The 141,335-nt window shown below is 54.0% G+C and overlaps 2 protein-coding genes across 4 annotated transcripts; one reads left to right on the plus strand and one right to left on the minus strand.

Annotated features, from left to right (window-relative positions):
- The first annotated feature begins 26,623 nt into the window (after positions 1-26,623).
- Positions 26,624-51,005, plus strand: Casq2 (calsequestrin 2). 2 transcript variants are annotated; one of them, XM_042692335.1, is made up of 11 exons: positions 26,624-26,890; positions 32,962-33,046; positions 34,004-34,104; positions 35,055-35,166; positions 36,292-36,365; positions 39,055-39,185; positions 40,379-40,442; positions 44,705-44,759; positions 47,962-48,062; positions 49,141-49,215; positions 50,103-51,005. In XM_042692335.1, the coding sequence occupies exons 1-11, from the start codon at positions 26,657-26,659 to the stop codon at positions 50,331-50,333; spliced, it is 1,263 nt and encodes a 420-aa protein (XP_042548269.1). In that variant the 5' UTR covers positions 26,624-26,656; the 3' UTR covers positions 50,334-51,005. The 2 variants fall into 2 exon arrangements, with proteins under 2 accessions (XP_042548269.1, XP_042548268.1); XM_042692334.1 differs by having other exon boundaries at positions 40,379-40,424.
- Positions 51,006-55,755: 4,750 nt separating this feature from the next.
- Vangl1 (VANGL planar cell polarity protein 1) lies at positions 55,756-86,840 on the minus strand. Of its 2 annotated transcripts, none has more exons than XM_042692303.1 (8): positions 86,719-86,840; positions 80,638-80,808; positions 75,969-76,101; positions 69,456-70,063; positions 61,679-61,812; positions 59,896-60,028; positions 59,264-59,498; positions 55,756-57,327 (listed from the first exon to the last, which is right to left on the minus strand). In XM_042692303.1, exons 2-8 carry the CDS (start codon positions 80,706-80,708, stop codon positions 57,067-57,069), a joined length of 1,575 nt encoding a protein of 524 aa, XP_042548237.1. In that variant the 5' UTR covers positions 80,709-80,808; positions 86,719-86,840; the 3' UTR covers positions 55,756-57,066. The 2 variants fall into 2 exon arrangements, with proteins under 2 accessions (XP_042548237.1, XP_042548238.1); XM_042692304.1 differs by lacking the exon at positions 86,719-86,840 and adding an exon at positions 81,765-81,794.
- Positions 86,841-141,335: the final 54,495 nt, after the last annotated feature.

Below are 141,335 nucleotides of genomic sequence, written 5' to 3' on the forward strand. Positions count from 1 at the left end.
CTCTGCCCCCCACCTCTCCGCCATCGTTTGTCTTTCAGATGGAGAGGGAGACGTGGTTTATTAAGGCTGGGACTGCTAGGCACGAGGAGAGAGAACAAGGCACGCTCCTGTCTGGGGCTGTCTCCCGAGAGCAGCCACAGCGTTGTGCTGAGCTCCCCAAGAAAAACACAAGCAAAGAAGGAGGCTGGCTTGGACAGGAGTGACGGATGGCCGTCGGCGGCTTTTCTCCTGTAGCTGGAGCGGCGGGGCTGAGGGACGCACAAGGGGAGAGAGAGATCTCAGCCTGGTCTTCCAGGCTTGGTGTTGGGCCTGCCTGGCCCTCCTCCCCGCTGCGAGTCAGGAAAGGGTAAAGGTCAATGCAGACTTTCCATAAGAAAGGAACAGGACCCGACTGTCTGCAGTAGCCCGCAGGTGCACGGAGAGACACATTGCTTCACCTTTTCTTTGATAATAAAATGACTGATAGGGCTAATTCTTCATGAGAAAGGGGAGGGGGGGAGATCAGGAGTAGAAATTGTGACCCATAAGACTAGAGTCTGTGTATGTGCGTGCATGTGTGTGCGTGCGTGCGTGTGGGTGGGTGTGTGCACATGCGTGTGCGCATGCACACCGGTACTGGGGCCTCAGAGCCTCACACTCTCACTTGGCTTTTTATACTCAAGGCTGGTGCTCTACCACTTGAGCCACAGCTCTACTTTTGGCTTTTTGCTGGTTAATTGGAAATAAGAGTCTCACAGACTTTCCTGCCCGGACTGGCTTTAAATCATGATCTTCAGATCTCACCCTCCTGAGTAGCAAGCTAGGATTATAGGCACAATCCACAGAACCAGGCAGGACCGTCTATTTGATGTTAAGTGATAACCGAGAAGTGAAAACCAAACCCAGCTATTACTCCCAAGAGATGCCTAATCACCAAACATGCAGATATTTGACAACAGCATGTTCTTACTTGTGTATCTAGATGTTTGGTATTGTATAGACAAAGCCCAAACCTAGACATGGAAAAGAAATAAAAACTGACTCTCACCTGTAATCCTGGCTTCTCAGGACACTGAAATCTGAGGATGCCCATTCAAAAACAGCCTGGATAGAAAAGTCCTTGTGATTTTTGTCTCCAACTAACTAGAAAAAAAAAAAAAGCTGGAAATGGAGCTGTGGCTCAAGTATAGAGCATGAACATTGAGCAAAAAGCTAAGGGAGAACACCCAGGCTCAGAGTTCAAGTCCCAGTATGGTAACCTGGCACATGTGCATACACACATGTACATATACATGTGCACACACAAATGTACATATACATATCACAGACTAGAAAGAGGGACCCCCAAGAATCAGTTAAGATGAGAGCAAGAAAGGGAACTGAGCTGAGAAGGAGAAATGTTGAAAAGAAATGTGATGAGAGGTAAAAAAAATAAAAAATAAATCAGCTTATTAAAATAAAAAACAGCTTTTGATTTCCTAATTGTGTCCCCTCTGCCACACTCTGCCACTTGAGCCACACCTCCACTTCTGGCTTTTTGCTGGCTGATTAGAGACAAGTGTCTCATGGACTTCTCTGCTTAGGCTGGCTTTGAACCACGATCCTCAGATCTCAGTCTCCTGAGTAGCTAGGATTACAGGTGTGAGCCACTGGCACTGGCCATGTTCTCACCTGGCTTCATGAAAACCAGTTCCATCTGGTCCAGACTTGGGCAGGGGGGAGAGGGGGGAGGAAAGGGTGGCGTCAGCCTTCAGTGAGGCCCCCCCAATAAAGTCCAGAAAAGGATGTCTACACAAGCCACATTCTGAGTACCCCGGGGTCCCCCTTGTTTTGGGGAGCTTGCTGTGGGCCCAAGCCAGCCAGGGCATAACAGCAGAAGGGTATTGGGGAGCAGAGGTTGTCTGTCCATTTGCTGACAGATTTTGAGGAGGTGACAGGATGTGATGGAGAGCAAGAGGCTTTCAGAACAGCTCGGGGAGGCCCCACAATTCCCAGGCTGTCTGTTATCTGTGAGATGCAAATCAGCGGGGGAGTGACATCATGGGGGATGTGGCCGCAGGGAATCATTATTTAGACATTAAAGGCTATTGGGGGAGTGGCTGAGGGTGTTAATGAGGTCCAGATGGACAGAGGGTGCGGCTGAAATGATGTTCTAGTCCCAAGAACAAGGGGAATGTTATCAGCTTTATTCTTCCCTGCTTCCCTGCGCACAGCGTCTCTCCCAGAGCTAGTGATGCCGAAACATAGCCTGGATTGCAGTCATGGGGGTGGGGGAGCAAGGTGCTCAGTCTCCAAAACACAGCACACACACAACACAGCAAGGTGCACAGGAGGAAGGGTCTCAGGAGGTGTCAGAGGGGGCGGCTAATTGGAGGTCCTCCCATCCTCTGCCCATCCTCCCTCCCTCTCTCCTTTCCTTCTTTCCTTTATCCTTTCTGAACTCAAGGCCTCTTACCCTTGCTTGGTCTTTTCACTCAAGGCAGGTACTCTACAATTTGAGCCACACCTCCACTTCCAGCTTTTTGCTAGCCAATTGAAGAGTTTCCCAGATGTGTCTGCCTGGGCTGGCCTTGAACATCAGTCCCCAGATCTCAGGCTTCTGAGTGGCTAGGATTACAAGTAAGGCCGCAGGTGTCCAGCTGGCACTGCCATTTTATACATTTATACGGGGATTCCTGGAAGCCAGAAGCCTCCTAATGCCCCCCCCCCCCCCCCACCCCGGTGCCGACCCCGGCCTAAAACCGGTGTGCTGCCATAGCAGTCTGGTTAGTGTTTTGACTTCTTTCCTAGCTGCGAACTTCCAGAGGTGGGCAATCAGCCATTACCGCACCCGCACCTGTGCGGGCCCTGGCTTATAACCAGCCCTCAATTAATGCTTGAATAATGAACTGGAAGAATATCAAGGTAAACTCTGCAAACTGTTTAGAGGATTTAACAGGGAAACCTGACTGAGAAGAAGATAAATGTTGATGAAATCATCAAGAGGTTATGGAGGCAAGTAACGAGGAAACAAGCACAAAGCGCGGCAGGGCGGGGAAGGGGCCTGGTAATGACTAAGAGGAGCAGTTGGGAAGGAGTCTGGGTGGAGGCTTCCTCTCGTCCAGATGACAGTTCAGTTCAGGTATTTGTGCTCAACTCCACAGGTATTGACTGAGAGGTCACTGCGCCCTATCTACTATAGGAGCAATTATAAAAGAAACCCTCAGCCAGTGGCTCACACACCCATCATCCTAACTACTCAGGAGGCTGAGATCTGAGGATCTCGATTCAAAGCCGGACCACGCAGGAAAGTCCAGGAGACTCTTAACCTCCAATGAACTACCCAAAAAAACAGAAGTGGAGTTGTGGCTTGAGTGGTAGAGCGCCAATCGTCTCACAATTGTAAAAGCCAAGCAAGTGGGCAAAGCCTTGAGTCTGAGCCACAGTACTAGCAGAGAAAAAAGGAAGGAAATGGATGTTTGCATAATTGTACTAAAGTCAGAGAGATTAAAGCCAGTCACAATGCTGTGTGGTAGGCGGAGGGGGGGGGGGGAAGGGGGAGGAAGATGTGAGGGGGCAGGGGTCCCCTTAGCTGGAGCTGGGGTGCTGTCCTGCAGCATCACGGGGGACCCTTGGAGGAACTGATCACAGGAACAATGGACGCAGACAAGGGCAGAGGGGCATGTAAGAGCCTGTGGCATTTTGTTAGAACTGCCTTTCTGTGTGATTGGACCTTTTTTTCTTCTTTCTGTCTGATCCTAATGGACTTTTTTCCCCCTCTAGTACTGAAGCTTGAAATCTGGGTGCTGTCCCTGAGCTCTTTCTGCTCAAGGCTGAGTAGCTGGGTTTATAGGTGTGACCCATTGCAGTCCATCTCCTAAGGGACTTCCTATTGGCATCTTTCACCTAGGTAGACATTTGAGAATAATCTTAATGTGTCACAGATAAAAAGACAACTTTCTCTTGGTCAAGTACAAGAAAAATATTTGGATTAACTTTGCTATGGTTTGGATATGGCTTAAAGGTGTCCTTTGGTAGTTCATATTTAGAAGATGTGCACGGCAGTGGAAGTTGCTGGGAGGTGGAGGCTGTGGGGGGTGGAGGTCCGGGAATGATCTGGAAGGCGGAGTGCTGTTCTGGTCTTGGGAGAGGAAAAAGGAAGCTCTTGGGATAGGCATTGGACAGGGTGAAGGACAGAGTGAGACATGGGTGAGGGAGGGAGAAAGAGGAAGGAGAGGTGGGAAAGTTAACAAGAGAAGAGAGGTGGAGGCCAGTGTTGTTGGCAGATGCCTTCCCCACAAGCTCAAGGCCCTGAGTTCAAACAAACACTAGTATGGGGGGGGGGGGGGGGGGAGAAAGGCACAAGGGGAAAAAACAAGGGAAAGAAAAATCCAGCTGGAATGAGAGGACGGGAGGGGACAGCTCGGACCCCCAGAGGCTCACGGGTGGCCCCAACTTGAAGAGGCTTCTTTTGGTGGCGGAACTGCTGTGTTTCTCCCTCCCCGCCCCGCCCACAGGTTTTCTCTCATGGATTGCCAGCATTGCTGTCGTCAGTCGTGCAACAGGCACGCATATCACCGTGAGGTGGATCTGCAGGTGGAAGGAGGAAGAAGTCTTACAACTCAAACACAGACCACGAGGAAGCACCAAGGAAATAGAAATGAACCCCATGGGCGGGAGGGGGGGGGCAAAGAAAAGGCGGATGAAGGAAGGGAATCAGGAGATGTTTTGTGGACGTGGTGCCCGCGGAGGGCACCCTCCAGCCGAGTGGGGCTGGAGGGGCTCTGGGTGGGTGGGCTGTGGCCACTCTGGGTCTCATGGGCTGGGCCAGGGGATGTCAGACGCCATTCTGTGGACAGTGCACACAGGTAAAAACGTCTAAAGGAGAATGACAGCAAATTGGGCAAAATGTGTGCTGAGCATGTGCTACAAGGCAGGCATGTGGGTGGCTTGAGGTCAGGCACTGTCTGGACTGGAGCCAGCGCCAGGAGCACGGTGGCCTTGGACAGGTGTGAGGCAGGACAGTGAGACAGGTGAGGCAGGAAGAGGGACGGTGGCCTCAGGCCTGCTTCCCCTATGCAGGGGTGCCATGGAGAACGCCAGTGAGATTCGGGGGCCAGGTCAGAGAGCATGCCGGGTGGGAGTGGAGTCAGAGGGCATGCCGGGTGGGAGTGGAGTCAGAGGGCATGCCGGGTGGGAGTGGGGTCAGAGAGCATGCTGGGTGGGAGTGGAGTCAGAGAGCATGCCGGGTGGGAGTGGGGTCAGAGGGCATGCCGGGTGGGAGTGGAGTCAGAGAGCATGCAGGGTGGGAGTGGGGTCAGAGAGCATGCCGGGTGGGAGTGGAGTCAGAGGGCATGCCGGGTGGGAGTGGAGTCAGAGGGCATGCTGGGTGGGAGTGGAGTCAGAGGGCATGCTGGGTGGGAGTGGGGTCAGAGGGCATGCCGGGTGGGAGTGGGGTCAGAGAGCATGCTGGGTGGGAGTGGGGTCAGAGAGCATGCTGGGTGGGAGTGGGGTCAGAGGGCATGCTGGGTGGGAGTGGAGTCAGAGAGCATGCTGGGTGAGGGCGGGGTCAGAGGGCATGCCGGGTGGGAGTGGGGTCAGAGGGCATGCCGGGTGGGAGTGGGGTCAGAGGGCATGCCGGGTGGGAGTGGGGTCAGAGGGCATGCCGGGTGGGAGTGGGGTCAGAGGGCATGCCGGGTGGGAGTGGGGTCAGAGGGCATGCCGGGTGGGAGTGGGGTCAGAGGGCATGCCGGGTGGGAGTGGGGTCAGAGGGCATGCCGGGTGGGAGTGGGGTCAGAGGGCATGCCGGGTGGGAGTGGGGTCAGAGGGCATGCCGGGTGGGAGTGGGGTCAGAGGGCATGCCGGGTGGGAGTGGAGTCAGAGGGCATGCTGGGTGGGAGTGGAGTCAGAGAGCATGCTGGGTGAGGGCGGGGTCAGAGGGCATGCTGGGTGGGAGTGGAGTCAGAGAGCATGCTGGGTGGGAGTGGGGTCAGAGGGCATGCTGGGTGGGAGTGGGGTCAGAGAGCATGCTGGGTGGGAGTGGAGTCAGAGGGCATGCCGGGTGGGAGTGGAGTCAGAGGGCATGCTGGGTGGGAGTGGGGTCAGAGGGCATGCCGGGTGGGAGTGGGGTCAGAGGGCATGCCGGGTGGGAGTGGGGTCAGAGAGCATGCTGGGTGGGAGTGGGGTCAGAGGGCATGCCGGGTGGGAGTGGAGTCAGAGAGCATGCCGGGTGGGAGTGGAATCAGAGGGCATGCTGGGTGGAAGTGGGGTCAGAGGGCATGCCGGGTGGGAGTGGAATCAGAGGGCATGCTGGGTGGGAGTGGGGTCAGAGGGCATGCTGGGTGGGAGTGGGGTCAGAGAGCATGCTGGGTGGGAGTGGAGTCAGAGAGCATGCTGGGTAAGAGTGGAGTCAGAGAGCATGCTGGGTGGAGGCGGGATCAGAGAGCATGCTGGGTGAGGGCGGGATCAGAGAGCATGCCGGGTGGGGGCAGGATCAGAGAGCATGCTGGGTGGCGCATCTGCTTCTGTGGTTAGAGAGGCCTTGGAGGGGAGGTGTTGAGGGAGCAACCCCGGAAGACCTGGTCTCAGGGCCTCAGTTCTGGACCTCCACCCAGTCTTGTCTCCGGGGAGGGGCGGTATGTGTGGGGCTCTGGGGTCTGGTGGGTCAGGGAGCCACAGAGGGGAGTCTTGTCTGCTGGGCAGCCTGGGACAGGAGGATGCCAGACGAGTTACTGCAGGTCACGGGGGTGGGGGGGGTCCCTACACACTGGGTAGCTGTGGTAGCTGAGGTAGCTGCTCAAGGACCTCCTCCCACTAACGAGTAACCACCCCACCCCATCCTGGCTCTGCTTTAGTCTGGGGAAACTGAGGGCAGAAGGAGCAGGCAACTGCCCTGAACTCAGGTAACTCTGGGTGGCAGGGCTGAGGGATGGCTGGAGAGGAAGGTGGACTGGAGAGGCAGGGACACGAGTGTGGCGTGGAGGGCAGACCCACGATGCCAGACTGGACTTGGCACCGAGGAGTGGGGAGGACAGGGGGTGTCTAGCCTCTCGCATGGGGCAGCCAGCTGCTCCCTTGAAGTCTCATATGTTTCTCTGAGGGGTCTCTGGGGCTCCAGACACAGCAAAGCTCTCCTGGCTGTGCCCCCAGTGAGCACCATCACATCTGCGTGGACGAGGGTGCCCCCTACTGGGCGCTGCCCCAACCCCGTCCCCTTCGCAATCTGGGATCCAGCCTGGCCGCCCAGCTGCCGGCCACCTCCAGCCACCCATACCCACAGGCCCGCACCTCACCGGGCTGGACGCAAAGGATTCCTAGGTGGCAAAACCCCACACGAGGCTCGCCCCTCCCCCGCCACGCCGGTAGAACAGTGGTCACATGCGCCTGGGCCAGGGCGGCCTCAGCCTTGCTCTCTGAGGGCCTCTGCCTCTCCCTGAGTCCCGACTCCTCGAGGCAGGGACTAGAGAAGCCCCCTACCCCAACCCGTGTCTCTTCCTTCCTCTCCATCTCTTGTCCATGGTGTCATGGGCTTACCAACTCCAGCCAACGCATTTGCCTCTGACACCCACACAGGAGCAGAGTTCTGAGCACAAACGATGAAAACTCACTGGACCATCCCCGACACCCCCATACCAAAGGGGCTGCAGTGGACACACACTGGTCTCTTGGGAGACTCTTTACAGATTGAGTACTGAGCACCAAGTACTGGGCTAAGTGCTGAAGATGAGATGGCGGGAGTCAGGCCTTGAGACTCGGCCATCAGTACCTCAGATCTGCAAGGGGAGCACCCCGGGCAGCACTCCTCAGCACCTAGTGTAGAAGTACTTAGACCAAAACACAGGAAGGCCAGGTGCCAGTGGCTCATGCCTGTAATCCTAGCTACTCAGGAGGCTGTGATCTGAGGATCACGGTTCAAAACCAGCCTGGACTGGAAAGTCTATGAGACTCTTATCTCCAATTCACCACCAAAAAGCTAGAAGTGGAGCTATGGCTCAAGTGGTAGAGTGCTCACCTTGAGCTGAAGAGCGCAGGGACAGCACCCAAGCCCAGAGTTCAAGCTACTCAGGAAGCGGAAATTGGTTCGATGCCAGCCTGGCCTGAAAAGTCTATACGACTCCACCTCCCAATTAACCACCAAAAAGCTGGACTGGAGGTCCACACCTCCAGTAATAGAGCATCAGCGTAGCAAGCAAGCTGATCAAATTTAAGGTTCTGAGTTCAAATTTTAGTGTCAGAAAGAAATGAACATGGATAGGATATTAGATGAATTAATAACTGAGCAGGGGCATTAGTAGTGAGCCTTATTTTAGAGATTAAAAACATATCATATGTTAAATGATACAATTTGTTTATTTTTTGTGGTCATGGGCCTGAGCTCTGTCCCTGAGCTCTTTTGCTAAAAGCAAGCACTCTATCACTTTGCACACTGCTCTACTTCTGGTTTTCTGGTGGTTAATTGGAGATAAGAGTCTCACAGACTTTCCTGTCTGGGCTGGTTTTGAACCATGATCCTCAGATCTCAGCCTCCTGAGTAGCTAGGCATGAACACCGGTGCCTGGCTTCTAAGGACTGAGTCTTAGTTATTATTCACAAAAATGAGCCTAGAGGAAGAGGCTTATTGAAACAGAATGCAGAACTACAGAACGCAGGTTCTGAGTAGATTATTACAGATGAGGCCTTCTAAAGGGAAAACAGAAAACCAGGGAGCATGCATTCTAAAACCTTGCATCAAAGAACAGCCCATGGCTGACAGTATTAGCACTTCCTGGTTTGTTTTGTTTTGTGCTGTACTGGGGCTTGAACTCAGCCTTTTCACTCAAGGTTGATGCTCTAGCCACAGCTCCACTTCTGACTCTTTGGTACTTCATTGGAGATAAGAGTCTCTCAGATGTTCCAACCTGGGCTGGCTTTGATCCTTGATCCTCAGATCTCAGCCTCGCCAGTAGCTATGATTACAGCTTCCTAGTTTATAATAAATGGAAAACTCTAAGTCCACCGCTGGCCCACAAAGTTGGAAAAGCACTTTACCATGATTCTTGTGGGATTCACATGCATGGGAAAGTTCGAGAAACTTCTAAATGGGCGTGCCCGTCTTCTGATGGATGGCTTTATCTTTCACTTCTCACAGCTCCCAGTGACCACGTCTACGCTGTCCCACAAAATCCTCCAGGAGTAAACATCTATGCATTCATCCGCCGGCTTCCCGACCCAGGACAGCAGACCCTGGCTCCACGCCATGAGAAGTCCTCCCCGCCACACTTCCTAATTGGTAATCTGCCACCCATGACCCTGACCAGATGGCTTGCTGCCTTGGGACCCCTGGCCCCGGCAACCAGCAGCCGTCCACCCCCCCCCCCCCCCCCCCCCCCCCCCCCCGCCCCTGGCAGGGCTGCTCCCAGGAAGGCAGCGTGGGGAGGTGGATGCACACACAATTAAAGGGAAAGGACTCTATTAAGTACGTTTATGAGAGGCTAGAGCCCTTCCCAGATCTGGGTCGCGTGTGCAGCCATTAATCTAGTCTGGCTCTGTTCTCAAAATAGAAAATACTTTGCATGGGAAGAGAGGTTGGGGACCTTAGAGGCTGCATTGAGAACCGGGCTTCCCCTTCCCCTTCCCCTCCCCCCCCCCAGCCTGGCCTGGCCCAGGGCTGGCTGGCTGGGTCCTTTGCCTCCTGGGCAAAGCCCACTTTGGGAGCAGCACTGAGATCTTTGTGATGAGCTCTTCTGATCCAGCGTGCGGCCGTGTGGTGATTGTGCTCTCTTGATTGCCCTGAGGGATTGCACATATACTGTCTGCATGGGGGCGGGCAGGGGGCACCCTCGCCCCTTCTCTGAGGGTCTGGAGCACTCGGAGGGGCTGCATGGAACTCCCCACACACATCCACTGCCACCAGCTGCTGGGGGAAGGGATCTTACGGGAGTCAGGGTTCTACATGCTCTGAGGCTAGCTCCTATGGTTCAAATACTGGCTTTGCTATCTGGCCCTGAAATCGTTTCCTTCTGTAAAAGGGGAGGATGATAGATAGCCAGGGCTGCAGAGAGGTAGTGAGAACTCCCAGGCCTGGCACAGATGGGGTAGCTTGTTGGTATCATTGACTTCGACATAGGCAGAGGGTACTGTGCCCCAGCACCCAGCACCGCTGCTCCAGAGCCTGATCTCAACCCAGCCTTGATGCTTCACTGTGGACCCGGCCTGGGCAAGAAGGGGCAAAGTGCCGAGTATCCCCTAGTCAGAGGGCAGCTCCCCGACAAGCCTGCCCTGGCTGGAAACACCAGCTAAGCACAGGGACCCCGGTTTCTATGTTCAGGGGCCACACGACCACAGCTAGCTTCTGGCGTTGACTCAGATGACTCCCATGGGAAGGCCCACCCACACCGCCACCCCATCCCAACCAGCTGTTGATTCCACTCTGGGGAGAAATCGGGGTGCAGGAGAGGACCTGACCCCCCTCCCCAGGTAAGTTTCTACAGGTATGACCCCGAACTTCTCCCTGCCTTGTCACATAAAAATGGCAACCTACAAGGCGGGGGTGGGGTAGGGGCTCACACAATGCTTTTAATGCCAGAAATCCCAGCACTTGGGAGGCTGAGGCAGGAGGATGGGGAGGGGAAAGGAAGGAAAGGAAAGGAAGGGGAGGGAAGGGAAGGGTCTCTAAAGCTCTCATGAATTGATAACATCCCTTTGTTTTTCAAGATCCAGGCGGGGGCTTGCTGCTGCCTGGCCTCTCCGGGGCTGTGGAATCTCCGTGGAAGGACTCCATGGCTGTAGGTCTCCCGTGATCTGTCAGCGTTTCCTTGCAAAATCGACTTGGGATTTCTCCATTCCCAGGAAATCTTGAGAGGACATGCCTTAGAGCTCACATTGATTGTTCGTTTTCTCTTTTTCACTCTGTGGAAAATGTTTCGCAGTTGCAGGCCCTCTCCCTTCCCCCATGTGTGCCCACCTAGATGTCCTAACTCCTGGGCAATCTGCTGCCACGAACCTCTCCTGGCCTTTCTAATCTTCCTGGGCACAGGAGAGCAAGCGCTGGCGCTCTCCCCAGAGCAGAGGGCAGAGGCATTCTCTGTGCTTCCCCAAAGAATAAGGCTGTGTGCGCGGGACAGCATCACAGACTGTCTTCAATGCCAGCTTTGTACCACCAGTCAGAGAGTTAGCGGTCTGAGGACAAATTCACTTCCCGGCCTCTGATAAGAGTATCCATAGCTCCAACCCACAAGTAACCAAGTCACACCAGGAGCACTTTTTTTTCTCTTGCCCGGATGAGGAGTAGCATGGACCAGAGTACCCGCAGCCTTGTGAACGCCCCAAGATGGGGTCTGCTGGGATTCAAGGGTTGTCTCCCAGAGCCAGCCAACTTCAATGACTAGCTCCAGGAGAAGTTATTCTGACCTTCCAGAATATGCTGTCTCTGCCTCCCCCTCTTCCTCCTCCCCCTCCTCCTCCCTCTTCTCCTCTTTTCCCTCTCTTCTCCTTCTCCTCCCCTCCCTTTCTTCCCCCTCTTCCTCTCCTCCTCCTCCTCTTCCTCCTTCTCCTCCTCTCTTCCTCTTCTTTTGTGCCAGTATTGGGGTTTGAAATTAGGGCCTTGTTTTATGTTCTCATTTGGCTTTTTTTATTCAAGGCTGGTACTCTACTACCTCCGTTTCTGGCTTTTTGGCGATTAATTGGACATAAGAATCTCATGGACTTTCCTGCTTGGCTGGCTTCAAACCTCGATCCTCAGCTCTCAGCCACCTGAGGAGCTGGGATGCCAGGCATGGGTCAGGGATGCCTGGCAGCCTCAGTTCTGAGCCTGAGCCTCGGGCCTGAGGGGCAGGGGCGACTGGTCTTCTTGTCTACCACTGGAAGGACAGCCTTTTCATGGCCTTGCTTTAGGAAGTGAGCGAGGGGCCATTGTGCACTGCTTTGCTCTGTTAAGCATAATTTGTATCTTTGTATCTTTGTCTCCTTCTTGCAAAGCAAATGCAATGCCCAGCTCGTCTCCGCAGATGACGAGTTACTCGGCAGATTTCACCACATTCGTACCACCTTTATTTCTTCCCTTTCGTATTTTGCCATTTCCAATCCAGACTTACTAATGTAGTCACTGGAAAAGAAAAGAGAACAAAAGCTATAAGCCTTCGGGCCTAATGTATTACTTTAATACTCGGAGAAAAAAACACAAAAAACAAAAACAAAAACCCAACCCACGAGAACGGCACTGGCCTGGCTTCCTTTTGTCTGAATAAAAGCCCACGCGCAGCGTGAAGGGGTTGCATGTGCAGAAATGCCGCCCAAGGAGGTTGGTTATCACTCCGCCCCCCTTGACCAGCAGGTCCCCCTTCTCCTTCCCTTGCATCCTTTTGTTTGAACAGATGGGGTTGGGGAGGCTGGGGGAAGAAAGCCTTTCTGCTCTCATTAATTCTCCCCATCCACAAACACAACCTGGGCTTCGGGGACCCCGGAGGAGGCACAGCAACACTCCATCGCCACCGAGACCCGGCTCTGCGACACAAAGACAGCCAAGCTGGAAACCCGCATCACCATATCAATGAGAACACTGGCTGGTGAAATTACATCCATGCGGAGCTCCAGAAACACAGCCCCCACATACGTGACTCGAGCCAACATGTGTGGACAAACTACGTCGGTCTGTTCAGTGCACTATTTAAGATATGATGTCTAGAAATGATAACAACATCCTAAGGATGCAAATATTACGTGTGTGATGAAGGATGAAGGCTCTCGGATGCTTTTACTTCGATGTATCTCTTCTACATGCATTAGAGCTTTTCATTAACAACAAAACAAAACAAAAGTTCTTACTCTTTCAACTCTATTGGTTTGGTGGTGATGAAAAAATTATGATTAAGGATTCCAGGATGCCCTTTCTAACGTTCCTGACCAAGAAAAACGCCACAGAAAGTTTTAAACATTTAGAGATTAACTATTGAAGGGATTCGTGCAATCCTTCTGAAAGTCTACGACTTTGAACTATTTTGAGAGAAGGAGTAAGAGTCAAGGCAGGAGAGGAGAGGAGCTCGGCGGGCCAGTGTGGCCAGGCTTTCTTCTAGCCAGGACGTGAGTTAGAATGTGTTCTGTCCCATTTGCTTTATGTCTCTATCCATCCATAGGCACAAGAGAGCCCAGGAAGATGTCTTTTTTGTCTCAGGGTCTGGAGAAGGGGTGAGCAGAGCGCTGCACTTGATGGGTTGGACCGAAAGCTCTTTGCACAACTAAAGATGAGACACAATTTTCAAAGTGAAAAAATAGAAATCAATGCTGAGTAATGAGCAGAAGACAGTGTGGGGGGCGGACGCACCGTCTCCTGGTGCACTGCACAAATTTCGAGTGTGGGCCGGGCACTGAAGCGTCTCTGTCCTGTCGGGGGGCTCTCTGAACAGCGCATGCCTGCGGCAGGAGGGCCTGAGTCTCCCCTGCTGCTCTCCTGTCAGGATTCCCAAACCGGGGAGGATCGTTGTGATAAATCATTTTCTAGAGAGTAAAGCAGGCTTTGTGATTCCAGCAAACATGGCTCAAGAGTTTGTTGTGATACACAACATCGGGTCACTATTTTCACTGAAAGAAATGGGGTATCCCCACTTAAAAACAAACAAAACATCACTCCAAATTAGAGTGAATGATCCAAAAGAAAGGTAAACGCAGTCTTTTGGAGCAATTGTGAACTCATGAACTCAGCATTCAGAGAACTTTGGGAAATGACACATTTATTCAGCCTTCAGAGGCCTCGGGTCCTTCCGTTTTTACTGGGGGGGGGGGGGGTGCTTCCTGCTTGGGCAGCAGGAAAACCCCGGGGGAAGGGCTTCCCCAGGAAGCCGCCCCTGCCATTTGTATGGTGCGCTCCCTGCCTCCCGCTCAGCTGAGGACAGAGACAGACACTATAAATTGGTCTAGAAGAACAAAAGGCTGGGGATAAAAGACCGCCTGTGGGGGGGGGCAGAGGGGGTATGTCTGGCGGGGGGGGGGGGGGGGGGGGGGGGAGGGTGGTGGAGGTCAGGACTGGGTTTAGTCCTGTTTAATATTTTTATTACCAAGCGGACGGGGTAGGGGAGACGTCTAGAAATGAATCTGCAGATGGCGGCTCATTACGGAGGATTTGCAGAGCTGGGAGGAGCAGTGTGGATTCCAAGATGGGCCAGGAGAGGTGGGGAGGGAAAACAAAGGACACCCGGAGCTCTGCAGTCCCAAATCGCAGGGCCTGTCCTGTGGTCACAGAGTTTGACAGCACCCCAGCCCTACACGCGCTTCCCTCCGCTCGTGCGGTGCTTGAATTGGCAGGGTGAAAAACATCCACCTAATGCTTAGACTGGCACTAGACCCCTGAGTGTGTATGTGCATGCACGCACATGTGTGTGTGCACACCTGTGTGCATGTGTGTGTGCACACATGTGCAGTACTGGGGCTTGAACTCAGAGCCTCCTGTTCTCACGGGGCTTTTTCACTCCAGGTTGGTGCTCCACCGCTTGAGCCACACCTCCACCAATGGCTTTATGATTTACCAGAGATGACTCACGACCCTTCCACCGAGGCGGTCTCAGCCTCCAGATAGCTGGGATTACAGCGGGGAGTCACCCACGCCCGGTTTACCAAGCATTTAAACCTGGCCTCCCTTGCTGACTTGCGGTTCGTGTTGTCTCCTGGGAGACAGTGCCAGCCTCTCACAGGGAGGCTGAGGGCAATGTTTCCCTGGAGAGGCTGAGGGCGGGCACCACGTCAGAGTGCACACACAGAGCCTAAGATCACACAGAGGCCTCAACCACCCCGCCAGCCTCCCCCTTCTCCCTGCTCCTCCCCCTGGGCTCCTCTGGGTGTGTCCACATACACCACCCTCCACCCTCCTTGGACAGCCGTGGATGCTGCTCTCCCTGCCTCTCCCCTGCGTTAGGCAAATGGCAAGTCCTGGATATTCTCCGGAGACCCTCAGAGGGCAACTCGTCCAAGAACCACCCCAGAACCGCTGCCCCTCTCAACAGTACCCTGAGTCACTGGCCCCTTCTGGGGAAATGACCGTCCTCTCTGGGCACTTATTATAGGAGCTGAGCTGTCTGTTGTACCCTGCATGTCTGTTATAGGACTCGAGCGGTGTGTCTGCACACTTCATGTCTGTCTATTATAGGACTCGAGCTGTGTGTCTGCACACTTCATGTCTGTTTATTGCAGGACTCGAGCTGCGTGTCTGTCTCCCCCTGCACCTGTGTCTGGGTTCCTCACTGGGAGCTTCCAGGTCAGAGTTGTGGCCTTCTCTGCCTCTGTGCAGAGTTCTTGGTGCTGAAGTCTTCCAGAAGGGTTTGCTAAGGGTTTTAGCCAGCTTGGTGACATTCAGCAGTGGAAATGGCTGTTTCCAGAGAGAGAGGTGAGGAAAGGCACAAGGAAATCTAAGGGCTGCCACAGAAGGGAAGCAGACGTGGGCGGGGCGGGTGGCTGGGCTGGCGGTGATGTGGGAGGCGGCCACAGAGAGGGGCTGAAGAGGCTGGCTGCCCCTCCCCTCCCCCCCCCCCCCCCCCTGCAGCCACCACCGCCTCCTGGGCCTGAGGGGCTGTGTAGTTGGCCTCAGCTGGCAGCCGGAGACCTGCCACTAGGACGCCAGACCCAGTCATCTCCCTGTCCCGCACTCAGTGGCCTTGGAGCAGGGACGAGGCGTACAGGAGGAGGCCCCAGCTGCTCGGGAGCCTGGCCGGGGGATGGCTCCCGGCCGCCCTGCCCGCAGGCCGGTGAGGAGAGGGGCTGCTGATAACCGCATGGCATCCATCAGTGCTGGTCTTTGTTAGACAGGAGAGCAGCGGGGAGGGCACAGCACCCACCCCCTGCCCGCAGCCCCAGTGCTTGCCCAAGGTGACTGAGTCAATTCGGGTAGCAATGTGCCTCAGTCTCCCCTTTTGCTTACAGATGCATCCCCCAGTCCAAGGGACCGATGTCTGGGTCTATTTCTAGACCGACCTTCATAACCTTGGGTCCCCTCAGAAGGGGTTGTCCCTGTGGGTACATGGGCTGCACGTGGACTGCATCTGGGTGCACTGGGAGGCCATGGGGGGGGGGGCTGGTGGGGGCTGAGAGTCACAGAAAGCCACAAGGAATGGGTGGTGGGATTGAAAGCTAGAGGTGGGCATGGGAACTCTGCCTGAGCTGTGGGGGACATGGAGTTGAGGAGAGGATATGGAACTGGGGGGGGACAGGGAGCTGGGGGGGGGACGTGGAGCTGGGGGAGGACATGGAGCTGTGGGAGGCAGGCTCACCTCTCACTCTGCCCATCAGCTGGTTCACATTGTGCCACGCCACAGTCTTCCCACGTGGCACACCCACAGCATGTGGCACCACTCACCGTGGGCCACTGTCCCTGGGGGTGGGGGCAGGGCAGGGTTTGGTTTGGTGATTGTTCTCCAGAGCAGGACGGTGAGCCTCCCTTAGATGGAGATGCTCCTCACGCCCTACTCTGCCTGCCAGGCCCAGGCCAAGGCCCCTGGGCAGCACGCGGGCCACAGGCTCTGAGGCAGGCGGGACCCGGCGGCTGTACCCTGAAGATCTGATCAGCCCCCAGCTCTCCACACCACCTCCAGGTTTTCTGCTTACCCTGATGGACAGGGCTCCCCCTGAGACTGTGGCCAGCTAGCCACGGCCCTGGCTGCAAGGCGCTGCGGTCTGTGCGGGCAGCCGCCTGACATGCCTGCCCCTGCGACCACCCTACTCCCACGCGCATGCCAACCTCAGACCCGGAAACCAGCGCTCCGGAAACGCGCTGTCCATACCATTTGCTATTAGTTCTTCTTGTTCTCCCTTAGTATTTGGTTAGATTCTTTTTGAAAACATCAGGTGGTCTCAGCTGTGCCTAGAGGAACCCTGGAACACAGTCTGCCAACCGTTGAGCCAGGGTGGGAGGTGGTGGCCTGTGAGCCCCAGCGTGAGACTCAGGGAAGCTCAAGGGGCCCTGCTCAGAGTCTGGCTTAGTGTCCATCCCCAGCCCTGTTCCCCCACTCCGCTCTCCTACACCTCTGTGGGCGCTTCTGGAGCTTGATTCCTAAGAAGACAGTTTCCTGGAGCCAGGCACCTGTGCCCACGCCCGTGATCCTAGCTACTCAGGAGGCTGAGCTCTGAGGATCACGGTTCAAAGCCAGCCAGGGCAGGAAAGTCCATGAGACTCATCTTCAAGGAACTACCAAAAAGCAGAAGTGGTGCTGTGGCCCAAGTGGTAGAACAATAGTCTTGAACAAAAGAAGCTCAGGTAGAGTGCCCAGGCCCTGAGTTCAAGCCCCAGGACCAGCACACGCACACACACACACACACACACACACACACACACACACACACACAAGCTCTCACAGGTGCCCGGCACAGGAGCGGGGTCAGAACGTCCTGTGGCCTGTAAGTACCCCGGAACGCCCCTGCAGAGACCACAGCTCCAGGTTCGCAGTGTGCAAGGGCATCCCGGCTCACCTCGGAGTCCCTTCCCTTCCAAGTCACGTGTCACTGGGCATGGGAGGAGGAGGGGCCAGTGCACACCTGTCCAGATGGGACCATGGCCATGCATGCCCCACGGCCAGAGGTGGTGGGCACGCAGACCCCTACAGGAAAGCAGCCACGCAGGCCCCAGCCTTCTTGCTTGCTCAGGTTTCAAGGCTGAAGGAACCAGCATTAAAATCCCGAGCCCAGTGCACGGCTCCCAAGTTTGATCCGCAATAAGAAAAAATAAGAGTAGGAGGGCGTCTGCTCGCAGCGGACCCCAGGAAGGGCGCGGGGCTGATCTGAAGGCAGTCGGCACCCAGGACTCCCTTCTCTCTTCTCTGCTTCGGTGTGTTCCGCCTAGGAGTCTTGAGCGGGCTCCATGCTTGGTCATCAGAGGAGGAGGAAATGGCCTCCGACACACAACATCCAGTTACGAATCTCTGAGGGAGGCCTGGGCCTGGCCATCTGGGCTGGGTCCCCACTGAGGCCCGGCCCTGACAGTGGGCACAGGCAGAAGGCTGTTAGGAACAGATCACCAAAGGAGGCTGTCCTTCCACGCAGCGAATCCGTCCTGGGGGCCCCCGTGCACGTCCACGGCGCTGCTGCCCACGGTCCCAGCCTACCTATTTTAGATGAGTCTAGATTCCATTTCCAACGTGAGTTCAAACCCATTCTCCCCCAGAGAGTTTTCTCCATCCATCCAGTACATTCTCCGCTCCTAGCTCAGGCAGAGCCTTCCACGTGTGTGTACAGTGTGGGTTGGCGTATGTTTGGCAAAGGTGCCTTTGAAAAACACAAACTACCCAAACCTCTCATTTTGCTTTGCCACTTTCCGTGGTGTGAGTGTTCCCACCAGGGCAGGGCTTGTGTTCACAAGGGAACATCACCGGATCCACCAGTGGCCTTTGGAGCCAGCAGTGACAGAATCCCGCCACACGGACACCCCTGCTGGCCCAACCTGGGAGCGCATGCTGTCCACACTGGGGTGCTCAGGGGTTTCGTGCTTGAAAACCATTGAGTCAGTGTTCGTCTAGTGTACTTTGTTGTAAGTGTATGCAATCAGATTTTAATATTAGCTATGTTTCATCATGAATTCATAAAGTGTCCTCTCCCTCCCCACCTGTACTCTTGGCTTAGCTTAATCGCTCAAGGCTGGTCCTCTACCACATAGGCCTTAGCTCCACTTCTGGCTTTCTGCTGGTTAGTTAGAGATGAGAGAGTCATGGACATTCTGCTCAGCCTGGCTTCAAACTGTGATCCTCAGATCTCAGCCTCCTGCGAGTTCGGAAGACAGGCATGAGCCTGGCTTAGATCTTCTTTAATAGGGTTCAGATTCTCAACCCCAGCGACTTGGGAGGCAGAGGAGGGAGGCAGATCACTGGCGGAGGTTGACGTTTATTAACAACACTAGCCTGTGAATCCAAAAATAAAGAATAATATTCTTTTAACTACTACAAAAGGAATGTAAAGAATTGACCCAGCCAAAGCATAAGACCCTATCTGAAAACAAAAAAACAAAAAACAAAAACAAGGGGCTGGGAAGGTGGCTCAGTGGTAGAGCGCTTGCCTTGCATGCATGAGGCCCTGGGTTCGATTCCTCAGCACCACATAAGCAGAAAAAAAAAGCCGGAAGTGGCGCTGTGGCTCAAATAGTAGAGCGCTAGCCTTGAGCTGAAGAGCTGAGGGACAGCACCCAGGCCCAGAGTTCAGGCCCCACGACTGGACCTCCTCCCAAAAAAAAGAAAAGAAAAAGGATTGGGGTGTGGTTCAAGTGGTAAGAGCATTCGCCTAGCCAACAAGAGACACTGTATTCAATCCCCACAACTGACCCCTGGCCAGAAAAAGAAATCTCAGGAAGTGGCACTGTGGCTCAAGTGGTAGAGCGCACGCCTTGAGCTGAAGAGCTGAGGAACAACGCCCAGGCCCAGAGTTCAAGCCCCACGACCGACAAAAAAAAAAAAAAAAAAGAAATCTCAGAGCTAGCCTAGGGGAAGAGAGAGGAATTGAAACATACGCACACGATCCATCTAACTTATAGGTTATTTCAGTTCCGGAAGGTCACTTAATGCTTGACTTCAAGGACCCTCTGCTCTGGAATCGGGGTGTGTGACAGGAAGATGAACTGAAGGGACCGAAGTGTGTGGGGACAGCGAGCGGGTGGGGGCGGCAGTTGGGGGCTGAGGTCACCTCCATGGAGCTGGTGGGTGTCTTGCGGTCTGGTCCCACAGCAGAGGGACCTCCCTGTCACGTATCCACAGCCGCTTGGGCACTGGGGAGAGCTCTGTCCCCAGGACAGACCACAGAAGCTGAGCCCCCTTCCCTTCCCCACACTGGTCATTAGCTGGATGACAGTCAGGGGAACTCGAGGTCAGAGGGCGGCCATCACAAACCCAGCCCGGCACGAGCGAGAGGCGGGTGTGGGTCACTGCTGCCACTCAAGGTTACACAGGACCCCGGTGATGGCCATAGACTCGCGGGGCCCAGCCTCCTCCGGCTGAGGCCCTAGCCACATTCCTTCCTCCAGGGGGCGATGTACCTGGCTGCGGAGCACCTGCCAAGCGCCCGCCTCCATCTACGGGGACAGGGAGCACCCCGACTCCCTGACCTTGAGACTCCGGAGAACATTGAGGGACACTGCCGGAGGTCTCCTGGGAGCAAAGGCACCTCTGATGGAGAGCAGCCTCTCTGGTCTCCGGCACCCGAGAAGTGACAGGGATGTGTAATGCGCCCCAGCCTTTTCATTCACTTATTCACAGCTGTGAAACCACAGCCACTGTAGATGGGGATACCCCACCCCAACCCAAATAGTTAACAGAGTGGTGGGTGACCGTGCATCTTGGGTGGGGCTGCTCAGGCCCAGTCCAGCACTGGGACATCAGACATTAGCTGCTTCTTCCTCTCCTCTCTTCCTCTTCCTTCTCCTCCCTAAATAAGAACCTTAAATAATAATGTAAATGCCTTGGCACTGAAGTAAGAGTGCCGAGAGCTTTCCATTCAGGGACTCCATGTGGCGTCTGGGCAGGGCGGGGCCAACCCTGACTCGGGCTCTCAAATTAGCCCTCAGCTGCCACATGTTTGGCCTATGGTAGATATTTATTCAGTGATCTTTATTCTTAATGTTACAGTGTCCTATTTGCACCGGCAACCCACTATTGCACAGATGAGAAACGAGGAACTGAAATGCAAGCGGAAAGGCAACCTCCAACACCCTGCTAGTGTATCTGACCCAAATGCCCATCTGCACATCCAGATGTCTCAGAGACATCTAGCCAGAGCTCACCAACCCTCTCGTGCTCACGATGGATTTTTTGTCTCTCCTGGAGCTCAGGGTTGGCCACGGGGCGGCAGTGTTTCTCCGCATGCCTGTGCAGATCTTACTGCGCGCCTCACTACACACTGGGGTTGTGTCCCCAAAGTCCTTGGATTGTTTTTGACAGTGGCCTGTGTGCCATTGGGGCGGTCCACCTCTTCTGGGTACCCAAGGCTTGGGGTTCTGGGGAACCTTGGGGCTTTGGTCCCGGCTGAGGCTGATTCCATTCATCCCTTGCTCGGACTCTTGTTTTTTGACTCGATTTCACGAGATTGGAGATAAGGGTTGCTGAGGGTCTGTGGCACATGAACAGTCCAAACCACAGTGACAGCTGAGTGCTAATCTGAGACACGGACAGGCGTGGAGAAGCCGCTGATGGCGCTGGCAGGAGGAGAGGGGTGCAGGGCTCCCCCCCCTCCCCAGCTCACCGCGGGGTGCCAGCTGACCTCCTCACAGCCTGCCCTACCTCTAACTGTGCTAATTACTTAGAAATAGACAAAAACTATAAACATATAATGACTCAAGCAAGTGAGACCTGCAAGAACCATGGCTGTCAGCTCATACAAGGACGTGGCTGTGTGTCCGTTTATAGACCACAGCTGTGTGCTAATGATGGTAAAAGTGTAAACTGCTCACAAGCCCTCTTCCCAAAACCAAATTTCTACTCTGAAACCCTAACAGCTCCCCCCCCCCACACACACAATGTGGCGGTACGGGGATTTAGTCAGGGGGGAGACACTTGGGGGAGGAGACATTGGGCCATGAGAATGGACAAGAACATGGACAAGAACTGTGCTCTTCTGAGAGGCACCTCAACAAGACCCCAGGTCTTCCATCCTGTGAGACCACAGGAGAAGGAGAAAGTGAGTTTTCATGAGACACCAAGTCTCCCAGCACCTCCATCATACAGGCCCCCAACTCCACGACTCTGGGAGACAAACTCCTGCAATTCCTAAGAGTGGTATACTTCTGTTCTGTTAGATTAAACACATGGACTAAGATACTAAATTTCAACTTGTAGCCCAAATGGAGCAACAAGAAGCAAGCTTACCTCTTAATGGAAATAGCAGACCACAGTTATGAGACACTGCACAGCGGACCACAGAAGAACGCAGCCCCAAGGGACTAGAGCCAGCTGACAGCCTCCTGCTGGGCCCTGCCACCCCAGGGAGAGATGCTGGGTGTGAGGTGACCCTGAATCCACACTGAGAAGGGGCTGACCATTCAAGGAGATGGCCCGAATCCACAGGCTAGAGGAGAGCTGCCCAGAGACATGTCTGAAGTCTGCACAGGGCATCTGTCAAGTACTGAGCTATACGAAACCTCCTCTCCTCTCCTCTCCTCTCCTTTCCTCTCCTCTCTTCTCCTCTCTCCCTTTCTTTCCTTCTTCCTTTCTTTTCTTCCCTTCTTCCTTTCTTTTCTCCCTTTCTTCTCTCCCTTCTTCCCTCCCTCCCTTCCTTCCTTCAAGTTTTCCTTCCCTTTTTTTTTTTTTTGGTCAGTCATGGGGCTTGAACTCTGGGCCTGGGTGCTGTCCCTCAGCTCTTCAGCTCAAGGCAAGCGCTCTACCACTTGAGCCACAGCGCAACTTCCAGTTTTCTGGTGGTTAACCGGAGATAAGAGTCTCACAGACTTTCCTTTCCCAGGTTGGCTTTGAACTGCAGTCCTCAGATCTCAGCCTCCTGAGTAGTTAGGACTACAGGTATGAACCATTGGCAACCAGTTTTCTTCCCTCCCTCCCTCCCTCCCTCCCTCCCTTCCTTCCTTCCTTCCTTCCTTCCTTCCTTCCTTCCTTCCTTCCTTCCTTCCTTCCTTGCATTTCTCTTCCCTTTTTAAAGTTGTTGGTGTCATATTTTTCTCCTCCAGTACTGGGGTTTGAACTCCTTGTACTTGGTCAGCGACTTGCTTAACACTCTACCCCTTGAGCCACACCTCCAGTCTGGCTTTTTGCTGGTTATTTGGACATTCATTCTCACATACTTTTTCTGTCTGGGCAGGCTTCAAACTTGAAACTTCTAGTCTCAGCCTACTGAGTGGGTGGTATTACAAGTCTACAAGCTCACTGTGTTGCTAAGAGACGTAAATTGCTTAAATGTGTAAGAACTTTCACAAAGGCCTACACAAAGAAACGCCACGTATTTATTTAACAAATATTTACCCAATACTACTACAGGCCCAGGCAGGCTGGGAGGAATGCTGAGCCATGCCTGCTCTGTGAGGCTAGTCTGAGATTGAGTCCAGGAACTAAGATTTTTGAGCTTCCTGGGTCTGGACCGATGGTGATTCACATGGGTGGCGTTGTGTGGGGGGCTGTGCGGGGGGCTGGCAGGCGGAGCCCCGGGGCTGGGCTGGAGCGAGTCTCGGGGCCTGGCATTCCTCCGTTGCCTAGGCCAGGCAAAGGAGCTGCTCGGCCTCTGGGCGTGGTGTTTCCCATGTTCACAGGCCTTGTTTTTCTGACATGGGCCTGACACGCCTCTGTGGCCCTGTGCCTTTGAATTTAATTATTTATCGGTGTGACCAGATGGTGGTTGTTGACTTGCACAAGTGTGGCGTGGCGGCGTTCTGCGTTGGCTCCGGTACTCAGAGTGGAACGGCTCGGGTCACAGCCATGGCTTCACCGAGCGGAGTGGGTGTGGAGTTTATACAGACGTTTTATACACCGTGGAGTGGCCTTGGTCAGCCGGCCCCGACCCTGGTGGGACCCACAGAAGGGGAAGAAGGAACAGAATGGACAAAACACGATGCTATGAAGTCTTCTGTCCACTAGGTGGAGCATTTTAGCCAGAGAAGCACCCGGAGGTCTCTCCTGGGCTTTGCTAGGGCCGGCAAGCTCGGGCTTGTCTGGAGTCTGCTGGCCAAAGCCGCCTCAAGGACTACACAGCCCTGGTGTGTGCTGGCCTAGCCTGCCAAGGGGCCTCGGTGTCCATGTTCTAAAACATGCCAAGAGGACACTGGTCTGTGTTCTAGAACTGGAAGGGCAGGGATCAGCTGTCCTCCCACAGCTCAGCCGTGTGAGTGCTGAGGGGTGGACATTGCTGGGCGGGTCACTCCAGTGGGCACGGCTGCCTGGATGGAGGCCAGTGGGCTTTCCTGTGTGGGTATGGCCTGGGGTGGGTGAGAGAATGCGAGCTCTAACAGCTAACATTGACCCAGGAGGAAAACCAAGAGGACATAAGGAGAGGAGGGGGAGCCTGTCAGCCCCCCGCCTCCAGTGCTGTGGGGACCTCGCTCCCTGGAGGCTCTGCACCCTCTCCTACTGCTTGCTGGCCCAGGCTTCCCAGTGCTCCCCCTGCCCCCCCTCCTCCCCCCGCAACCCCTTGTTACAGCTTGCTGCCATGGGCTTTCCCTGGCCTTTCTCCTCCTTGTTCAGGGCAAACACTTGGCCTGACACCTGTCGCACACACACACCTGTGCACACGCTCACATGCACACTGACACGTGCATATGTTCCCGTGCATCCACACAGGTACCCCACACATGCGCTCACACATGCATGCACACACGCCGGTGCCTTCACATTTTGGTTTTTGATTACTGTTCGCATAACTCTGACACCCGCAAGAGTGTCTGGTGCACACAAGATCCCGTAAGATTTTTGTTTAACCAACAAGCAAGCAAGCAGACCATTGAGTCGAATCCCCATTTGCTTAGAACTTGAAAAATAGCCAATAAAATAATATATGCAAATTGCTTTCTCTCTTACCAAGAAGAAATAAATGCAGAGGATTGAGGTTTGAAGATTCTAGATTCTTCCCTGGCGGAGTGAAGGCATGGGATTTGATAAAAGACCTCTCTTGGGTTGTGTGCTGGTAGCAAGCGTCTGTTTGCATTTGGTTTGTTCATGTTGTTTTACACAACAACGGAACATACCTGCTTATGGACGCATACAAACGCTCAAGTCTGCCAGGTTGTGGGAGGAGTTGCGGCAGCAAATGCCCTGTGAGGCAGCTTATGTGTGGAATACAAGCTTGATCCAGCCATGTTCACACAATGGACAGAGCTGGTGACCTCAAAGCACAGGTCTTGTGAGCAGACCAACCCGGCCCCTCCCGGTCTGGCCATGGGCACACAGGGCCCTGGCAGGGTCTGGGCATCCCCGAGCCCCACACAGTGCCCCTGACACTGGGCAGGAACCCCACAGACAGGCCTTGCCATCAGAAGACACACGTCTGGGCTAAACTCAGTTAAAAAACACTTCCCTTGTCCCTGGCAGTTTTGCCAGTTGTAAGTCAGCAAGAAATGACAGACTGTGCCTTTAAATACCTCCCAGCTTTTCAGTCACAGTAGAAAAAAAAAAAAAAGGAAAAAACCACAGGTACACACTAAGAAAAGTGGGCCAAGTTCTAAATCCGGCTGCCTGGGGAGAGATGGAGCAGGATGGAGTCGGGAAGCTGACCTTGGAAAGGCAGCCGGCCCTCGCTCCACCCAGCAGCCTTCCACGGGAAAGCTCCCGGCCGGCCGGGGCTCACCACTGGGATCCTTGTCCCTTCTGGTCCCGGTGAAATGACAAAGCCATGGCTTCCTAGGATCGAGAGACAAAGGCATGGCAGTGAGCTCCCTGCAGACCCCAGACTTGTGGAGAGAGACTGGAGGCTCAAGCGGGTGGCTGGGCTCCGAGGTGGAGCGGAGCCCTCTCGAGGGCCGTCAGCGAGCTTCCCACGGACGCTGAGCATGGCTGCTCCGGCCTCCGGTGTCTGCGAGGCTCAAGAGGAGAAGGCAGGAGATAGCTCCACCAGCAAGCTCAGTTAGGAACCCTTGCCTCAGGACAGAAAGCCACACAGCGGGTTCTGGAGCTCTCCTGAGAGTTCCGAGCTCCGCAGCCACCCCATTTATGCAGGGGCGAACAGGCAGATGGGGGTGTTGAACCGTGATCATCCCACCTCTGAGCACCTCTGCATCCATCTTATCCATACTGGGGAAGAAAGTCAACACACAGGGGTCACCTGTGGCTCACGCCTGTCATCCTAGCCACTCGTGTGGCTGAGATCTGAGGATCGCAGTTCAAAGCCAGTCTGGGTGGGAAAGTTTGTGGGATTCTTCAACTAACCACACACACACACACACACACACACACACACACACACACGCACGATAGCTGGAAGTGTGCGTGTGCATGTGTGTAATGAGGATGGTTCTTCTGTCACACCAAGGCTCAGATGCAGGCAGTGGAAATAAAAAGGAACTGGGGTGTCGGGCAGGCTGGGGTCTCAGAGCCCCTGGTGGGCTGGGCTGGTGCTGAAGGGCGTCTGTGCCCGGTGCCCAGTGCTGACAAGGCCGCCAGGACCCGGCATGGAGGCTCGGCCAGGGCCAGGTTTCCAGGAAGACTTGGCCAGGCCAGCGGAACTCGATCTCAGCCCTGGGCCCCTGCCCGCTCCCGGGCTGCCATTCAGCGGGCAGAGGACGGCGGGCAAAGGACGGGCCTTGTGGCACCACAGGGTTTGACAATGCCACCTCTGAGCGGTGCCTGGCCGGGCCTGAGCGGCCGCTGCCTCAGTTTCTCTGTTTCTTATGCCCTCTCTGCCCGGACTGCTCCCCGCCCCACCCCCATCTTCCCGTGCCCTCTCTTCTCTTTCTCCTTTGGATGAGTGGGGTGTCCAGATGGCAGCACACGTGCACGCCCCTGCCCGTGGCCTCTCTGCCCTCAGACACACTGCCCAGAGCATCTCTCCACAGTCACGTCGGACTTGTTCTTTAAATTCATGGCACCGTTTATTTTTAGCCTGAAACAACTGCATCCTAAAAATGGAGCTCTTAATGAGCCAGGGGCCGGCCGGGCAAGCAATCCGGCCCCTGGCCCCCCCAGCCTCCCCCCCCCCCCAGGCCTCCCTCAGTGCGCATGTGCCCAGATCCTCCACTCCGTTCCCAGTCCCCAGCCCAGGACCACACGGACCTCCAGCCCAGGGAACCTCCCTGCTCCCGCTTGCCGTGTTGGGGGAAGAGAGAGAAAACTCTCCCCAGATGGAGCGAATTCACCTCCTGGTGGTGGGGGTCTGTCTGCTGAGCTGCTGCAGGGCGGAAGAAGGGCTGAACTTCCCCACGTACGATGGGAAAGACCGTGTGCTGAGCCTCTCAGAGAAGAACTTCAAGCAGATGTTGAAGAAATACGATGTGCTCTGCCTCTATTACCACGAGCCCGTGTCTTCAGATAAGGTGGCACAGAAACAGTTCCAGATGAAGGAGATTGTCCTGGAGGTGAGTGGCGGGGGGGGGGGGGGGGGGAAGGGGGGGAGGTAGCTTCCTGCCTCGGTGGGCCCAGGGGTCAGGATGCCTTTGGCCAGGGCTTGGGGTGTGGAAATGACGGTGCAGAGCACACATGTATCCTGAGGTCTGCTGCCTTTGGCGATGATCGTGCGTTAATGCCAGGATGTGTGAGTGAAGCCCACAAAAGGGAAACTGAGGCGGACAGTCCCAGGTCAGGTGCACAGCGGTGTCCGGTTGGAACGTCCCTCTGGCTCCGTGGCTTTTCCTGAGAGAGTGTAGAGTGCCGGAGGACGGGATGTTTAGGGGTCACCGGCCGTGCCGGCTCCCTCACCCCCACTCTTGGGGACGAGGGTTGTTTGACCTTGCCTCTCCGCAGCGGTTTTCCTCTGGCTTTTCGCTACAAGGCGTAGAGCGTGGCATTCTCAGCCGCACACGCGTGAGTGGGAATTTTTTTCCTCTCAGGAAGTTCTTGGTGTGGGCACAGGGACAGGCTGACGTCACTTCTTATTTTATCTACATGATGAGGCCTCTCGGCCACCTGGCACCAGGGCTGCTTCTAATCCCCTGTGAGTGGCTCAGAAACAATCTCTGTAGTATCTCACGGCAGCTGAGGGCCACCCACAGCCCCAGGGCACCATGCCAGAGCCCTCCCAGGCCCCCTGAGCCTCCTGCGGGCCCCACCCCGACCCAGCCCTCGCGCCTTTCTGCAGAGATCCCCTTGGGACCTGCACCACTCACTGGCCAGCGCAGCCAGACAATTTGGGTTCATCAAATAGTTCGATCACTAAACTTCCCCCCGGGAAACTCAGGATGAGCCGAGATCCCCAAGAGATGGACTATAATACAATCCCACAAAGCCGCCCAGGATTCACCCAAATAACTTCACCAACGTAAGAAGCATCCCAGAATCCTGAGTGAGTTCTGAGGTTCACTGCGCTGCCTCTCGTCTGTGAGGGCCGAGTGTGGGGTTTGGGCCTCTCTGTGGACGCTCAGGGCAGGGGGCAGGGAATGTGGCGAGGACACGGGACCTTTGGGTGCAGAGAGGACACGGAGGGGAGCAGAGTTTACTCAGCTTGAGAACCGGCGCCCACATAGCTGCCCGCACACCTGCTCCCAAGCGCACTAGCAGAGGACCCATCAGAGCACGCTCATGGCCAGCTGACGGCGTGCTGTTATCTCAGACTGAGCCCACAAGAGGCCCCGACCCAGCTGCACACCTTCCCTCTAGGCAGTGGTGGCAGCAGAGAGCAGGAAGTTCAGCCTGGAGCTGATCTGCTAACTCTAGACTTCTATGACCAGGACAGGGAATGCAGAATTTGCTGCTCTGGATTTTCTCTCCTCCTCCTCCTCCTCCTCCTCCTCCTCCTCCTCCTCCTCCTCCTCCTCCTCCTCCTCCTCCTCCTCTCCCTCCTCCTCCTCCTCCTCCTCCTCTTTCTGTCTTCTTCTTCTTCTTCTTCTCCTCCTTCTCCTCCTCCTTCTTCTTCTTGTTCTTCTTGTTCTTGTTCTTGTTCTTCTTCTTGTTGTTCTTCTTCTTCTCCCATCTTTTCCTTCCATCCACCTTCTCCCTGCTTCTTTCCTTTTCTCCTTCCTTCCTTCCTTCCTTCTTGCCCTCCTTCCCTCCTTCCTCTCTTTCTGTCTCTGTCTCTGTCTTCTGTCTCTTCTTTCCTGTGCCATACTGCCCCCTCCCCCACCCCCTCAGGCCATGGCCTGTACCTGGGCAGTAAGAGGCTCTGACCCAGGTCACGTGGCCACACGTGGGTCCGGTCACAAGGGCTGGGCCCTTTGTCTGGGTTACAGGCTCAGCCCTGCCTCCCCCAGCGCCTCCCCCGAGGCCTCACAGATGGAGGAAGGCTCAGAGGGTGGAAGCGCCAGGCTGCCGGTGGCCCAGCTGTGCCTGCAAAGGAGGCGGGCCTGTGGTCACGGACATTGACATCAGGAGTCTCCGAGAGGGGCTCGTCCCTGAGCCCCGGGTCCCTTGTTAAAATTAGTCCCTCTGCTCCCACCACAGCTCCATCCATCTCCCTCCATGGAAAGGTGCTTACCCCCCACCTTTTTTTTTTTTTTTGCTGGTCCTGATATTTGAACTCAGGGCCTGAGGGCTCAGAACTAGTGTTCTACCACCTGAGCCACAGCACCACTTCTAGCTTTTTCTGTGATTCCATTGGAAATGAGTCTCACAGACTCTCCTGCCCTGGTTAGCTTCAAACTGTGATCCTCAGATCTCAGCCTTGTGAGTAGCTAGGCATGAGCCACCAGCACCTGGTGGAAAGGTGCTCTTACCACCAATTAACCATCAAAAAGGCAGAAGTGGAGGCGTGGTTCAAGAGCTCACGTAGTAAAACACCAGCCTTGCGGGAGCAAAAGGTCCTGCGTTCAAGCTCTAGTACTAGCACACACAGTCATACGCAGGTACATGCACACGCACACACACACATAGTCACACACAGGCACACATACACACACACACACACGTTGTGTGGACACTCACTCGCTTCCCCTGTGATCCTTTCATTAGGAGCCTGTGCACACAGCGTAGGAGAATGACAGAAACCTGTGCCTGCAGTGTAAGACCAGGCTGTGCCACCCAGGGAGGGGGGCACAGCATGCCCCTGGGCACCCAAGGCTCAGTCCGCTACCTTAAAATATAAACCACAACATAAAAGCCGGGTGCTGGGACTCACACCTGTAATTCTAACTACAGGAGGTTGAGATTCAGGGATTGTGGTTCAAAGCCAGTCCAGGCAGGAAAGTCCGTGGCGAGACCCTTAGGTCCAATTAACCAACAAAAAGCTGCAAGTGGAGCTGTGGTTCAAGTGGTAGAGTGCCAGTCTTGAGTGAAAAAGCTCAGGGACAGCGCACAGGCCCTGAATTCAAGCCCTAGTACCAGGACAAAGGAAAAAGCACACAGACAACCAAATCTCTGTGGTCTCCCTGCTCCAGCTTCCTCTCATGGGTACGGGGTGTGCGGCTTGCTAGCCCCAAGGCCCTCAGCCTGGGCCTGACCAGAGGGCGTGGCTGGAGGGCACAGGCAGCGGCCAGGTAGAAGAAGCGTCAGCTCTCCAGTTCACGGAGGACTGGAACCTGTGGCAAAGCCAGCTGGCGGCAGGGAGTGTCATAACCACAGCCGCTCAGCCTGTGGGGTACCTGGGGGGAGGGGGAGGGATGGGCTGGCAGCCAACGCCAGGCCGCAGGACCAGAGCAGAGATCGGGTGACATTCAGGAGCCTCAATTCCAGACTCTTCTTTATTTTCCGACTCTTGGAGCTACAGCAAGAATCGCTCCTCACTCCTTCACGAGGCCCAGTCCTCACCCCCCACGAGTAGAACAAATCCCACCTCCTCGCCTTCCTTCCTCCTCCACCTCCCAGGAATGGGCGGCACGGGAGGCTCCTCCCGTCCTCCCCGTCGGGGCGGATGGCAGACGTGGTGAGATCTGGGGGTCGTGTGGTTCTGTCCGGCCCAGAGCACCGGCCACGGCCGCGCTGTGCTCACCCTTCCTGTCCCCGCGAGGCTCAGCGGGCCGTCCGCACCTGCTGCAGCCCGTCCTCACCACCCACTCGACGGTTGGTGCCTGGCACCCTGGCTTCTGTCCCAGCTTTCCATTCAAGGTCATCCATGACTTACCAGTCCCAGGAGCAGAGGCCTGACCGGGGCCCTGGCTTGTGCCAGGCCCCAGGGACACGTGACGTGGACAGCCACTGGTTCCCAGGAGGCTGCAGCTGACCCACTCCTGCCCACGGCCTCTTCCCCTGCCCCCTTCTCTCACCTCCGCTCTGCGTGCCAGCGACCTTTCCCAGAGTCACGATCCCGGAAGCTGACGTGTGTCTTGCTCTGTCTATCTTAATGAACGGTTAGCGTTCTCCTCCCATTTTCATACTGTAGACTTTTTGTTTGGTGTTAGAAGTAGGTGCATTAGCCTTTTCACTCAAGATGGTTCTCTACCGCTTGAGCCATAGCTCCAGGTCTGGATTTTTTTGTGATAAGAGGCCCACAGGCTTTCTTGCCCAAGCTGGCTTTGAACCATGATCCTCAGATCTCAGACTCCTGAGTAGCTAGGATGACAGGCGTGAGCCAGCGCCCTGCCCAGTCCTGCATTGTGTAAGTCACGTGTAATCATAACATAGGAAGAGGTCCACTGTGATTGGGATGGTGCACAGGGCGGAGTGGAACTGCACAGGCCTGGGCTGGGAGAGGCCCCACTCACGCTCCTTTCAGTTCTCCATTCAAGCCTTTCTTGTGTGTAATTGTTACCATTGCTAGTGTTTTCCTTCTATACTAACAGCAGAGAGGTTTTTTATTTTAAAAGGCATTGAGGAATCACCCAGAACCAGAGGAAGCGTGAGACCTTGTACTTCAATACACGAAGAAATGAAATGCAATGCAAACTCCTTACAAGTAATAAATGGATCTAGCAAGACACATGTGAGCAAGATAATGGCATTTTGGTACACTAGCAATATGACACCAAAGATAAAAATATCATACCACTTACAATCCCTAAGATAACTTAAATCAGATTTAAATCAAGGGAGATTGGATGTGCTCAGGGTGGCATGGATGTAGACAAACATTTGCATAGAAAAATAACAAGAAGACTTACAACGTTGAAAATTACACCACACAAATGAAAGAAACCAGAGACAATCTAAGAAATGGAAATGCATACAATCTTCATGATTCAGAGATGCAATATAGGAAATACATCATATACTGGCACAAAAAGATGGCATTCTCCCCAAGCTGGCAGATTGAATGTACAGATTTAATACAATCCCTCCCCAAATCCTAGTAAAATGTTTTGTGGACATAACAAAGGTTATCCTCAAACGTATGTGGAAAAGTCAAAGAACTTCAAAAAAGAATAAAGCCGGGAGAGGAACTCACCTGTTTCCAAGACTTACTACAAATCCTAAGGGTATGTGGGAGAAAGCAACAACAGGACTGCAGAATATGAAACAGGACTGGAAGGGGATGAAGCTAAGTTCCTAACATTGAGAAGAGAAGAACAAACAAGGGTCCCACAGACTGCTGTGTGGGCAGAGTGTCAGAGTGGGGGGATGGGGACTGAGGAGAGAAGCCAGGAGGCGGCCCCGCATGCTCACAAGTGTGTTCCCATCACAGTGCAAACACAGGTGTGGGGCAGACCCATCACTGCTGGCACACAAAGGTAAAAGAACCCCAACTTGTCTCACTCCTTACATCAAAGGTATCAAACGAGGCCAGACACCAGGTGCCGGGGGCTCACGCCCGTCATCCTAACTACACAGGAGGCTGAGATCTGAGGATCGCGGTTCAAAGATAGCAGGAAGGTCTTGGGAGACTCTTAACTCCAGTGAACCCACAGAAAGCAGGGAGTGGAGCCACTGGCGCCTGCTGTTCCTCCATTGTATAAGCGCTTACGACTGGGAAAACTGGATAAAATACAGATGGGATCTCTGTGTTATTTCTTACAATTGCATGGCAACAAGTGGTTTTAAGGTTAACCTTTAAAAAGCAGGAGTAGAGCTGTGGAGAGGGGCAGCTCAGTGGGTAGAGCAATTGCCTGAACATGAGGACATCTTGTGATCTGCAAATAACAACAACAACAACAACAATGTCTCTTTTAGATTCTCCCCTCTCCTAATTCATTCTGGAAACTTCTCCACACTTCCTATTCTCTGCCCTTTGGGATGGATGGTAGGAGTTGGCCCATAGCCAGTGGGGGACTCCTTTGGTCCTGGGGCTCAGGTTCTCTATTCCAGGCCCTCTTGGGTTCCTACGTGGGATGGTTTGGCAGCTTGGGGGCACGGAGGACGGCTGTCTGGGATCTGCGGGTGTTCCGCTCTGCTGCCTTGTGGATTCTCTCCCTCACCAAGCTCTGTCTGCCGGGAGCAGAGCGCAGTGCCCGCAGTGCGCACACGCGTTCCTCTCCGGCCCATTCCCAGCACGTGTGGTCCCTTTTCTAAGTGGCCAGCACAGGTTACTGCAGCCAGGGTGCGCTGGTCCTCGAGGTGTGAGGGAGGAAGGCCTCTTCCCGCGCCCCCAGCCCTGCCCTCAGCCCCCTGCTCTTCTCTGTCCTTTAAGCTCGTGGCCCAGATCCTGGAACATAAAGACATCGGCTTCATGACGATTGATGCCAAAAAGGAAGCCAAGCTTGCCAAGAAATTGGGTAAGTGTGATCGGAGAGATAGAATAGGAAGAAACAAATTGTATCTTGTAAACAAAACAACACAATGAAGTTGTATTCTTGCTTGATAACTGGACACATCTTAATAGAAAATAGCCTTAGTCCCGGGTTGAAAAATAATTTCATAAAAGCAACAGGCTCCGGTGTCTCACACCTGTGATCCTGGCTGAGCTGTGAGGGTCACAGTTCACAGCCAGTCCTGGCTATGAGACGATCTCCAATTAACCAGGAAGAAGCCATAAGGGGAGTTCGGGCTCAAGCAGTAGAGTAGGAAAAAATCCTGAGTAGGAAAAAGTCAAGTGAGAAAGGAAGAATGCAGACCTCTGAGTTCAAGCCTCTCCCTCTCCCCTTTGCTTCCCCCCTCCCTCCCTCTCTCCTTCTCTCTCTGTTTCTGTCTGTCTGTCTGTCTGTCTGTCTGTCTCTCTCTCTCTCTCTCTCTCTCTCTCTCACACACACACACACACACACACTGTACTGTTAGAAAACTAAAGTAGGGTGGGAAATTAGATTTTTCTTTTAAGTTAAAACCCAAGTGGACTTGTTAATTCTTGGCTATTTCAAATGGAGTGAATACTTTGAGAGGGGTGTGTGTGTGTGTGTGTGTGTGTGTACTGGGGCTTGAACTTAAGGCTTCGGGGTCCTTGCTTGACTTTTTGCTCAAGGCTGGCACTCTGCCACTTGAGCCACAGCTCCACTTCAGCTCTTTTGTGGTTAGTTGGAGACAAGAGTCTCACAGACTTTCCTGCCCAGGTGGCCTTTGAACTGTGACTCTCAGATCAGCCCCCTGAGCTGCTGGGATTGGGATAGCTGTGTGGAGGTGGTGTTTGGAGGGGTCTGGGTCTTTGGTTGTGCTGACCCCATCACTGTTCCGACCAAGTGAGGGCTTCCCTGGTATCAGTATGGCCTCAACGTTGACCTCGAGCCTCTCGGTGCTTCCAGGCTTTGATGAAGAAGGGAGCTTGTACATTCTTAAGGGCGATCACACAATTGAGTTCGATGGTGAGTTCGCCGCAGACGTGTTAGTGGAGTTTCTCTTGGATGTGAGTATCTGTGCGGTGTACCTGTGCAAGCCGTCTGGGCTGGGAGACGGGGAAGGAAGGGCGGGAAAGCAGGGTACCCTGACAGGGGCCAAAACAGGGCCTTGGCCTTCACGGAGAACAACAGCATCCACATTGCAGGGCTGACTCCCTGTCACCATGGAAACAGGGCACTGGGGTCACAGGTCTGGATTGTGTCACAGCAAGATGTGAATTCTCTCACTCAGTGCAGCAGTCTGCTACACTGGCAGAAGGAGGGAAAGGGACGGGACACTGGCAGAAGGAGGGGAAGGGACGAGATGGCGCGAGAGATGCCTCCTCAGGCAGGCAGAGGGGCTCCTCTGTGAGGTTTGCTGCAATAGTGCAGCGACATCCAGAAAATATAAACACAAATCGCCAAGATGGTAAATGTCGAAGGTCCTCATCATCCCAGAAGAAAGGTCACCTCTGAGGGGATGGATATACTAATTAGCTCAATGTAATAAGCGCACGTTGTACTCACAATCCATGCTATCATTTTACGTCCCATCAATGTATATAGTTATGATCAGTTAAGGTATAATCGACACTTGGAGGAATTAGGTTGACGCCACCCCTCCGGTTAAGTTGTCCACCAACGGCTGGGCTGGGGTGGGACAGGTTCAAACACCTAGACTATGGTCCCCGTTTTGTGTTCTCCTGGGGAGATGTGGGGTGCGGGGTGCAGGGGTGTGGAGTAGGGGTGCAGGTATGCAGGGGTGGGGTGGGTTTGTGGGGGTGTGGGAGTGTGGGTATGCGGGTGGGGTGGGGGTGCAGGGATGCGGGGTGTGGGGTGTGGGGTGCGGATTGAGGGTTTGTGGGGGTGTGGTGTGTGGGATGCAGGGGTGTGGGATGTGGGGGTGCAGGGGTGTAGGGGAAGTAGGGGTTGCTCACCTGGACACACCTGTGCTCACTCAAGTGTGGCTGCTTTTTAGCTCATTGAAGACCCGGTGGAAGTCATCAACAACAAACTGGAAGTCCAGGCCTTTGAACGCGTGGAGGACCAGATCAAACTCCTGGGCTTCTTCAAGAGCGAGGACTCCGAGTGTAAGCCGTCCAAGCCCCCCCCCCTCGCCCCCGCCCACCGTCCCCTGTCAGTCTCAGGGCTGTGCTCTGACAGGGGGTGTCAGGCCACCTCTGTGGGCGCGGGTCTGCTGGGAAACGGAGACGAGTATCCTGTCCTGCTCCTGGAGGTGGGGGATGAGCGTACAGAAATTGTGTCAGCTGGCTTCTATGGTGCTGTGTGTGTGCATATGTATGTGTGCATATGTGTGCATGTGTTTGCGTGTGCATATGTGTGAGCTAATGCACGTACGGGAGAAACAGGCCTTCCTCCTTCCCCCACCTGCTGTCTCGCAGCGCACCTTCCTGAGTAGGTCTCATGCAGGCTTTGCAAGGCTTACGGAAGGGCTCCACTGCCGCGGGTTGTGGGAACGGCTGGGCAAGCCCCCGACTGACCAGCAGGCGGCTGCCCTCCTGCACCATGCCCCAGGGGACCTTTCCCCTTTGGTGGCCGGCCCTGTTCTTGGCCTGGAACACTGCAGGGGCCCGGTCACACTGCCTCCTCTTCATCAAATTGCCCCTTTTGTACGCTGATTGTTGGGGCTGCATTCGCTCTCCTTCCTCTAGTGAGGCCAAGATGCCTTCTCTTGGGCAATCAAATACCAGTTCGTTCCAACCCTTCTGGGAAATTATGGGTTGAAATAGTACTAAAAAATGAGCAGCCAGGGGTTGGAGGTGTGGCTCAGGTGGTAGAGCACCAGACAATGAATAAAAGTGTCAGATAGTGAGTTCAAGGTCTGGTCTTGGACAAAACAAAACAAAACAAGCAGCCAAGCACTGAGTTTTACACCTGAAATCCTTGTTACTCAGGAGGCTGAGGTCTAGAGGGTGAAGGTTTGAAGCCAGCCCTGGGAAAAAGAAGAAAACGTTTGTGAGACTCCATCTCCAACTAACTAGCAAAAAGCCGGTCTGGAGACATGGCTCAAGTAGTAGAGTACCAGACAAGCAAGCAAGCTGAGTGAGTGTGAGGCCTGAATTCAAACACCTCAGAAGCAGCAAACGAACAGAGCTAGCTGAATAATACCTGCTAAATAATCGTGCAGTCATTTTACAAGAGAAGTCTGCAGCATTCCTGAACATGATTCTTCCATTGTTTGTTTTGCCTCCCAGATTACAAGGCGTTCCAGGAGGCAGCTGAACACTTCCAGCCTTACATCAAGTTTTTTGCCACTTTTGACAAAGGGGTAAGTACCTAGGGAAGGCTGGGCGGCAGCAGGCTCAGCAGGGTCCAGCAGGAGGTGCCAGAGCCGGGGCAGGAGGGGGGGATCAATTCATACAACACCCCCAGGGAATGTCAGAGGTCCCAGGCTAAGACAGCATTGCCCAAACACCGGCCCAGGCGCCAGGGCAGGATGTGGCCTCTGACGAAGGGAAAGTGGAAACGGCGCGTGTGGGAAGAAGACACCACTGAGGAACGGAAGATGTAACTGCTGGCACCATGCTGAGCAAACGCCACGCCGTCATTCATCAGCATTCAGTCACCCACCCCCCTCCCAGCCCTGCAAGCCGAGCACCTTCACCGCACCGGGGCCTCACCGAGAAAAACCAGTGCTCACCCTCGTAGTGTTTCCAGCTAAGTGTGGGGAGGAAAGGCGTCAGCAAACCCACAGCCACGACACGGGCAGAGAATTGTGAAGAGAGGGAGGCCGGACGCGCTGCGGGCTCACACCTGGAGTCCTGGCCACCCAGGAGGCTGAGCTTTGTGTGTCACAGCTCAAAGCCAGCTTGGGCTGCAAAGCCTGGGAGGTTCTTATCTGCAGTGAACCTGCAGAATTGGAGAAGTGGAGATGAAGCTCAAAGGGTAGAGTGCTAGCCTGAAGTGAAAAAGCTAAGGGACAGCAGCAGGCTGTACCTATGTTCAAGTGCCAGTACTGGCACAAGACAGATGGATGGATGGATGGATGGATAGATAGATAGATAGGCAGATAGATAGACGGATGGGTAGATAGATAGGCAGGCGATGGACAGTCCAGGCTGCTGTACTGGGAAACACTGGTTCCTCTGATGAGCTTTTAGAAGCTCTGCTGCGACATGACCCCCTGGAAATCTGGACATGTTTAGGATGGTGATAGAACCTGGGACTCTGCATTTTCAAAACCTTCCAGAGAATCTTCACTGAGCAGCATATCCGTGTGAGACCTGCCGAGATCTTCCAGTCCAGAGCCTAAATCAAGCTTTAGGGAGACGCAGTTCCAGGCGTCCTGCCCGCGCGGCCCCTCCTGTTGGAGGACCCAGTGAGACAGAGAAGTTGTTGTCTCCTTTGATGTCACCAGGCCCCTGGGGAGCTGGGGCTAGCCCCTTGGAGGTGATGGAGGCGAGAGAGGGTCGTGAGTCTGTGGGCACTTTGAGTTGATTCTTCTCTGGTTGCTGGGGTGGCTCACTGGCGTGCGCAGAAATCAGCTGCTTCAACATTTGCAGGCACCCAAGCCAACCACAGCCATCCGTACTTCGTAGCGTTTCTGTCTTTACCAGAATTTCTCCCAGACCAAGGTTGGCACTCTCCCTGGACCATAGCTCCACTGCTGGCCTTTTGCTACTTCATGGGAGATAGGTGTGCCATGGACTTTTCTGCCTGGGCTGCCTTTGAACTGGGATCCTCAGATCTCAGCCTCCTGAGGAGCTGGGATGACAGGCGTGAGCTGCAGGCACTCGGCTCAATGCCTGTCTTCACCTTGTCAACAAGAAGGTAATCTTAAAACAGACATTTGGAGTATAGAGGGAGCGGGAGCTTGGCGAGCCGCGGCGGAGTGGCCATCCTGCTTCGCCACTGGGGTTACTGGGTCGTGGCACAGTGGCAGGCCGGCGGCTGCCCCAGGCGCTGGCTCCAGCCCAGCCCGGTCCTCGGGGACATCAAGGGAGCCAGTGTCCTGCTGGGGCCGTCTTGGATGGCAGCTCTGAGCTGGAAGAGAAGCGCCCTGGGCTTCTCTGCGCACACATTCCAAGCCTCTCACATCACATCCCAGAGAAAAGCCATGAGGTCAGCGCTGATGGGGGCTGGCGTGTGGCTTCCGGCCAGAGCGCGGGCTGCTCCTTCCTGCTCCATCTGCAGGAGTGACTCACCCTTGCCCCAGGCTTGCAGGGGGCTGAAGAGATTCTCACACTGAGGGGCTCACAGCCCAGGAACCCCTCTGCCCCGGCTTCCTCTGACTGCCAGTGAGCGGGGCCATTCCTAGAGCCTGGCAAAGCACCAGGCAGACCTGGTATAAAGAGGCTGTACTCTGGTGCTCACACTCCACCTGCAGCCGCTGCGGCTCCCGGGCTCGTGCAAGGCATGGAGAGAGTGGATCCGATTCTGTAGATCGTGTGCTGTAAGCGTTTCTATCAATTGCCTGCTCCAGGAAAAACTCGTTCAGTTAGGGGACACAGAGGCTCCCACCCCTAATCCCAGCGAGGCCAGAGGCCCTGGATGAGACTCTTTTCCCCAGTTAACCAGCAAAAAGCCACAAGTGAAGGTGTGGCTCAAGTGGTAGAGCACCAGCCTTGAATAAAAAAGCTGAAGGACAGCATCTAGGATCTGAGTTCAAGCCCCAGAGCCAGCACAAAAAGATCCGAGTTCATCTAGATCCAAAGATCCTCTGATCGTTCACTTCCTCTCTCCCGCCCTGGCTCTCGAGGGAGAGCTATGGTGACTGCATGGCTAGATTTCTCTCGGTTCCTTCTCAGGGGTCTCTGCCTCTCCTTGAGCCCAGTCTTTGGGTCAAAGCTGAGGATTGGCACAGCCCACACCACAGGCAAAATGAGTTCCTGCCCCTGGCACTGAAGTTAAAACTTCCCTCAGCTGCCACATCTGCCAGAGAACGCGCACTCGATGTGGGGCAGAAACACCTCTGCTCCTCGATGCGTGCAAACCCACACGTCCCATTTCTGTTACAGGTGGCGAAGAAGTTGTCCCTGAAGATGAACCAAGTGGACTTCTATGAGCCGTTCATGGAGGAGCCCCTGCCCATCCCCGACAAGCCCCACACAGAGCGCGAGCTCGTGGAGTTTGTGAAGGAGCACCAAAGGTGTCCAGGCTGGTGTGGGGGCGGAGCGGGGCGGGCACACACCCGAGGGACAGCACAGAGCATGGCCCTGGGGGACGCTGACACAGGGTGGAGACATTGCCACCTCCTAATGGGAATCTACAGAGGCCAAGAAGGGCCAAACCCCGGCTTGGATTTAGCAAATCCCCTCAGAGCCTCTGTGTGTGTGTGTGTGTTGTGTGTGTGTGCCTGCACATACTTGTATTGGGGCTTGAACTCAGGACCTTAAGCTCTCCCTTGACTTTTCTGCTCAAAGCTAGCACTCTACCCCTTGAGTCACAGCTCCATGTTTAGCTTTTTGCCGGTTTGTTGGAGATACAAGTCTCATAGACCCTTTGGCCCAAGCTGGCCTTCAACTAGGATCCTCAGGTCTCAGCCTCCTGGGTAGCTAGGATGACAGGCGTGAGCCACCAGAGCCTAGCGAGAATACTTTTTCTGCATCAAGAACCATGCCAGGGAGGTTGTGAGAGCTACGTTCTCTCAGCCCTGACTCCCAGAGGACTCGCTATTAGCCCCATTCTGTGGAGCAAAGAGTGAGAGCAGGGCAGTGGCCACAGAACCAGAGCCACACTCCTGGAGAGGAGGACATCCCGCCATGCTCCCAGAGAGGTCAGCTGACTTGCTCTGCAGGAGCCAGGTGACACATCTTTCAGGTTCTGTGGGTGAGCTCTTCATCGTCTTCACCCCTTCACTCTGCCCTCTTGCATGATGGGTAAGCAAGGGGTGCAGAGTCGTCCCCCACCCCCCCCCCCGCAGTTCTTGGCCTCTCGAAGAAGGGATGCTGGGGGGCACAGGACATGTTTGTGGGCTCACCCGCCTGGCTGTCCTTCCTCCCGCGTTGGTGTTGTTTGTGGCTTTTGTTTTTCTGGCGGGTGATCCCATGACCACGCAGCAGCGGCAGAGCCAGCCGGGGCATCCTGTGCTCTCTTCCTTCTCATTCCGGGCCCGAGTGGGGGTTTGGAGAGGCCGTGTCGGTGAGGAGGCCCACGAGAAGGAGCCCACCTCCATGAGCCCGGGGTCTGTGGCCTCGTGCGGAGACAGGGCGCAGCCCGCACTCGGCTCTGCGTTCTTCCTGCAGCAGCCGGGCTGGAGCTCGCTCGCCCTTCGTGCGTGGCGCCCCCCGGCCTGCCACGGTGAGTTCTGCACTCAAGGATGCTCTCCGTTTTCTTTTCTAGACCCACTCTTCGTCGCCTGCGCCCAGAAGACATGTTTGAAACATGGGTAAGGACGTGGCTGGGTGTGTGTACCCCCAGAGAAGCCCCAGGACACTGTCTGTCTCTGGGCTGGGGCAGAGGTGTGGGGAGGAGCATTGGAAACGGGGAGCTTGGCTCCCCGGGGAAGATGGGGAGACCTGGCTCCCCTGACCCCGACCCGGCCATGTTGCTCGCCTTCACTGCCACAGCACCCCAGGCTTTGAGCCCAGGGGCCCCGGGCAGGGATGGAGCACTCAGGCTACTAAGTCACAGACGCTTAGGTTCAAGTCCAGAATCTGCCACCAAGCCACTTCCTGCACTTTGCAGGTCATATGACCATCTCAAACTTTTGGTCTCCCCATTGAAAATGGGGGCAGGGGTTGTAAGGCAATGTGAGATGAAGAATTGAGAACCCCAACAGGTGCTCCAGTAGTGAGTGGTAGCTTTTAATTATTTGTCTGTCTATCTATCTATCCTCAGTCTGTTTGTCTATCAATCTATATAACCTATTTTATCTATGGAATTATCTCTACTATCTACCTAACTGGTCCACAACAATCTTTCTGTCTAATCTAATCTCTCTTATCTACATAATCTATCTAACCTATCAATCAGTCTATCTAATCTAATCTATGGAATGTGTCTATCTATGTATCTGTCTGTGATCAGCTGAAGGCTCTCGACACTGGCCTCCTGTCCTCTAGGTCTGTGTCTCGGACTGTGTTAAGCAATTTAGATACCATTAGAATGAGAGGCGTGGAGACTAGCCCTAGGTTGTAGACATCCCTGCCTCCATCTGACATAACACCCCAATGACAGACCTCAGCCACAGCAGCCGAGAGCAGCAGGTGACCTAGAGCAAGTATTTCTTTCCCCATTCACAGATGGGGTGGATGAGGCTAACTACTGAAGGATACAAAACTAATGGGCATTTCTTCTTGAGGCTTAGGGACATCTGGAGCCAGCTGTCATGTCTTCTTCACACAGCTCCTTGGGGCGGCCATGTCCCCCTGGCCGCCGTCGGGGGTCTGGGTGGGGAGGAGGGGTTGTCTCGGACGTTTATGTAACTCTCTAAATTACAGTCTGAAGTAGTGGATGAACAGAACCAGGCACTGATGTAAAGTGTCATGTGACTTCATTTCTCCTTGGGCATGTAACTTCATTTCTTCATTGGCATACCTTCATTTCTGAGGGCTGGGCAAATAATTGCATGAAAGGAGTTAGCTGGGCACCTGTAATCCTAGCTACTCAGGGGGCTGAGATCTGCAGGATGGTGGTTTGAGGACAGCGAGGGCAGGAAGTTTGCTCCAGAATCAGCAGCAGAAAAGCAGAATAGAGGTATGGTTCAAGTGGTAGAGCACCAGCCATGAGTAAGCAATCTCAGCAAGCTTGAGGCCCTGAGTTCAAATCTCTGGGGTGCCTGTGGGTCACTGCGCTGTACCTTAGCAGGGAACTTGCTAGTCCAAGGTATGTTTTGTTTCTTTGTGTCTCCTTTCGTGTGGAAACATTCAATAGAGATGGAAGAAACAGAGCAAAATACTGGCCGGGGCATAGGCCTAGTTGGTAGGTGTGGATAATATTTTCCACAGTTTTCAATAAGCATGTAAAATTGGGATGGTCCTGTTCTTTTTTGAATCAATAGATGTTAACAAAAGCTCACCGCATTGCGCTAAGGGTAGAGGGGTCAAAGGGAGCCTGTCTGTCCTTAGGAGCTCAGGGTTGAGAAGAGGAAACCTCAAAACGCAATGCCTGTCGGGGGACGAGATGGAAGGGGATAAATGCTGGCCATCGCGGAGCTCCTGCTCGTGGGGCGGGGGAGGGGTGTGTCTGGTCTATGTGTGCTGTATTGGCAGCCCCTCCCCCCCCATCACTTAGAGCTGCAGATCCACGTTGACCATGTCTCCTGTGAGCCTGGCAGAGGGCAAACCAGCCATGGAGCACGTGGGCGCCGTGGCCATATGCTTCCGTCTCCCCAGATCCCTACTTTGAACCCCACACTCATGGTGGCCATTAGTGGTTAGATCACGAGGGCAGAGACTTCCCAACTGGGTTCAGTGCTCTTAGGAAAAGAGCCAGGGCTGGCCAGGCGTGGCGGCCACGCCCACAACCCCAGGACAGTGGAGGCCAGGGGGCTGGGAAGGTGGCTTAGTGGTACAGTGCTTGCCTTGAATGCATGAGGCCCTGGGTTCGATTCCTCAGCACCACACAAGCAGAAAAAGCTGGAAGTGGCACTGTGGCTCAAGTGGTAGAGTGTTAGCCTTGGGCTGAAGAGCTGAGGAACAAGGCCCAGGCCCAGAGTTCAGGCTCCATGGCCGACAAAAAAAAATATATAAATATAAATAAATATATATATATATATGTATATATATATATATATATATATATATATATATATATATAAATGCCAGCAGGGGCAACGTGGTAAGACCTTGTTTTCTGGTTTTTTTTGTGTGTGTTTTTTTTTAAGAAAAAGAAAAGAAGAGAGGAAGGAAGGAGAAAAGGAAGAAAGGGAGAGAAGACGGAAGGGAGGAAGGGAGAGTGGGAGGGAGGGGAGAGGAAAGAAGGAAGGAAGGAAGGAAGGAGAGAGAATAAAACAAGAAATCCCATTAGCTGGTTGTAGGCAAGCCCTCATCAGACACCAAAATACCAGAACTTTCTTTTAGACTTCCCAGCGTCCCTTAGCTTTTTCACCCAAAGCTGGTGCTCTACCACCGAAACCAACTCCAGCTTTTTTTTGTTGGTTCATTGGAGATGAGATCAGCCTTTCTTTGAACTGCTGTCCTCCGATCTCAGCCTCCCGAGCTGTTAGGATTACAGGGGAGAACCACCAGGGCCCACCTTCCACTCGGCTTCTGTGCGCTCCGAATAGGAATGACTTCCATTTGACCGACTCCTCCTCTCAGAGAGCCTGCCGTCTGGTTATGAGGGATGGTTTGTGCGATTCCACAAAGAGGTGCCATGGCAGGGTGAGCCAAAGTCTCATGCATGACGAGTGTCATGCAGGCTCCCGGGCTAACCCTGGCTGGCATGGCTGGCTCCATCGAGGGGTGCACCCCCTTCGTGCCTGAGGTAACCATGACTCCCTGCTGGCCTACTGAAAAGCCCGCGCTGGGTGTCTGCGCAGGTGTTGGGTTCCGATTCGCATGCTGAGCCGGTGGGGTGGGTTCCTCATGGGGTGCGGGGGTGTGGCGCCCCCCACCCCTGTCTCTTTTCACCCAGTGCCACTCAGGCCTGGCACAAGCAGCCCCTTAGAAAACCAATAGGGATTCTTCATTTTAAAACCGATTACCAGATGTGTTCTGGAAGCCCCGCGTTTTCAATAATCGTGTTTGCTGTTTAATCTCCGCTGACAGGTTTTGTGGTTTGTTTTTTTTTTTTTTAGAGTTTTTCGTCCATTCCAGACTCAAAGAAGGGGAAAAAAAATTAGCATTTAGATAGGATTGCTGGAGGAGCATTCAAATCGGTGGGAGTGGGGTGGTGCCCCCTCCACCCCCCGCCCCCGCCCCCCCCTCCACAGGGTGTCAGTCACCCCGTCTCCCTAAGTAAGCACAGGCTCCACTTCCCCTGCAAGGACCCCGGCAAAGGGGGCAGAGCAGAGGGGAAGCAGGAAGCACCCCTTGGCTTGCACCGTGAGTTGAAAGTCCCTCTGGTTTTTCTCTCCTTCCACCCTGGCTTCCACACGGGCTGCGGACCACCCCCCCACCCCCCCCCCCCCCGCAGACCTTCGGCAGCCCCCCCCCCCCCACCTCACCTGGCCAGGCGTATCTGCTGATTTGGTGAACTGGAGAGAAGGGAAGAGCCAGGGGCCCCATGTGGCACCCCAGGCCGCTGGGGCAGAGGAGATGGCCCACGCCCCCATCTCCACGTGGGGACAGGTTTGGGGCCAGTCAGGGGCAAATTGGAGCTTCCATGAGCTGCTGTGCTGCTGGCTGTAACTCCAGGGCTGGGCACGCAGAGACTTCTAGAATGCTTTTTGCCCTGGGCTCCTGCGAGGCCAGTCTGACTCCCATTCTCCCTCTCTCTCCCTTTGCTGCGGCTCCTGGGACCAGCAGACCCCGGCAGTGAGACCCGTTGAGCGTTAATGTCTCATGTGTGTTCGCGCTGTCCCGTCTGCCGTCCTGTCTACCGTCCCGTCCGTCCACGGTCAGGCGCCATCTGAGCGTGTCCACCTGCTCATCCGTGTGTCCGGCCTTCGTGTGTCCCTGCCCCGTCGTGCTGTATGTCCCTCTCCACACCGCCCTTCCGGCCTGTGAATCTCTGGCCCGGGCTGGCTCCTCGAGGGTAAATTTCCGTTCTCATTTCCCACAGGAAGACAACTTGAATGGGATCCACATCGTGGCCTTTGCGGAGAAGAGCGACCCCGGTAGGCACCTGGCCACCCAGCCTTTCACAAGAGCTCCTGAACCCTGGGCGGGGCTCATGTCTGCGATCTTGGCTACTCACGAGGCTGAGATCTGAAGATCATGGTTCAATGCCAGCCTAGGCAGCAAAGCCCATGAGATGCTTATGTCCAATTAACCAGCGAAAAGCTGGAGGTGGAGCTGTGGCTCAAGTGGTAGAGTTCCATCCTGAGGTCAAGCCCTACTACACACACACACACACACATACACACACACACACACACACACACACACACACACACCAAACTACTCACCTTCCTCTGCTCTCCCCTTTCCCTCTCCCTTCCTTCTACAGTGCACACCCCTGCCCCCGTGGTGTCTGTGCTCACAGCTAAGGGAAGACAGGGTAAGGAGGTGCTGTAGCCCCAAACACTGAGCTGAGCTGTGGTCTGGGAAGGCACAAAAGCAACCCGGCCCCCAGGGTGTGTGGATATGATCTGCTGGTTGTGCAAACGTTCACTTACGAGTTTTGTGATCAAGCACGTGGATGTATATGCCAAACTCCTACTTTAGGATAACGCAAATTGAAGAACTGGAGCTGTGGCTCTAGTGGTAGAGCACCAGCCTTGAACACAAAAAAAGCCTGGCTTGGAGGGGGAGGTCCTGAGTTCAAGTCCCTGTGCCGGCACACTCACACACACACTCACACACTCACACACACATAGAGTTGCATCCTTTGGTGTGTATATATAAGCAGTTGGTTGTGCAAAGTGGAAAGGGTGTTGGGGACACAGCCGAGGGGCTTCGTTCTACTTCTGCATCTTGCACAGGCTTCCTGGTTCTCTCTTTAGCCCAGGCAGAGCAGAGCTGTCGATGCGGGGGTGACACACGGTCACGAGGGACAGCCTTTGCCCCCAGACAGGCGTGGTGCCCCACGGAGCAGGGCCTTGGCTGTGAGCATCGGGACAGGAACTCCAAAGGCTAGCAGTCCCCCCCACCCCCAGAGTCTGGCTGGGCAGGTCTGGAGGAACGGGGACTCGGGGGACCTCCGGGCTGGCCGTGCAGTGCCGCTAGCTGTGGCTGCGGCAGATATGGCCTTTGTCAGGGCCTCTGTGTCTCTCCTACAGCAAGCACTGGCAGAGGCCAGGAAACGCCCAGGAGCTTGGCCTCCGGGGGGACACAGGTCCCCTGAATTCCCATGGGGCATGAAGCATGCATGCTCCAGGGGTAGATGGTGAGAGAGGCAACCCACTTACCCACCGAAATCCAGCATGTCTGGGCTTTTCTCGGGGGAGTTCCGGCACATGCCCTCCTCCACTCTCGGTGGATACAGCCATTGGGGCATTCGTGTAGGTGGGAATCACGCAAGCTCACGCTGCATGCCCTTCCGTGTCATGGTTTATCCATTACACAGCATGGATCAGAGGCTCGCTCCTTTTCAGGGCTGAATAATGTTCCATGGCCTGTCTTGTCTCCGAGTTTCCGCCATGTTCTGTCTTCATTCAATCCCTTGAATGTCCATCCAGGTGCCAGGCCTCCTCCCCCAGGGAGCTAGGCCTCTCCACAACCAACACTCAGAGAGAAGGAAGGCCCCTGCGGCTTTTTAGGTTCTGCCCACCTCTTTACCATGGAGGAGAAAGTCTCCTGGAGGCCCGTGCCTGAGGCTTACAGGCTGCGATCACACACAGTGGACCCCAGTTGTGTGAACAGAGACTGGAGTCCGCCCTGGTGGCTGGCGGGCCTCCCAGGGTCCGGGACAGGAGGGGCCCTGGAACAATAGAGCATGTGGCCCCCCTCCCTCCCCAAAGCCGCAGAAACCTGTTTGGGGAGGTTGGTGTGGCCGTGAATCAGGCCTCTGGAACGTCTCTCTCCCTCTCCCTGCACAAATACCCCTGGGCCCAGCTCCTGCTGTGCCCCAGAGAGCCAGAGCTGGAGACTGAGGCTGGGAGCAGAGCCATGGGGGTGGTGGAGGAGGGCGGAGCTCAGCAGGTTGCCAGCTTCCAACCCTGGGCAGGGCGGGCCTCACTGCTCAGGGCTCTGGGGCTGGGGAAACCAAGTCCTGACTTGGCTTTTGTCTGTGTGTAGCCGGGGCTCTCCCATTAACCACCACAAAGCTGTGCATAGAGTCTGTGGCTCAACTAGTAGAGTGCCAACCGTGATCATAAAAGCTAAGAGACGGCACCTAGGCCCCAAGTTCAAACCCCAGCATTGGCACAAAAAGCAAAACAAAACAAAAAATAAGGCCTAATGGTCCGTGCCCTGTGCCCTGTGGCTCTCCATCCTACCCACAGGACATCATCAGAGCCACCTGCAGACACGGGTGTGTTCCTCATATGTACACAGGCATACACACACGCAGCAGTTATTCTCAGGGACCTAAGAGGACCTAAACTCTTGGTGTTCTAGCAGGAGTGGGGAGGGGTGGGAAGGTGGTCCTGAGCATTAGAGGGCGCTGTTGAGCACTGGTCCCAGGCACCGGTGGCTCATGTCTGGAATCCCACAGACTCAGGAGGCTGAGATCTGAGGATGTCAGTTCAAAGCCACTCTGAGCAGGAAAGTCCATGAGACTCTTGCCACCCATTAACCACCAAAAACCCAAAGTAGAGCTGTGGCTCAAGTAGTAGAACACCAACCTTGAATGAAAATCTAAGGGACAGCACCCAGGCCTTGAGTTGAAGCTCCAGTACTGATGTGTGTGCACATACACATACAATATTCTTGAAATTTTTTTTGTTCATGGCAAAGAATGTTTCTTGTCCTCCAAGGTTTCTTGACGCCAGCTCCTCCCTCTCTGCCTCCCTCCCTTCCTTCCTTTTTCTGTTCCTGTGCTAGAACTTGAACGCAGGGCCCCTGAGCTTTTCACTCAGGGCTGGCGCTCTACCACTTGAGCCACTTCTGTAGCACTTGAGCTCCGTTTCTGGATTTTTGCTGTTAATTGGACATAAGAGTTTTGGATTTAGCTGCTCAGACTGGCGCAGGCTGGGATCCTCAGATCTCGGCCATCCCCTGAACAGCTGGGATTACAGGCGTGAGCCACCAGTGCCAGGCATCTTTCTGTTTCTCCGTAGAGACTTGCTGTAGCATCCGAGGGGCTCGGGACCCACAGTGCTCATGGGATATATTTTTCTGAGCAGGCTAGTAAGGGGGGCTGGGCATCAGAGTACCTGAGAACCCCTCAGGAAACACGCACACTCGAGCCACTTGACCCTCCTTGCCCTTCTCCAGATGGGTACGAGTTCCTGGAGATCCTCAAACAGGTGGCCCGGGACAACACGGACAACCCCGCCCTGAGCGTCCTCTGGATTGACCCGGACGACTTCCCACTGGTGAGTGGCTCGGACCAGGGCCCTGTGGTCACTGCCCTGGGCTGGATGGGCAGGAGGCCCTGAGCACTTCGGACAAGGGGAGTGGGGGAGGAGGGGAAGGCATGCCCAGAGAGCCGGCGCCACCCTGAGTCCTGGGAGACGCTGGCCCTGGCTGCTCCGTGTGTATTCTTGTCAAAGAGAGGGCCACAAGTGTTATTGTCAAATTCTTTTTCTCCCCTGGGCCTGGGGCTTGAGCGCTGTCCCTGAGCTTCTTTTGCTCAAGACTAGCACTCTACCACTTGAGCCACAGCACCACTTCTGTTTTTTTGTTTTTGTTTTTCTGAGTGGTTTATTGGAGATAAGAGTTTCATGGACTTTCCTGCCCTGGCTGGCTTTGAACTGTGATCCTCAGATCTCAGCCTCCTGAGTAGCTAGGATTACAGGCGTGAGCCACCGGCACCTGACACATTCCTGTCTTTTGTATATGTGCCTGTACCGGTGCTGGGGCTTGAACTCCTTTGTTTGCTCTCTCCTTTAACTTTTCCATGCAAGACTGGCGCTCTACCACATGAGCCATACCTTCGAGGCTGTAGTTTTGCTCACCACCTTCCTGGGCTGGGCTGGTTTTAAACAGCGATTCTCAGGTCTCGGCGTCCTGAGTAGCTAGGGTTACAGGCGCCAGCTTATGCTTCTTTTTTGCAAGAAGGAACGGAGTTTGTACCCCATGAGCTGGAGGGCGGGGATAGCACCCTCTGCTGGACGTGGCCTTAGCTGTCTGCCCTGTCCAGCCCTCTCTCTGTAGGCCATGGTGGGCATGGATTCTGGGTTCTCCCTCACTTGTGAGGAATGACAGCTGGGGGAGGAGGGCCAGGGTGTGTGTGTGGGGGGGGGTGCCACGTTCCCGCCCAGGTGCATAGCAGCTGAGAGGTGTCCTTAGAACTGGAGGGCAGGGCCAAGTCTTCAGTCCTTTCCAAGCTTCAGCCTGGGTGGACTCGGACCTTGCTGGCACCAGGGCTGTGGCCGGTGGCCGTGGACCACATGTGGCTGAGTCAGGCCTGCATGGCATGTGGCCCTCTAACCCCACACTCTGTTGCTGCAGCTCACTGCGTATTGGGAGAAGACCTTCAAGATCGACCTGTCCAAGCCGCAGATTGGCGTGGTGAACGTGACGGACGTGAGTGCCTTGCGTGGGCCACACCCTGCCCTCCCTAACACAGGCACACGCACAACCACATGCATGCACACACGCATGCACAGAGCCCGGCATCCAGGCCTGGAGGGCTCTCCCGGCAGTCCCAGCTCTGCACCGGCTGAAGGAAGGTGGTGAGGCCCAGGGAGGACATAGTTCTCAGGCCTCATTCAGGTGTCCCAGGCAACCTCACAGTCCAGTGGGCTCAGCGGGCGGCAGCACAGCCGCACGCCATGGTGGTGCAGGAGCAGTCTCCTGGGAACAGGAGCCAGTCCGTCTTTGGCACTGTGTTAAGCTATGTGATGCTGTGTGACGCATTCATTCATTTGCTTTGAGAATTAGTAGGAATGATTGTTTATGTGCTTGAACTCAGGGCCTGGGAGCCATTCCTTAGCTTTTCCATTCAAGGCTGTCTCTCTACCACTTGAACCACTTGGAAGCTCCACTTCCAGCTTTTTTTTATGGTGAATTGGAGCCAAGGCTCCCACAGATTCATCTGCCTGTGCTGGCTTCGAACTGCAATCCCTCGGTCTCAGCCTCCCAAGTAGCTAGGATTACAGGTGTGAACCCCTGATGCCCAGCTGTGCTGGTTATTTTGGAGATGGAATCTCCAGGAATTTCCTTCCCCAGGCTGGCTCCAAGTCTTGATTCTCTAGATCTCAGTGCCCTGAGTAGCTGGGATTATAGGCAAAAGCCACTGGCTCCTGGCTACAACAGCTGCAGAAGACCCAGCAGCCTGCTTGGCGCTGCTGCCGGGAACCTAGGGTGGGGCCCAGCCTCTGTGCACTTGCTCCTCCCCTGTTCACTTACCCATTCATTCATTACCCATCCATTCACTTATTCACCCACCACCCTGCCTCCCCTGGCTGCAGGCCGACAGCGTGTGGATGGAGATTCCGGACGACGATGACCTACCCACCGCCGAGGAGCTAGAAGACTGGATCGAGGATGTGCTTTCTGGAAAGATCAACACCGAGGATGATGATGATGACGAGGACGATGAAGATGATGACAACGATGATGATGATGATGATAATGATGATAACGATGATTCTGATGATGAGGGTAACAGTGACAGCGATGAGGATGACGATGATGAGTAGCTCAGAGCCAAAGGACCTGATCAGAACACAACCACAGCCCCCGCCCCGCCCAGCAGTTCCTCTCCTTTTCTGCACCCTTCCTGTTCCCTTCCCATCAGGAGAACTCCTTTCTAAATGCAGGAACCCAGGCTGCTTGTCCCCACCGACCTGCGGCTGTTCCTGCTCTGTGAAGCTGGGTGGAGCCAGATCGGCTCTCCTCACGATCACCTGTTGTCTCTCCCCAGCACGTGACTCAGGAGCATGGAGTGACTTTGTAAGAAGAGCTGGGACAGGAGGCTCAGTCCCAAGCCTTTGCATGGCTGTGGAGAGGTCTGGGCGCAGCAGGACGGGGATGGGAGGTTGGTCTGCTGGCTGACAAGTCTCCTAGCTGGCTGACAAAAGTCTCCTTGCTGGCTGACAAGTCTCCTTGCTGGCTGACAAGTCTCTTGTGTCCCCACCCTGATGGCGGGCCCCTAGGGACTCAGCTGACCTCCAAAGAGCCATTCTCCATGGCTACTTGTGAGCTGTCCCGTTTCGGGCTAAAGGTTGCTTTACCCTGGGTCAGCTAGCTCTCATTTAGCAAGGCCCACAGCATCCAGAGCCGGCTGGGGCTCTGTTCCCAACCAGGTGCTGAGACGCTGAGGAACTCCCCAAGTGCCTTCTGCTGCCTAATAGCTTCTGTGTTAAGTATCATCATTGATTTTCTCCATTGGTTAACACGTATGAGATACTGCGGTTTCTTGATGTGTGGTTTATTTTCAGGGGGTGGAAAAGCTGCTTACCAACTCTGTCATTAAACTCATTTTATAAAGTGTTGAGACCACCTTGGAGCCTGCAGTGGTTTTTCCACTCAACCCACTCCCTGCCCTCCTCTTCACAGAGACCGGGTTTGGCTGCATGAGATACTACCTGGCCCGTTGCTTAGTGACCTGGAGTGCCGGGTCCCCTCTCTGCTTCAGTGGCGTTCTATGTGCAGTCTGGGTACTTGTCGGTCAAATGACAACACATGTACACATTCAGAGCAGCTTCATCAGAGACCGGAATCAACTTGTCTTTGTGTCTCCAGCTCTCCTGACTTTGCCCATCACACAGTAGAGGCTCATTATGGAGCTGGCTCATTATGGAGCTAGCTCATGCACACTGGGCCAGAGCAGCCATCACCCCTGGCACTCCTGATAGCAGCGGGTGCAGTGTCCTGGCTGCCGTGCGTTTGTCACCTCTGTGACAAAACACTTGAGTAAACACCACCAGGGAGGAAGTGTGGCGGCTTGTGTTCCCACAGCTTCCAGCCCCGGCTCCTTGGCTTTGGGCTTGTGCTAAGGGGGTCTGGGGGCAAGTGGCTGAGGGGGCTGCTCTCCTCTTGGGGGAGGGAGTGGGGAGAGGAGGGAGAGGAAGAGAGATGGAGTGGAGAAACAGGAGAAGGAGGAGGAAGAAGAGAGAGGAGTAGGAGAAACAGGGTCCCCACGAGTTCTTCCAGGGCATCCTCTGATGACCTCTTCCAGCCCTACCCCCACAGCCATAGCTGAGTGGGGCTCGGGGAGCCAGGCCTTGGTGACGAGACAGCTCTCGGGGCCCTGGCTCTCAGCACCGTGGTGCTGGGGACCAGGTCTTTGGGTGACACTTCCTAGCCAAGCCGTCTCTGGCTGCCGTAACAGAATACCATAGACTGGGTGGCTGGAAGCAACAGAAAGTTGTTTTCTTGCAGCTCTGGAGGCTAGAAGTCAGAGAGGCCACCGTTACCAGCTGGGTTGGCTCCTGATGAGGCGCTCCTGTCTCATTTTGTTCAGATGTGGCCTTTTCTTAATGAGGAGAAAGGGAAAGAGAAAGAGGAAGAGGGAGAGACGGCAGGTGGTGGAGGAGGAGGTGGAGGAGGGAGAGAGGAAGAGAAAGAGCTAAAGAGATAGAGATACAGAGACACAAGGGAAGGGAAGACTAAAAGCACTGTGGTTTCCTCTAATGAAGACACCTGTCCTGTCAGGTGAGGCTACACCCGTGACCTCATCTAACTTTAATTAGTGCCTGCAAGGTTCAGGGCACAGCACAGAGCCTCTGTGTTTATTTCCTCCTTCCCCAACCAGAGGCCCTTGCCAGGCTGGGCTGGGCTGCACCCCACACCGGCCAGTCACACATAGAGCAGGTTCTTGGGGAAGAGGATTTCCCACACAGTCTCTGCTCCTGTTCTAGAGTGTGATCCTTCATGACAGAGGTCTGTTCCACAGCCTGGGACAAATCTTTGTTGAATGCCTGCGTCAGGCCGGTTCTAGCCCTGTAAGCTGGTGTTTAACCATCATTTGACCACGACATTGTACACAGTGGTTTACATATGCGATCATAGTCTATCCTGCTCAGTTGATGGATCACACACTTTGAAGGAGGGTCAACGTAACCGCATTTTGTGTGTGTGTGTGTGGACTGAGGCTTGCATTCAGGCCTCACATTCTCCCTTAGCTTTTTTTGTTCAAGACTGGTGCTCTACCATTTGAATCACAGCTCCATTTCTGGCTTTTTGCTGGTTGGTTGGGAGTCTCAGGTTTTTCTACCTCAGCTGGCTTTGAACCAGGATCCTCAGATCTCAGACTCCAGAGCAGCTGGGAATACAGATGTGAGCCACTTGGTGTCTGGCTTACATTTCTTAAAACTTTTAATTCGTAATAAGAACCTTCACTGCGGGACCCAAGCCAGGCAGAAGAGTATGGCTAATGCTAATGCACAACGGTATCAGAACTGGGATAAAGAACATTATTTTTTTTAAGTCTTATTTTACATCTGTTATGCCAGAAGCCAGTCCTGATTAGCTGGGATTATAGACGTGAGCCACTGGCACCCAGCTTGATCTTCCTTTTTTCTTAGATGTAAAATGGAAATAATCTTTACCTAACAAAGAATGTGTCGATTACAAGGCTATGTAGAATGTAGAATATATAATACCCAATAAAATGTTAGCACCCTTCCACTTCTTCTGTTCCCAAAATAGTGTTTTGCCAAAATGTCCAAAATCAAATTTTCTTTGCATCTCAACTGGTTTGGTTGGACCTGTCTTAACTCACCACTGCACAGACTACCATTCAAGCACCACACTATGGCCTTAAAAAAATCCATACTTTATTTATAATGGGATATGACAAGGTTACATTGTAGTAAATTCACAGTAGTGATTTGTTTTTGTAAGTAACAAAATCTGGAAAAAAAGAACAAACACTACCCAGAAATACTTAACGTTTGCTTTGGAATAGCAGGGCCAGTGCTATAGGCCTTTTAAAATAAATATGTAACATTTCTGTGCTCCTTTAAGTAACCAATCTTTTTTTTTTTCTTAGTAAACTGCATTTTAAAAAATTTACAATAAGGCTTACAGGGTGGTGAAGTTTTGGGTGGTAATTCTCTGTCCTTCCTTTGTCTCTGTTTTGCTGGGTTTAGGTTATAAGGTCCTACAGCAAGAAAGAATCGATGGCTGCAGCAGCAGGAAGAGTCCCTCCAGTGGAGGCTATGGTGCTAGAGCCCTTACCCATGGGGAGGAATAATATAGAGAGAAAAAGGTGGTTTTCGACTAGCCTTTCAAAGGCTGGACGCCATTAGGAAAGCTGTCCACCACTCAGCCACATGCACACTCACTCACAAGGGCCAGCTGAGGCTTTCCACCATCAGCCCAGCTAGCGCGGTGTCCCTGTCTACCTGGGCACAGGCGCACTGCACACACCAAGCACCTCCCCCACAGCGCCAGCCAGTGGCAGGGAGGGGCACAGCAGGACTCCAGAGCTCTAGCTTCCCTGGAGGTTGGGGCCTCAGGGCTCAGCGACAGGCTGTGTGTGGGGGGGGGGGGGGGCTGGTGTCCCCTCCTCCTCCCCCTTCCCCAGTGCTAGGGCTGGGCTTCTGTGTGCACGGAGGCAGACAGAATTAACCACCCCATGGACAGATACAGAGGGGCCCCGTGGGCTGCCTCTAGACCAGTCTCCCCATTAAAAAAAAAAAGCCTCAGGGCAACCGGACCCAAGTGCAAAGCCAGCCAGCAGGTAAGTCCATGAGACTCTTCTCTCCAGTTAACCAACAAAAAGCCAAGTGGAGCCATCCATGGCTCAAGTGGTAGAACTCCAGGGCTCAGGGCCCAGGCTCTGAGTTCAAGCCTTAGTACAGGCAGAGAGAGAGAGAGGAGAGGAGAGAGGAGAGAGGAGAGAGGAGAGAGGAGAGAGGGAGAGAGGGAGAGAGGGAGAGAGGGAGAGAGAGAGAGAGGAGAGAGGGAGAGAGGGAGAGAGAGACCTCAAGCTCTGGACCAAAGCACACACACAGGGCCACCTAATGCTCTTAATTAATTTCAGAGGGACATAAAGGAAGAAAGGGAACCGGGAGCTGGGAGAGGGGAGAGGAGGGTGGGGTCAGGCATGTTCTCCAGGCCCGGCCTAGAGATCTACTTTCCACTTTGAAGCTCTGGATGGATGAAACGCCGAACCTTAAAACTGCTCCTCACTCTCCAGAAAGGCAGGCTTTAACATTCAGTTCATGGACTATTAGAACATTCTCATATATATCTATATATTTTAAAGCATACACTCTGCACAAAATTTATCTACTTGTTCAAACGCTGCCGCGCTCCTCAGTGAGTTCCTTGCTCTCATTTAATGTTAGAATTTTTATAACTTAGGTTGAAAGCTAGAAAAAACTCTATAAAGATTTTGGGTAAATGAAATCCCAGCTCCTCTAAAGAAATTTACATACAATGAGCCTTTAGGGCACAAGCTCCTGGGTTCAAGAACTGAACCAGGAATTATTCTGTGTTCAAGTGTGAGCACAGTCTGTGAGGCCTGAAATCCATCCTCCCTGCCTGCCCCCCCCCCCCCCCCCCCCCCCCCCGCCCCGTAACTCCAACCTATTAAGGGTTCAAAGTGCAAAGGCTTTGCAAGGATCCTGGATCGCATCTGGGAACTCACTGTAAAATTAGTGTTAAAAAAATCAATACTCAAAACAATGATCTTAGGAAATAATTCTGCTATGCAAAGCTGGGGGTTGGCAGAGAAAGACAGGGAGACAGAGAGGGAGGAGGGAGAGACAGGTACTGAGAGAAATGGAGAGGGAGGGAAGGAAGGAGAGGGAATGCTTTAGATTTATTTGCCAGAGTGAGTGAGCCCCACCCCAGCTCTGTGGGGTCCCGGGGCTTCACCACGGTGGAGCCGGTCATTATGGCCCCTGATACCTCCAGGTTCACGGAGCCACAGCAGCTCCCCTGGGACTCCGTCCCCCTGCGACCTAAACCTCACACATACTCACCCCAAACCCCCTACCCTCTCTTAAAATATTTCCTGAGAAAGACATCATAAGGAACTTCCAGTGTGAAGGGACTGGAGGCTACACTGCGAATGAAAGCACCATGGCTGCGGGGTGGGTGAGTGGGGGGGATGGGGGTCTGTTTTTATACAAACAGAACCAGAAAACCTCCGCCCTAGCCCCCCCCCCCCCCCCGGGGCTTCCCTTCTTCTCCTCTAATTTATCTCTTGGCACAGAGACTCAGACTCAAGAATAAAGTTGCCTCTTCCAGGTCTAGGTGTGTTACCAACCTCCCAGGCCAGTTCTGATTTAAAACAGTGACAATGACACACCCTAGGAACCTACCCACTGGGTGGGCTGCGTACCTGCCTTCCCCCCACCCCATGGGCATGTTTAGGAAACTGCAGGTAAAGGCCTGCTGCAGACTCAAGAAGGTAAACTGAGTCCCAGACAGCCTGGGACAAGGCATAGCAGGCCCTGCGAGGAGGTGCCTCTGCTTACCACCCTGACACTGGCTGCCTTCAGAATCAGGGGTTGGGAGACGGAACGTTCTGGACCAGGCCGTCAGCTCCTCCTCGCTCCCCACATGACATACCTGAGGGCAGGGCACACAGCGGAGGCCACACAGGCTGAGGGGCCGGGGATGGGCAGGAGTGGATGGCACTGCCTGAGCTGCCCGGTGGGGCTGGGTTTGAGCCTGATTAGAACTGGCTTCCCCAGGCTCCGAGGGGTACCTGCCCCTTACCCTCAGTGTGGGAGCCCAGGCTGGTGTGAAGCAAGGTGGGGACGGCAGCCTGGCCGGTCCAGCTCCAGCAATCCTAGGGCTGGGAAAGGGCTGTGGGCCTTGGCCAGCAGAGGACCAGGAGCAGAGACAGAAAACAAAGTGCGCACAGGATGGCCGCCACCCGACAGATCTTTCTCAGAGGATATAAGGCAACAAAGAACAAAGACAAGGTGGGCATCTTCTGAACCGCTCACCACTCCCTCCCGAGGGAGGTGCGGGGACACACACACACACACACACACACACACACACACACACGGGCACAGTATCTGGTATCCTGAAGCCAAATAAAGACCAGTCCCCTCACAGCATGGGGAGTAGCCCAGAGATGGGGGGGAGCGTAAGGGGGGTGGCTGGGGGGCGGGGCTCCCTGCAGCAGCTCTGCTTTGACTGACAGCTGTCACAGGGATGAGCCGATGGGGGTGGGCTCCGGGCTGGCGGCAGCAGCTCCACTTTGGTTGGTTGCTGTCCCAGGAACTCTGGGCACAGCTTCTTGAAAAGTTCCATCCACAAAGAAGCCCCAAGCGCCACGGGGGGCTGTGGATGGGGCGGTGCCACCCCTTCCTCCTTCAAGTAAAGTGCGGGCGCACACAGGGGCTGCTGTCACTGCCAGTCCGTCACCAAGAACTCACGAGACCCTCAGCACAGGCACATCTCTGCTTATCCTCTTCTGCTGCTGCTTCTTTTTAAAAGAAAGCCACCTGTGCAGAAGTTCTAGACCGACGTCTCTGATTGCAAGCGAAGAACAAACTTGTGGGCCTTGGGGTCCAGGAACTCCTCGGAGAGGACGGTAAAGGGCATTTCCTTCACGCTCACCACCAGGCTGAAGTCCAGGCACTTCAGGACAAACACCATCCCGTTCCGCAGCCCGCTTGTCACCGCCTCTTCACTGACCAGCCTCCACTGTGTCGCCAGCCAGCGGTCCCTGTCATACTGCAGCGTGGGGCCTGCGCTGAGGTATCGTTCTAGAAACGCCTAGAAGCAGAGAGATGGTCTTAGGAGGAGACCCCTGCTCCTGTGATCCTGCCACTGGCCTGGGAGCTGGAAGGATGTCCCCACCAGAGCACACCAGTGCACCGGAGCGCACAGCCCAGTCATGGTGGGGCGGGGGTGGGGGGGACTTGCACACCCCTCGGCTACATCAACCAGGGGGCACTCAGGGAAAGCCAGATGCACGTGTGCTGTACACATGGGCATGCCTCACTGCCAGTGGTCACATGCCGGGTCATTTCCTGCATGCAAGTAGCTTGTGGGGCTGGGGGAGGAGGGTGGAGGGCCGGCTTCCTGAGAGCACTCACGCCCTGAGGTCAGCAGGTCTGCACAAGCACTGGTTTCTTATTTATTGTGTTGTAGTCATGTGTGTGTGTGTGTGTGTGTGTGTGTGTGTGTGTGTGTGTGTGTTGGCCCTGGGGCTTGAGTCAGCTTTTTCTGCCCAAGGCCGATACTGCATCACTTGACCCACAGCTCTACCTCTAGCTTTCTAGTGGTTGATCAGAGATAAACTTCTCCCTGACTGCCTGGTTGGCTTCAAACCTTGAACCACAGAGATCTGCCTCCTGAGAAGCTGGAGTGAGCAACCAGCCCCTGGCTTGAGTGATGGTTATTTTTACGTTGGACTGGCTAAGCCAGGAGACAGCCAGGCAGTACCCTGACTCCACACCACCTTCCCAAGGTCACTTTGCATGTCTCTCCTGGGGCGGCTGCCAGGCTTGGGTTGGTGCGGAGGCTGGGCGTGCCTGGGGCCCAGCAGGTGGCGCTGTGTGCACAGGCGGGCATTCCACGTCTAGGTTATCCTCTGTACCCAGTGCAAGGCAAGTACTACGCACAGACACCTTATACTGCATTGCTCAGCAAGCACTGACAGGGTAAGCCTATATGGGCTTCCCCCCAACCCCTGACTATTTTCCACCTGTGCTTGGACTTCTGGATGTGGAACCTCCAGAACTGGAGGAGAGGAATAACAGGCACCGGTCAGCTTCTCCATTAGCTCCAGGTGGCCAGCAGGACAGATAAACACAGTCCCTATTGTAAATAGCCAGCTAATATTACAGGTGTGTACACTTGTTACATGTGTGCACTGTATACTAACACCAAGCCATACTGCCTAGCACATGTTACATACTAAGTAATACTCTTCTCTCTTCACAAAGAGAGAACCAGTGTACAATAACTCGTTCGCAACACTAGACAATTCAGTGATGAAGCCAGGATTTGAACTCACTGTTCCCTGAAGCCCGTGAGATTCTTATCTCCAGTTAACGAGCAAAAAAAAAAAAAAAAAAAACAGAAGTAGTGGCAGAATTCCAACTTTGAGAGAAATGCTAAGATAGGGTCTGGGCCTTGAGTTCAAGCTCTAGTCCACAGAGAAGAATTGAGCTACTAGTGTGACTTCTAATCATTATTCTACAGTTAGGTCCAGGTAGAATTCTTCTCCTGATGGAATGCAGAGGCCTTTAGAGGCCCACTCAAAAACAATCGCACAGCGGTGATATTTGCACGTATGAAATGTGGAAGAACCGCTACCTAAAATCCTTCGGTGTTTTGAGGGCAGCCTGTGACTTTATTGCTCCCATGCCACTTTCACACCCGTAAATCCCCAAATTAAAAAATGCCCCCAAACCCAAAACTTTCTTGAGCATGAACACGATGCCCCCAGTCTCATCTTTGAGGTGCACAGCAACAAACTACTGCATGCACAAAAGGCTTGGGAATATTGTGCAAAAACCACCTCCAGGCTATGTGGATGAAGTCCGTATAAAGAGCTAGTGAACTGCACGTTTAGACCGGGGTCTCATTCCCAAGACATCTCATTGCATATGCACAGGTGCCTGAGTGCTTCTCTTGGGGAGCGAGCCTGCTGGGGGGGGGGGGAGGGAGGGGAGAGGGAGGGAGGGGCGGCTGGCCCACGCACCTTGGGCGTCATGCTGTGGGTGATGCAGAAGGTCAGGTGCTGCAGGATGCCCTCCATGCTGTGGCAGTGCTGCTGCCGCGTAGTGCGCAGGTACTTCTGCAGCGCTCGGGCCATGGACGGGAAGATGGCCTGTGCTGCCTCCCTTGGGTCCATCACCTCCCCCGGGGCCTTCTGCTGCTCCTCGGCTTGGAGACGCTGGATGTGGAGGAAGGCCTCTTCCACGGCCACCACCAGCCTGGAGGGAGAGACACGCGTGAAGGGGAGGCCTGCAGCAGGGCTCAGTTTGAGAGCGGGCCTGCAGGCCGCACAGGGCCGCTGGCCCTCCCGCTATGGCCTGTTCTACCACCAACCTGCCCACGCTGCTCCCAGTCCTGGCTACTGACCAAAGGCAGAGGGGGAGAAAGAACGCAAGAGCAGGCACAAGATGAAAGATGAACCAGTGCAGGTGGCTCTCGCCTGTAATCCCAACTGCCCAGGAGGCTGAGATCGAGGACTATATTTCAAAGCCAGCCCAGCCAGAAAAGTGCATGAGATTCTTATCACCACTTAACCACCAAAATTCCAGAAATGGAGCTGTGGCTCAAGACAGTAGAGTACGGGCACAAAAAAGAAAGGAAGGAAGGGGCCCGTGCCTGGCTCTCCGCTTCTTCACCCGCCGCTCATGCTCTGCCTCTTCGTAGTACAGCTGGTTGTGGCTGGAGTCCCTGCGCCGTGCGGCTGCAGCAATCATCGCACGGGACTGGCCTGTGGTGCTGTTCGCCGGGCCTGGTGGGGGAGGAGAGCAGAGGGGACAGCTTTAGAGCCCATGCCAGAGACATAGCACAGACACCGGCGCCAGCGTCTGTAGGTCCAGCTGCGACGCCGTGGAGCGCACAGGTCTCCTCGGGCCACCTTGCAGGAGCCCAGCACTGGAGCCCACGTCCCACAGCCAGGCCTCCCTGAGCCCCAGCAATGTGGGGAGGGGTGGGGAAAAGACCCCATCGGGAGAGCTCATAAGACAAGGAACGAGGCCCAGGGACAGGAGTGTCACTGACCATCTGCTTCACAAGCCTCCGGTGTGGCCATCGGGGCAGCTGGGCTTCAGAGTTCAGGAAACAATGAGAATGTGCAGGATGGAGATCAAGACAGAGGAAAGAGGAAGTCGAGGGACCTGCTAGCCAGGGTTGGGGCAAGCGGGCTGGATGTTACCTGCTACGACTCACAGAGAAACACCAGTACCTGAGGACATGCAAAATGGTCTACTTATGTATTTCACTGTTCTGTGCCAGTACTGGGGCTTGAATTCATGGCCTCATCGTCTCACTTGGCTTTCCTGCTCAAGGCTGGTGCTCTATCACCTGAGTCACAGCCCTTTTTGCAGCTTTTTGCTGGCTAATTGGGAGATGAGTTTCATGGACTTTCCTGCCTAGGCTGACCTTGAACACAATCTCCAGATCTCAGCCTCCTGAGTAGCTAGGATTACAGGTGTATGCCCCAGCTCCCATTTCAAAAACATAGAACATGAAACTTGCATCTCATCCCTGACTGCTGGCTACCTCCACGTGCCAGGAAGGCCAGGCAGAATGCCCTGCTTCCCCGTAGGGGACCTGCCTATCGGGTGACTTGTTTTACCAGTGGAAATCTGCTAGGCTTTCAGGTCACTTCAGGAGTCACGTCTAATATAGAAAATACTCAAAAAACTCACAGAGGACATGGTCACCAACCCTACCCGTGTGAGTGGACAGCGCAATCCTGCTGAGTCTCCAATGCTCTAGCGCTGAGCCAAGGAGCCCGGCAGGACATGACACCGTGTCTTGTTTCTCGATCTTTACCACCTGATATCTTGAAACTAAGCCTGTGCCCGCGGCCTCCTGCCACCCTGTCACCTCTTGCTGGGACTGGGAGATGGCATGCCAGATGCCAGAGCTACTGAGATTTCTAGGCTTGATGGACATGGATAGCTCTCAGATTCTTTAGGTGTTTTCCCCATTTTGAAAAGTAGCCCTTTTCTTTTTGTGTATGTGTGTGTGTGTGGGGGGGGGTGGTACTGGGGCTTGAACTCAGGGCCTTGTAATCCCTTGGCTTTCTTATTGAAAACTGGCACTCTACCACTTGAGCCACACTTCTACTTCCAGATTTTTGGTGGCTAATTGGAAATGAGTTTCATGAACTTGCCTGCCTGTAACTGGTTTTGAACCACAGTTCTCAGTTCTCAGGCTCCTGAGTAATTTAGGGTCCACAGGTGTGAGCCACCAGAGCCTGGCTCCTAGGAGCTTTCATAGCAGGTGAACCCAGCAGGAGTCAGAAACTATGCTAGTTATTGTTTTCAATCAGAAATTCCCCACAAAGGCAGAGTGTCAACCAATAACCCTCCTTAAGGAAAAAAAGAAAAAGCTCTGAGCTTGGAAAGGACCCCAGGTCTGCTCGTCCACGCACCGTCCACGTCGTAGACCTTCAGGCCGGCCATGTGCTTGGCTGTTCGGAACTTGGAGGCTGTTAAGAGGTTCGGGTTATAGATGGAGAAATCTTTGTAGTAATTTTCCAGAACCACCAGAGCTGCTCGCTGGATGCTGAGAAAAGAGGGTAGAGTTAAAGCATGGACTCAGCAGATTCAGAAGTCGGGGGGGGGGGGGGGGAGGGGGAGGGGTGAGGAGGAGACTTCTGAGGTTGCATGTGCGCATGCACGTGCGCGAGCGCACACACACACACACACACACACACACACACACACACACACACACGTCTCCAGGGTGAGAATGTGGCTCACACCTAGAGCCTATAATCCCTGTCATCCTAGCTTCTCCAGAGGCTGAGATCTGAGGATCACAGTTCAAAGCTAGCTCACTCAGGCAGGAAAGTCTGCCAGTCATCTTCAGTTAAAGAACAAAATGCCAGAGGTGGAGATATGGCTCAAGTTGAAGAGCACCAGCCTTGAGCAAAACTCCCAAGCAAGAGGGCAATGTCTCTTTTCCCTGAGGGTGGAGTCATTACTTCCAAGAGGGGGTGGGGGGCAGGTAGGATCCCTACTAATAGTAGGGCAACAGCAGAGCCTGGGGCAGGATATGCTGGTATCCTGGAACCTGCCTGATTTGGGAGGGGGGGGCGCAACAAAAGAATGAGGAAGTGGTAAGGACAAAGGAATGCAGAACTAAGCCAGGACTGCCAATCCTCCGTGCCACAACCCTACCGGAAACGAGAGAGGAAACCCACGGGCAGAAAGCCATGCTGGAGGACAGAGATTCTCCTGGTTTAAGCCCAGGCCCTGCTTTGTAACAAGGTAGGTGGAAGCGGGGGTAGCTGCTCATATCTATGCCTTGTGCTCTCTCTGCTACATTTCTTTTCTAATAAAAACCTATCATCTTAAAAAGAAACACGAGATTAGTAAGATCACTTATTTCAAAGTGCTTGGTCCAAGTACAATTCTAGCTACCCAAGAGGCTGAGATCTGAAGATCACAGTTCAAAACCAGCCTGAGCAGCAAAGTCTATGAGACTCTTATCTCCAATGAACCACCAAAACAAAAAAGAGCCTGAAGGAACTGTTGCTCAAGTGGTAAAGTGCCAGTCTTGAGTGAAAAAGCTCAAAGACAGTGGCCAGGTTCCGAGTGCAAGCCCTGGGACCAGAGAGTGAGCAAGTGTAATCAGTGCCACTGAGACAGCCAGGCTGTCCCGTACAAAGTAGCACCTACATCTCCTGACCTTCCGCCTTTTAATTAAACTCATTTACATCTCCTGCCTTGTAATTAAACATCTGTCCTGCAGTTAGACTTGGGTTCGCTCACCCCAGTCCCACACAGACACTGAACAATGACCATGATGGAACTTTAAGGGCACAAGAAGGGACAGGAGCGGGAGGGGGCCTGGCCTCAGGGACTCTGGAAGGGCAGTGCTGGGGTGGGGGACAGCGCCCTAGGTCTGGAGGCCAGGCACATGCCATCCCTCCCGCCCACGGAAGAGTGGATCGGTACCAGTGTGGCGGGCCAGGCTGGCATGGAGTCTCGCAGTCACTTCCCAAGGCCACCAGGACACACAGATGTCCACATTGCCTGTGTCCTTGTACCAAGAGCAACTCAGCTTGAGCGGGAATTCCCAAGGGGGGAGGGGGCGCGGCTCTGCCCTGTGTACTGGGCTGTGCACAGGCGTAGGGTGTCACCAGGAAAGAAAGATAAGCCCGCAGGTGTGAGGCCCACAGATCCATTTCCAGAGCTCCAAGGAGGACCGGATGGATGCCTTGGCAACCGGGGTCCCCTGCCAAGCTGCTGGGTCCCTGGGTCCTGCTCCACGCTCTCAACTATCCCTGGATAGTTTACATCAATGACATGTAGTCCTGGGAAGCACTGTCTTTAGTAACAGGAGAAAAGTGGAACTGGAGGTGTGGCTCAAGTGGTAGAGCCCCAGCCTTGAGCAGCAAAAGCTGTGACGACCGCAAGGCCCTGAGTTCCAGCCCTCGGAACGGACACAACGAAACAAGAAAGCACACGCTCAAGGGCACCCGGAGAAGCCCGCGCTGTCCACGCGGGGAGGGGGTCTCTGGTGAGATCTGCTTCTTCTGATGACAGGAACAAAGTGACCAACACAAGGCTGCCGGAGCAAGCGCCCACCTGGGCACCGGGAGGCTGCAGGAGCTCACCGACATGGTGGCCCGTTCCCCGACACCGACCACGGCGGTGCCACGGTGCACACCTGGACGGCTGGAGTCCCTGCCCGTGGGCCCATTGGCACCCCTGCAGCGTCAGCTCCCTGAGCCGAACCACAGGGAGACATGTGGCAGTGTCCAGCATCTGGGGGGTTGGAAGGTCTAGCCAGATTCAGATGAGGAGCCTGAAGGCCTGCCGGGACCCAGCTGGCCTCCCTCTCCTGGCCTCCTCCTCTTCAGCAGCAGCACTTCTGGTCTTGGGAGGCCTCTGGAGCACACTGACAGGTTGGAGGTCCAAGAGTGGAGACCAGGGCCTGGCTGGACAAGGAGCGCACTAGAGTGGAGCCGTGGTTCCTGGTCACTGCCCCCTCCCATGCCCTGGCACGCAGACTCACTGCACCCCACCCACTGCGGCAAGAGTGGACAGTGGGGACAGTCCTGGAGGAAAAGGAGAAGCACCACACCCCTCCACACTCTGGCGGGCTTCTGGGGCAAGCCACAACCCTGGGGATGCTGGGGGTGTGCACCCGTTCCTGATGCCACCCCCGGGGTGGCCACTGGGGCAGCTGCACACACACACACACACAGCCTCTTTGTCTGGGCACTGAGCTCTCCTCAAGGCCACTTCGAAGAGTCACCACAGCACCAACCACCAACGGCAGCTCCGTGCCCGCTGTGGGCATCTCACACAGGGAGCTGGCACCCCTCCGTCTCCGCGCGTGCCTCCACCTTTTGTAGGCCTGGCCAAGTCTCCTTACTGGAAAGCAGCTTCTCAAGCCAGAGACACTCTTCCTTCTAAAAACTAAGCACATGCCAGACCACGGCTCCCATAAACGTGCACCCCGAGTGGTCATTTTAAAACACTGGCCGGCATCCCAGCCAATGGCGGGGGCAGGGCCTGGCCTGGGCTGACCCACAGAAGACAGCGTCAGTGCAGACCTGGGGCCCTCCCTCCTTTACTTTAGCCACAAATCTGGGGTGACTTGGAGAGGCAGAGCCTCCCTCAGAGCCCAGTGGTGCTTACTGAGCTCACAGTTTCCCGGCCTGAGGTAGAAGATCATCACCGCTCAGCATCTCCCGTCCCAGCACAGCCCCATCACAAGAGCTCCATGTGCAATGCTACCTTTGGTGCTTATGCTTAGTCTCAGTGACCAAGCATACAAGCAAGTGCACGGGAGGCCAGCCTGGCCAGCCCCCAGCCACAGGCACCTGCTCCCTGCTGGTGACTCCCAGCTGCCATTCAACTATTGTAGCAACAACTAAGATGCTGGGCAGAGAGAGAGAACTCCTGCGACACACGGCCACACGAGGACAGGCAAGGCCTTCAGAGGAACCTCTCAGCCATACCAACCCACACCAGAATGGAGAGAAACGGGACTGGAGGTTATGTTATGATACTGGCTGTGGGGACAAGAAGAAAAGGTCTGAAATCTACTGCTATGATCCCAAGAACCAGGCCGAGCCACCGGGTGAACAGCCAGCGCTGAGCGCCCGGCGTCTGTTCTGCCTGCTGGGGCTCTGAGAGGAGAGTCCAGTGGGCATGACTGCACACCACAGCAGCTGGCACACAGTGAGCCAGGAGAACAGTGGGCTCTGGGAGCATGGTGAGCCAGGAGCACGTTTAGCCTGGAGCACAGTGAGCCAGGAGCATGGTGAGCCAGGAGCACAGTCAGCTGTGGGAGCACGGTGAGTTCCGGGAGCACGGTGATCTGGGAGCACGGTGAGTTCCGGGAGCACGGTGATCTGGGAGCATGGTGAGTTCCGGGAGCATGGTTTAGCCTGGAGCACAGTGAGCCAGGAGCACGGTCAGCCAGGAGCACAGTCAGCTCTGGGAGCACGGTGAGCCAGGAGCACAGTCAGCCCTGGGAGCACGGTGATCTGGGAGCACGGTGAGTTCCAGGAGCAAGGTGAGTTCCGGGAGCACGGTGATCTGGGAGCATGGTGAGTTCCGGGAGCATGGTTTAGCCTGGAGCACAGTGAGCCAGGAGCACGGTCAGCCAGGAGCACAGTCAGCTCTGGGAGCACGGTGAGCCAGGAGCACAGTCAGCCTTGGGAGCACGGTGAGCCAGGAGCACAGTCAGCCCTGGGAGCACGGTGAGCCAGGAGCATGTTTAGCCAGGAGCACAGTCAGCCCTGGGAGCACGGTTAGCCAGGAGCACAGTCAGCTCTGGGAGCATGGTGAGTTCCGGGAGCATGGTGAGTTCCGGGAGCACGGTGATCTGGGAGCATGGTGAGTTCCGGGAGCATGGTGAGCCTGGAGCACATTTAGCCTAGAGCACAGTGAGCCAGGAGCACAGTGAGCCAGGAGCGCAGTCAGCTCTGGGAGCACGGTGAGTTCCAGGAGCGCAGTCAGCTCTGGGAGCATGGTGAGCCAGGAGCACGTTTAGCCTGGAGCACAGTGAGCCAGGAGCACGGTGAGCCAGGAGCACAGTCAGCTCTGGGAGCACGGTGAGCCTGGAGCATAGTCAGCTCTGGGAGCACGGTGAGTTCCAGGAGCAAGGTGAGTTCCGGGAGCACGGTGATCTGGGAGCATGGTGAGTTCCGGGAGCATGGTTTAGCCTGGAGCACAGTGAGCCAGGAGCACGGTGAGCCAGGAGCGCAGTCAGCTCTGGGAGCATGGTGAGCCAGGAGCACAGTCAGCTCTGGGAGCACGGTGAGTTCCAGGAGCACGGTGAGTTCCAGGAGCAAGGTGAGTTCCGGGAGCACGGTGATCTGGGAGCATGGTGAGTTCCGGGAGCACGGTGATCTGGGAGCATGGTGAGCCAGGAGCATGTTTAGCCTGGAGCACAGTGAGCCAGGAGCAAGGTGAGTTCCGGGAGCACGGTGATCTGGGAGCACGGTGAGCCAGGAGCATGGTTTAGCCTGGAGCACAGTGAGCCAGGAGCACGGTGAGCCAGGAGCACAGTCAGCTCTGGGAGCACGGTGAGTTCCAGGAGCAAGGTGAGTTCCGGGAGCACGGTGATCTGGGAGCATGGTGAGTTCCGGGAGCATGGTTTAGCCTGGAGCACAGTGAGCCAGGAGCATGGTGAGCCAGGAGCACAGTCAGCTCTGGGAGCACGGTGATCTGGGAGCATGGTGAGTTCCGGGAGCACGGTGATCTGGGAGCATGGTGAGTTCCGGGAGCATGGTTTAGCCTGGAGCACAGTGAGCCAGGAGCACGGTCAGCCAGGAGCACAGTCAGCTCTGGGAGCTCGGTGAGTCCCGGGAGCACAGTGAGCTGGGAGGACAGTGAGCTCCGGGAGCATGTGAGCCTGGAGCACAGTGAGCACTCAAGCCATGCTGGCGAGCTCATGCATGTGTTCCCACAGCAACAACGTGAAGGTGAACCCTCTACTCAAGGGCAATGGTGGGTGGTTAAGATTGTTCTGGAATAATCTTTGGCTCAAGGCTCAAAGCCTGGCTCCCACAATTACAAACGGCAAATAGCGTGTGCCTTCACAGTGCACTTCACACATGAGGCCTCAGTCTCCTTACCACCCGCAGGACTGTAGCGACTGCAGCCCTGAGAAGGTGCCTGGCACACAGGAAGACTGTAGCTAGGCACTGGTGGCACATGCCCATAATGCCAGCTACTCAGGAGACTGAGATTGGAGGATCACGGTTCAAAGCCAGCCTGAGCAGGAAAGTCTATAAGACTTGTATCTTCAATGAACCACCAAAAGGCCAGAAGTAGAGGTGTGGCCCAAGTGGCAGAGCACCAGCCTTGAGTGAAAAAGCTCAGGGACAGCGCCTAGGTCCTAATAAAGACCCACCAACCAAAAACAAGTAAGACAATGTGATTGTTCAGTTAAAGTTTTCTCTGTGGGGCTTTGTTATATGGCTCAGTGGTAGAGTGCTTGCCTAACATGCATGAAACCCCGGGTTCGATTCCTCAGTACCATATACACAGAAAAAGCTGGAAATGACGCTGTGGCTCAAGTGGTAGAGCGCTAGTCTTGAGCACAGAGGCTCGGGGACAGTGCCCAGGCCCTGAGTTGTTACACACCTGCAATTCCAGCGTTTGGAGCTTATGCCGGGCCTGGGTGACATGGAGACCCCTCCCTGCCACCCTCCTCACTTCACCCACACCACTAATCTTTGGTGAGACAGTGGAAAAATTAGCAAACAACCATTAAAGTGGGGCCCAGTGGGGTGTGAGGAGAGCCGCTGGCCGTGCAGAGGCCAGGCCTGCAGACGTTCAGAAGCCCTGCCCTGAGCCCTGAGCGGGCCCTGGGCTCTGACCCAGGTGGGGTCCATGAAGACTGGCCACGTGCAATCCCCAATGACCCTTGTGGGCGGGTGCACCTCCGTGTATTCACCGTGCCTCACTCCCGCAGCAGTGACCTTTCACACTCCTGCAAGCTTTCAAATAAGCCCCGCACTCAATGGCAGCCCAGCAAGGGCCTTTTATGAGTGCTATCTTGAGAACCTTGTTTTCTCTAAGACCAGAGAGAGGGCATGCTCTCCTTCACTCAAAAATAGCTCAGTGCGGTCAATAAAACCACCTCTGATGCAGGAACAAGAGAACTCCCCACCCCAAGCCCCCGGGCTCAACAGGCACTCTGCAGCAGGGCCTGCATACAGCAAGAGGAGCAGAGGGTCTGGGCCCCACTGCTCTGGTGCTCCCTGCCACCCTGCCCTCCCTTCCCGCCAGTGCCTATGTGTCACAAAAGGGCTTAGAAGTTCAATTTCTGGCCCAGCTACTGCTGAGTTTGAACCAGATTTATCCCAAAGACCAGCAGGTAACTGGGCCAGTGCTGTGCCGGGGTAGGTGCCAAACCCAACCCAGCCCTGCAGCCTGGCTGGTCCCTGGGCACTAGCCCTGATGAACAGCTCCATTTCTGTTTATTCTATTTTATTCTTGTGGTGCCAATACTGGGGCTTCAACTCAGGGCCTAGGCACCAGCCCTGAGCTTTTTCACTCAAGGCTGGCACTCCACCACTTGAGCCAAAACTCCATTTCTGGTATTTTTTGCTAGCTATTTAGAATTCAGAGTCTCATGGACTTTTCTGCCCAGGCTTGGTCCTCAGATCTCAACGTCCTGAGAAGCTAGGATTAGAGGGGTGTCTGGGTCTGTAAGTTCCATTTCAGAAGTACGTGTGTGCTAATGCTGAGACTTAAACTCAGGGCTTTGACACCGTCCTTTAGCGTCTCTCAAGGCTGGCACTCTACCACTTGAGCCACATCTCCACTTCTGGGTTTTTGGTGGTTCACTGGAACTAAGTATCTCACGGACTTTCCTGCCTAGGCTGGAAATGCGATCCTCAGATCTCAGCCTCCTGAGTAGCTAGGATTACAGGCATGAGCCACCGGTGCCATGCACATCATTTCTGTATCACTACTGGGGGATGCCAACGGGTTTGGTGCAGCCAAACCTGAACGTGGCTGAGTGTCAGCACCTGCCTGATCTTGTTCAGAGTGCTGTGATGGGCGGATGCACACACACACGCATGCACACATGTACATGCACACATACCCACATGTACACATGTCCGCACACACACTCCTCCAGCAGCAGCAGTGCTGGCTCCCGCGTGCCGTGGTGTCGGCCGTGCGGGGGTCACTGGTTGACCCCGTCTGCCCGAGGACGCCCCGTACCTCAGGTGGCCCAGGCTGTAGAAGCGCGCCTCGCCGTCAGAGGAGCGGAGCACCTGCAGAGTGAACGCGGGCTGCAGCTGCCGCAGCTCCAGCAGGACAATGGCCAGGTAGTGGATGAAGAGCAGCGTGTCCACCAGGGAGACTGCGTACTGCACAATGCCCTGGTAGCTCCGGTCACGCGGGTCCAGGATGCGGACCCCAAAGAACAGCCAGTAGGAGACCACGCACAGGAAGACTAGGACCAGGAGCAGGGCGCGGAAGACGAAGAGCCGGGGCACGGTGGCTCGTGGCCGGCGGAAGAACAGTGCCCAGGTGCCCACAAGCAGGATGAGGAGCTTGAAGGCCATGGAGATGAAGAGCCCCTCACAGATGGGGCCGCAGGGCTCCAGCTCTGCCCTCCACAGCGCGGGCGGCAGCAGAAGGAAGGCTACAGGCGTGAGGAAGACCAGCAGGCCTAGAAGGGCGGCCAGGGCCAGGCTGAGGTGGCGCCGGCAGTCCAGCCCCACGCTGTCCTCCAGGTCCTTGCCGATGCGGGCGATGTCCTCCTGGGAGATGCTGTGTTCCGAGGTACCTGTGATGGCCGTGGTGGTCTCACCCCAGTTGTCATCCTGCAGGGAGGGAGGACGGTGAGGAGGGCCCTGAGCAGGCCACCTGGTCTTTAGAAAGACTGAACCTAGGAGGTTTTCGCTGGGATCCCAAGATGCATTCCATCTTTGCCTCTTCAAACACGAAGGCAACACTCAGCCTTCGCGTCTCACTGACCATCACCCCCTGTGGCAAACAACCCCACTGCTGGATGAGCTCAGGAGAGCCCGCCTGTAGTACCGCCCCCTCGCACCCCCCACCTCGGAGCGACCCTCCCAGGTGTATAGTGGGACAGCTCCAAGCTGTGGACGTGGAGGACACTGCCAGGCAGAGCGGAGAGGGGGGAAAGAACTTGGGTTCCTGTCCACGTCCACGCTCGCCCACGAGCGCCAGGTCCAACCCTCCACGCCGCCTTCGACACCCCCCTCATAAGCAGCTCCGCTCCGTGGGATTGCCCACTCAGCGAGCAGAGCAGATGCTGGAATCTATCCCTCAGAACAGCTCAAAATTTCTTTCCAAACCTATGCTTTCAAGACAAACTAAACACCAAGGGTATGGAAATAATGCGGTTTTATTCTCTTGCTCTTTTCTTTTTGGTGCCGGTACTAGGGCTTGAACTCAGGGCCTGGATGCTGTCTCTGAGCTTTGTAACTCAAGTTCAGCGTTCTACCACTTTGAGCCACGCCTCTACTTCCAGCTGCTTTTGATCAACTGTATATAAGAGTCTCACGGACTCTGCTGCCCAGGCTGGCTTCTAACACTGATCCTCGGATCTCAGCCTCCTGAGTGGTTGGGATTATAAGCATGAGCACCAATGATGCCTGGCATCTCTTTTTTTCAACTTTTGAGTAGTTGGAACAATGAGGGCATTCATTAAACAAGGTTCAGCTGCTAAGACTTCAAACAGTTTTGCTGTTTCCATGTGAATGGGGACTCTCAGCACAACAAAGCGCGGAGGCACTGCAAACTCACATGAGCCCAAAGAGAGTTTGGACCCCAGGGATTTGTGTATCAGAGTGAACTTAGAAGAAAAGAGTCAGAGGCGGCTGCCGACTGGGGAAAAGGCCATCAACTATGGAAAATCAAGTTCCACAGCCAAGTCAGCAAGACAGGTCTCTCATAACTGAAAAACCTCAAATCTGGTAATTTTACCCACATTATCTATGAAAATGTAGGCTGTAGTAAAGGGACAACATGTGGAAAAGTTCTCAGCAGATAAATACCCAGACCTTCGTCTTGAAAAGTATCACAGGGGCTGGGAAGGTGGCTCAGTGGTAGAGTGCTTGCCTTGCATGCATGAGGCCCTGGGTTCGATTCCTCAGCACCACATAAGCAGAAAAAAAAAGCCAGAAGTGGCACTGTGGCTCAAGTGGTAGAGTGCTTGCCTTGAGCTGAAGAGCTGAGGGAGACTGCCCAGGCCAAGTTCAGGCCCCACGACTGGACCCAAAAGAAAAAGAAAAAAAAGTATCACATACCATAAGAGAAATTACTTGAGATAGCCAGGTGCCAATGGCTCACGCCATAGCTGTAATCCTAGCTACTCAGGAGGCTGAGATCTTGTAAGATCTTATCTCCAATCAACCACCAAAAATTCAGGAGTGGAGGCATGGCTGAAGTGGTAAAGCATCAGCTTTGAGTAAAAAAGCCAATTGAGAGTTCAAGGCCTTTAGTTCAAGCACCAGGATTGGCACATGTGTACGTGCACACGCGTGCACACACGTACACACACACACACACACACACACACACACACACACACACACACCACAGACAGCAGGCATCAGCCACCAGAGCTCTCAGACATGGCTAGGTGACATCTATGAGGAAACACAATCTCTGAAAAACTCTCCTGACAGTTTCACAGAAATTTAAATATGCACTGATGGCCGAGAAATTCAGCTCCCAGGTTTTGCCCCAAACTAATGAAAGCACATGTACACGTAACATTGGTCCCAGAGCTTCTAGAACCATTTCACTCACAGCTACCAACATGGGAAAAGGCAAGCCAGCCACCACCATGATGGGAACCAAACTGGGGTAAATTCCCTTCAACATCCCTCAGCAAAAATGTTAAAAAATGAACTCCTGAAACACACAGGAACACAGATAAAGGCCAAAGTCCTGCTGAATGGGGAAAAAGAAATCACAGGATTCTAGTTATGGCGAGTTCTGACACAGAGGCAGAAAAGGCAGCATGCCAAGTGCCCTGTAGCAGTGCAGAGGAGCGATGGAATGAGCAGGAAGACCCCGAGAACTTTCTGGAGTTTAGGTTACATGGTGTGTTCATCCGTTAAAACTCCAGGCGCCAGTGGCTCATGCCTGTCATCCTAGCTACTCAGGAGGCTGAGATCTGAGAATCACGGTTCAAAGCCAGCTCGGGCAGGAAAGTCCGTGAGATTCTTATCTCCAATAAACCAGCAGAAAACAGGAAGTGACGCTGTGGCTCAAGTGGTAGAGCATTTGCCTTGAGCTGAAGAGCTGAGGGACAGTGCCCAGCCCCAGACCAACCAAAAAACTCCAAAAAAAACCTCCTAACATGTATACTTAAGATCTGTTGTATTTCTTGTAGATTTAGGTCATTTTTTAAAAGAAGGGAAAAAACCCCACATCAGTACATTAGCAAGAGCTGCAAATTCAATGATGCACAACTTGTTAATGTAAGGTGAGGTTACAAATGACAAAAAATAATAATAATTTACTTGTAACAGGCTTCCTAGAGACTCTGTTGGTGCCCAGCCTGCTAGTCAGGAGATAGTCAACGCTAGAGTGACTCACAGGCTCTCACGGTCTGTGCTTACCACAGCGCTGTTTGTTGCTCTCCCCCCCCCCCCCCCCCCCCACCAGTACCGGGGCTTTAACTCTGGGTCTCTCCATCTCACTTGGCTTTTTTGCTCAAGGCAAAAAATGTAGTTAAGAGGCTCATGGACTTTCCTGCTCAGGCTGGCTTCTTATTGAGATCCTCAGATCTCAGCCTCCTAAGTAGCTAGTGTTACAGGGTCAGTCTCCCATGCCTGGTTCCATCATTCTGTTTCCTGCCAAAGAGTTGCTCACTAAATCCGTTGTCCATTTGAAGAAATTATACATACCTCTTGTTTAAAAAAAAAAAGTATGTGTAGAAAGCTCAAGCTCCTTCAGCATAAAAAGGATCTGAGCTCTAATCCAGTCCTTAGACTTCCTTTTTTCTCCTTTTTTGCCAGTCCTGGAGCTTGAACTTGGGTCTTGGGTGCTATCCTTGGGCTTCTTTGGCTCAAGGCTAGTGTTCAACCACTTGAACCACAGCACCACTTCTGGCTTTTTCTGTGTATGTGGTGTTGAGGAATGAAACTCAGGGCTTCACACATGCTAGGAACCACTCTACCACTGAGCCACCTTCCCAGCCCAGTCCTTAGACTTTCAGTGAAGAAACTGGAAGTCTCCAAAGGCTATGCCTGCCCTGTGTAACACAGCTACCAGAACATAGACCTCTTGATACCCCTTCGGTGAGAACCCAATGTAGCAAGAGATGCTTTCCTGGAGAGTCACCAGCACCCCTGACCTGTTTATGAGGGATCTGAGGCACTGAAGGGTTAGTCCATCCCATGACTGACCCCTCTGTCCTCCATCTATCCTTCCTCCATCATCCACCCATCTGTCCTCCTTCCTCCATCCATCCATCTACCTCTCATCCATCCATCCATCCATCCATCTACCCCTCATCCATCCATCCATCCATCCTCCATCATCAACCCTCCATCTATCCTCCCTCCATCATCCATTTGTCCTTCCTGGATCATCCATCCATCCCTCATCCATCCATCCATCCATCCATCCTCCATCAATCCATCCATCTATCCTCCATCCCTCATCCATCCATCCATCCTCCATCCCTCAACCATCCATCCATCCATCTATCCCTCATCTATCCATCCATCCTCCATCCATCCCTCCCTCCCTCCCTCTCCATCCATCCATCTACCCCTCATCTATCCATCCATCCTCCATCCATCCCTCCCTCCCTCCCTCCCTCTCCATCCATCCATCTATCCCTCACCTATCCATCCATCTACCCCTCATCTATCTATCCATCCTCCATCCATCCATCTCTCATCCATCCATCCTCCATCTATCCTTCTACCCCCTCATCCATCCATCCATCTACCCCTCACCCATCCATCTACCTCTCATCCATCCATCCTCCATCCACCCAAATACCTCATCCATCCATCCATCCATCCTCCATCTATCCCTCATCCATCCATCCATCCATCCTCCATCTATCCCTCATCCATCCATCCATCCATCCATCCTCCATCTATCCCTCATCCATCCATCCATCCATCCTCCATCTATCCCTCATCCATCCATCCATCCATCCACCCCTCATCCATCTATCCATCCATCCTCCATCTATCCTCCCTCCATCATCCACTTGTTCTTCCTCCATCATCTATCCATCTATCCATCCCCCATCCATTCCTCATCCATCCATCCATTCTCCATCTATCCCTCACCCATCCATCCATCCTCCATCTATCCTTCTACCCCTCATCCATCCTCCATCATCTATCCATTCATCCTCAATCCTCCATCCATCCATCCCTCATCCATCCATCCATTCTCCATCTATCCCTCACCCATCCATCCATCCTCCATCTATCCTTCTACCCCTCATCCATCCTCCATCATCTATCCATTCATCCTCAATCCTCCATCCATCCATCCCTCATCCATCCATCCATCCTTCATCCATTCTCCATCCATCCATCTATCTGTCATCCATCCATCCATCCATCCATCCTCCATCCATTCATCTACCCTCATCCATCAATCTATCCTCCATCATCATCCATTCATCTATCCATCCTCCATCTATCCTCCCTCCATTATCAATCTGTCCTTCCTCCATCCATCCATCCGTCAATCAATCCATCTATCTACCCATTATCCATCCACCCACCCACCCACTCTTCTAGAGCTAAAGCAAACAGTAAAACAGAGCACTCTAGTGCTCTGAGGCACTGTGTTCTGTCTGCCTTTGTGGTCTGTGCCCACCTGTGTGCTGTAACACACTGATAGTGGCTTATCTGTCTCCCTGTATGTTCACGCTGCACAGGCACGCTTTGTTCTGGGGGCAAGGCTGGGCATGTGTGCGGTTCAGGAGAATGCTAGGATATGTAAACATGCCTCTCAGTACAGCACAGATGTTTATTTAAATCGAGGGAGCTGCCAGACAATTGGGACCCGGAGAAGAACTTGCGTAATATTTAAAAAAAAAAAAAAACAAAACTGCCAACATTTTCAAATTGGGTCATTATACCTAAAATTCTACCACCCAATTTTTCTTTTTTGGTGCCAGTACTGGGGTTTGAACTCAGGGCCTGGGTGCTGTCTTTTAACTTTTTTGCTCAAGACTAGTACTTTACCACTTGAGCTAAGCCCCACTTTCAGCTTCTTGCTGGTTAACTAGAGATAAGAGTGTCACAGACTTTCCTGCTGGAGATGGCCCGGAACCTCTATCCCCATATCTCAGTTTCCTGAGTAACTTAGATTACAGATGTGAGCCACCATGCCGGGCTAACTTCTCTCTCCTTCCTGATACTCCCCACGCCTTCTGGAAAGGGAGTTTCTCTCCTTCTTCTTTAAGAGTGTCCTTTTAGGATTGGGTCTCCAGAGACCAGGGACCAGTCACCAGGTTGCAACTTTCCCTTCCTTGCTCTGCTTTCAAATGACTCAAAGCAATCCTACTTCCAAGGAGCCGAAGCTCCCAGATGACACCCAGGCTGTCCTTAGACCCATGAGCAACCACAGGGGCACAGATACGCTAACTGACGTGCCAGGAACATAAAGCTTAAAAACCCAAGAAAGCCTATCACGACAAGATGGAGGAAACCATCAGCAGAGCGGATGCCTGCCCCTGGTGGTGTGCCCACAGTCCATCTCCGTCCTCACCTGCACTTCCTCGGTCTGCGTAGAGTCGTTTGCCAACAGGGACTCTCCAGGCGGCGCTTGAATGGTGACGGATTTTTCCGACCCTCTACCATCTTTATTTCTGTGTGATTTGTGTCTCTCTCTAGTTCTTTCTCTGAAAGAAAACAATGTCTGTCATATTATGCTACGTTAATGAATTCTCTGGTTTACCAAAAAGTATTGCTAATTTTTGTTTGGAATCTGGGAAACCTCTGCACACAGCAGGGCTATTCATCTCCAACCCTGCAGCCGGCTGTCTTCATTCTCTCATTAGCACTTTCTTTCCACTTTCCCCGACCTGTCCTTCCTCCTCCTCCTCTACAGGAGAGATCACGTTTTTTTTTCTGAGTTTAAAATGGAAACTTTAGACTTTCTATATCTAGGGTATATCACTAGCTCACCTAAATTAATTTTCTACTGAATTTTTTTTATTGGGTCAACACTGCATAATATGTCCTTTGGTCTAGCCAAAAAAAAAAAAAATCTGGGACACTCTGTCACCCTACACTTTTGGACAAGAAAAGAAAAAGGAAATTCTAAACCAGGAGGGAGAATCATTTTCATTCTCAAGAGTTCAAAATGAAAAGCCATTCCTCTAGGTCCTGGCTGAACTTGGAGGCTCCCACAGAAACAAAGCAAGCGGGGACAAATGACACAGGGGTGTGAGGAGTGTGTGTGTATCTGTACTCCAGGTGAACTCTCTGGGTGGTCTGTGGGAAACAAGGGCCACCCATCCTGGAGGCCCAGCCCACGCGGGCTCATATACAGTCCAGACAAGAGGACCCTATGGGAAGACCCAGCTCCCCAATCCCCAGTAGCCAGTGGCAAACCCTTGAGCCCTAGGAAAGCAGCAGAGGCCAGAGGCCCTGAGTTCCCTGGGCCCCAGCCTGCACGGGCCAGGCTAGCTTCGTGACATCAACCACACTGCCTTCCTTCAACCCAGGGCCTCCACAGAGACAAAGGGCACCATGCTTTATAAACAGTCATATCTCCTGCTGACTCACATCCTAGCTACTCAGGAGGCTGAGATCTGAGGAGTGTGGCTCAGAGCTACCTAGGCAGACAAATCCAAGAGACCAGCAAATGGCCAGAAGTGGAGGTGTGGCTCAAGTCGTAGAACACCAACTTTGAGCAGAAAATACTAGAGAAGAGCATCCAGACCCTGAGTTCAAGTTCCAGTACTAGCATGCATGTTCGCACGTGCACACACTTACACAAGCATGCACGCATACGCACTATAAGTAGAGCCATCAGTACTGTGGACCCCAGATTTCCACACGTATCTCCCATCCACCTGCTGCTGAGCAGGTATCTGCCTGGCACCAGCCCTGACAGACACTGGATGGTCCCCCGGAGAGCCAAGGCCCCCCTGGGTGCCGTGAGGCACTCAGTGACCAGCAATCCCTTCCACATGCTGAGAAACAGATGTGCTCTGCTCAAGTCTGGTGTTTGTTCTAACCCAGCAACTGAACAGAGCTGTGACTTACAACTGGACAGAACTGTGACTTACAACGCCCACCATACCTTCCCTTTCCCCAATTTTTGGTACACTTACCAAGTACTAAGTACCGTACTATTATTCAGTACCTGATCAGTACTTAGCACTTTACCAGTACTTAATATGAGAGTTTTACTAGCTTCATTCGTTCCTCACAGTGGCCATAGGAGGCCAGTCTTATTGTCCCCACTTTCCAGATGAGGAAACTGAGGCGCAGAGGTTGTGTGACTTCCCAAGCTGTGCTAAGTGGCAAGAGAGGCTCTGAATTCAAGTCTGTTGCCACTGGTGCATCTGCTCAGTCTCTTTGAAGACTTCGGGGGTTTAGGTGGACCCCAGGGCCTTAAGTACGTTGGGCAAATGCTCAGCTCCCACCCACCCCTCCCCCACGAGAGACTTTACAGAGTACATTTCCTATCCCACTTCGCACCTGTGGAACTGCTAGAGCCAGCACAGGCCACAGGCTCGGCTGCCAAGCCTCCTGCTGGCTCCGTCTTCACGGCAAGTTAGACCTGATTGTCCAGATGAAGGCCCCATGGCCGCCAGACAGCCCCTCTCTTACCTCGCTCATTTCCATTTCCCCCAGGTGTCCTGATCCACAGCCAGGCCACCGTCCTGCCCACTCACCCCGCCATTCCCCAGCACCAGCATACATTCCACCGGAAGTCAAAGTCCTTTCCCAGTGTTGCCTCCAGGACAGAGGCGGTTGGAGCCGCCTGCCCCACCACCCAGCCAGGCTCCCGAAGGGCCCACAACCACCCAGATGTTCCACAACTGTCCTGCAGGACACCTCAAGGAGGCAGACCACAACCTTGCATCTGACAACCCGAGAAGGCTTTTGTAACCCCAGAACCCACAACCCCTGAGTGGGTGCTTCTGGTGCCTGGCTAGACTTGCAGGCGCAAGGAGCAGACTGAGGTGGAGAGAGTCCCCACAAGCACCTATCAGGGGACACTGGGAGTCCCGTCTCCCCTAAGCTCCATGCAGGGGTCCGGGAAATGATCCCGAGACCCCACACCACAGCAGCACGTGGCGAAGGGTTGAGTGCACCCTTCCCGGGGGCCTGCCCACCTGCCCTGTGCAACACAGGCTCGGTCCTAAGAGCACTGGTGTCTGCATGGCCCCCAAAGCACTACCATGCACAGTGCTTTGGGATAAAGGGTGAACTGCAGCATGCAGGAGCTTTCTGCACAGTGAGGGAAATGTGTCGGCCATGGAAGCACACGCGCACACACACACACACACACACACACACACACACACACACACACACACACACACACACACACACACACCATCCAGTACCCACCCAGTGCCTTTCAGGTTCCAGGGCTGTTAAGTTAGTGTGGCCGCCATGCCCCTTCCCGTGGCTTGAGATCTTGTAACCTCAAGGGACAGCTCAAGCCACGAAGTTCCTCTACGAGGGATCCCCCAAAAGACAACCTGTCTGAGAGCATGGAAGTGAACCCCGGTAATGAACCAGGTGTGACAAACACAGGCAGGCTCGTGGTTTTACAGCCCTGCCTAAATGGTCAGGGCAGCCTGCGTGCCTTGGTGGGGAGCTGTGTCAGCGCGAGGAGCTTTCCATGGATGTTCTCCGAGTCAGTCGCCACACACCACCCGGCCCTCACTGCACAGAGGCCTCGCTTCCCCCAAGCGGGCGCTGAATGGATCCCAAGAGCTGGACTTCCAGCCTGGGCCTGAGCAGTCAGGGTTTCTGGGAGACCATTTATCCTGGCTCTATGTTATCTGTTTCTATTTAGGGAGAGCTGGCCTCACCCGTTAGCCCTCCCTGCCCTTCTCTGCCTCCCACCCGCTGCCTGTCCTCTCTGCTGACAGGGCTGGCGGGGCTGGCTTCCTCCTGGGACCCCATGGGCAGGCGGGCTGCACAGGGCAGCCCTGCCCCTCCTCAATGCTCTGGGCACACGGGCACTCAACTCCTTTCCAAAGGGAGTCCCCAAAGCGGACATGGCCACCTTCTACCTTAGCTGCAGGAGACCACAGGCCTCTGCTTCTTATCTGTAGAAGGTGATTACCACATCCCACTGCTCTGTGTGTGTGTGTGTGTGTGTGTGTGTGTGTGTGTGACACACACACACTAGGACTGGGGGATTTGAACTCAGGGCCTGTGTGTTGTCCCAGTGCTGTCTCTTAGCTTTTTCATTTAAAGCTAACACTTTACCACTTGAACCACACCTCCATTACTGGCTTTTTGCTGGCTAGAGATAAGAATCTCATGGATTTGGGACTGGGAATGTGGCCTAGTGGGAGTGCTTGCCTAGCATGCACAAAGCCCCGGGTTTGATTCCTCAGCACCACATACAAAGAAAAGGCTGGAAGTGCACTGTAGCTCAAGTGGTCCTTGAGCAAAAAAAATAAAAATAAAAAATAAAAGCATTAGGGACAGTGCTCAGGCCCTGAGTTCAAGCTCCAGATCTGGCAAAAAAAAAAAAAATCTTTCTGAGCTGGCTTCAAACTGCGATCCTCAGATCTCAGCCTCTTGAGTAGCTGGGATTACAGGTGTGAGCCACTGTGCCCAGTGCAGTGGGGATCTTTGAACATGAGGCTGCAAGGCCATCATGAGCAGGAGCAGAGCCAGAGTCTGGTGGCCTCCTCATGCTGGTTAGAACCTCATGAAATCCTCTTAACAAAACCCTGCAGAGAGGGGCGTGGCCTCCGCCACCTGTGTCACCATCTCCTGTCACTCTGCAGGTGGGTTCCACAAGGAGGAGGGGGCAGACGTCCAAACCAGGTCAGCTTATCCAAACCAGGCCTGCTCACTAAAAGACAGGCTGGCCAGCCAGGCTTGTCCGGGCTGGGTTGGGGGACAATGCCTGCTGGGCCTGTGAGTCCATGAAACGCAGTGCTTCATTCCTGGGGTTCTGACTTGCAATGGCTTTCCTAGCGCAGCTCTGGGAGGCATGGACGAGTATGGGAACTGCTTAGAACATGAGGACCACCTCTCATGAGACTCGTTTAAAGGCAACTGGGAGAAACAAGGGCGTTGGGAGCTATGAAATGGAAATGGGGTGTACTTGCTCTCAAAGCTTCAGCTGCACCGCCGCACCTCCTCCTCGTGCAGGACATCAGGGCTCGGCCTTTCAAGCAGCCAACCCACAGTCCCCCAGAGACTTGCACCCCTCTCTGCGTACGTACCCCTGTCGGTGAGACTTTTTGGAGTGGCTGGAGTAGTAGGAGTACCCAGAGTAGGTGGACTCCGTATCCATAGCAACGGAGGGCCAGGTGCGTCTTCCTCAGGTAGTGACCTATGGCCCCCACAAGTGTCAGAGGCCTTGGGGAGCCAGGGAAGCCGCGTGGGAGCAAACCCTAAGAAAGGGGGAGAAAGGCGAGAGGTCAGCCTCAAGTCCTCACACGCTGAGGGGTCACAAAGGAGCTGCCCACCACTCCATGCTAACTCAAGGCCATGCTGGGCATCTGGCAAACTGGATGGGGGCTGAGCACCAAACCCCATCTCAACAGCAGGAATGCGGGGGAGGCAGTGGGGCAGACTGGCATCGGCCCTCCAGGCACAGCTCCCAGAGAAACCATGTGTAAGGTGTAAGGGATGTGGTGAGCCTGCCCAAAAGTCAATTCAAAAGTTCTTAGTCTTGTTAATTCCAGAGTCCAAACTCCCAGGAACTAACCGTTTGAGAACTTCAAGAAAAAAAAAAAAAAGAAGTTGTAAGGTCCGCTCCTGGATGACGAGCAGACTCCACCCTCCTCGCAGCAAAATCTTCAACCAGTACCTGCGTTACCTAGGCAACTGGGACACCTGGAAGAGGTCACATCTGCATCCGCTGAGGTCACATCTGAATTTGATGTGGCCACACCTTTCTCTGCCCATACCCTACATAAGGCCTAGCCCAGGCCCAGATCCCTCTCTCTGTTCTTTTCTACCTCTCTCTCTGTTCTTTTCTACCTCTCTCTCTGTTCTTTTCTAGCTCTTAGCTTTTCCTTCTCTTCTCTTCCCAGCTCCCTTCTCTTTTTTCTAGCTCTCTCTCTGCTCGCTCTGCTCTCTGCTCTTTTCTAGCTCTCTCTGCTCTTTCTCTGCTCTCTCTCTGTTCTTTCTCTGGTCTCTCTCTACAATTTTCTAGCTCTTTCTCAGCTCTTTCCTTCTCTTCTCTTTCCCAGCTCCCTTCTCTTTTCTAGCTCTCTCTCTCTGCTCTTTTCTAGCTTTTTCCTCTCTCTTTCCCAGCTCTCTCTCTTTCCCAGGCCTTTTGCCAGCCGTGTGGTGCCAACCTTGCCTGGTCCCAGCAGGTCTACTGAATAAACCTACCCCTTACCTGAATACCACGTGCGTGCTGCGTTCTTACTCGGCTATCTCTTTTTAAAAACCTAACAGAAGTGTTGCCTCATTGCCTATAATAACAAAAACATGGAAATAATATAAATTCCTACCCCCTCCACCAAGGAAGAGATAAGGAAAACACACCTCAAGAAATCAACTACTTATATAAAATGATGGTGTAAGGAAAAGAGATTTTCATGGATTCAGAAGGTTGAAAGCAGGACTCAGGCACAGATACAGGCAGCAGGGAGAGCAGGAGGAATGGGCAGAGCGAGCACCGGCAGCCCAGATGCCGGGTCCTTTCTCACACTTTGCTGAGACGATGCTTTGCAATAAAAAGACACTGAAGCCGGGCACGGGGCTCCAGTTTACAACCCCAGCTATTCTGGAGGCTGAGATCTGAGGATCCCGTGATTGTGGTAGAAAACAGATCACAAGTTTCTATTTCCCAGCCCCCACTTTCCAGTCTTTCCTTGAAGCCCCCAGGAAGCTGAGAAAACAAAAGACTTGCAGGTGTCAGCCCCGCCCCTCTCAGGAGGCCAGCCCCAGCAACTGTCTTCAAAGAGAAGAGCAGCAGGTGAGGTGACCACAGCCGCCCCCCACCCCTTGGCCTATTCTGTTACCGCCTTCATGAGGAAGGGGCACGCTTGTTATTTAACTGTCTCTGCCAGGAGAGCATGTGGGGTGCCTGGGCGCCAGATCCCACCCATCGGTCTTCACCTGGGATGAGCCACTGGTCTCTGGAGCCACAGCGTGACTGCCAGTAAACTGGGGGTAAATTCATGAGCCACAGGCTTCCATCCCCCGCTCCATGCACCTCCTGGCTCCGAGGTCAAAGGGCTTAGCGTCTTTGAAGCCCCATTTGAGTGTCAGGATGGCAGGGACAGCACACGCCCACCGGGCCCTCAGAAAGTCAATGCAGGTGCCCACATCTGTAATCCTTGTGACTGAGGCTGCGATCTGAGGATTGAGTTCAAAGCCAGCTGGGGTAGGAAAGTCTGTGAGGCTCTTTTCCAGTTAACTCACAAAAAGCTGGAAATGGAGGCATAGCTCAAGTAGTGGAAAAGCCAAGGGATGGCACAAGGTCTGGAGTTCAAGCCCCCGTCACCCACGCCCACAGCAAAGTGGGCCATTCTTGTTCCTGGCGGAGAGAAAAGCCTGGAAAGCAGCGGCCGACAGCGCAGGCCTGCCTGCCAGCTCAGCCCGCCGTCTAGGCAGGGCACGGCACGCGAGTCTGGGCCACAGGTCCTGCTCTCGCAGCTGTCACTACAGCAGCGCTACTTAACCTTGGAGCCCATTATAAGGAGGGGCTCAAAATATACTCGAGATGCAACAGGCACGGGGGGGGGGGGGGAGCCTCTGTCTCTCCAGCTGAGGCCTTGGGGGCTGAGGACTGAGGTCTTGGGGCTGAGGTCTGGGGTTGGGGGGGGGGGCTGAGCCCCACACGGCTGGAGGACTCACACCACCCTCCTGTCTCCCAATACTCTCATCAGCATTTTCAATGAGCTTCTAGCACTTTCCAGTCTTGCTTCCCTTCTGCTCCAGGCTTGGCTGCTTTTCCTTGGCTTTACCCCTGGCAGACAACCAGCTTCAGGCCAGGCAGCAGAGCTCCCTGCAGCCTGCGTGCTCTGGCTCCTTCCCCAGAAATCCAGCTCGCCTTTTAACATCCAAACGAAGGCTGCAAGCCAGCCACGGTAGCTCACACCTGTCATCCTAGCTACTCACCTGTCATCCTAGCTACTTGGGAGGCTGACATCTGAGGATGACGGTTTAAAGCCAGCACAGGTAGGAAAGTCCATGTGACTCATCTCCAGTGAGCCACCAGAAAACTGAAAGTGGAACTGTGGCTCAAGAGGAAGAACACCAACCTTGAGCAGAAAAGTCCAAGCAAGAGCACAAGGCCCAGAGTTCAAGCCCCAAACCACACCACACTAACGGTCATGGCGCCAGATGGGGGCAGAGGCACAGGGCACTTCTATCTGGGAGCAGTGTCTCACATTCTGGAATGCCCAGGCCAACGTGCCAGGGAGAAAGCTCTTTATCACCCTTACGAAAAACACAGCGGAGGTGCGGGGGCAGACACAAGCCCCCTGCGGCCAGGTTCTCACACACGAAACACACCTGAGTCCCACACAGAAGACAAACAGTGACTGGAAAACCATGGCGGAAATGATAGGCTGTGATAATGACAGTGGTCCACACACGTTAGCCTTCAAGAAAAGGAAGCTATAAAAACATCAACAGCTCTGCCTAAAGTCATTAAGTAATTAAGGGGCCAGGCTGGGAAGGAAGAAAATGAGGGGGGGGGGGTAGACAGACACAGCCCCTGCTCGGTATATACATACCAGCTGCATTACTCGGCTAACTTCACTTTTTTTTTTTTTTATAACCATACAGAATTGGGACAGGTTTGCTCTGCTTGTTTTTAATTCTATCTTGAAGCTAACATTTTTCTTTTTGCATTTTGGCACAAATATTTTCACAGCGCAATTCAGGAAACCAAGGTCCACACAGCATTAAGTGCTATGGTCAGGGCTTGAACTTTGAGAGCTGAGATTCAGAACCTGGGTTCTTCCCTGGGGAGAGTTTCTAGCAATGTGGCAATGACCAGAATGGTGTATTTACACCGCACGAGAGCAGGCAACGTGCGTCGATTGTTCCAAACCACAAAGGGAACTGAACATAGGACGGACACTGCAGCTTGAACTCTTACAAGGTCAGTTTTGAACTGACAAGCACTAGGGCACTGGAAGAAAAAAAAATTGAGCCCAAGGAGCCTAGACAACCCAAAAGGGGACCCCCATCTCCTACAGTGAAACTCCTATGTGACAAGGCAGGGTGGCTCACAAGCTGTGTCCCCAAAGCACTTAGCCAGGCACTGTGGCCCATGCCTGTCATCCTGGAGTTCAAGCTCCAATACCAGCACAAAGAGAGAAGAAAGGGAGGGAGAAGGAGAGAGAGATGGGGGTGGGAGAGAGGGGGGGGTTTCTTTTTGGGAAGAAGACTTACATTTCCTACATGGTTTCATACTGTCTCACTCCATACCTAGGACACTGAAAACTTATTCTTCGAGTGGGTTTTGTTCTGTGCCACTATTAGGGCTGACACTCAAGACCTGGGCACCCTTCTTTAGCTTTTTCATTCATTCAGGGCTGGTGCTCTACCTCTTGAGCCATTGCTCTACATCAGGCTTTTGGGTGGCTCATTGAAGATAGGAGTCTCCGATTTTCCTGCCTGGGCTGGCTCTGAACCAATCTCGGGCTCCTACGTAAGTGGAATTACAGGCCTGAGCCACAGGTGCCCAACCAGACACGACAGTTCTTACCACCCAGCTTCCAAGTTGAGCTGGACAGGGGTGCCCAGCTAACCTTATACAAGCAGACTGTGCCTGGCAGAGGCAAACTCTGAGCTGGAGGTATGGCTCAGTGGTAAAAGTGCCCACTAAGGAGAAGGCCCTGAGTTCAAAATCCAGTACCACCACCAAGAAAAGAGAAACAGCTGACGCCCGTGGGAACCACACTGGGTGTCCTGAGCCGGCAGGAGGGGCCTGGCGTGTAGGAAGGTTGGCTCCCACAGCCACAACATGCCGGCTTTAGAAACAGTGATTAGTGGTTATGTTCGGTGGCTAATGACGACCCTCAGACTCTGCCGCTGGGCAGCAGCTGATGACTTGGCCTGGACACGGCCTGGGGGTGAGGTGACACAGGATGGGGAGGGCAGGGCGACACGGGGTGGGGGTGACACGGCGTGGGGGCGACACGGGTGTGGGGCGGGGTACACGGGTAGAGTACACAGCGTGGGATGAGGTACACGGGGATGGGGCGGGATACTCGCGTGGGGCGGGGTACGTGGGCGTGGTACTCGGTGTGGGTGGGGTACTCGGCGTGGGCGGGGTACGCGGGCATGGCCCGGGTCTGTCTGTCGGCCACGCGCGTGAGTCTTAGAACCTGCCAAGAGCAGGGGCCTTCAGGTCTCGGCGCGCGCCTCGCGGGCCCAGCACCCGGTCATCCGGCTCGGGGCTCCGGGCATCGGGCTCGGGCTCCGGGCATCGGGATCGGGCTCCGGGCATCGGGCTCAGGCGCCGTCCGCCCTCTGAAGCCTCCACCCACGTGTTAGAATTGTCTCAAGTTTCCCGGGGCAAGAAGGTGGGGGCCGGGGTTCTGTGGGCGAAGGCCGGTCGGGCCCCGGACGGGGCGTGGCGGGGCGGAGCGGGGCGGGGCGGGGGACGGGGCGGGGCGGGCACCCTGGGCGGGGCGGGGCGGGGCGGGCACCCGGGGCGGGGCGGGGCGGGGCAGCCCCCGGGCGGGGCGGGGGACGGAGGGGGGAACGGGGCGGGGCGGGCACCCCGGGCGGGGCGGGGCGGGGCAGCCCGGGCGGGGCGGGCCGGGCACCCCGGGCGGGGCGGGGGACGGAGGGGGGAACGGGGCGGGGCGGGCACCCCGGGCGGGGCGGGCACCCCGGGCGGGGCGGGCACCCCGGGCGGGGCGGGCACCCCGGGCGGGGCGGGCCCCTGGCTGCGGCGGCGTCGCCGTCGCCGTCCGGCGTTTTTGAAAGTAAACTCCCACCCGCCTGTTGCGCTCCCCGAAGCGCGGCCGAGACGACGACGCGCGTGGGTCCCGGGCCGCCCCGCCCGCGCCGCGCCGGGGAGCGGGACCTCCGCCGGCCGCGCCCCGAGGGCCGCCGCGGAGCCGGGCGCCGGGCCGGCCGGGAACCCCGGGCGCGGGGCGGGCGGGCGGGTGGGCTGGGCGGCGGGGCCCCGGCGCCCCGCAGGCACGGGAGGAGCGGGCTCGGGGGAGCGGGCGGGCGCGGCCGCGTCCGGAGTGGACCCGCGTGGGCCCGGCGGAGGGGTCCCCACGGCGGGGTCCCCGGGCCCGAGGGGTCCCCACGGCGGGGTCTCCGGGCGGGGGTCCGCCCCGGCCGCCTCCGCGACCCGCCTCCCGCGGACTTACCTTCCGGCCAGCCGGCCAGGCTTGGCGGCCCCGCGGCCCCGGCTCCGCGGCCTGCAGCTGGGTGCAGTGGACGCCGACCCGCCGCCGCAGCGCTGGCTTTCCGCTTCCTGTCCCGGCGCCGCCCCGCGGCCCCGGCCCAGCCCAACGAGCCCGGCGCGGCCGCGAGCCAAGAGCTGCGAGCGCTGCGGCCCGGGGCGGCCGGCCCACCTGCGGCGGGGGCGGGCCCGTGGGCGGGGCCTGGGGGACATGGGCGGGGCCTGACCCGTGGGTGGGGCCTGCGGGGGGCGGGACCTGCCTGCAAGGAGAGTTGTGTGGGCGTGACCAGAGTGGGCGCTGTGGGCGGGGCCTCTGTGGGCGTGGCTGCGGAACGGGAGCTCTTTGGAGGAGTCGGGTCTGTGGGCCGGGCCTTCGTGGGAGGGGACCTGCAGGGCGGGTGCTCCATGGGTGTGGCGGCGGGGCGGGGCCAGCGAGGTCCCAGGACCTGCCCCTTGCTAGTCCCTCCAGGACTTGCCCTGGCAAACTCGCATCACGGGTGTGTGGCGCTAGGGCTGACACTCCGTCCAGCTCTCAACATGCTCGCACCTGCACACTCACGCACAGACGTGAATACATACACACAAGTTTTTGCACAAAATCCGTGTTCACACTTCCAGTGGCACACACTTGAACTCAAGACATGAAGCTGTGGCTTGAGCCGTAGAGACCTGGCCTTGAGCAGGAAAGTCGAACAAGCGCTCAAGTCCCAGTGCTGGCACACATACAAATGTCCATCCCTGGGTGTAGTCAAAGCGGCTTCGTAAAGAATCACCCCAAACTGAGCCATTCAAATAGGTGATAGCTGAGCTGACCCCGTCTGCTGGACAGTCCCCACAGGCTGGGGGTCGGGGGGACAGTCCCCGCAGGCTGGGGGATGAGGGGACAGTGTCCGCAGGCTGGAGGACAGGGCATGCTTCCCAAGAAAGATTGAAGACAATGAGACTCAGACCTGGCTGGGGGGAGAAGGGGGGAGGGACGGCATGCTGATCCCAGGGCTTGAACTCAGGGTCTAGGTGCTGCCCCTGAGCTTTTTAGCTCAAAGCTGGTGCTCTACCACTTGAACCGCGGTGCTACTTCTGGCTTTTGGTGGGGCAGTTGGAGATCAGAGTCTCACAGCCTCAGAGAGCTGCCTACAGTCCTCTCTTCTAGGGCAGTGCTGCTCCAGCCTGGCCTGGTCTTTTGTGCCTGGTGAGGGCAGCCTTGGCCTGTAAGCCCGCACAGGGTTAAGGCTGTGTGGATCTGCCTCCTTACCGGGGGTCCCCCTGACTATCCCTAGCTCCTTTCCATGGATGTCTGGTTGGCACTGAAGTCTTAAGTGTTCCCTTCTTAGGTTTGCTTTTCACACACGTTTATTTGATTTTTTTCTACCTAACATAATATATGAATTGCTGTCGCCAGTGTCTCACACCTATAATCCCAGCTACTCAGGAGATTTAAGGATTGAAATGTGAAGCCAGCCTGGGCAAGAAAGTCTGTGAGACTCTTACCTCCAATTTAGCACCCCAAACCCCCAAAAGTGGGTCAAGTGGTAGAGCACCAACCTTGAGTGAAAAAGGTAAGAAAGAGTGCTCATGTGGGTATGCATGCAGGAGGCAGATCTCCAAGGCCACACAGCTAGAGGCTTCTGGCAGAGAGAACCGAGGAGCTCGTTCTTGGAGTAGGGCAGCTCAGTAAGGCAGGAAATTGAACAAATGGCTCTCGGTTCCATAGGAGGATTCCAGAGAGCTGGAGCCTTAGCTGCCCACGGCAACGCACCCTCGCCCAGATCCCTCTTCCTTCCTTCCCCAGTCCTCCCCTGGGCAGCTTCAGGTCGCTTGTTAGAATAAAGCTGGCATTTGCAAGCCCATCCTCAGGTTCGCCTTCGATGATGATGTGATTGACACAATGGTGCCCTCTGCTGGAGGTACAATGAAGTTCCGTTTCTTTAACTGTGTGTGTGTGTGTGTGTGTGTGTGTGTGTGTGTGTGTGTGTGTGTGTGTGTGTGTGTGCGCTTCGGCACACACGTGATTTTGGGGTCATATTTTGTCTCCCTCCCGTGCTGTCCCTCCATGAGAGGTGGTAACGCTGGTTCCTCAGGTGGCACCATCCTCCTGACCTCCCTGCCTCCACCTTGTCTGTAGAGGTGGTTCTATCTTCTGACTTATTCCCGAGTCAGTATTGAAGTAATAGTTAGGGATTGCCACTTTACTGAGGTAAATGTGCTTACACATTTGAGAACTTTGCTGTCGTTTTTTTTCTTTATTAGCAATTTAGTTATTTGGGTCTTTTTTTTTTTATCTATTATAGGCTTTTCTGAAGTTAATCTCATGTTTAAGAAACCGTTGTTGGGTCGATATTTTTGTTGTTCATTAACTCCTTTTAGCTTTATTGTTACCATTACCATTATCATTATTATTGCTATTATTATTATTTGACAATGTTGGTTTGCACTCAGGGCCTCACACATATACAGCTGGTGCTCTCCTACTTGAGCCATGTCTTCTGCCTGGCTTTTTGCTGGTTATTTTGGAGATAGAATCTTGTGGACTTTTCTCTCTGAGCTAATTGTTGACTGAGATCTTCTGGATTTCAGTCTCTGAGTAGCTAAGACTGCAGGTGAGAGTCACTGACATCCAGCTTAACTTTATCATTGCTTTCTGGTATTTTCTTGGGGTTTGTTGTACTGTTCCTTCTGTGGCTTCCAATTGCCTTGCTAACACATTAATCTTCAGCCTTTCCTCTTTTCTGAAATAGATAACTGAAGCACAGAGTTTCTTCGTGATGTTTTTTTGAATGAAGTATATATATATATATATATATATATATATATATATATATATATCATTCCTGACTTGTAAGCTGTCAGCCCTGCTCCTTTCAGTGAGCAGAGCCAGCATTGCTCGTCAGGTTAACTTGACTCCCAGGGTCCCAAGGATGGAGGAAATGGTGAGGCCAGCATTCCGCAGTGCCCATGGCCAAGGCCTAACTGCCGAGTGGCCCTCCCTCCAAGGCTCCTGGGATTCTGGATGTTAGAATCTCCCCCGGAAGCTGCCAGGAGCCACAGCACCGCTGTCACCCATGAGAGAGAGAGGAGCGGGAGCAGGAATGTTTTCTCCAGTTGCAGTTCCTCTCCCATTTTGCATTACTCACAATCACACAGGCCAGGAGCTAGGGCTCACACCTGTCATCCTAGCCACTTAGGAGACTGAGAGCCAGAGGACTGCAGCTCCAAAATCAACCTGGGGAGAAAAATTCACGATTCCTCCTCTAAAATAACCAGTAGAAAGCCAGAAGCCAAAAGTGGAGCTGTGGCTCAAGTGGGAGAGCGCCAGCCTTGAGCTAAAAAGCACAGGGTCAGCGCCAGGCCCTGAGCTCAAGCCTCAGGACCTGCGTGAATACACGTGCATGTGTGCATGTACACACACACACAATCACACCTACACCTCCATTTCCAGAGTGTGTCACTGTGCCCCCTTGTGGCTATTCAGGGACACATTCTCCCAAGAAGCCCAAAGCTCTGAGCAGCTGGGGAGGAAGAGAGGAAGAAGGTGGTGGAGGCTGAGAAGGCCTGTGTTTCCCCAACATAACTGACTTGGACTTCACAGGGTCGACATTTGGACCCATTCGTTAGACCCAGTAAGAAGTTCATGGGTAAAAATTCAGATGCACTGATGTGTGTGTGCATGTGTGTGTGTGTGTGTGTGTGCACATGCATGTTGGTAACTGGGGCTTGAACTTGGGGCCTCACACTCACTTGGTTTTGTCACCTGAGCCACACCTCCACCCCTTGTCCTTCAGAGAGGGTCGAGCTTTTGCCCAGGCTGCTCTTGGTCCTCAGTTCTCCTGCCTCCCCCTCCGGAGGCAGCTAGGGTTACAGCTGTGTGCCATACCAGGCTTGTTTTCAGTAGGGCCCCTCGTTCTTGTCTGATGATTCCAGACCTCGGTCTTTTTTGGATGAAGTCTGTTTTCCCAGCATCCAGTGCATGGTGTGGGCAGATCCCCAGCTTCGGATGGAAGGTGTGGAGACAACATGGTGACCCCACCCGCACCCCCACCAGCGCCTCTGCCCACGCCTTGTTCTCTCTCACCAGCGCCTCTGCCCACGCCTTGTTCTGTCTCAGCAGAGGCCAGGGCTGCGCTCCAGGGAGGGAAGGTTTCCGTGGGGACAACAATGGATCCAGGGCCTGGCTGCTGGTCCTGAGGGAGGCCTGGTTACAGACCCGCCCACCTCCTCCTCATTTCCAGTGTTGTCTCGCTTCTTTTCCCTCCTTCTAGCCTCTTGGTCTCCTCCCCTGACTGTGGCTCCACTTCCGGGAGCAGCAGGGCTGACTGGTGAGCTTGGGTCAGGAGACGAACCAGTCCTGAGCACTGCAGGCTTCTGTGGTACCTGGGCCTGTGGTACTGACCACCAGACCACGGCCAGTCCAGGATGACATGGACATGCTGTGCTCCCCGCGTGCCCGCCCCCGCAGCCCTTGCCTCTGTTTCCCTTTCCTACAGAGCCCTAAGACTGCTTTTGAACACAGATCAGATCTGATTAATAAATGAATGAAATGCACAGTTCTCAAGAGGAGAATTAACAAATGACCAATAAATCCAGGAAGAAATATTCAACACCCTTAGCCATGAAGAGAAGATGAATCAAAACAGCACCACCCTTCCATCTCACCCCGAGGCTGCCATCAGGCTACAAGGAAGGAGACACTCTGGCCATCCCACAGCGCTGGAGGGAAGGCTGGCGTGGCAGCCGTTGTGGAAGTCGGCGTGGAAATCAAACTAAGACCAGAACCGCCCCCAGCCCTCCTGCCTGGAGCAGGCCGGCGCATGTCCAAAGGAAAGCATCAGACCACGTCAGACTGCATCAGGGTCAGATAGCATGCCTGCACTGCGAGCAACACCCCGCACTCTGAGACCAGCCTGGCTATACTCACCAACCTGTGGTTCCCCCACGCATGCACGCACACACACATACACACACGCACACACATACACATACACAAAGAGGGAAGAAAATAATGCCATCTGCAGAATGGAACTCTAAAGCATCACAGTGTTAACGGAAACAAACAAGCATTCCACCTTCTCGCTCATGTGTGGAATTTAATAAACTCCAGGCGTGGGACACAGGTGCGGGGTGTTTGGGGATGGAAGACAATGTGCAAAGGGTCAAGCAGGGTTGAACAGAATCGAAGTACTCCATATGCATGTGTGAAAAAGCATATGAAAGTGTCGAAACTATTTTAAAACGGGACAGAAGGATAAAGGAAAGTAGTGAAGCCGGGCGCTGGTGGCTCACGCCTGTCATCCTAGCTACTCGGCAGGCTGAGACCCAAGGATCACAGTTTGAAGTCAGCAGGAGCAGAAAATCTCGGAGACTTATCTCCAATTAACCACCAAAAAAGACAGAAGTGGAGTTCAAGAGATAGAGCATTGATCTGGAGAGAAAAAGCTAAGGGAGAGCACGAGGCTCTACTGGCACGAGAAAGGAAGAAAGAAGAAAGAGGAAAGAAAGAGAGGGAGAGAGGAAGGGAGGGATGGAGGGAGGGAAAGGAAAGAAAAGAAATGGAGTGAATCTGACCAAAGTTCGTTCTACACGTGTGTAAATTTCACAAGGAAGCGCTTTGTTCGGCTAATACTCAGTAATAAAAGGAAGGAAGCAGGAAGGCCCTGGAGGTGCTGGCTAGGAAGACACATGCTTGGATTTCATCCGAAGGTGGCTGTGAATCTCCTGGCTCGGAGCCTGGCTTTGCTGAGATGGTGTTGGCGCGCACCAAGCCCAGGAAGGCGGTGGTCAGTGGGCCTGGGAAGCTTGGCGGTGTAGGTGTGCAGTCAGACACTAGATGGCGCCATGCATGCTGGAATTCTCCAAGGCTGCGGGCTGGGTGATGGACGGGCCCGGCCAGCTGCAGGCTGACAGAATTGGGCCCAGGGCAGCCCTTCCTGAGGCAGTGGTGGAAGGCGCTTGTTGGCAAGGAGCTGGGGAGGGAGGGGCTCCGCTGACTCCTCTGGGATCTAGACAGGCCCTGGACCCAGGCAGAGGCTGAGTGGCTGCCCAGGCCCTGGCCCAGGCTCCTCCAGCCCTGGGGCCTCCCTCCTCTGCAGCTGGCAGGCTGAGAGTGGGATCATCCCCAGAGCACCGGTCCTAGCTGACCACCTCCTGTCCCCACCCCATCCCCACCCTGTCCTCACAGAATGGGGCCACCCTTCCCCCAGCCGCCACCACCAGGCTTGGCACCTCTGGATTGAGCCATCATCAGAACCCCGACTTTTGTTCCCATCTCCTTGCCCCCCCCCCCTGGCGCTGTGTGCAAGCCCTTCTGCGGGGTCCTATAGCCCTTCCCCCAGAGCCCAGGCCCTTGCCTGGCCGTGGGGCATTCACCTAGGGTGCTGGACTCCTCAGCTGGAGCTGGGGAGCCGGGAGGAGGCCTGGGCACGGTTGCTTCTCCAGGGACAGAAGGCAGGAGGTACCACACGCCAGGGGAAAAGGGGAAAAGAGCGAACGGGCACATATCAAGCAGAATGAGGCGGGGACACCTCAGACACTTGTAGAATTTGAGGTCAGTTTCCGTGTGGCTCCCTGGAAGTTTTCACTGCGTGAGAAGAACAGGAGCAGCTCACAGCCTCATACCGCCATGGAGGGGTTAGATTTCTCTCTCTCTTTCTTCTTGAAGCTCCCAGTTTCCCTCGGGGATATTTTAGCACCAAGAATGTGGTTGCAAGATTTCCAGATGTTACCCCTTAGATGTGTCTGGGCGTGCACCTGTGAACCATTTGGTGGCCTCCACAGCTGGATGGGGGCCAGGCAGGTCAGGGGAGGTCACAGAAGAGTTTGCACGGACTTGTTTTGTCACCAAAGTGTGTAAGTAAGCAGGCAAAGGGAGCTCTCGGTCACCAGCACACAGCTCCTGACTTTCAGATTTCTGCAGTTAGTTTTCTGGTGCCCTTGAGGAGGGCAGAGGTTCAGATATGATTTGTACCCAGGGTAATGTGGGGGAAGTAGAGCTTGTGTAAGAAGTAGGGCCTGGCCAGGTATAGTGGCGCATGCCTGTAATCCAGCTCTCAGGAGGCTGAGGAAGGAGGATAATGAATTTGAGGCTGGCTGGCACTTCATTTTCTGATGAGGAATTATTATGGCAAGTGATAGCTTCTCAAATAAGTGTGTGTGGGTGCATACCTGCCCGTTCACATGTGTGTGGGCACACGTGGCATTTGCGTGCCGTATGAAAACGGGTGATACTTGGTAGGCTGTTCATTTTGCTGTTTTTAATTCTTCAGGTGTGTGTATGTGTGTAAGTGTGCACACACATGTGTGTGCAAGTACTGGGGCTTGAACTCAGGGCCTCCTCCGTCGCTTGGCTTTTTCTCTCAAGGCTTGTGCTCTACCTCTTGAGCCACACCTCCACTTCCAGCTTTTTGCTGATTAATTGCAGATCAAATTCTCATGGATTTGTCCTCCCAGACTGGCTTCAAATCTCAGTCCTCAAACCTCAGCCTCCTGAATAGCTGGGATTAAAGGTGTGGGCCACCAGTGCCCAGCTGAATAATGAGAACTCTCAATGCAAGCGTAGTATTAAGAAGGCACTGCAGGGACTGGGAAGGTGGCTCAGTGGTAGAGCGCTTGCCTTGCATGCCTGAGGCCCTGGGTTCGATTCCTCAGCACCACATAAGCAAAAAGAAAAAAGCTGGAAGTAGCGCTGTGGCTCAAGTGGTAGAGCGCTAGCCTTGAGCTGAAGAGCTGAGGACAGCACCCAGGCCCAGAGTTCAGGCCCACGACTGGACCCAAAAAAAAAAAAAAGAAGGCACTGCAGACCTGTTGGCCAGGCACAGGAGAGACAACCGACAGGCAGGGCCTAGGTGCTCTGTCCAGCAGCAGGACGCAGGACGCATCCTCCATCTTCCAGGAGAGCTGGCTGCATCCTCACACAGCCCAGCCCGAAAAGCCCTGTGAGGTGGTTTTCACTCTCATTCCACTCCATGGGCGGTTGAGCTGAAGAAGCCTTTCGGAGTCGGCGCACGTCTCGATCTGTGTCCCCTTCCAGTGTCCCCTGAGACCTTGTGAAAGCTGCCACTGCTGTTCCCGGAGGGCACAGTGTGGACCGGGGCCGGTGTGGCCTCTCCTGGGCCCACAGTGTGAGATCCAGTGCCAGGCCCACCCAGGGCCGTCCCTTGGTCCATGGGCCCCCCAGGGCCAGCCGGGCACGGGCCCACACAGGGCCCCACGGGCCAGGGAGGGGAGGCTGGAGAGGACAGGAAAGGAGAAGGGGGACAGATGCCCCACACGGCGGGCACCAGCATGAGCAACAACAGGAGGAAATGGTCCCCCTGACAGCTAAGGCGTGCTGTTTTCTGGAACCTTCCATCCACAGCAGGGTGCTGGTGTCTCAGCAGGACAGAATGGGGACGCAAGGCCATGGGTGATGGCAATGCCTGGCCTATGACTCTGCTCAGCCTGAGTTAGGCCAGGAGGGCCGGGGAGCATGGAGGAAGGGAGGGAGGGCGCAGGCCTGGGTTGCGCATGTGAGCATCTGCTCATTTAGCAGAGTGGGGAACATTCCTACTTACTGGGTGTGGGACCTCCAGCCTGTAATCCCAGCTCCCTAGGAGGCACAGATAGGGGGATCGAGGTCAAGGCTCTACCTCACTCCAAGACGGGCGTGGTGACACACGCCTGTGGTCCCAGCCACCGGGGAAGCACCAGCTGGGTGCAGTGGTGTGTGCCTCTCTTCCCCACTGACCCAGGGCTCACAGCCCAGGCCAGCTGGACATACAACAAGACATGACCTCAAAAATGATCAGTAAGCAAAAGAGAATGGGGCATGACTCACATGGTAGAGTGACACCTTAGCAATCAATACTGAGTTCCTAGTACTCCACACTCACATGCGCATGTGTGCGCATGCACACACACACACACACACACACACACACAGGTGCCAGTCATAGTGGCTCATGCCAGTAACCCACAAGGAGGCTAAGGCATGGAGTCAGCCTGGGCTGTGCCTTTAGCTGATCACAGGAGGCTCGAACCTGTCATCCTAGCTACTCAGGAGGCTGAGATCCGAGGATCAAGATTCAAAGCCAACCCGGGCAGGAAACGCCTTGAGACTCTCATCTCCCATTAACCAACAAAAAGTCAGAAGTGGAGCTATGGTTCAAGTGGCAGAGCGCTAGCCTTGAGCGGAAAGCACAAGTTCCTGAGTTCAAGCCCCAGTATTCACACACACACACACACAAATAGGGATGAGCTCTGGTGTGGGCCCCTGGGGGGGCAGAGGCGGTGGTTTGGGATCACTGCTCCTCTACCCAGCTTTGTGTTCCTTCCCTTCTGTCTGCCCTCTCCTTGCTTTCCCCATGGACATGGGGCACAGGAGAGGGGAGGAGACCTCTGGGTGGGGGTGAGAAGCATGTACCCCCATTACGGCCCTCTCGGGGCCCCCTGCTCTGGGGAGGCAGCGTTCCCCATGCTCTGGTTCACATGGGGTCATCGTTTGGGGTTGGAGGCCGACGCTGGTGGTCCGCAGGTCAGGTCTGGCCGGTGATGTGCTGTGCCCGGCCCGCACGGGATTTTTAAATCTTGGAAAATTGCATATTGCAGCCATGCTTCTGGCTTTGTGGGAGAGCCGTGGAGATCTGGCAGTGCCGGGCTGTGTCTGCCTCCGGTAGCCGGGGGCGGGGGGGATGGGGGGATGGCAGGGGGAGGGGCACAGCTTCGGAGCTGGCACCCCAAGGCCATGGTGGGGTGTGGTGGTGGCAGAGGCCGCCCCAGGCATCTCGTGGGGTGGTTTGGGTAAGGAAGGTGCAGCCTGAAGACTCTGGAAGGTTCTCTGGTCACCCACACACCCCTGGCCCCTGGGCCAAGGGCAGCAAACTACCGCTTCCATGTCTAACCTGATTCTCCGGGCCGGTCACTGTGCCCACACCATCCTGAAGGGATTGACCAAGTGTCTGAAGGGAGGGAGGTTCTCCTGGGGAGGAGCCCCCCGCCCCCGAGTGTGGGAGAGGGCTGCAGGTTCTTGGCGTGCTGTTAGTGTGGCAGGGGGATCTGCATCCCAGCCTGAGCACAGGACATTTGAAAGTACAGACTTGGAGTTGGGCACTGGTGACTCATGCCTGTAATCCCTGCTACTCAGGGATTGAGGTTGAGATCTGAGGGCCACCGTGGTTTGAAGATACCCCTGGAAGACAAATCCAAGAGACTCTCAGCTCCAGTTAACCAGCAAAAAGCTAGAGGGGCGGGCTGGGAATGTGGCTCAAATGGTAGAGTGCCAGCCTTGAGCAAAAGAAGCTCAGGGACAGTGCCCAGGCCCTGAGTTCAAGCTCTAGGATTGGCAAAAAAAAAAGCCAGAGGTGAAGGTATGGCTCAAGTGGTAGAGTGAAAAAGCCAGACACAAAACAACCCAGAAACCCAGCGGCCAGTACGACAAACCCTGAACAGCTCACGTACTCTTCTATTTGATGAACTTGCTGTTTTGGGGTGACGAGCTATCCTGGCATTCTGGGGGTTCACAAGCAGCAACACAAGTACTTCATGCTTAAAGCAGGGCAGAGGGGCCGCTCTCAGCCTGGGACCCCCTGCTTTCTCCAGATGTGTGCACCAGCTGCTTCTGCCCACCCCTGGCTCCGGAAGTCAGTAATGTGCTTTGAGTTCACAGTCCGGAGGGACCAAACCTAGCCCGGAACTCCAGACGGAGCCTGGACCTGGGTGTCCAGCTGGGGCTGAAACCAGTTCGGCCACTGCCGGATATTACCCAGCACAGGGCTCTCCCAGATGGCCAGCCCTGCCCGGCACCGTAGCCTGAGCTCACCAGCTTCCAGAACCAACAGCCCAACCATCCTCCTGGTACTGGAACTTGAACTCAGGGCCTGAGCACTGTCCCTCAGCTTTTTTTTTTTTTTTTTTTTAACTCAAAGCTTGTGCTCTACCACTTGAGCCACAGCTCCACTTTCAGCTTTTTTGCTGGTTAATTGGCAACATGAATGTCACGGATTTTCCTCCCAGGCTGGCTTCAAATCCGTGATTGTCAGATCTCAGCCTCCTGAGTAGCTAGGACAACAGTGTGTGCTCCATGCTCTGCATCGCTCCATCTTAATGTGGTCTTCTGTAGTGTCAGAGCTGATTAAAACACCACTCACTCGTCTGCTGCCCCTGGTTGTGTGGACTTTATAAACACAGACAGACAGACAGACAGACAGACAGACAGACAGACACACACACACACACACACACACACACACACACACACAGAGTCTTTTTCTTTTACAATAAAGAGAAAAAAGTCTTCTTTTGCAATAAGTCATGAGTCCATTATTTCTAAAGCAAGGCTGTCCTTTTGGGACAAGTCTCTCTTTACACTCGGTAAAATTCTACCATTCCTCCTCACAAAAACGAAGAACAAAACTAACCAAAAAAATGTAGGCTTGCTTTACCCCTGGTCCATGAGGTAGCCGAAGCGTCTTTGCAGGGATTGCTATCAAACTTCTTGATCTGAGTTGTCCCTAAAGTGGAACTTTGTGTGTATGTGTGTGTGTGTGTGTGTGTGCGCATATGTGTGTGTATGTGTGTGCATGCATGTGCATGCATGTGTTGGGGCTCAAGCTCAAGGCCTTCTGCTCTTACTTACCCTGACATTAGCTTTTTTCATTCAAGACCGGTGCTTTACTACCTGAGTCACAGCTCCACTTATGGCATTTTGCTGGTTGGTTGGAGGTAAGAGTCTCAAGAGTTTGTCTGTCCAGGCTGGCTTTGAACCACAATCCTCAGATCGCAGCCTCCAAGTAGCTGGGATTATAGGTGTGAGCTGCTAGCGCCAGAAAGAGGTACTTTTTCCCCTGTGGTGGTCAGGCAATCCACAGACACGCTTTCAGAGTCCCAAGGATGTGGGCTGGGAGTGCACAGACCATTTATAAGCCATGATTTCAGGTGGAGGGCCTCGATCTTCAAGTTACAGTGAAGACCTGTCACCCATCACCCGACACCTGTCACCAGTCAGGTGACAGCAGCAAAGCAAACAGAGGTCTGTGTGCTGCCCACACAGCTCACACCCATCTCCCCTAGCACACGGTCACATCCACACCCTCTCCTCACACCGGATAGCCTTCACACACCGCAGGCCAAGGGTCGCTCTCCCTGTGGACTCAGACAAACAGTCCAACCCCTTAGGTGACTAATCATCAGATTTGCTTCCTTCCAGGTGTTTCCAGCTGCCCGGGTGCCAAGCCCCCCGCCCGGCCAGCAGCTGCCGTCCACTCTCTTGCCAATACCACTCGGTCTCCGTGAGCCTACCATTGGCGGCTCTCCCAAGAAGAGTGCAACATGACTTGTGGAATTCGTGTTAAAAGTCGGTAGAAATGGAAAATCAGGTTCGGAGATACACAGTGAGCCCTTGATAGATATTTGAGGGGAAAAAGGAATGGCCAAACGAATAAAAGCACGTTTGAACCTGACCATCAGGGGCTGGCCCTGGAATCGCAGCCATTCAGGAGGGTGTGGTTTGAGGACAGCAGCTCCACACTAGCCGGAGTAGGAAACGCTGTGAAACTCTTATCTCCAGTTAACTGGCAAAAACCCTACCAGTGGAGATGTGGCTCTGTTGCTAGAGCACTGGTGTGTGAGACCTTGAGTTCAAGCCTCAGTACTGGCACAACTGACTGTGAGTATGCACGTGTATGCATGTTATAGTATATTATGTGGTGTGTGCATTGAGCAGGTGTATGTGTGTTGCATGTGTTACCTGTTTGTATAATGGCACCTTCACATGGTACCTGGTTAGTGGCCATTTCCCACACAGCTCCTGCATTCCCTTCATGTAGGGGTGGAGGGGGGCAGAGGGACGGGAGGAAGGGGTAGTGGGAGGGGCAGAGGGGAAGGGAGTACAAGACAGCTCCCGTGTTCCCTTCATGCTGCGGGGGGGGGGGGGGTGGCAGGTCCCTGGGAAGGGGAGTGCAGAGGCTCTTGGACATCACAGAAGGAAGCTGGGTTTGGCTTTGCTTTGTGCAGGGCCTTGAACTCAGGGCCTTGTGCATTCACTTGGCTTTTTTGGGGGGGAGAGTCCGGTCGTGGGGCCTGAACTCTGGGCCTGGGCGCTGTCCCTCAGCTCTTCAGGTCAAGGCTAGCACTCTACCACCTGAGCTACAGCACCACTTCCAGCTTTTTTCTTTTTGCTTATGTGGTGCTGAGGAATTGAACCCAGGGCCTCATGAATGCAAGGCAAGCGCTCTACCACTGAGCCACCTTCCCAGCCCCCACTTGGCTTTTAAGCTTCGTAGTTGGGGCTCTACATCCAGCTCCACATCCAGTTTTGAGCCAGTTGCTTGGAGTTAAGAGTCTCATGGATTTTCTACCCAGGTTGGCGTTGAACCTGGCTCCTCAGAGCTCAGCCTCACTGCAAATGTGAGACTTGAGCACCAGTTGTGCCGTTGCCTTGGAATCGTTACCTGCATCTGTGGCTGGAGCTCAGTCGCCACAGAAGACGAGTAGGTAGGGGAAGCGCAGTTTCTTCTGGAAGCCTCCAGGCTAGTAAAAAGAACCAGCCAACCCTGGGCTTATCACAGGCATGACAATCCATTTATTTGACAGACATCCTTTCTGTGGGCAAGGCCATCTCTTATCTCTACATACCTTTTATATCAAAACATCTGGCAGATAATAGACACTCACTAAATTTTTGTCAAATGAATCAACCAAGCAATGGGAAAGGAGTGGAGTGGGTGGGGCTGAGTGGGGGCCGAGCCTGACTCAGGGATGAAATAAATCATCGAATCTCCTTGAACTTGAGCAAGTGGAGCTCTGGTCCTGGGGGGGGGGGGGCCCAGGGTGGCAGCTTTGGGAGGGGCGATAGCTCCGGCTAGGGGTTCCCTCCCATGGGTCCCTCAGGACGGGGCAGCGGCTCTGAAACTTGCATACAGAGTGCATGCGGTGATGGTGAGAAGCAGTCATGTTGTTCTGAAGCAAAGTAGTCTGGTGTGAAAATTTGGATGTGTGCACGGCCCCCAGGGGGCGACTATGTGTTTGGAAGGCAGGCGTGTGGACTTGGAAACACCGTTTGTAGATTGAATGCCAGTTTCCTTGAGGCAACACAACCCTAGCCACAGGCATTGGTTTGGTTTACAAGTTGATGTCCCTGACCCTGGCCGGAGTGGACAGCACCGAGGCCGGGCTGAGTCAGAGTGCATCCTAGGATCCCCAAGGGCCTCAGGCTTGGCAGGGGACCCCGGTGGCCAGTGTGGAGGGGGACAGGGTCCAGCCAGGCCGCAGAGAGGGGGCCTCCACATTTCTTCAGCACTGTCCTGGCTGGACACAATCTCCATCCGTCAAGCAAGGTGGAATAGACTTTGTCACCTGCACCCGAGGAATGTGACCCCACTCTGGGCCGGCCCCTCGAGTGTGTGCTATTCCTGGAATCGCCACAGCTTCCTGGCACACATGCATCACCGGTAGTGTCTGGCAGCCCAGGCAGCGCTCTGTGTGATGAAAGCCTTCTGAACCCAGACTCATGAGACATGGCTCCAGAATTCAGGTTGGCTGTTGGGTGCGTTGGTTTTGCAAAGACACAGCTTTCTTTTTTGTGCCGTGACATTCTGGTAGTTGGATAGTGTAGAAAGTCACACTGAAAGTTCCAGAAGACTCCGTCTGCCTGAATGCACTTCTGAGAGTGTTAATGAAATGAAATCAATCAAATCAGTCACATCACCGTCCCCTGGGACGGAGGCCCGAGGTGCAGGGAGATGCTGCTCCACCTGCCGTCCGCTCTCTGTGCTGCCCACCTCCCTCTTCTTGGCAGACACCAGGCCAGGGCCTGAATGCAGGGCTTTGCTCTGGCTGGATGTCCTTGCTCACAGCTGGTGCCTTTTCACTTGAGCCACACTTCCAGCCCCATGTTTGGCTGATTAAGTGGCAATAGAGTCCTACAGACTCACCTTTCTGCCCAGGCTGACTTTGAACTGAGGAGAACGAGGAGATTCTCATCACAGAACCATTACTGAAGAACATCCACCATGGGACACTGGCTATAGAGACCTGTCAGATGGAAGAGGCTCAGGTGTTGGGACACAGGCATCTGTCAGACAGAAGAGGCTCGAGTGCAGACACAGGCACCTGTCAGATGGAAGAGGCTGGTGTGGGGGTTCAGGCACCTGTCAGATGGAAAAGGCTCGCATATCAGATGTAAGAGGCTGGCATGTTGGGGCACAGGCACCTGTCAGACAGAAGAGGCTCCCGTGGGGGTGCAGGCACCTGTCAGATGGAAGAGGCCTGCGTATGTCAGATGGAGGAGGCTGGTATGTGGGGGTGCAGGCAGGGTGCTGGAGTTTGGATAGGAAGTGGCCCCGGAGGCTCATGTGTTGAAGTCTTGGTCCCCAGCAGGGGTCCTTCACTGGGAGGGCCCTGACCTCTGACCCTATCCATATGTCGCCATTTCCAGGCTGATCCCCGGAGCAGGAGGAAGCCCCCTGCGGCCCACACCCCCTCGTGTGACCAGAGTGATTGGACCTGTCTGGAGCCTGTGCCCACTTTTCCTTCCTTGCGGAAATTCTGTGTCTAGTTAAGCCTACAGCTCAGGCTGGCCCCGAGGGAGCCCGTGGCCAGCCGGGGCTGGGGCGGCCTTGCGGGCGGCGCCTCCCCGGCTCTGTAAGGACTCTCCCTGCTCTCCTTTGCTGTGGTGGCCTCTTCGTGTGGCGCGCTGAGCACGTGGCCAGGCCTGACCTGCGCCAGCCCAGGGGGATGGGGGGGGTGCCTGGATTCAATGGCTGAGGCCAGGACGTAGGTCACTGGGAATGTTCTGGAAGACAAGGCTTGTCCCCGGGTATCCCCAGAGCTTCAGCAGAGTGTGGTGAAGAGTGGGCGCAGAGCGGTTAGCGCTGCACCTCAGCCGCACTGGGGGACCCCGTTGGTCAGACAGAATCTAGACTGACTTAGCACCCAGCACCGGATCCCCCAACTTAGCACCCAGCACTGCATCCCACTGCTGATGCCTTGGTCTACTGGTGAGTCTCAGAAACCTTGGATTTCCCACCTCTAACAAATGCATAAGCTGATTGTTCTGTTCTTCCTTTCCCTCTCCCTCTCCCCCCCTCCTCTTCTTTCTTCCTCCTTTTCCTCCTCTTTTTTTTCTTCTTCTTCTTTTTTTTTTTTTTTTCTGGGTCCGGTCGTGGGGCTTGAACTCTGGGCCTGGGCGCTGTCCCTCAGCTCTTCAGCTCAAGGCTAGCACTCTATAACTTGAGCCATAGTGCCACTTCCGGCTTTTTTCTTTTTTCTTATGTGATGCTAAGGAATCGAACCTAGGGCCTCAGCATGCAAGGCAAGCGCTCTACCACTGAGCCACCTTCCCAGCCCCTCTTTTTCTTCTTCTTGCACTGTCCTTACTGTTTACTAGAAGACCCTTTCTTCCCATCCCCACTCATCCAGCCCTCTTTCTATTTTCTAAAACCTTCAAGAACGAGGACAGGGAGCGTGGTACTTAAGAGCGAGTTGTCGTGTGTCAGGAGTATGTAAGCACCAATCTTCCTGTCTCGAGGACCTTCATCCAGTGTCCTGCCACCCCATCATGGAGGTCTTGGGCAGGAGTCTCGGCCGGTGGTACATGTCAGCTTGGTTTGTCTTGATTCCTGGTTACTGAGCATGGGACGGGGCGTTGTAGGCCGCAGCCTCAGGGTCGCAAAGGGGTGGGGGATTCCCTGAAGAACTTGTTCCTGCCACGCACTGGGAGTGGCTGCAGCCTGCAGGTGGATCCCAGCGCCACCAACTGCCCCACACAGGCCTCAGCCGACCGCAGTATTCAGTCTCTTCCTGTAGCACACCTGCCGGTTTCTTGGTTCGGACATGGATACAGGAGGGCGATGGTTACTGAAGTGTGCTTTTTTCTTTCCGTATTAGGGTTCTCTGAAGAACCAAATCCATGGTATCTATGTAGATAAATGGACTCATGGGATTGAGCGCCACCAGGTTTTGGTGCCATCTGGAAACAAGTCACGCAGAGAAGCCGACGGTGTAATTCACTCCACGTTCCATGGTCTGACAGCCACAGTAGCTGATGAGGAAATCCCATTCTAACACCGAGGGTCAGAGAACCAGGAACCCCACTGACCGACAGGGGCAGATGGATGCCTTTTCTAAAGGAGCAAGAGAGGGGAGAGTGAAGTGGTACATGTCTGTAATCCCAGCTCTAGGAGGCAAGTCAGGAGGATTCTGAGTTCAAGGCTACATAGTACAACAGTGTGTGTGTGTGTGTGTGTGTGTGTGTGTGTGTGTATACTTTTATTCTATTCAGGCCCTGGACAGATTGGACGCTGCTATCTCCCCAGGCCAGTGAGGGCCCCGGTTACTTGCTCTGCTTATGCAAACTCAGCTGAGCACAGCAAGAGAGAAACAACTAATCATACAAATAGAACGGTTGCAGCAAGACTCTGAAATAGGAGAAATGTGGCCAGGAACCAATGGCTCAGGCCTGTCATCTGAGCTGCTCAGTAGGCTGAGAACTAAGGATCTCAGTACAATGCCCGCCTGGGCAGACAAGTCTGAGGGACTCTAATCTCCAATTAACCGACAAAAAAACTGAAACTGGAGCTGTGTGGCTCAACTGATAGAATGCCAGCCTGGAGGGAAAAAGCCAAACAAAAGTCTGAGATCAAGCTCTGGTGCAGCCACATGCACTCTCTCTCTCTCTCTCTCTCTCTCTCTCTCTCTCTCTCTCTCTCTCTCTCTCTCTCTCTCACACACACACACACACACACACACCCCAATGTAATCCCCTCCTTGCCCTCTTCCTCTCTCCCTTCTCTCCTCTCCCACTCCAATATCGCGCTCTATAGCACCCATCCTCTTGCGATCTGCAGAAAAGCAGGCTTCTCTTTGACACATTGAAATCACCGGCATTACCATCTTGTTCCTTTTTTTTTTGGCCAGCCTTGGGACTTGAACTCAGAGCACTGTCCATGAGCTTCTTTTTTGGCTCAAAGTTAGCACTCTTCCATTTGAGCCACAGCACCATTTCTGGCTTTTTCTGTGTATGTGGTACTGAGGAATTGAACCCAGGGCTTCATGCATGCTAGGCGAGCACTCTACCGCTGAGCCAACTTCCCAGCCCACCACCTTGTTCTTTGGGGGCTGTCATTAGGCAGAACAAAGGCCACCTGAACACCACGGATAGCCAAGATGGCCACTAGTAGCACCAGCAGGCACCTGAGCATGGGGTCCTATCCTGAGAGCTCAGGGCACTAGGCACGGGGTCCCATCCCAAGAGCTCAAGGCTAGCAGTGGTTCTTCAGAATGAGACCGAGGCCAACTGCAGGCTCCAGGAAGCACCGAGAGAAGCTGTGGATAACATCTGTGCTTCTGTGTTGCATAAGGAAAAAGTGAGAGGGAAATGCACGCATTCTGTTCCCAGCTGTTCTTGTCAATACCTGTGATTATTCCTACGCAGGTCTTGGCCTCCACCGGAGCTCTTGGTATTTTGAAGTGTGTTCTCTTCTTTCTTTCTTTCTTTCTTTCTTTCTGTCTGTCTTTCTTTCCTTCCTTTCTTTCTTCATGCCCTTCCTTTCTTCCTTCCTTCCTTCCTTCCTTCCTTCCTTCCTTCCCTTCCTTCCTTCCTTCCTTCCTTCCTTCCTTCCTTCCTTCCTTCCTTCCTTCCTTCCTTCCTTCCCTTCCTTCCTTCCTTCCTTCCTTCCTTCCTTCCTGCTTTCCTTCCTTCCTTCCTTCCTTTCTTCCTTCTCCCTCCTCTCTCTTTCTTTCTTTCTTTTTTTTTTGTGTGCGTGCTAGTATTGGGACTTGAACACAGGGCCAGAGCACTCTCCCTTAGCTTTTCCATTCAAGGCTGGTGCTCTACCACTTGAACCACAGCTCCACTTTCAGTTTTTTGCTGGTTAACTAGAGATCAGAGTCTCTCACAGATTGTCCTCCTCAGGCTGGCTTTCAGCCTCAGTCCTCAGATGTCAGCCTCCTGGGTAGATAGGATTACAGGCGCGAGCCACCAGGGCCATGCTAAAAGTATTTTCTAAGGCTCTCTGCTGGACTCAGATGTAAAATCCTGACCAACTTTGGTTTACTAATGCACAATCCAGATTGGAGAAGGTGAGTAAACAGGAAGTCAAGTCCCTATTTCTTATTCTTAGCTCACATTCAATCGCGGGCTGGGAGGCAGAGGCGTGAGGCGTTGGTGGGAAGGATGCCTTTCCAGCCGCCTTTCAGGACGTTCATGATCGTGTTGCAATGTTTCTGTTGAGCTTTCAAAAAGGAAAAAAAAAACCCACTTCATATTGAACAAACTTGATCTTATTTCAAGAGCAACTTGTTGGGATTTGAAGGCAAATCTCAGCTCTTGAGCGAGAGGCTTTGTAAGGTGTGGAGAGAAACCTGAATCAAATCCAAACCCTCCTTGTAAATGTTATTTCCAAAGAAATAGTTCAGCCTGCTTTGATAAATCATTCTTTCTAGCACGGGGAGTAGAAACTGGCAAGGCTCACAGAATAGAGACTTGGCCAAAATTGTTCTTTTTTTGAGTTATTTTTCTTTCCTTATCTTTCATGTTGGGGAGCACTGCTGCTGGCTGACTTCACTGTGCATGCTCTTGGGTGAGTCCTGGTTAGAAACCAAGAAATTCACAGTGGAATTCAGATGGAGGGGGAGCCGAAGTGGGACTCCCCGCCTCCCAGGGTCGCAGAGAGACCTGGCCGATGGCATGGCGCTGTGGCAGAGGCCTTCTGGGCACCGTGTGCCACACTGAGGCACTGGGGGGCAGGGAGGCCAGAAGGAGGGCGGCGCGGTTTGGGAATGGCCCTTATCTGACTTCCCACAGATCCCTGTCCTGTCCAAAGCCCCGAGACCCCAGTGTGAGAAACACAGAAGTGGGAAGAGGACACAGGGGGAGAGAAGGGGTATGTGCAGGCTGCAAGGAAGGGACTGGCCTGGGATTCCGGGTCACAGGCCTCCCCCCTCTCCCCCCGCCTCCCCCCCCCCCCCCGCCCCCGTCATGGCCACCCCGGCTCCTGACACACTCGGCCTCCAGAGGGTGCGGCAGAGTCCGGAGGCTCAAAAGACAGCCCCGTCTGTGAGTAAAGGGCCAGAGCCCCCCCCCCCCCCCCCCCCCGGGGTCTTCATGCATCTTGGGGCTGGACTAAATCCCAGACCGCTGGCAGTGCCCGGGAAAGCTGGGCAGGTCCTCGGGCTTGCCCTGGTGTTCAGTGCACTATGCGGGGCATGGGGTGTGTGTCAGCTCCCCAAAGCTCTGATTGACAGGGAAGTGAGACTCAGGGTGTGAGGTGAGGCACTGGAGGGCTCCATGCGGACGTTTGGTAGCACAAGGTGCACATCCAGAGCTGGGGGGACTCTCACGTGGCCTCCATATGTGTCTGAGCCATGGGGTCCCCCATCCCGGCCAGCCATCTGGCCCTAGTCCCCGCAGTCTTCAGACCCAAGCCTTCACTGTGCAGAGTGCTCTGCCCGCCCTCCCAGGACCATGCAGGTGGCTTGTGTGAGTCCTGGGTCCCCGGAGGGCCCCCAAACCTCCATCCCTGGTCACCTGAGTGACACAGCCGAGTGCGATTGGGGCTGGGGGGGCAGTCTTCTAAATCATCACCCCAGGATGCTGTCTGCTCCGGGAAGCTTCCCACTGGCCATCCAAGGAAGCAGTCCTGAGCTCAAAGAATCAGTCATGAGCCCAACAGAACAAGACTCACAAGTGCACATCACTGCTCCATGCGGTGAGAGGCTTAAGAAAGCATCGCCATGCAATTCCATTTTCTGATTTGCTTTAAACCTGGAGAGGGAGGAGGAAATGAGCAAGGAAAGAAGAAAGCCAGAGGAGCAAGGAGGGAGGGGTCTCCCTCTACCCCTGGACCCTTTAACCTTGCTCTGCCTGCACGCGTCTCTGTCTCCGTCGGGCCTCCATGTCTTTTCCCCCTACACACATGTTTGACAGTGAATAAGAAAGTAAAGAAGTCAAACTCAACCTCAACAGTGATCTCTTCCTCTCTCCAGCATATAATGAGCCCATGGTAATTTACATGGCTCTGAAGAATTGATCAACGGGTAAGTTATCCATCCAGGCAACAAAATAGAATGAAGATAACAGCAGTATGAAATAGTCACTTAAAAAAATTTCCAAAGCAGTCAAGGGAGTTTTCTGCACCCGAACAGACACACAAGTGGCTCACGCCTGTAAGCCTAGCTACTCAGGAGGCTGAAATAGAAGGATCACGGTTCCAAGTCAGTAAAGAAGGCATCTCTTAAAGCCTGCATAATGGGTATCAGGTACAAGATTAAGCACCTGGCCAGTTACAGAGAGTAACAAAGAAGAAAAGAAGGGGCAATGAGTGACATATTATTCTGTTTCTTCCCTTTCAGCTTTTCGGGATCAGCAACACAGAGGGTAGCCTCACCTCCCAGGAGGACAGGTCCAGCCACTCCGGTCACACCTGCAGGATTTGCCTGCTGTCAGGGCGGGTGAAGCCAGTGGTGCAGGTGACACCCCAGGCCCTCTGTGCACAGCAGGATGTGGGGGGGGGGGGGAGGCGCCCAGGGGCGGCCCCTGCAGCAGGGATGGAGCCTGCCGGGGAGGGCTGGGTCGGGAGGGGTCTTCCAAATGTGTGGAAGAGATCAGGTGCAAGGCACCAGGCAGCGCAAAGCACCGGGCAGTGCAAGGCACCGGGCAGCACAAAGCGGCCGCGCTGGCTCACTCAGTGGACTTTCTCCGGAGGGATTTATTGTCATTTGGAGGAGGTGTTTATAAACGTGGCAGAGCCTCGGGGAGAGGGGAGCAGACACCACCAGTGAAGAGTGTGAGCTGACACCACGACCTGTCTTTCCCATTGCACACATGCAGTGACATGTGTATACTCACACCACAGCACACACACGGCGGTGATATGTGTACTCATACTACTGCAACATGTGGTGATGTGTGTACTCACACCGCTGCACACACGTGGTGAGATGCGTGTACTCACACCGTGGCACACGTGGTGAGATGTGTTTACTCACACCACTGCAACACATAGTGATATATGGGTGTACTCACACCACTGCACACACATGGTGAGATGCGTGTACTTACACCTTGGCACACACATGTGGTGATATGTGTATACTCACACTGCTGCACACAATGGCAAAATGTGTATACTCACACTGCTGCACACACATGGCAAAATGTGTATACTCACACTGCTGCACACACGTGGCAAAATGTGTATACTCACACCGCTGCAACACACGGTGAGATGTGTGTACTCACACCGCTGCACATTAACAGTCCCATGTGCACACTTGCACTGCTGCACACACAATGATCTGTGTGTACTCATACTGCTGCACACTTGCGGTGGTCTGTACTCACACCGCTGCACACTCACAGTGATCCTTGTGTACTCACACTGCTGCACACATGTGGTGATACATGTGTACTCACACTGCTGCACACACCCGGTGATCTGTGTGTACTTACAGCACTGCACACTTGCGGTGATCTGTGTATACTCACACCTTGGCAAACTTGTGATCTGTGTGTTCATACACCGTGGCACACTTGTGGTGATCTGTGTGTACTTACATCACTGAACACATAGGTGATATGTGTGTACTCACACTGCTGCCATACATGGTGAGATGTGTGTACTCACACCGTGGCACACTCGTGGTCCCATGTGCTGTGTGTGTGACAGGGCTGCAGGGCTTGAGAAAGGTCCTCTCCTTGGTGGGGGGAGGGGACTTGACCTCCTGTCCCAGAAGAGGGAGGCCGGGAATGAGGCATGAGCGGCCCGGTGGGCAGAAGGGAGCGCTGCAAGCAGGATGAGTGGCTGTGCGGCACGAGGTCACCAGCAGGCGTTGCATGAAAGGGGGAGGGCCTGGCGTGCGGCAGGCTGTGCAGGGCTGCGTGGATGTGGGAACAGGGCGGAGGGAGGAGTAGTGGCTGGTGTGGGGCTCACGCCTGCCATCCTAGCTCTGTGTGAGCCTGGCAACCGACCCAGTTACATTTTTACCAATAATGGGGAGTCCCACATCCGCACAAATGCTCACCGCTCCTGTTTTGTTTTGCTTAGCAGGGTCCCCTCCTGGGATTTGCACCATCTCATCTGCATTGTCTGCAGACATTGTCCCCGAGAAGCTTGGGCCATGCCCAGGGCTGGAGGTGACAAGTGGTAGAACCAGAAGAGGATCTTTCTGCTCCAGCGCTGTGCTCCCCAGCATCGACCCCGATGGCTGGGTGGGGAGCCTGGGGAGGGAAACAGAGGCATGTGTGGGCATGTGTGCGCACGCGTGTGTGGAGATGGGTTTGTAAAACTCCATGGGACAGAGTCATAAAGCCTTGTGTGTTTTTTCCTGGACGCATTTCAGCTCTCATAAACGACTTTGAAATATGGTATGGCCGTGGTAATCATATCAATCCAAAGATAAAGAAAAGGAAACGTGAGAGGAGTCCATAAAATTAGAAAACAACAAAGCACCAGGTTTCTCAGAAATGCAATGAGAATAGCTGTAGGTTAAGGGCTCATGTAAAGACGACTTTCTTTCCATCAGAAGACAACTGAAAATAACCGAGAGTAATAAGACGTTGGCTTTGCGTTTTTCCATTTGTGCTAAGCAAAGATATTTTAGGACATGGTATGGAAATATAACCTCAAAGGTGAAGCAAGGGCCAGGCAGCGCCCCAACCATGAGCTGAGCACGAGGGCCTGAGCGCAGGGAGGACGGGCTCCACCCACGGCTGACGGGGGCCGGGCCCAGGCAGACCCCTGTGCACCCCTGGGGTGCAGGATGGCTGGCGTGCCCAACCCGCAGGAGGACACACACAGAGCCTCACAGAAAGGGGAGCAGGGAAGAATACCTTGCCATCCCAGAGCCCCAGCACCGGAGTCCCCTGCAGCGGCCTGAGGTGCTTTTGAGAGGGTACATGTCCTCATGTGACCTTGCCGTCTTCCCCCTCTGTCCACTCCCCGGGCACAAGCAGAGCCACCCAGAGCTGTGCCATGTGTGAGCGTCGTGAGCCTCTCTGCAGCACAGGGGGTGGCGGGGCTAGGGTGGCTGAAGGCTGGGTGCTCATGTGCTGGGATCTCACGGGCTGAGGGTGTGCTCTAGAAAAAGCTCCTGGACCGCAGTAGAGCAGCGCCTAAAGACCAGCCCTGCCCATGAGCAAGTGCCACCAGCCTTAGCCCGAGTGTGCAAGACCCATGCAGTGCTCGGGAACTTCCAAAGGGACCTGAGGAGCTGCTGTGATCCCTGCCTGTGTCTGAACAATTCCATCACCTAAATCTGAGGGGACAGGACAACTTGTTCATTCCTTCCGTAACTATCTATGCTGGATGCTGGAGACTTACAGGTCACTACTGCTCTTTATGAGCTCCAGCTGGCTCAGGACAGATGTGGCAGCCCCCCAAGGGGACAGACACCCCTCACGCTGGTGGGGGGGGGTGCGTGGAGGGCTGTGTGGGGCCTGCAGGTGGCAGCAGATGCCCAAGGTGGCCAGCAGCAGGGGGCCTGGGCAGGGTGGGGGAGGAGTGCCAGGCCGGGTCAGTGGCGGAGCAGCCTGGCCCGACTGGGCTGGGTGGAAAGATGGCAGCATCGCCCTGGCCCTGGTACCTGGGGTCTAGGTTTGGGCCCCTCTGCGTCTTGCCTGTACGTCTTTCCTTTGCCTTCAGAGACAGCGTTAGGGAGCTGGAGCTTACATCAGCAACAGTAGCCAACCCCGGGCAGTAAAGTCCATGAGACTCTTCAGCTAGCCAGCAAATAGCCAGAAGTGGAGCTGTGGCTCAAGGGGTGTAGCATCCGCCTTGAGCAAATAAACTAAGGGAGAACACCAGGTCCTGAGTTTAACCCCCAGTACTAGCATATACCCAGAAACTAGCACTTTATAGGCTAAGTAACTCTTACGAAATCATTCTATTCTGACTACCTGTCCCCAGGGCCTTTGCACTGGCATTCTCAGCCTCCAGAACCATTTTCTCTGGGGTGGACCCCCATGGCTGCCTTTCTCCTCTCCAGGTTTCCTAGCTGTGGTGATTTGGGATGGAGGGGCCTTGCAAGAATTTAAGATCTTGGCAGAAAGGGAAAAAAGGAGAGAGAAGCGATCGTGTCAATATGCTGGGATGAGACCGGGCAAGTTAGGGCAGAGAGGACAACTCCAAGAAGGAGGAAGAGGGAGGAGACGGCAAAGCCGGGGGAACCGCTGAGCGCAGGCTGGAAAGGGGGAGCTGGATGCTGGGGAAGATTGGTTGGTGCATGGCGGGGGAGGGGGTGGCTGAGACCACAGTGTCACCCCGGAAGGCCACAGGTTGCTGGGGGCTGAGGAAGGGACAGGGTCAGAAGCCACAGTGTTAGTTTGGCGACACGTCGGACCCGGAAGTCCGGTAATGGCTGGGGGGAGTGGGAGGAGAGGGTCCAAGGGAAACAAGCAGGGGTCTCAGCTTGCTCCCTCACAGCTGGTTTTTTTTTTTAACCACTCAAACCATGGATTCAACCCTACCTTAGCAAAAAGTTAGTTTTGAGAAAAGTCTCATGGACTTTTCTGCCCAGATGGGCTAAAAATGATAATCCTCCAGGTTTTAGCCTCCTGAGTTGCTAGGATGGCAGCCATGAGTCACCGGTGCCCGGCTCTCTTCAGTTATTATCATTGTTTTTACACAGGGTCTTGCTTTGTTTGCCCTCAGTGTTGGTTTCAGACTGGGGGGTAAAGGAAGACTGCAGCATTCCACATTGGATTACGATACCGGAAGTCTAACTATTAGCTCCAACGCTTCTCTGTGACGGTTGGTATCCATTTAGCCTTGCTGGGCTTCAGTTGTCTCTTCCATAGAAGAGGAGTCGTGTGCCCAGGTCATGCCGTTGTTGTGAGAGTAGAATTAGACTACCTGGCGAAGACACACACTTAGAGTTTGCCCATTGCAACATTAGAAGTGACTGAGTTCTCCTTTGCTCCACACCTTTTTACTGAGGAGAAGACAGCACTACTTCCACAGAGGACAGCACTACCTCCACAGAGGACAGCACTACCTCCACAGAAAACAGCACTACCTCCACAGAGGACAGCCAACTACCTCCACAGAGAACAGCATTACCTCCACAGAGGACAGCCAACTACCTCCACAGAGAACAACACTACCTACACATGGAATAGCACTACCTCCAAAGAGAAGAGCACTACCTCCACAGAAAACAGCACTACCTCCACAGAAAACAGCACTACCTCCACAGAGGACAGCACTACCTCCACAGAAAACAGCACTACCTCCACAGAAAACAGCACTACCTCCACAGAGGACAGCACTACCTCCACAGAAAACAGCACTACCTCCACAGAGGACAGCACTACCTCCACATAGAACAGTACTACCTCCACAGAGGACAGCACTACCTCCAAAGAGAAGAGCCCACTACCTCCACAGAAAACAGCACTACCTCCACAGAGAACAGCACTACCTCCACAGAGGACAGCACTACCTCCACAGAGGACAGCACTACCTCCACAGAGAACAACACTACCTCCACAGAAAACAGCACTACCTCCACAGAAAACAGCACTACCTCCACAGAGAACAGCCCACTACCTCCACAGAAAACAGCACTACCTACACAGAGAACAGCACTACCTCCACAGAGGACAGCACTACCTCCACAGAGGACAGCACTACCTCCACAGAGAACAACACTACCTCCACAGAAAACAGCACTACCTCCACAGAGAACAGCCCACTACCTCCACAGAAAACAGCACTACCTCCACAGAGAACAGCACTACCTCCACAGAGAACAGCATTACCTCCACAGAGAACAGCCCACTACCTCCACAGAGAACAACCACCACCTTCAAAGAGGACAGCACTACCTCCACAGAGAACAGCACTACCTCCACAGAGAACAGTCACTATTTCCAAAGAGGAGAGCAGTACCTCTACAGAAGACAAAATAACTCCACACAGGAGAGCCCACTACTTCTAAGGAGAATAGCACTACCTCCACAGAGCACAGCCACTATCTCCACAGAGGACATCCAGTCCTTTCACCAAGAGCAGCCACTACCTCCATACAGGACAGCCCACCACCTCCACAGAGAACATCCCACTACCTCCACAGAGGACAGCACTACCTCCACAGAGGACATCCAATACTTCCACAAAGAACAGCCACTACCTCCACAGAGAACAGCACTACCTCCATATAGGACAGGACAGCCCACTACCCTGTGAGGTAACTCAGAGCCTCCACCCTATCATGGGAGGTAGGACCTTCCAGTCCTTCCCCCACAGACACTTGGGAGGTTCCAGGAGGAGTGGGGGTCAAACCCCCTGGTGCCCAGCTTTCTGAATCCTCCAGAAAGCACCTGGAGAGGGCAAGGAGAGCCCAGGCGCCATGACTGTCCACACGGTTATGTGGACAGCTTCGGTCTCTTTCACCCTCCCTTCAGCCCAATGAGCAGCTCAGGTTATGCTGGGTTAAAGCAGGCAGACAGCTCAGGTCAAGCTGGGCTAAGGGAGCAGGAAGAACCTCATGGCCCCACAGAGACGCCCACTCCTCCCAAGCTGTGGGAACCAGGTCCAAATAACCTGACTCCCCAGGCTGCCATCTTGAGCAAGACGCCCCAGATGGCCGCTCGCTTTCGGTGGCTGGCGGAAGGTACAGGACTTCTGCATGGCTCATCTGGGTGCTCTGGGCGGCTGTGGGTGCTGACCAGTCTTCAAACGTAGCTTTGGGGTTCACATCACCCTTTGATCATGCTGGCAAATGTATTCACCTCCTGTTCCCATCCTCTCATACAGGTGGCCTGCCTCCTACAGGGACATACATGCACACACACATGCTCACTCACATATGCACGCACACACATGAACACACATGTGCACACAAACACACTCATGTGCACACATGCACATGAACACACACACATGAACACACTCACATTGCATACACATGGATACACACATGAACACTCACACTCACACAGTCACACATGTACACATGCACACGAACATACAATGCACTAAACATACACATGCACACATGCACACAAACACATTCACATGCATACACACGAACATATACTAACACACATATGCATACACACAATGAATATACATGCATGCATGCACATGAACACACACATGGACACACTCACACATACATGCACACATACGAACACACTCACACTTGCACACACATGAACACACTCACACGTGCACACACACGAACACACTCGGGCACACCCTTGTACACACATGCTCAGGCACACTAATGTATACACATGAACATGGATATACACATGCGAGCACACATTCTGATACACATACACACATGCGCACATGCATGCACACTCAGGCACACACAAAGGAAATGAGTTTGTGATTCCTCATGCTAAGGTTCAGAACACCCTACCTCCCCCCCCCATTTGGGTGTGAACTGAACTGTCATTTCTACATATCGCCCATGCCGCCCCTCCATACACACCCCTCCACACCATCCCTCATGTGAGCTCCCAGCACTGTGGGTAATTGGTAGAGATGGGGGTGGGCAGGTTGTCGTGTTTCCCTGGCAACTTGTCTCAGCGTGCCAAATGGCTGGGCCTCCACCAGAAACCTCTCGCTTTCTGCCATGTGGCTGCACAGTACAACGAGACCACCAATCTCTATTTAAAAAACCCATTTCAACCTGGATTAGGAGGGCTGGAAGAGCCTGAGGCTGTCTTCAAGTAAGGCTGTGTGTATGTGTGCATATATGTGCGTGCACATGTGTGCTTGCACAGGGTGTGCTTTCCTGAGGTTTCCCACCAACAAGCTTGCCTCTGTCCCACACCCCCACACCCACGACCTCTGAGCTCCCAAGGAGGGGGCACCACACTCTTGGGGGCACAAGGCCTACATGTTGTGCCTTGGGAGAAATGGTCCATCCTGGGGAGGTCCCTGGTTGGCATGGCAACAGATTCTGGGGTTGGGGATCTGGGGTTGACTCATGAGCTGTGTCTTGAATGATTTGTCTTTCTAGAGTTCAGGGTTTACAGGGGTGAAATGGTGATAATTTTTAAGAGGACAGGTTAAGGATGATGGTTGAAAGGACAGGTGGGGGATGGTGGTTGAGGACAGGTGGAGGATGATGGTTGAGGACAGGTAGAGGATGATGGCTGAGGACAGGTGAAGGATGATGGTTGGGAGGATAGGTAGAAGATGATGGTTGAAGACAGGTGGAGGATGGTGGTTGGGGGACAGGTGGAGGATGATGGTTGAGAGGACAGGTGGAGGATGATGGTTGAGGGACAGGTGGAGGATGATAGTTGGAAGGACAGGTGGAGGATGATGGTTGGAAGGACAGGTGGAGGATGATGGTTGAGAGGACAGGTGGAGGATGATGGTTGGGAGGACAGGTGGAGGATGATGGTTGAGGGACAGGTGGAGGATGATGGTTGGAAGGACAGGTGGAGGATGATGGTTGAGAGGACAGGTGGAGGATGATGGTTGGGAGGACAGGTGGAGGACTATAGTTGAGAGGGCAGGTGGAGGATGATGGTTGGGGGACAGGTGGAGGATGATGGTTGGGGGACAGGTGGAGGATGATGGTTGGGAGGACAGGTGGAGGATGATGGCTGAGAAGAAAGGTGGAGGATGATAGTTGAAGACAGGGAAAGCTGTTGCCTACTTGGTCCCTGCTTCTGGGAGCCAGACCATCTTTAGCATAGTTGGAGGACAAACTCAAGGGTAGAGAGAGAAGACGCCATAGCAGGAGTGGATTATGGCCAAGCAGAGTGAAATCAGAGTAAGGCATCCTCCCGCTGGGGAGGGTGGGTCAGAGGGGCACTCCCTGGAGAGCTCAAGTCCTCAAGACTGCATGGGCGTCTGTGGACTCGCGTTGCCAGTCCATGTGCTATAGTAAGCTCTGGAGATTGGAGATTGGGCATGGCCAGTAGGGGAGGTCTTGCCCTTGGGTGGACGGGTCAGGACTCATTTTCCTTGGGCCCTACATATTGTGGGTCAACACCAACATGCTGTATGCTAGAACTCACCCCCTCAATGACAGCCATCCAGGCTGTGATGTGTGGCTGGTGCCCGGGTTGTTCTCCATCACCATCTGAGGTCTGCCCTGATGCCTGCCCATTCCTCACCAGGTCCTAAGGATCCTTAGCATCTTACAATGGCAGAAGGCTGTAGATCTCTTTCTTCAGAAACTCCTATAGCGATCCAACACACAGGAAATACAGAACCCGTCCGGGCCTTCCAGTGGGGAGAGTGGAGGGCCCACCGTCCAGTCCTGCCCCCTGCCCACCGTCCAGCCCTTCCCCCTGCCCACCATCCATCCCTGCCCACTGTCCAGCCCTTCCCTGTGTGCTAACCGTCCAGCCCTGCCCACTGTCCATCCCTGCCCGCCAACAGTAGTGTGGGTGGTGACACAGAGGCTCACTGAGGAGTAGGGAACCTGCACGGCGTGGGGCCTCTGCCTGGTTGCGTGGCAGGGACATGGGGGAAGGAGAGGGTTCGGGCCTGGGGTGAGGGCAGCGTACGGAGAGGGCGGAGAGGCAAGGTGGGGGAGACTGGCAGGTGTACTTTCCACCTGGATTCCGTCAGTGTGTTCAGTCTGAGAACTAATCGCACAAGAATTCCTAGAGAAATGACAGAAAAGTCAAGCAGGTTCTAGATCATTCTACAGATTACTGCTGCATGCTTACTTCTAGTCCTTGCCTTACTTTCACTGGCCAGAGACAAGAAGACCAATTGGGCTCTTGACTTGAAGATGTTTGTGGCTGGACAGACTGGCTTGGCTGCCACTCAGGTGTTGGCACACTCAGGCGGCGCCCACACCTAGACCAGCCGAGCCCGGGGGCTCACGCCTGTAATCCTGGCTGCCTGGGAGACTGAGATGTGAGGACTGCAGCTCAAAACCAGCTTAAGCACGACTCTTGTCTTCAATTAGCAGGCAAAAAAATAGCTAGAATTACGACGGTGGCTCCTATGGGAGCACACCAGCCTTGGGTGAAAAATCCAAGCAAGAGAATACATAAGGTCATGACATAGCTGTGCATCTATATGTACATATACACTAATACTATGCATAGCGACCCATATGCATATGTACCCAGACCACACGTGCTGGCGGCAGCCGGGACGCCTGCCGTGTCCCAGGGGAACGGGAACCTCTGTAATGAGAGCCGTGACTCACCGGACACCGATCCATTGTTTCCAGCGCCTGCTTAAGAAGATCGGTGCCCTGGTTCCGTGCTGTCCGATGTGGTGGGCACAGCGTACGTGTGTCTGTGCACAAAAGAACCTTCCCTCTGACACAGAAAGTTCCACGGAGTCATGCTCAAGAGAAACCCTCTTCTGTCCTGACATGAACTGCTCAGACATTTGACCTGGGGTCTCCTGGGGAGATGGGACAAATGTCAGCCCAGTGGTCAAACTCCAGGTTGGTGTCAGTACCTGGGCAGCCAGTGAGGCCATCTGGTTAGTCAGCCCGGTGGGAGGAAGAGAAAACACTGTCTGGACCTGGTGGCATTGCTAAATCATGGCCGCCACTCAGTCATTACACAAATATGTGGGCACCTTTCGTCTCTGCAGCGTCTAGACGCTGGGCACGGGGGTGACGGACAGACTTCCAGCCCTGCTGGAGCCAGTACGAGCTCCCTACTAACTAACCACCAGCCACTTCCGGGATGCCTTCCGAGTTCTCTTCCAGCATCCATTCCAACCAACTGCTCGTACCTTGTCACACCAAGGCAGAGATTCCAAATCCTGTCTCCAAGCCAGGAATGCACAACTGTGACCCCAAGTACCCCCCAGCTTTCTCTGTGGGACTCTGAAACCCAGACGGCAAGCTGGAGCCATCTGGACACACTTAGAACAATAGAGGTGAGCGGGGTGGTCCGGGAGCCTATCGGGGCCTGGGGTGGGGGTGTCGGGGGAGCTGCCCAGGCGGCCGCAGTACACAAACAGGAGTGGCTGGTGACACGGTGTGGCTGGAGGGGCTGAGGCACTGAGGTTCAAAGCTTTGAAGAGAGTCTGCGGGGCAAATGGAACACACAACTTTGATTTAATTACGCACCACAGCTTTTCTGGCTGGCTTTTGAGGGAGACAGCCCTTCTGAGACCCAAGGCTGGCAAGAATTTGCCAAAGGTGATTTTTTTTTTTAGGGTATTTTACAGAATGACATTCTTTGTGAAACTCAGGAAATAAACAAGCCCTTTGAAATGTAGAAGCTGTGTGTGCGTGTGTGTGCACGTGTGATACCACAGCTTCATTTTCTAATTTCAAAATAGTAGTGGCTATGCCTGATCCGAACATATCCCAAGTTGTAAATAAAAGTCTCTCTGAGGAAAGTGAAATGGAGGCGTGCGGTAAAGTGTGTTAGGAAAGCCACAGAGGGTCCTGGGGTGGAGGTACCTTGTATGTTAGGCAGGTGTTTAAAGGAGAGTGGCGAGGTGAAGATTGCAATTGCAATTTTGGGTTTGGACTTGAGACTGGATCTATCGTTACCCAAATCTTATCTATATCTATATATCTATCTCTGTCTCTATGTATGTATGTATGTATATATGTATTAATCTATCTATCTATCTATCTATCTATCTATCTATCTATCATCTATCTATCTATCTGGAGTGTTTCCTGGGGAATATCAGGTGTAGCACTGATCTCATTGCCAGAACCTTCCCAGGAGAGACTTACACAGGCTGGCAGAGGTGGCCCTGCCTGTGGTCCCTGGAACTGGGTATGGCATACACAAGGTCCACCCAAAGTGACTGATAGATCATTCAGGACATGCGTATATCTGCTGTCGTGGCAGAACACCTGAGAGTAACAATTTTAAAACAGGACTTATTTTGGTTCATGAGTTGAGAGGTTTCAGCCTGTGATTGGCTGGCTTTGTTCCTCAGGCTTGTGATTGGCTGACTTAATTCCTCAGGCCTGTGACTGGCTGACTTCGTTCCTCAGGCCTGTGACTGGTTGGGTTCATTCCTCATAGAAGACCAGAGCAGCTCACCTCATGGCAGCCAGGAAGCAGAGAAAGAGTCAGGAAGGAGTCAGAGACAAGATAAAACTTTCTAGGTGTGGCAACTCATGCTGATAATCCCACCAGGTTGTGAGCAGAAGCAGAGAAGGAGATGATAGTGGACCAGTGAGCTGGATGTGGTGGTACATTCCTGTGATCCTAGCTACACACAGGTAGAGGTGGGGATCTGTAGTCCAGCCCAGATGGGCAAAAAGCAATAACTAACCTAGAGCAAAAGGAGCTGGGGGCGTGGCTCTAGTGATAGAGCTTCTTCCTAGTAAGTGCAAAGCCCTGAGTTCAAACCCCAGTACCACCAAGAACCAACCAAGCAAACAAAACCCTGAGTTTGGTAACTGGGTACGCCCCAGTTACTTCCTTCCTACAGCTAGGTCCCATTCCCTGTTTTCTTCCACCCTCCAATCTTGCCATCAGATAATGAATCTACCAAGAGATGAATCTCCTTTCAATGATTTGATCCATCTTGGAGATGAAGGCTTCCAAACACAAGCTTTTTAGGGGATACTTCTGATCCAAACCATAGCAAGACAGGTGAAGATTTCTAATGCAACTTTGAAATTGTGTTCATCTCTATAATCCAGCAGGGAAGTTTTAAGGGTGAAAATATCTATGGAGAAGTACGTGCCCCGAGCCTCACACTGGGAGAAAGTTGTAAAGTGGTTTTCCATGCCGTAGAGTCTGAGTCAAGGGTTTTCAGCCTGGCTCCACTCCAGCAACAACCTCAGGCAAGTTCTTGAACCTCTCCAAACCCCAGTTTTACTCGTCTGGGAGATGGTGGTCAAAATGACTATCCTACAAACTCAGCCTGTGGTCAGGCATGAATGTAATACTTGGGCAAGTCCCTTAGTACACTCTTGGGTATGTGGTAAGTGCTCCATTGACATCAGCCAAAATAGAAATGACCTCCCAAGATCTTCCCAGACTCACCACTGGCCTGCACATACCACAGTCACGTGTCATCTGGCACCAGCAGAGAGTTTGGGGAGGGAGAGAATAGCGGGGACTGAAGGGTTTCACAGGGTTAAGTGAAAGTCTACAGAAGGATGTTGTAGAAGGTTCCAGAACCTTCTGGAACCTTCTCCAGGCAGCCCCACACAGTGTGATGTTGCTGCTCACTTTCCTCCACAAGTTATATCATGTTTAAAAAAAGCCTGTTTACTGGTTTCCACTACCCAACTGCCAGACTCTTAAGGACCCCGTCTTAATTCAGCAGCAAACCTGGAGCATGAAGCTGGTGTTCAATACTACTTTGTGGATGAGAGGATGATGGATGATAGGTGGATGGATGGGTAGCTTGGTGGATGGAGCGAGGGAGGAAGGGAGGGATAGACGGATGAGTAGATGAACAGATGGATGGGTGGGTAGATGAATGAGTAGATGGGCAGATGGGAGAATGGGTGGACAGACAGATGATGGGGGATGGATGGATAGGCAAGTGAGTGAGCAGGTGAATGGGTGTGTGGCACGTGGCTGCATGGGCGGGTGGGCGAGGTTCCAATCTGACTCAGAGCTGGCTCTTGATACAACGGTCTGCCTCTCTTTTCTCTTGACAGAATGGTCTGCCTCTCTTTTCTCTTGACGCAACAGTCTGCTTCCCTTTCAGTTCATTTAAGTGAAGTATAAGAGGCAAGCAAAGAATGTGTACTTGCTGTGACACAAATTACCATCCTAAAAGAGCAAATCCTATCTCCCTAAGTGGTCAGACTGGCAAAACCCAGAGAATTGTGTGCTATCTCCTGCCTGGCCTCTGACCCTGACTGTCAAGATGAAATACCTGCAGATATTTGTGTGACCGTTCAAGGAGTGGTCCTCTCCCTCTCCTGTTACCCATTACCCCTGGGCGGGGACAGCACAGTGTTCGGGGAAGGTCAGCTCAGGCCCAGCCTTGTAGAAGGCCACACCAGAGGCCAACTGGGCCAACACTGGCCACAGAACCAAGGCAAGGCATCCAGCCTCTCGCACTCTGTTGTCACAGCTCCCACTGGGCCAGCAGCCACACATGGGCTCCCCCATACCTGCTCCCGGGGTTGGGGCCCAGGGGCATGGTAAGGAGGCCGGTATGTTGTTCCTGGGGACACAGGGTGACTCCTGGAACTAGGAAAGTATACGGGGCGATGTTCACGGCACAGAGCCCTTCTCCTCGCTACACGATGGTCACCTGCACGTGAGCCACGGGCAAGCAGGGTTTTCTAAGGCTTTGTGTAATTAGAAGGCTGACAATTCCTTCAAAGAAGCACAAAAAGGAAGAAGGGAGGAACAATTCCCAGAATGGAGCGAGGAGGTGGGTACAAAGCTGAATATTCTTGCTTCTTCAGAGAGCTGTGTCTAAATAGATGACTGCATGTGCCTGTGCCACGTGTGCCTGTACCACATGTGTCTGTGCTATGTGTGTGTGCCACGTGTGCCTGTGCCATGTGTGCCTATACCATGTGTGTCTGTACCACATGTGTCTGTGCTATGTGTGCATGTGCCACGTGTGCCTATACCATGTGTGTCTGTACTACGTGTGCCCATATGTGTACCTGTACCCGTATGCCTGTGCCATATGTGTGTGCCATGTGTGCCTGTACCACATGTGCCTGTACAATGTGTGCCTGTGACATGTGTGCCTGTACTGCATGTGCCCGTATGTGTACCTGTACTGCGACGGACCAGCTCGGCCGGAGCACTGGGACCGACGGGACAGGGATCTCGGGATAGGTGGGCAAAGGAGTTGGCGAAGTGACAGACACAGACTCAAACGAGTTGCATCTGAGTGTATCTTTATTGAGGAGAATTAACATTTTTATACAGTGTGTGATTGTGACATAGATTCTTTGTTTATTTAAGCACGTAATCAAATTTTTTTTTAAAGGCAAAGCATTGATGAATTACATGAAAATTAATGACTATCCCACCAACTGTTTAAGCTAAGTGGTGCGAAACAAGTCTAGCATATTGTTTAATAGAATACGTCATCTATTCAGCCTTTTTATGTTTAATAATTAACAAACCTAAGACAGGGCTGTACTTACATTATACTCTTTTTAATTTTATTTTTATCCAATTATTTTCATCTTTATAAGCTCCTGTATAAGGAAATGGTTCTTGGTTGGTTCAGGAAATATGTTACTAACTTTATATTTTGTGTGAAAACACCATCTATTCCCTATAACATAAGTTGGACTAAACTTAATCATAACTGTTGGGAGAATCTTTCTTTTTCTTTTATAATCAGAGGTCTCTTCTTTTTTAGAACTCTCTAAACTATTAGGATAACTCTTTCTAACTTAGTTTAATTTATTGATTTTGTCTGTTGGACATATCTAGAAATTTTAAGTCTCTATATTTACTATGCGTGAGCTGCAAAACCTCTTGTGAAGTTGTAGGAGTTTCTGGAGGCAACGTCATATCAGATGATAGATTGACTGGGGGATTGCCCACATTTAATCTTTGGCCTTAGTCTTTATTACTTAGAGAAGCCATCTCTATTGGACTGGAAAAATACAACATGCTCTGTTCGCGGATCAATAGAAAAATAGCCAAAATGAGAATAAAGACAATGAATGTACAGCCAAGAAGAATATAATAAGAATAAAGGTAGAGGCTATAAAGGTGCAGCCAAGTGTATGGGAAGCCTTGAACCAGCACCCCCTTCCTGGGGGCACGCTTCCTTGAAGCTCTTTGTCCAACACAATCTCTCACGCAGACTCTGCAGAAGGTGGCGTGGCACCCACTGGTCACAGAAAGATGTTCACTCAGCTGGAAATACCAGGAACCACTGGAAGTGAACAAACTTAAGTGTTTGACCTTGTTTCTCTGGCCAGAGACTATTCATTGAACTTGCAGTCCCTTATTCTGTTGTCAATGTCAAATCAGAAGCCATCTATCCACCACAGGCAGCTTTATGGAAGTGCTCCGCCCTCTTGCGCCGGCCTCTCTTCGCTGAACCCAGCTAAGGACTCCTTGCAGACACATCTTCATGGCTGCTTTGCCTGCTATGATCTCTGCTCCTTTCCAAACGCTTGCTTCGGCAACTTCCTCTCCATTGTGCCTCTCGGACTGGGTTCCCATGGTGGTTGGATACTGAGCTGCTTGTTAGAGGAGGAAACAAGAGTTATTGTATACGATGGCAGGCCTGGAGGCAGGACAAACGCTCTCCCTGGTGGGACTTATCAGGGCACAGGGCAGGCTTCCTGCCACTGGGCCCTGGGTCACTGTGGTGAGCAGCAGTCACACTGGAACTTCTCTTTCTCAGAGAACAACGGGTTAAGTCTGACCAGATTGTCTTTTTTAGGGAATCCAGTTCTCCACCAACTCCTGGGGGATGCCTGGGGCTTGAGTCTATGCCAAGCTCCACTCCTGTCCAGAACCTTTCATTCCAAAAGTTTCAACCAAGTGTATGTGGCGTGGCACTGTACCACGTGTGCCTGTGCCATATGTGTGTGCCATGTGTACCTGTACCAAGTGTGCCTGTGCCATATGTGTGCCATGTGTGCCTGTACCACATGTGTGCCTTGCCACGTGTGTGCCTGTGCCAGGCGTAGCTGGCCTTCTCTCCTGGTAGGGACTGTTGCAGATGTGAGGAAGCCACACAGACTCCAATGACCGCTTTGTTCCCTACCACACCGGCTGCATCAAGGTCAGTCCAAGGCCCAGAGGACAGCAGTGCTTGCAGAGGGGTGCAACTGCTCCCTGGGAGAGGTGGCCCTGCCTTGGGCTGGACTGGGGGTGGCCCCTCCGATGGCAGTGAAAGCCCAGGAGCTGCGGGAAGGCGCAGGTTGGTGATGGCCCGGCTCGTGCACAGCCCTGGGCGTCTGCCAGGTAACCATGGGAGGCACCTGCACTCTGTGAACTTTGCCGTGGAGTTGGGGAGGCGGAGGGTGAGGTGAAACCATGGGATGCAGTCTGACCAGCTCTGGGAGCATGCCCGGCCTCCTTGGGTCTGGACTTCGGGGTCCTTGAAGGACCTAATGTTGCTCTGGACATTTGTTCTCCAAGCCCATTCATCCCATGACAAGCTCCAGATTAAAAAAAAAAAAAAAAAAGATTGCCCTTCTTCAGATCACAAGTATCTGCAGCCCGATGTGACAAACTGAGCTGGGCCTTTCTCTGTGTAATTGGCACCCAAATAGAGCTGAAGCAAAAAGACAGAGAGGAACAGAGCGGTTTTTGGCTTTCTCTCCAGTTTAAACATTTATACCCTGCGGTCCATTGCTTCTGTTATCTAAGACTGTCAGCCCCTCACCCTGCCGCCCCTGCTACCGAGCTATAAACAGAGCCCTTCTGTCCCCAGAGCCTCCTGTCCTGCCACGGTAACCCAGACAGAAGCAGTGCGAGGAGAAGGGTGTTCTGGGTGCTTCTCTTCTTCCTGTGGCCTCCTCGCTTCTCCCCCTCCCTGAGGGTTGACTGCTTGCCTCTTCCCAACTCAGAATAGAATCACCTATTCCAACCCTGATCTCTGAGCAGGCCCGCCTTGGGCCAAGGAGGAGGAAGGGTGATGGGGGAGGTGGGAGGGATGGGGAGGGGGAGGGGGGAAGGAAGGGGGGAAGGGGGAGGGATGGAGGGGGAGGAGAGGGAGGGAGGGAGAGGTGGGAGGGGGAGGGGATGAAGGGAGGGGGAAGGTGGGAGGGCTGGGGAGGGGGAAGGGGGGAGGGGGAGGTGGGAGGGCAGGAGAAGGGGGAAGGTGGGAGGGCTGGGGAGGGAGGAGGGGGAGGGAGGGAGAGGGGGAGGTGGGAGGGATGGGGAGGGGGAAGGGGGGTGAAGGGAGGGGGGAGGGGGGAGGGCTGGGAAAGGGGGAGGGATGAGGAGAGGAGAAGTGGGAAGGATGGAGAGGGGGAGAGGGAGGAGGAAGGCTTCTCACCAAGGGAGTCAGGGCAGGAGCTGGAGGAAGCTCCTCTGCATCCTCTCCTTCCTTTGCCTTCTTCCTGGGCCTGAGTCCGGTGAGCTTTCACTAAGGTCTAAGTAAAACAAGGCCCAGACCCCATCTACATCCATTGCAGAACCCCAGAGCTCCCTCTCCCCGGCGGGTCCATCCATCGCTCTCCCTGGCTTTAACACATTCAACGTGGCAGTGGCTATTGCTGTGCTTCTCATGCTAAAGAGCACAGTGCAGGGCCTCGGGCCGAAGGGTGCTCAGCACTGTGCCCGAGGTCCCCATGCTCCCAGCACCCCAAACATGGCAGCCAGCAGCCTGGAGCTCTCCTGAAAAGCCGCCTCCCCTCCCCCAGGACAGAGGCCAAAAAGGTGACAAACCATGCAGAATTGACTTGTGTTTCCAGATGGGACACTCAAGTGCACAGAGGGAGAGAGGGAGAGCCAGCGAGACAGAGACAGAGACAGAGACGGGGAGAGACAGAGAGATGCGCGCGCTCTCCACCAAGCAAGACAGAAACTAAAACTCTCAATCACATTCTTCTTTATATATATACATACGTATATGATATATACGTATGTATATATATAAAATCTTCATCATTATCTCATCCAGAAGAAGCATAGCCAATCACCCTTAATGGGTGACTATTTAGGTTATTTTAAACATTTTTATAATTATCTTCATAATTTTAAGAATTACTACAAGAGGTCTCAAGCACATCAACAGAGCCTTTATACTAATAAAGCCTCCAAAAGTCTCTACCTCTATTTTTGCCCTTGCTTTCGTCCAGTGTCTGAGGAGACAGGACTGAGCTGCGCTGTCCACGCCAGCTGCCTCTCTGCACACCGGGGGAGGGCGTTCGCACTTCCTGTCGGCGTGTGGGTTCTTCCTGTCTGCCGGTGTGCGGGTCACTCCTCACGAGGTGAACACTCCCTGATTCCCGGCAGCACCTCGTGTGCTGAGTTCCCAGCAGTGTCCTTGTTCACCTGGGCGTCTCTGCGCACCGAGCCCGCGCACTGTGCTTTGCCACAAGACTCCCCGCTCTCGGCAGTCCAGCGTTCTCTCTGAGAATGTTCCACCTGAGTGCTGCTTTCACCGCGACGTCATTGAACATGTTTTCCTTACACTGGCTTTCAATGCACTCCTGGATCTCAATCATATCTTTGATTAAAAATTTAAAAAAACTTCAGCTGGGCACTTAGTGGCTCACGCCAGTAATCCTCGCGACTCAGGAGGCTGAGATCTGAGGATTGCCAGCCCCGGCAGGAAAGTTCGTGAGACTCTTATTTATCCTCAGGTAACCACTGAGACACTGGAAGTGGAGCTGTAGCTCAAGTGGTAGATCACCGGCCTTGAGTGAAAAAGCCAAGCAAGGACACAAGGCCCTGAGTTCAAGCCCCAACACACACACACCCACACACACACACACACACACACACACACAATGCTACACTTCCTGCCCTCTTCCCAGAATTAGCCACTTCTCCCACAAACTCCTATTCTTTTCAATTTTTTAATATCTATGTGGAAATAAATGCTTAATATTTAGAGAATAATATTTAGAAACCAAAGCAGATCCAGAAAGATGTTCATTAATGCAGAGTTGATGTTGCTTTCTGGAACTTTCAGTAGACAGAGAAAAGACAGAACTTCCAACTTTTTCATATCTAACTTCGTACTAATACCAACTTTTTCATATCTAACTTCGTACTAATATTTACAATTCAAATTTGAGTAGCATAGAACTTGCACCTAGTATCTTTCATCTTCATCTCTGTTTATGTCTTTTATGCTAATTATGATGCAAATGGAAGCTTAAAAAATATTCTTGTACAAGAAACATTCAAAATGACAAGTAGCAGCAACAAAAATAAAGTTTAGTGTTCCCAGGCAATGTTCTGTTGTGGTTCCTCTTGTTCACTTTTTATAAAAGTTTTGTTCTTAGAATTGATCACGTCACACTTGTCGGAAGCATGTTCCAAGAATAATCAGATGAATCTCGCCTCCTTCAAACTCTTCTCGTTTTATTATATTTTTGTTTATGGTCTTGGTGTTTCTTTATATAACTATCAGCCACCGGTGCTGGATTTTTACAGTATGTATTTCAATCCATACCCTCATCTCTCCTTGGGCAAAGGGAAGGTTTTATTCGTACTTTTTCTGCATCCTTACTTCTCCTCTTTTGGGAGGATCAGCAGGGGCCATCAGGATGCCCCCCCCCCCCCCCCCCACACACACACAGCCGGGAGAAGGCATGGCTGTGTGTTCTTCTTGGCTGCATGCTCTCTGCTGTTCCCTGAGCCAGTCTTCCAGCGATGGAGTCTTGCAGGGGCCCCAGTCCTTTTTTAAAGTGACAAGCACAATTCTGTATTCGTGCTGTTGTGTCTGTGGAGTGGATTCCTAGCAGGAGGGTTGTAGCACGGGCGCTCTGTGCCATGCAGCCCTGCACGGTGGGGTCACTTCTCTCCTTCAGGGCCCTGCGGTCTGCATCGTCCGTGCTATGCAGGGCCTGGTGTCACACACACGTGCTGCCAAACCTCTGAACGTGTGTCAGCCTGCTGGGTGGGGAATGCCGGTGTAAAGCACTGTCATGGCACCTGTCTGTCATCATGGGCCTGCTGGAACAGAGAAGCCACAAGCAAACCCCACACGAGCCCGGTCCCCAGCTACCTCCCGCCAGCCTGGGGCTCCTGTGCTTAGAGAGCAGCCGAACTGAGGCACAGTGTGCAGGCAGGGGGAATCGATAGGAGAGGATGTGAGCCACACCCTTAGGTGCAGGAGGTCGGGGAAGTCGAGTCACAGATCCACACAACTCCCATTCGCAGACAGGCCCCAGATTCGGGGATATTAGGACTCAAGTTTTCTCAGCGTGAGAACACAGGTTTTGTGTGTTCACTTGCTGTGAGTACCGGCAACCTGTCGGACGTTGAATGGAGGCCCAAGACCAGCGTAAAATAAACGAAAAAGGAAATCCCATTGTGTCCTTCCTGGCCAGGGCCAAGGGCGCGTCCGAGCCTCCACGAGCTCCTTCCGTTGCTGCGGGCAGAGGGGGACCTGGCCATGGCGCTCGGAGGCCAGGAGGCAGCCGGACTCCCTGCTGGGCAGTGCATCCCTCTACTGTGGGGCAGGGCCACCCCTGGTGGGAGGAGGCCCGAGAGAGGCGGACACGGGCCTGCGGTGCACCCCATGCAAGGACAAGGTCTTCCTGCTCCCCATGTCCCGGCTCCCACACACTCCCGTGCTGCTTCCTCCAGCACATCCCTGCCTGTAAACCTTCAATGTGGAGAATGAACCCCAGCCCCGAAGACACTGGCCACCCGCCGTGAACCCCAGAGATGACACCAGCCGCTCCAGGAACCCCAGTCTCGAAGATACCAACCGCCCCTCAATGGACCCCAGCTCCATGACCATAAACCCACAGCTCTGGGCCACACGTGTCTCATTTGCAAACTGAGTGGTAATGCGCCTACCCCATCACATAACTGCGGGAGTCACCGAGGGGCACCCACAAAACACTCAGTGTTTGGCATACAGTAAGTGCACTGTCAGGGTTGGCCACTGCCATCATCACCATCACCACAGTCGCGATCGTTCGACTTTATTCTGGTCAGAAGGCTGAGGTTTCCAACATCAAAAAGGAGCCCTTCTTCCGAGGCGCAGATGGATGGCTTTCCCGCGTGCGGGGCGGCGGGGTCAGCCCTCTGGAAGGGCTGGCATGTGTCGGCCCTTGTCCTGATTAGTCACGGCGGCCATGAAACTGGAGCGAGACAGACAGCCTTTGTGGGGGCCGCCGCCGCTCCCCCTGCCTCAGAGCCAGAGCTGTGACATACAGAAAGCCAGTCCAGGCCCGGCTGGCGCTTGGGAAGTGGGGGATGCCCTTGGCCCTTGACCCTTGACCCCAGCGCTGACCTCTTCCCCCACCCCCCCCCACTCCCGCCAGCCCTGGAGGCTGAGGCTCAGGTCATGGCGTGGCTGACGAGCAATGCTAGAAAGCCCAGCTAGAGTGAGCAAGCAAGCTAAAACTCAGAAACAAAGCAACAGAGGCACTGGCAGGACTGACTTCACACACCGCTTCTGGGAGTTTTGGTTCTGTTTTAAGTCAGTACTGAGGTTTGAACTTAGGGCCTTGTGCTAGCTAGGCAAATGCTCTACCACTCAAACCATGCCACCAGCTCATTTTCCTGCTATCATTTTTCTTTCCTTTCTTTTGGTTTTTCTTCTTTAGTAGCAAAAGTCCAGTTGTACAAAGGGAGTTCACTGTGATAGTTACAGAGGTTTAAGTAGGATTTATCATGATATTTTCCTGGATGGAAGCATAGATGATATAGACAGATAGACAGACAGACAGACAGACAGACAGAATGGATAGTCATGACTTTGCCTGGGCCAGCTTGAGCCACAGACTTCCCGTTTACAAGATGAAGGATGTGCCAGCATGCGGAGCTTTTTCTTGGTGTCTTAGGTATTGGGGTGTGGACACGAGAACTGGCATTCCCCCCACTTGCTGCACCCCCAGCCTGCTTGTACAGGATGGGGTGTGGGACGTGACTGGCCAGGACGCCTGTTCGTCTCTGCATTCTGCGGTGAGGCAGAAAGAAGGGCCCCCCCCGAATTCTCGCCGAGCTGTAGCAGTGAGTCTTGCACGTGTGTGGGGTACCTTCAGAAATGGGTGCCCGTGCTTTTCTGAGAGTCGGTCTGTGAACAGCCTCCCTATAGACGCCGCGCCCGTGCTCTGAGCCCTCACCGGCCATGGGGCGGAGACAAGAGCCTGGGGCCAGCCGAGCCCAGGGCTGCGTGGCTGTGTTCCTGCCCTGGCTCCAGACACTCCAGCCACGAGCAAGACGCAGGTGACCGCGGCGCCCGCCTGCCAGCCGGCACCCACGCCCACGGCCAGCTGGACTGAAGGATCTTCGCTGTGTCTGAGCCCCCTTGGGTGTGGGATGATTTGTTTCACAGAATGAAAATACATGCTCTGTTAAAGGAGGAGCGCATAAGCATGAAAACGTTTCGTAATTAAAAATAATGTCATTGTTACTCTGAAGGCGTTGTAAGAGGACTACATCTCATAGGTCAGGTAACCAGTACCTTTCTTTTTTGGACAGCATCTCCCCCTCCTTTGCTTCCCCCCAGTTTCCCCTTCCATTCCTGCCCACAAGTCACAGGAACATTCTAAAGCGTGGCATGGATGCACGTGGTTATCCGGGAATACATGGGTGAGGTCCGAGTGTGGGCACGCCTTCCCAGCTTTGTTCTTGTGAGTCCTTCATTCCTCTAGCTGCTCATCTGATGGCCTTCCCAGAGGCTCCTGGTATGAAGAAGGAAGAAGAGGAGGAGGAGGAGGAGGAAGAGGAGGAGGAGGAGGAGGAGGAGGAGGGAAGAGGAGGAGGAGGAAGGGGGAGGGAAGGAGGAGGAGGAAGGGGGGGGAGAAGGAGGGGGAGGAGGAGGAAGAGGAGGAGAAGGGGGAATATGAGGAGGAGGAGGAGGAAGAAGAAGGAGGAAAGAGACAAGCCAAGTGTTTCATTAAAATTATGGTATATTTTAAATGTTTTACAATTTAAAACTTAACTGTTTTATTCTGAAGTTTGATCAGATGATTTTCAGCATCACACCAGGATTGATAAGAGGTAGATTCTTGGCATTATTCAATGACAACCTGATGCAGGTGTGAGGATGGAGCAGGGCCAAGTGACCATCTCAGATAACATCTCCTTGTTCCTACGCTTCTCAGTGACCGCACGCACTCATCTGGAAAAGATACCAAAAAGTCTGAATTTCACCAGCACCAGTGGCTCACTCCTGTAACCCTAGCTACTCAGGAAACTGAGGTCTTTGAATGGTGGCTCCAAGTCAGCCTAGGCAGGAAAGTCTGTGAGACTCTTATCTCCAATGAACCACCAAAAAAGTCAGAAGTAGAGCTGTGGTTCAAGTGGTAGAGCGCCAGTCTTGAGTGAAAAAGCTCAAGGACAGTGCCCAGGCCCTGAGCTCATGCCCCAGGACCAGCACACACACAAACACCAATCCAAATTTCCTGCCTGGGCCAGCCTGGGTGGGACCTTGGGCCTGGAGGTCCAGTTCCAGGAGCCCGGCCTCAGCACTGGGCAGTTTTGCAGGCCAGGGGTCAACATCTCTGGAGTGTGCCCTCTACTTTGGGGGCTCTTGGCTTCCTCACACTTGTTTCCCACTGTCCCCAACAACCAAGCTGGTTCTCCTCTTTCCAGTGTCTAGAGGGCTAAGAAACCTGTCCTGGTCTTCACCTTTCCTCAGCCATCTTCTCTACCCTTTCCAGAGATCAGCTCTCTCTGGTCTCTCCTGCCGGAAACAGCGTCCTAACAAGCTGCAAGCTGCAGCCTGGGGAGCATTCACACAGCCTCAAGTCAAACAGACCGCTGCTGTGCTAATGAAGTCATGACCACAATCTCCAATTTACACAAGAGGAGCCGGGCTCCTGGGGTAAAGTTACTTGTCCCAGCTGAAGGCCCTGCAAGGTGGGAGACAGTAGACAAACAGAGGACCGTGGACAGACAGAGTACTGTGGATGGACAGAGGACCGTGGACACAGACTCAGGCTTCCTAAGGCCTACGCCCATCTTCTTCCTATCCTGCCAGGCGCTGTTCCTGTGGGCAGACAGAGCGGCCCCAATTCCTTCTCATCCACAAACAATCATCTTGATCACCATCGCCGCGGTCCTCCAGCCTGGGGTCACCCAGTGTGTCTTCATTCTCTTTTCCCCGAAAATAATTTTGTATTCACAGAATTCCATGACGTAACGGGATTCTACTGGCAATAATTATATATTTGAAAGCTCAGTTTACCCATTAGTTTCTAATTTTTCTGTCTGAAGTATAATAACAATGATATATAGTAGCTAGTAAATTATCATAATAGTTAGCTATAAGCAACAAAAGAGTGGAGTGCCTGGTTCTTAGTGGTTTCACAGGCACCTTAACACACCACGCTTTGTGGGATTCTCACAGCCATGCAGTGTGTGTGTATGTGTGTGTGTGTGTGTGTGTGTGTGTGTGTGTGTGTGCGTGCCAGTCCTGGAGCTTCAACTCAGGGCTTGGGTGCTGTCCCTGAGCTTTTGTGTTCAAGGCTGGAGCTCTATCACTTGAGCTTCAGCTCCACATCCAGCTTTTTGGTGGTTCACTGGAAATAAAAGTCCCATGGGTTTTTGTGCCCAGACTGGCTTTGAACCATGATCCTCAGATTTCAGCCTCCTGAGAAACTGGGATGACAGGTGTGAGCCACCGTGCGTGCTGGGCTTGGGGGGTTGCAATGCGACTGTTGCGCAGGGGCCTCCATGCTGAATTCAGTGCCAGCTAAGGCTCCCAGGGCCCGAGGTGGAGGGAGCGTCCACAGTGCTGCCCATCCCCGTGGCTGACCCCGGCATGCCCTGACACCCCGTGTGGAGGGCTTACCATGAGGGGGTGGAGAACTTCCCCGACCATGCTCACATGCCTGTGTAGGCGCCCACGGCCATGACCATGCTCACACTGCACAGACCACGCTCACACACCTGCGTGGGCTCACACCACCCCGACCACGCTCACACACCCGTGTGGGCTCGCCCTTCCCACAGGCCTTGGCCAGGCAGTGGGCTGGAGCGTGGGTATTTCTCACTCTAGCGCAGGGCTGGCTGGAGCTGGGGCAGTGTCAGTGGGTGGGCAATGAAGGGGCAGGGCCAGCACGAGGGCCCCACTGGCCACGGACGGCCATCTTCCTCCAAGTGAGGAAACACAGCCTGGTTCACTCATTCCTGAGCTCGGAGTCCGTGATGGATTTAAATCCAACTTTGTCCCATTAGTGGGATGACACCTGCACTGCAGACGATGGATCAGAGCGCGCCCAGAGACAGCTATTATTGTTGTTGTCATTGTTATTCCTTCATTGAAGAAGTACTGCTCACATGCTGTGATGGAAGCCCCAGAGCATCTCAGAGACGCCTGTAGGTGGCTTAGCCGGGAGGGTGCAGGCCGGGTGGGCATTGTGCCCCGCACACGTGCAAGGAAGGGAACTTGGCAGTGCTGAGGGGGCTCTGGGAGCCGGCTGTTCTCAGGGTCCCCTGCTGCCCTTGGGGTCGCTGCGCAGCCTTCTGTGCCTTCCCAGTGGGCAGGGGAGCCCTGGGGGCCCACAGCTGGGCCACCGCACACTCGAAGCCTCCCCGCCCCCCCCCCCGCCCCCCCCAGCTCCCGTCAGCTCCCGTCAGCTCCCGCCAGCCCCTGGCTGCCCGGAGCCCGAGGCCCGGGTCGCCGGGCCGCGTCTGCGTCCGGCCAGGTTCGGAAAGTCACAGCCTGACACGGCCCCGGAGGTTTACTTGACTTCATTTTTTTTCGAATGTTTCATTTCTTTCCTTTTAGGATCCGTGCCCTACTTGTTCTGGGAAACTTGTGACCTCTCTGGTTTTAATTAGAAGATGTCATTTTTCCATGGCAACCTATCTTGATGTCCTAAATAGAGGAACTGTAAAATCACTTTCCCCGCAGAGGCCCGGACTTGAAGCTGGCCCAGGAGTATGGGTGCCCCGGGGGCCTGGGGTGCCACCCGGAGAAGGCGCCCCTAATCCAGGATACACGAGGCACTCTGGTGAAAGAGATCCAGCCGAGGGGTCCGAGCTCCTGATGTTGCGTGGTCGGCTTCCAGACAGGGCCCGGCTGGCCATGGGTAACGGCCAACAGAGCCAGGAAAAGCACTGATGGGAAACGGGGCATGGCAAACTCTGGGTGACCAGGTCAGAAGACAGCTTTCACCATGGAGCCTGACCTCCTGGAGGAGTCAGAGTCTTCTGGAAATAGTGAAGGAAGTGGAGGTATGCGGGCCCACCTTTCAAGTCAGAGCCGAGGAAGTGGTAGCTACAGCATCTGGCAGAAAAAGAAGAAAAGAAAGCAATTGGTTCCCAAAAGAATGCCCTAAATTTTGTAATCCTGGTATTTCTTCCCTTCGCATCCTTTCCATTGGGTGAAGCAGCACCCTGGAGTGGGAAGGTCACCCTGGGACTGCACCCATATGTTTGAAAATTATACAGTGCAGTAGCTTCCCCGAGTCCTCCCTCTGCTCTACAAAGGGCAGCCGGGTGCTGGTGTTCATGCCTGTAATCCTAGCTACTCAGGAGGCTGTGATCTGAGGATCCTAGTACAAGGCCAGACAAATGCAAGACATTCTTATCTCCAATGGATCATGAAAAATCCAGAAGTGGAGGTGTGGTTCAAGTGGTAGAGCACTTGCCTTTAGCAAAAAAGCCAAGTAAGAGCACAAGGCCTGGTGGATGGGGGGGAGGGACCTGACCCAAGGATCACTTCAGGCAGGGCTACGGGTGCTGCTGAATGGCCTGCCCATACCCCCCCCCCCAGAGCCCCTCGAGGCCTGCTTATACCCCCAGAACCCCTCGAGGCCTGTCTATACTCCTAGAACTCCTTGAGGCCTGTCCATTCCTCACAGAACCTCTCGTGGCCTGCCCACACCCCGTAGAAACCTCCGGCAAGCTCTATTTCAGGAGACATCCCTGAAATGAAACAGTAGAGGCAACCAGTGTTGAGGGTTGATGAAAGAACCACTCCTGGACTGAGCATGGACGCATACCTTTTCTTGTCACTACTCTCTAAAACCATAGTATAAAAACTGCTTCCTTAGCATTTACATTGTATGAGCATTGTAAGTAAGCTAGGGTAACTCCAAGCACAAGGAAGATGTGCACGCATCATGCATGAGGATGTGCAGTACTTTATAGCCAAGGGCATGCACGCATCATACACACACATACTGACGCACATGCATACTTATATCCTTATACATGAAGGTGTGCACACATTATGCACAAATGCTATACCAATTCCTCTCAGGGACTAGGCCATCTCGGACTTGTCTGCGTGGTGCCTGTGTAATACCGAGGGACGGTTGTGGTGGAAAGTGCGGGTTTTTGTTTTGACTGATTAATGTATGCATTTGATTCATATGGTTAAGTAGTTGTACAAAGGGGTTTCAATTCGCCATGACAGTTTATGGGGACAATGCATCTTGATGCGTATCACCCTTCCTTTCCTCTCTCCTCCTCTCCCAACCCACCGTTCCTCGTTACCGCTTCTGTCTGCACTGATGTGCACTAAGTATTTTGACTGCATTGCCTTCCTCTCTCCACGCCTCTGCTTCCCTCCCCTGAGCCCCCTCCCCTGACAAGGCCCATGTCAGCTTCCTAGTATTCACTGCATGTGTGCATGTGTGAGTGCCTGGGCATGCATGTGAGCATGTGTGCACACATGTGAGTATGCATGTGAACTTGTGTCATGTGTGTGTGTGCATGCCAGTACTGGGGCTTGAAGACCAGTGGGGCTCTTCCTTATCTTTTCCCTCCATGATAGAGCTCTACCACTTGAGCTACACCCCCACTTCCAGGTTTCAGCTGATTTCATTGGAGATAAGAGTCTGATGGACTTTCAGGCCTGGACTGGCTTTGAACCACAACCCACAGATCTCAGCCTCCTGAATAACTAAAAGTACAGATGGGGTCACCACACCTGGTCTGGAATTCATTCTGATCAACTGTTACATTTGTTCTTGAGTTCTGCCCTTGAGATTTGCCTCTATGTATGCACACATCAGTTGCTTTGTGCGTATTACAGAGGGCTTTATATATGCTCTTATTCACGTGTATGATTGCGATCTCACTTATACTCGGGAGAGGGAACAGGCGCCCTTTGTCTCTCCCTCCCCCACACCCACTTCCCCTCCACTCACAGGGACCCTGCAGGACCATCGTGGCAGTTTCTGGCTTCCCACAGCCGTCCAGCCACGGCTCTGCTCCAGGCTGCCAGGGAGGCTCCTCCCGTGCGTGGCCAGAAGACCTTCAGAGAGCTCATAGGGGACTGGCTGCTGCACTGGGCACTCTTGCTTTGTTCACGATCAGCGTGCCACAGTCTGAAGGGAACGGGAGACATGCCCCAGGCGCTAGCCGCTTGTTCTCAAAGTGACGGTGGTGCAGCCATCGGCAGCTGGGGCTGCAGGCCGGGATGAGGATCGCTGCTGTCCTCCACACGGAGCCTAGGCAGGAGCAGAGGCGGCGGGGGGGGGGGGGGGGAGAGGGGGGAGATCTCGGGGGTTTGTGGATCTTACACATCGCCTCTGCTGGCATCTCCCTGGTGAGAAGTGACCGCCGGACAGCAAGGCCCGCCGGATGTGCACGGCACTTGGAGGACCGAGTTGGCATCCGCAGCAGCATGGCTCCGAGTGTGCGGTACGCAAGGGCTGCTGCAGCGTGTGAGGGCCGCCCGCCGTGCTCCCCCATGCGGTCGCTGAGCCTCACTGACCCGAGCTGGACACCTGGGGACACACAAGGGTTTTTTTCTTAAGTGTCCTGTTTGATGGGCAGTGACATCAGTGAGTGATGAGAGGAAGGGCTTGATGTGGTGTGCCGAGCCATCTGATCCAGAAGGTTCCCCCTCACTGTGTGCCCAGAACCACTCAGACTCCCAAATGGCCGGCGGGCTTAGCTGTCGCTTGTGGCTCAGGCGTAAGGGCTAATTTACACACCCAGCTGCCCAGTTTCGGGGGAGAAGGGAGAGGCTGGGTGTCTTGATGTGAACTGTGAGCAGCTCTGCCTTTGCCTCCGTCAGCACTGACTTCGACGATTGCGCAGGAGATGCTGCACCTCCTTCCCAGTGGAGGGATGTGATGTGGACACCAAGAGGCTGGGCCGAGAAGTGGCTGGCATGGGATGGGGAGCCCTGCAGTGCTGTCTGCGTTACCTTCTCCCCCTCTCCTCCCCTCCCTTCCCCTCCCCTCCCCTTCATCCTCCTCCTCCTCCTCCTCCTCCTCCTCCTCCTCCTCCTCCTCCTCCTCTCCACTCAGGGGCTTCAGATTTGGAGATTCCGAGTTCTCTGCCATGACCCTGTACCTTCCCTCCACACAGCAAGTTTACCTTGCAACTTGGGCTTTCTAGGAAGGGCATTTCCACGCGCCTGCTCCTCCCTGGAAACCTCAGCCATGCCGTGGGGCCTCCCTGACCAGGGTGGGGGAACTGGCCCAAACGTGAGCCTTGTGGCCAGGAGGTGTTGGAATCCACCGCTGATGTCTCCTCCACTGCTTGATGGTGTCCTATGCCCTCCTCTCAAACTTCTCACGAAGGTTAAGAGACAGAGAGAGAGAGAAAGAGAGAGAGACAGAGACAGAGACAGACAGAGAGAGTTCAGCCTGGTGCTGTCATTCTAGCTACTCAGGAGGCTGAGATCTGAGGATCTTGGTTCTAAGCCAGCCCAGGCAGACAAATATGACACTCTTGTCTCCAATGAATCGCAAAAGGCCAGGCGTGGAGGTGTAGCTCAGCCAGGCAAGAACCCCAGGTGGAAAAAACAAAACAAAACACAATTTTCCTACCCAGAAAGAACCCCGGATACCCCTGTGCTCCATGGGGAGGCTTTCATTTCTGTAGCTGTCTGCTTTCTGGACAGCATGGGAGGCCTTTTAGTGCCATGCGCCCGGGTCACCACATTTCTAAGTCTGGGACAAGGCGGGGGCCTGCAATCGGCGGGTGCTTTGCCTTGAGCTGGGGTGCAGCATGGAGTGCACGCAGGGCGGGCGGGAGGGTTGCACCGTGCTGGCTGACAGGCCGGGCTAGCTCAGGAAGAAGTGCTCAACCCCAGGCCGGCGTGGGGTGCGGGGCGGGCCCCGTCCAGAGGAAGTTTTCCTGGGCCCAGTTCCCATCCTTGCGGTCCCAGCACAGGGACACGCAGGAAGCGAGGGGGTCCCTAGGGCCTGGGTCTCTCACAGGAAAATGCTGCCAGAGTTTTCCGCATGGGCTACCGGTAACATTCCACTCACAGTGCTCGTCCCAGGCCGGGCTGGGTACTTCTTCACAGTACTGGGCTTGGTTCTTCCCCATAGTGCTAGGCTAGGTACTAGCACCAGGTGTGTGTGTGTGTGTGTGTGTGTGTGCGTGCATGTGCGCATGTGCCAGCCCTGCCATGCAGGGCCTGGAAACAGCTCTGCTTTGTGCTTTGTAAGAGAGATTTCTAAGTGCCGCCCACCAAGCAGAGCAGGCCTCTTGGATAACTCTAGAAGCGTGGGGGGGGGGGGGGGGCTGTGGCCCGTGGAGCAGGGGTGCTGCTCCTGCACTTCACCAAGAGCAGCGCCCCCTGCCTGCTCTTCTCTGTCCTGCAATTGGGAGGCAAGCCACGTGTGGTGGGCAGCAGACGGCCATGTGGCTCAGCACTTGGACCATGGCTCTTCCGCTCCCCCCACGCCCCGACCCCATGCTGCTTTGCTCAGAATCAGAGGGGAGCAAAGGAAGGGGGTGCAGAGTGGTGGGGGCCATCCTCCCGCCCCGCGCTCCTCTCTGGACAAAGGAGCCAAAGAAACAACCTGAGTGGGAGCTCTAGGCCTGGAATTCAAGCCCCGGGACCAGCAGAGAGATATGTGTGCACACATGCACACATGTACACACAGAGATACCTGAGCACATGTGCACATATGGACATGTGCACACATGGACATGCGCACACATGGACCAGCACAGAGAGATACATGTGCACACATGCACACATGGACACACACACACACACGAGCATGCTTCGAGGCAGGTGAGAAGCTGGGGCGGGGGCTCACACACACAGCAGGTGCATGGAGTGGGAGGGACAGCAGGACGGCCACCCAGCCTGCCAAGCCTCCACAGCAAGCGCCAGCACAAACGCCAGAGGGAGGGAACGAGAGGGAACGAGACGCCCCGTGTGGAGGATGTGGCAGTTTTTCTCCTTCCTTCCTCCTAGGGCTGAGGCAGCATTGCAGATGGGTGAGGGGCCAGGAGATGGTATGGACACACCCAGACATCTAAGCCAGTAGGTGAAGAGAAAAAAGCAGTTAACTCCCCCCCCCCGCCTCCTTTTGTCGTGTGTGTGTGTGTGTGTGTGTGTGTGTGTGTGTGTGTGTGTGTACACATGCTGAGGCCTGAACTCAGGGCCTTGCACTCGACTTTTTCTACTCAAGGCTGGTGCTCTACCAATTGAGCCACACCTCCATTTCTGACTTTTTACTGGTTAATTGGTGATAAGACTCTCCTTTAAATACCTAGAGTAGTCAAGACTTTGTGGTGCTGGAGGCTGTGTGTATGTGTATAGGTACACATGTGTACAGGTGTATGTGTGTACAGCTATATCTGTGTATAGGTGTATAGATATAGTATCATTTCTATATTTCATATGTGCATATATCATCTCTGTATTGCCTGTACATATCCTGTCTATATATGTCACACACACATATCAACAGAAGGCTAAAGAAAATACAGAAACAGACCTGCAAATGTGCCTAATTGATTTTGACAGCGTTGCAAACGCAACGCAATAAAGACAAGCTTTTGCTTTGCTGTTACTGGTTCTCTGAGCCAGGAGGCTTGTTCCTCTGTGGCTTCCCAGTGACCAGGGGTGGAACCAGGGGATAGCCACCCACAAAAGGATGACCCCTAACCCCACACCCACAACTTACACAGAAGCCCAAGGATAGTAAGCAAGGACTTAAATGTAGAATGTAAAAGTGGAACATGTAGGGAAGAAAAAAGAGAAAGAGAGAGAGAAAAAACCTTTGGTATATAGCCCTTGGCCAAGACATTAGACTTGACACCAAACGTATCATCCATACAAGGAAAAACTGAGGGGGAAAAAAAAAACCAGATTTCTCAAAACTTAAAACCTTTTTCTTGGCAAAATATGCTGTTAAGAAAATTCGAAATGAGCTCTAAGCCTAGGAGGAAATGTTTTCAGCCCACAGAGCCAACAAAAGACTAGTATCTAGAACAGATGAGATCTTTCAACACTTGGTGAAAGAAATAAATAAACAATCCCATTAGAAGCAAGTGGAGGGAGGGGGGTGGCCGGTGTTGTTCAACATGGTTAGTCATTAAGAAAAACCACAGCGAGCTATCGCTGCCTGCAGAATGACTCAGATCCGAGATGGAGGAGACAAAGGCCCTGGCAGACTGAGGTGCGGGCGCCCCGGAAAACAGCTCAGCCGTCCTGCGATGCCTGAACTTGTCCAGCAAACCACCTGCGGTCGCACCGTGAACATCCACCCTGGAGAAAGTAACGGGGTTTCCACACAATGAGCTGCAATGGAATCTTCTGCAGCTCTATCTATGATTATAGAATCCCCCCTCCCCTCCCCTACCCTCTGCCTCCTCTCCCCTGTCCTCTCCCCCCTCCTCCTCCTCCTCCTCCTCCTGCTCCTCCTCGTCCTCCTCCCTCCTCTCCCTCTCCTTGCCTCCCCTCCCCTTCTTCTTCACTCCCCAGTGGCTCAAGGCTCAAGGCTGGTGCTCTACCATGTGAGCCATCCTTCCACTTCCTGTGTTTTGCTGCTTAATTGGACTTTTCCTGTCTGATCTGGCTTTGAACCCTGATCCTCAGATCTCAGCTTCCTCAGTAGCTGTGTTTACCGATGTGAGCCACTGGTGCCAGGCCTAGAAGGGAAGTATTTTCCATTATAAATGCTACTAAATTTACTAAGCACCGGTAAGTGATTGCAAAATTTTCCATCCTTGTTTGGTGGTTTCTTCCTTATGTCAAATTTGCAGATGGTAATTTTGTCTGACAGACACAATTTTTCATTAGTTTTTGCCAGTAATAAGTTTCCTTTGTAGGGTCTCTGCCAGAAAGAGTTCTAACTCCAGATATGGTAAGAGCCTGGATGAATGCTGGCTATTCACGTGCAGTCTTTGAAACAATATCCGATGTAAATCTGGTTTGAGATATAATTGCATACGATAAAATTTGGGGGTGGATAACTCAGTGATTTTGTTTT

This window comes from Dipodomys spectabilis, unplaced genomic scaffold (assembly GCF_019054845.1).
Source record: "Dipodomys spectabilis isolate Male_0828 unplaced genomic scaffold, ASM1905484v1 ptg000148l, whole genome shotgun sequence".
NCBI lineage: Eukaryota > Metazoa > Chordata > Mammalia > Rodentia > Heteromyidae > Dipodomys > Dipodomys spectabilis.

What these genes read in the sequence shown, in the direction of transcription:
- Casq2 (XM_042692335.1), top strand. Translation starts at nt 26,657, where the DNA reads ATGGAGCGAATTCACCTCCTGGTGGTGGGGGTCTGTCTGCTGAGCTGC. An exon ending in TTTGTGAAGGAGCACCAAAG is followed by an intron (nt 39,186 to 40,378) that starts GTGTCCAGGCTG and finishes TTTCTTTTCTAG; the next exon opens with ACCCACTCTTCGTCGCCTGC. An exon ending in TGCGGAGAAGAGCGACCCCG is followed by an intron (nt 44,760 to 47,961) that starts GTAGGCACCTGG and finishes GCCCTTCTCCAG; the next exon opens with ATGGGTACGAGTTCCTGGAG.
- Vangl1 (XM_042692303.1), bottom strand. Translation starts at nt 80,708, where the DNA reads ATGGATACGGAGTCCACCTACTCTGGGTACTCCTACTACTCCAGCCAC. An exon ending in TACAGCCTGGGCCACCTGAG is followed by an intron (nt 61,813 to 69,455) that starts GTACGGGGCGTC and finishes CTCTTTTCTCAG; the next exon opens with CATCCAGCGAGCAGCTCTGG. An exon ending in GAAGGTCTACGACGTGGACG is followed by an intron (nt 60,029 to 61,678) that starts GTGCGTGGACGA and finishes CTCCCCCACCAG; the next exon opens with GCCCGGCGAACAGCACCACA.